Source organism: Molothrus ater, chromosome 16 (assembly GCF_012460135.2).
Source record: "Molothrus ater isolate BHLD 08-10-18 breed brown headed cowbird chromosome 16, BPBGC_Mater_1.1, whole genome shotgun sequence".
Lineage (NCBI taxonomy): Eukaryota > Metazoa > Chordata > Aves > Passeriformes > Icteridae > Molothrus > Molothrus ater.
Genome location: NC_050493.2, coordinates 10,174,139 through 10,300,690, shown reverse-complemented (window position 1 = coordinate 10,300,690; position 126,552 = coordinate 10,174,139). Strand labels below are relative to the sequence as shown.

Below are 126,552 nucleotides of genomic sequence, written 5' to 3'. Positions count from 1 at the left end.
GTAACTTGTAGCCAATGAACATTCACGCCTTTGTTTGCTAAAACAAATTAATAATGAAAAGTTCTAATAGCTGTGGTGCTGGTTTTGTGAATTTGCCACCCAGCCTCCCTTTCTGTGCAGAACCCTAAATAAACCAAATACCTTGACTCTGTATGGGGATTGGCCTCACTAACACCAGATGAAAAGAACATTTTGGGACAACAAAGGCATGGATGAAAATACAGAAGGAAATCCTCAGGATACAAATTAAGATAATTCATGTGAGGGCAAAATACTGACCTCTATCATTACATACATTCAAATTCATATTTTAAATGTAGAAAACCATAGAATGTGGCCTGGTATCACTTATGCTGATGCTTCCAATACTACTGAGCATGTTCTGTCTCCTCCTTTGGCAGTAGGGTTGTGTCCCAGTCAGCATCAAAGCAGAAGCTGGTGGTCACCTGAAAAGCTTAGGCAGTTCTCAGCTGTCTCACAGCCTCTTCTTTTACAGTCTGCTTTTCTCTCAAAGACCACCTTTATAGACTACTCCACTAGATGAGCTATGATTTGCTCCAGCAATTCCTTTCTTTCCAAGCACCCATGGGTGTTGTACAAAAACTGGACAACCAGTCTTTGCTGCAGTCATGGATTGGAATCACAGTAATAAGCCGAACTTTTGTTCCCCAAACTTTTGTTCTTGATGTGTATAGGGATAGCCTCATGGATTTCAGCCTCAGAAGCTGCTAGAGATCTCCCTGCAGGGCTGCTGAAGGAGTTTATCACCTGAGGGGTTGTGCTGCACATTGGAATAGAGCTAACAAATAGCCATGTGAAATTTTGTACAGATTTCTTATGCAGTGATTATTTTATTGTCTACTGCCAAAACAGACCACTAAAATACAGAATCTGTATTTGTGCAGCCTTTCATTATTTTCTGTGCTGTTAGTAACATAGTGCTGTTATTCTGTGATGTTGCTGTTCTTCAAAAGTGCAGAGTTCCAATACAGCCTGGGTGTGGGAGAGCCTGAAGAGGCTGATGTCCTGCAGCACAGATCAGGCTCCATGTCTGTAAGTGCTGCAGAAATCAGCTGCTCCCAGGGAGGAAACAGCTTTGTCTCTTCTCAGTGATCATATTCCCATGGAACCTGGTAGAAATGGATCTCCTCTGCAAAGAGAAAATTCTTATACAGGTCAGCAGCTGCTTTGCTTATAGGTGCTGCTGTCTTGTGCAGGAACCATTTCTTACTGGCAGCTGATAAAAACCTTGCAGTCTGAAGCAGGGAGTCTGGATGTCATTGTGTTTATCAAATCCTATTGCCTTTCCCCTTCAGACTCTGGTGGAACTTTTCTTAAAAGCTATAGCCAGTGGAATAATAGTACAAAAAGTATCTGTTCACTCTTTAGTACAGTCCCCTTTAAAATTAATTTCTAATTTGTGTAGGTCTATGCATGATTAAAAATAGAAAACTAAGCAAATAAGCTTGCAGATCACCACAAAAGCAGCTATAGGCATCATGAGAGGAAGCTCATGAATGAACTTGGTTTTCAAAAGGTTGTTTGTCTTAACACCAGGTAGGCATGGCAAGGTAAGTGATGATTAGATGAACAAACATTCTGTCAGATGCTGCTACAAGCAAACTGTGAACACCATGTGCAAGCCAAGCAATCTCCTGTTTTGTAGAACGTCCTACTTGTCATTTTGGGCCAATAGCAAGAGACCTTGCATGAGATGCAAAACTTACTTTGTGTAGACAGTCTGTAAACATGTGAGAGACATACTTTCACTTCTGATACACCAAGTGGAGCTGCAAGGTAAGTGCCCACATGCTGCTGCCTTTACTCTTACTGATGGACTGTTAAATAGCATGGCTTTGGGACAGATTTGAACTGGAATGGAAAAGGAGAGGAAGAATTTGGGGAGCAATGAAAATTGTTACTGCCAGCTCTCATCCAGTTCTGGTTTCCAACGAAATAAATTTATCTTTTCCTAATTAGTGACAAGATCAAGCTCTTCTTATCAGCAACAAATGACCAGTGAAGGTATCACTGCTTGTTATACTGGAGCTGCTAGAAGGGAGGTTCCTCTTAGTTTTCCTCTTTGGAATTCCCCGTCTGAGTGTTCTGGTCTTTCTTATTTCCTCCTTTCTGCTGTCACTTTCTTTTAGCCCTGGAAAGGGCTGGCAGTTCATCATTTTTTGGTACTGAATCCAGAGTGAAAGAGCAGGAGCTGTCCAGTTCCTTAAGGTCAGTTTTTCTTCAACCCTTGAATGCATGCTTTTTTTCGTGATAAATTCAACTTATCTTGCTTTTTGTATATATTTGTAATTGCAGTGTGTCAGTATCTGGACTTGTGTTGCTTCAAACATTAGTGGAACGATGTCTAAATGTGGGTGAAATTTTAGAGAATTTTTTGTGATTTTGTTTTGTGGCTGGCCCTGCTACTTGCTCAAAGGGTTGCTCTAGTTTGTTTCAGACTTTGTTAAGAATGAATATTCTTTGTTAAGAAAGAATATTCTTTTTTTGTATAAACATTGTGCCTATGGAAAGTGAAACTGAGAATCATGAAAAAAACCTGGCTTATTTCCATTTTTTCACAACTCTGGCAAAACAGCCTAGAGCTTTACTTTCCCATTGAGGAGGGCTGAAGTTCTGTCCTGAAGAAAGCCATTGAGTTAAAATGTAGACAAGTGTCTGCTGTGATCTTTACTTTGTCTCATAGCTGGGATGAGAGAGCTGGGCACAGCTGTGACATAGGAGGTGATACTGGACATGAAAGGCGAGTTCTGCTCTAAATCACAACTCTGACACCTGCAGGGCACTTGTACAGCTCTGCCTGAACTTGTCCATCTCCTGCACCAGACAAGTAATATTGTTGGTTCTAAGCTAAGCTCATTGAAAGGCAAAAGCTTCTTTTACCTGATATTTATGCTTTATTAAACTCTTTTAAACTCATCTCTAACAGAGACAAAGGATAACAGGCAGGATACAGATGAAGTTCTTTTTCAGCTGCATCTCTGTTTTTCCTTCATTTTAGAGTATAAATTCTGTGGAAAGTAACACCATTCCATCAGAAAGATAAAGACTCTCAGGAAAAGTAGTATCTCTTCTTGAGCTGGGTAATACAATGGAAAAAGTTAAACTGGCTTTTAAACAGTTAGTTAAACTGTAAGTTTTTCACAGATCTGAAATAGAAACTAAAACTTCGAAGCTAAATATAAATTGAGCTCCATTACTTGCATTTTACAAATAATCCGGGCATTTCTGAAAGGAAAAGTCTGTGTGGTACCTGTGAAGCAGAGGAATTGTTACTCATTTATTTGAGAAGAGGAAAAGGATAGAAGTGATTGGAACATGGAGAGAATTTCATCCTTCCCCACTGCTGCCTTGCCCACCTCCCAGATAAGCTGGTCCCAAAACACTGTCTGCAGCAAAAGCCAGGAAACAGCTCTGCCTTTGGGGCAGTGCCTTGTGCACCTTGACATAACCTTTGGGGTGGCACAGAAGATGAGAGAAAACTTTCTAAAGTTGGTGTAAGAAAACAAGGCTATAAAATCGTGGCCAGCAATATTGAGCTTTTCAATCAAAGTGCTTTTAAATCAAAGTACTGGTGTTCATGGGACTCCTTTTTTACAGCTTGATATAACCTGCTCTTTGTCAGCTTGTTTCACTCAGACTCGTGTGTAGCACTTAATGGGTCTGGGGGGTTGCAGGAAAATCTCATTTGTTCAACAATCTTTGTATTTCAGTTTTCAACTTCCTGTCTTCACAGAAGTCCCATTGTTCCATTTTTCTGAATTCTAGGAGTTGGAATGTTATGCAAGACTTGGATGTTATGTCATCCTCTGGTTAACAAGTGTGTGATTTGCATGGCACTACTACTCTTTTCTATGAATTATCCTCAGCTTCCTAAACTGGTCCAAAAGTTAAATTAGAGGGGGATTTCCTCTGTTCCTAAAATGACTTTACAAATTTTCATTTTCTTAACCTCTGTACACATGTGGGAGATTTATTGCCTGTTAGTTCATATGTCAACAGAGGTTTGGGAAGGAAAGCCCCTAACAGCTCTCCTCAAATCTTCTCTCCTTTACATTATTATTGGAGTAAATGTCACATTTTGGCCTTTATAATCCTTTGTTCTCTAAGATAACATTTGATCTAAATTAGTAGCAGACCCCATTGCCTGGAATTTTTAACATATTGATCCTTTAAAATATAAGGCACAATGAAATCAGATTATTTGGGAAAAATGATGAATCAAAATTACCTCCATTGCTTTAGAAATCTAAAATGCCCCATCTAACTCTTATGATTAATTTGCGATTTAAGTGAACACCTCCTCCTTCTTTGTCCTTTTACAGTGATGGTCACTGTTTCTTTCACTGCTTTTCCAGCATTTTTAATTCATACATCACTTGAACTCTAAAAGGGCACTGAAAAAAAGCATTGTGAGTCTTGGAAGTGAACCATATTGTCATGCCATGCATGCAGGATGCAGAGCTGAACCAAATGCATCCTGAGTAGAGAGCTGGGAGTGTCATGTGTGCCCAGTATCACTGCAGAGGTGTCACAAAGGGCACACAGGGTGCCAAGTGTGGCTGTGCAGCTGGACCGTATCGGCTGCTGGGGAAAGGAGGTGTTATTTAAGGATTTAAAGAACAATATTTGTCTTAACCAGTGTCCAAACCACAAAGGATTGAGCTCTCTGAATGGCATGGAAATACATTTGAAATCTGTCCTGCCTCACCCCCGCCCAGCACATGCCCTTTGTGCGTGGCAGCCTCACCGGTGGCCCTGGGGACTCCTGTCCTGCAAGCTCTGCCTTGCTCCTGCTGAGAGCTGCCACTGGCCTTCACAGCCCTAACACAGAAATCGTCACAAAAGTTGTTATTCCTCTGGCATGATACTGCAAATACCTGTTTTGGCAGCATTGGGTCTCATGAGATCCCAAAGGGAATGTAATATCAGTAAATGAGGTTAAAATATTGTATGAAACAACAGAGGAAGTGCTGAGCAGTACAGAGCTTATTCACCCTTCACTTCAGACAGGACTGCTGGGATGCTGTGACAAAAAAAGGGGAAGCTCTGGGAAAGGAGTTACTGCTGTAAACAAGCTTGGTAAAGGTCTGGTTTCATTTTGTGTCCTTCAGTTGCAACATGCAGCAAAACACTTGCTGTCCCTGATGTGTAGTTTTCCTTGCCTCTGCCTCGTCTCCATGTAGAAATTTCCATCTTTCAAAAACTTGCTTCTTTATTCACAGTATATTTTCCATGGTGGGACCATGTTTTTAATGCAGCAGAATACAGCTGTTATTAAAAATGTTTTGGTTCAGATTAGAAAGAAATCCCAGGATCCTAAATCCTGTGTAGTCACTAGAGAGACGTTGATACAAGGATTTGTGTCAAAACTAAAACAATGAAGAAAACATACCAGAGTAAGGTGAGGGCCTTTCAGACTGGTGTAGCAAACAAAGGCAAGCAACCGAGTTTTTCATTTTTGAAAGAGTGACAATCTTCATCTTGTTAAGGTAGAAAAGTATGTTTCTCTCACCCTGGGCACCTGAGATGTACCATCTTTTACATTCTACTTTTAAGCTCTGCAGCCAGACTTGGCACTGCCAAGACTTTCCCTTGGTTGCTTCCTGACTTCTTGACCATTGTAACATAAAACATTTTTGCATTTCTTATGTGTTTATACACAGAGAAATGCTATTGAAAGAAAAGTTTAAAGATGGAAAAGTTCTTATGACTATAAAATAATTAAAGCTTGGTATTTCCATGAAGATTAAGTAGGCCTACTCAGTCTCCTTCCCTAGGACATGCCCTTCTCTTTGTGCTGTAATCAAGTAGTTTGCCAATCACTGAACTTGGAGTGATAGATTTGACTGTTTTGCATTCCCCTTAAGCCTTCTGCCCAATTTCTTCTCTGACTCTAACCCCAAAATTATATTGACTCAGGGGTAGTTTTTCAACAGCTTTATTCACAAAGTCTGGCAGCCTGGCCTTCTGAAAGGCCCCATTTAGATCTTCTGTTAATTTAACAAATGGAAGGGGCAAAACAAAGTGTTGCAACAAACTGAAAATTTAATCTAGTGTGTTTATAACCTCATTCTTGGTTCTCAGGCAGGTTTCTCAACTTCTGCTTTCCATTTATAGCTGCCAGGCAATAATATAAAATTTTTGTAATCTTAGTAGTGTAGTGAGGCCATAAAACATGAAAAAGGAGAACTATCTTAGTGCAGGCTATTCCTACTCGTGGATCCACACTATGTTCACCTACTTTTCCAAGTCCTGGCTCTAGATTTTGGCATTTTCTGCAGCAAATGCAGAAATACCCATTTCCAAGCTGTTCAGAGGGACAACCCCAAGGAGGGGTAAGAGGAATGAAGATGAGTTTATAACAAACAGCACACGGTATTGTGTGATGAGGTCTGCTCTGCCTTCTTTCATCACAGCTGCAGTGTTGGCTGTTGTTGGGTTTTCCACATTGCAGGCAGGTTTCATGGTACAGCAGTTGCTCCCCATTTGCACTCCTCAGGAACAGAGATGGATGCAAACAGGGACATCAGTGGTCTTTGCTAAGGGCAGAGTATTTGAGAGCCATTTATTAGATATTCTTCATTGAAAAATATGCTGTTTGATGCCAAGCTGAAGCTTTCCATGGTTTGGAGTGTGTGCACCTATTTTAACAGGATAGAGTCTGAAAATTTTGCTGGTTGTTCTTTTCATTCTGGTATCTCAGTATTATGCTGGAGTAAATAATTTGGATCACCAGCTCAGGTGGCATTTATACCAGTGATCTATAAACACTGAAGAGGCAGTATTTGGGTTTGAAATAATTTGATAGAGATGATGAATAAGTAACACATAGTGTTATTCTATACTTGTGGAATATCCAGGAGGAATGTTTGAACTGATTCTAGTGTCTGCTGCAGTAACTGGACAGAAATAGAAGGGAATTTACAATGATGTGGAGGAAGAGATAAACTTTATGAACAAATGTGGCTTCTGGATTCTCCCATCATATTCACTGCAGTCTTCTAATTTCCCTGATACCTGCTGGATTTGTGCATCATTTATATCCTGATAAGATACCAGGGTTGCCACTTATTCAATGTTTGGCATTTTGGTCCAGGTGGTCAGACTGCAGTATCCCACTCCTCTCCCTGGAGTCACAGATAGGTGAGTCTCACTGCAAGCTGTCTCTGGATCTCTAAGTAACTCAGGGTTATAACTCAATGCAGGTCTTGGTAAGAAATGCCAGCTCTCCAGCCTCAAGGTCTGTGTCTTGTCAACAGAAAGCCACAGTGCAGGATTTGTGGATTTGACTGACAAAAGCTGTGGCTGTGTCATAGCTAACTGCTGTGCAATTTGATTTCAGACAAAGAGATAAACCATGGATTCAGTATTTGTGCCTGAAAATGGCTACCTTGATTTACTGCACAGTGACATTGACCCATTGCATCTGTGTACTTTCTTTGATCCTAAGTCATCTGGAGATGAAGAAGGTGACTTCTCTACAGGTTAGTAAAACACTAAAAAAATACTTGACTGGTTTATTCTTCACACTGTAAGTAACTGCCATCTCCTCTTAGCTCCAAAGCCACCTCATGGCAGTTTATCATGGGGACTAATAAAGTCTACAAGCGCTTTGGTGGTAGGATGTGGTTAAGTTTGTCTGTATCTGTACACACAGTGACTTCTTCCAAAACCGTCATGTTTTTAAATTGTACATATTTGTAGCATCCTGCTCAGTCAGTCTAACAAAACACCCTCATCAGGGCATGACAGTGTCTTTCATTTGGATATCATTCCTGGAAGTAGCTTATTTGCAAATGTTCCTGTCATAAGCTGGCCAAGTGTAATTGTCAACAACTCTGTGGCTTGAAGCCAAAAGTTTTGCTAAACAGAGACTTTTAGATGAGTTTGCTATGAACACAGTCCATGAGCAAACAGCTTTACATTCTGAGATCCTAAGGCACCAAAACAATGGAGTTTCATTACCAGGTGCCATTTTCCAGCTTTTTGGGACACAGTGGTTTTATAATTCCATTACAAATGAGAAAGCAGAAGGGCAAGAGTATAAAGTTGATAATTTCTTGCAATTCAGTTCCTACAAGTAATCAGATCAGGAGGTTGCCCTGGATCTCAAACTTTGTGCTCCTGACTTTGTGTGGAAATTGTGGACTGATCTGCTCCTCCTTCTCTGAGTGTTCTGTTATAAAAGTATGAAAGTCTGTCCGTGGTATAGAGCATTAGCTGAGTTTATGTTAAACAAATTAGCTGGACCATGGATTGAGAACGGCAATGAGAGGGGAAGAGATGGTGTATGCCAGGCATGAAGTCTCACAGCTCTGTGCCAAACAGGTGGAAAATATTACCAATTTGGAGCATTTTGGCTTTCATGAGTGACCAATGCCAGTAGGCACATGGGCAAATCAGTGGAGAACTGAGCACCAGAATTATCTTTATGATTGATCATTTCCCAGGCTGGGATTTTCCCTCTCAGTTTCTGACTGTTAAAAACAGCTGCAGGAGTGTTCCATACCCCATGGCCTCGCATGCTCTGTCTGAAAGTAGGATGAATTAGGGGTCAAGCACTGACTCATGCTATCACATGTTTCACTGATTGGAATACTTTCAAGCCTTAGCAATGTCTGAGATGATGCAGGTAAATCAAACATCATCAGGACATGGCACCAGTCACTGGAAGCTGGGCATCTCTGCTGTGAAGTGTTAGCAAGTTCCCTGGCTAACACCCTGGCAGCTTCACAGGCAATTTGCAGTGCAATTCAGGGATTAACATGGACACAGCATCGTTCTGAACAGGGCATCTGGGTGATACCACCATAGCCTGAAGGATAAGAAGGTTTAATAAGCTGTATGAGTCTGGGCTTGATCATCATAGAATGCACTCAGGAAGTATTTTATTTACTAAGAGAGATGAGGTCTCAGAGTTTAGCAAAAGTGCTGATTTCCAGGTGACTGTGAATTACTGAGAGTTCAGTTCTGTTCCTTCTTAGCCAACACACAGTGAAAAGCCAAAGCCTTCTGCTGAAGTAACAAATCTGCATGTCCAGCTATCTGCTTTTTATGCTTGGTTATGGCATTCATTGAGCCAATGCATGTTCCTTATTAACTCTAGATCTTGAAGTTGATGCCAGCAACTATGAGCAGTTAAATAATATGGATTTTTCATATGAAAATGGAGATGGGTTCTACCCCTGTTGCAACACCACGGATGCTTATGCTAAAATAGGTACGAAAGCAATTTTCATTTTTTAAATCATTATTTTACAATCATTTGCTATAGCTATTTCTTATAAACTCTATTCTCAATCTGAAGCCATGGTATTTACTCAAGTAGCCTTTCCCTCATGTGTGATAGATCTGATTTAGAGTATCTGAACCTGTGCATTGTGGGGAAACTGATTAACAGTGGCTTGTGGTTGTTGGGGGAAAAACTCTCTATTAATGTCTCCTTCTGCTTAACACTTCCTTTCTCTACTTCTCTTTTCTTGTGATCTTTATTTCCTGAACAACAAGTTACAAGAAAAACTTAATTTAACTCCTCCATTTTACTTACACTGCAGAGTTCTGTTAATGAGGATAAGCTTACTAGAGTTTCACTGTGACAATTACTGTGTCATTACTGTGTTCCTCTTTTGTTTTTTTCTTTTGTTGCTAGCTGAATTAGTAGACTATGTGCTCAAGGATCAGCAGGAGAAGCAGGTTGAAGACATTTTTGGTAAGATTGATATGGCAAAGTCTAACTTTCTCCATGACAGTGTTCTGTCTAACATGTGCTTCATCCCCCCAATTTGAACACTAGTAAAGTTTCTCTACCTCTGGTATCTTCTTCTTTCCCGTGGGTACAGTGTCCCAGGATTTTCTTGGAAAACTTGAGGATTTTGTGCCTTTTTACAGGCCTTTCTCAAAGATGGCAGTTTTGTCTCTGACCAAGCTGCTGATCATGTCACCATGCCCATAGAATATGCACAGCTTCACTGTCAAGTGCATTAATAGCTTCAATAGCATCACACTTACCTTGAGCACGGCAGGGATGATAGACATAAGTCCCCAGAGCACTTTGCATGTATATAAATACAGTTTACACACACTGATTTCTGTCCAGGATGCACAGAGCTGCCTGAGGAAGCATGTCAAGTTTTACTTCTCACCCTGAGTAATGCAGCAATGCTATTACATATACAGTGAATCATTCTTTCATCCATTCTTGACTGGACACATTGCTTGGCTTGTGGTACCAAATCATTGTTTTGGTAGCAGCACAAATGCAGCTATTTACTATTCCAGAACAGATATATCAATAGGTGGCTGTTGAGAAATCCATAGAACCAGGAGGTTCACAGAATATCTGTATGTCCTATTTTGTTTGAGCAAAATAATTTGCACTAATTTTCCAAAGGTCAGTATTTCCCTAGAATAATCCTGGCTGCAGGAAGCTCATATGGATTTTCAAATGATATATACTGCTTCCTCATGTGTTTAGAATTTGGGGGGCTTTGCATCCAACGGTGCAATATTTTTATTGGTTTTAGAAAAAAACAGAATGCAATATTAATTTTTAAGTATTTTCCAGTAAAAGTATGGTGTGGATGACTTCACAGTTCTTGCAACACAGAATATAAAATCATTTTAGAACCCTTTATTCTGTCTCTTAAAGGATCTAATCCCTTTAGTACATAAACTGAGTAGTACTGAGATCACACTGTGACACAGCTGCAATGTTTTATCCTTTGCTCATCATTAGAGCATTGAGAAGTACTTATGGTTTATTAGCCACTGCCAGTAGATTAATAGTTTGCAGTTCAGAAATTAACACAGGGTGACAAAGTCTGTACTTAGAGCTCTGTGGGCTTTCTAAGTCATGTGGATCTGGGTACATCTTTTATCACATTATTTGGTTTTTATCTTTTATTTAGAGCATATTTCATCTTTGCTCTCTGTTGGTGTGTTTCTCTTGCTTTGACTCCTCTCTGCAATTTTTTTAGGAGACCAAAGTTTGACATTGGACCATATTTCATGTTTTTAGCAGGGAACCTTATTTTGGATGACATTGCTGCTGAAAACACTGAGAAATTTCCTGACATAAAGATGCAGTCATGCCTTAAACGAAGTAAGTGTAACCAGTGAGAATATGAAAGGCTTTGTGCCTGAGTTCTAAACTTGCATTCCAGCCCCTTGGCTTTAGCACAGCCCCAGTGCATTTGTCGTGCAGCTCTCCAGTGACACCAGACGTGCTTCCTCTGCCTTGGTTCAGTTTTGTGGGCAGGAACTGAAAGCGGCTCTTCCAAGCGTAGAATTTACAGTTCGCAGATTTTGTTTTCCTGTAACACAACATTAAATTAATGTTATATTTCTTTGCATTTTTGTCATCCTCATGGCAGTGTTGACTTTGTTTTCAGTGTATCTATAGCTCAGTAAGCATTGGCTGAACAATTGCCTTTTTAATAGCAAGAACAACAGCAAACATCTGTGGCACAAAAATCTGCAGCCTAATTAAAACATCACAGAGCAAAATAACATGAGGCTTTTCACCTTCATTTTTATACATTGGGCCTGTACAGTTCTGAAATAGCTGAATTGAAACTAGCAACACCCCCTTCTATTTAAAATTAGTTTCATGGGGTAAATTTGAAATTACCAAAGTTTTGCCACTTGCTCTGACATTGCTTTCTTTCAGCTTTCTTAGGCTCTGCCTCAGAGAGTTACTGTGATGCTTCAGAACCCAAATATAAGAAAATTGGTAAGTCATTGGCTGAATAAGAAAAGGCTATTGAACATATATTGTCTCATGTTCCAAAATCTCATCCTCTGTTCGGTACTGTAACTCTACCTTCCAGAAAAATTTACTCTCATAGATTTGGTGATTTTGATCATCATGCATTTTCATGTTTCTGCAAAAATCACACTTTTAGATTCCTCTGACTAATTTATGATTTAAAAAATCCATGTCCTCTTATCTGCAGCTATTAAATTGTGCACCTTAGGATCGGCTACATGGTAGCCTAAGAACACTTGGATCCTTAGGCTTCAAAAGTACATCTTCCTACCAGGTGATAGGGAAATTACTTGCTTAAGATCAGCAGAGGCACAGTTGACCTTTCCTAAATCCACATGAGAGAAGAAAGAAAAATAATGGAGACCTGGGTCAGTGCCAAATTCTGTAAATTTTATCACGTACACCTTTTTTTTTCACTGGATTTTTGAAAGATGTCTCACTTGGAACAAGAAGGATCAAACCCAGGAAATGCAGAACTATGACCTGAGCCGTATTACCCATCAGGTCATTGCTCCACATGCCCTGGGTTTGATCCTCTTTCTTCCAAGTGTGACATCTTCCAAAAGTCCAGCGAAACATCCTAGTGAAAATAATAACTGTGAAGAGATGATTTCTTGGCCCAGTCCATGCTATAAAGTCTTTTAAACCAAAGAAAGAAAGGGAGAAAAGGAAATTTCTAGATTTTGCACGTTGTTAGACCATCTACAAGACAACACCTGGGGCCAGCAGGCAGGCTGGAACTTGTCCTCCTGGTGTAAACTGGTGCTAATGTTCTCACCCAACTGTAGCCTAAAGGGGTACCTCAGGCAGAGCTAAACCAGCAAAATACTCTTCCAAAATCCAGGTGAGAACAACCTGTTTTAGCAGCAATAAGTTTTAACTATTTTATATTGTGTTTTGAATGGACATCTGGCTCTTTTTATATCAGCACAACACCTCCCAGGCCTCCTAAGGGGACTCTGGCTGTACCAGACCCCAGGGGCCATGCACATACTGGGGGGGTAGCCAAAGCAATGTGTAACCTAGAGTTCCATCCAGAGTTCTGGGATTTGGGACTGCACCTCAGCACAGTGCAGATAAGGAGCTGGCACAGACTGTGTGAAAGTCTGAGAGAATAAACATGTGCACCATGACTGCCATCCAAGCTGGTTTTCCAGTGTTCTTGTGGAGTTCTGAGGGAGTGGGGAGGGAGAACTGAGCAGAAAAAACATGTTTTCTAGCTCTGGGAATGGTATCAGAGTTTCTACTGAACTGGTACCTGCTGACTGTAGTTGTTTGGACACAGGTGAAGTTCCTGGCAGTTAGTAGCCGTTAAAGGTGGATTCCTTTCTATTTGCTTAAGTTCCTTAACAGATTCGGCACTTTTAAAAGCCTATATTTATGTCACTGTAATAATAACAGTTTTCCATAAGGAAATAGCATGTCAGTTCCAAATGTCTCACCCTACAGAATCTGCATTCCAGATGAAAGGAGCATCACAGAGCTAATAGGTGCTTTGTGAAGCTGCACCCATCCTTTTGCTGGAAGTCCTCAGAATATTATCAGTTTTTCTACTGTCCTTGACCCAGTGAAGGTGCTGAGACATATACATAAGACAGTATAAGTACTGTGTAGAAAAATCTAATTGACAAAAATATGGGTACTTGACAAAATCAGGAGTTTCTTTAACCTGTCACGGGTGTCACAGTATGATCCTGCAAAGGCAAATGCATCAGCTCATCAGAAGTGCAAGACTACCTACAGCAAAGAGAATAATGTGTACTAAAGTTCAAATAAGCCAAGGATAAGATTCTTTCAAAGGAATTAAATGAAATAGTGGCACAAACCCCAGACAAGTTTGTAGCTCCTAATAAAAACCTCAGACCACAGAAAGTGATGAAGTACAGACTTACTTGTTGCAGCTAGACAGGAGAGGGAAGGAAAAAGCAAAACCAACTCTTAGAATAGGGGTGTTGTAAGAGCAATGAAATGAACAGACTAATTCAAATAAGCAGGTGTGTCTTACTTCATCTGTAGGAGTCTTGATAAGCAGAGGAAATTGTACAATGCACAAACATCTCACTCCATTTGTTCTATTCTTGGAGGGAAAAAATATGCTGCAGAGGAGATGCATCTTTAAAAGCTCTGGTGTTTGTGACTGTTCTTTGGAGAACTTAACACACACTCTTTGTCCTTACAAGCACTGTAGTGTCTAAGTAGGGAGTCAAGGTCCCCAGTTTATTGCTTGTGAGCCTCTCTGCTTTTGTCCAATATTGAGACAGCAAACTGTGCTTGGAAAATCAGTACAGCCAATGTAAGACATTGTTATGTCTTGTCTATCAGTCATCCATGTGTAGGGTCATGTACATCTAGATACGTCTGAAAATAAGTGAGGCCAGGAAAGATGAAGAAAAAGAAAATTTAAAGAGAAACTACTGAGAAGAAAAAGTGATCTACTACAGAATTTAATAAATACGTTTTAGATTTTGAGAGCTAAATTGTTTTCAGAAAGCTATTGTGAATTGTTCTTCCTTTTGGAAAATCAAAACACAGCTGATCAGAATCAAGTGGTTTATCTTATGTACTGAGACCTCTTCTTTGGTTCCTTTAAATTCTATCAATGAGATAACTTTCTCCTTTTGTTTTGCTATTTTTTTTAAAGTGGAGGTCCCTGCAGCTTCTGCAGGGAGTGGCAGTTTCTTTGCTATGCCTCTCAACAGCCACCCAGTGAGCTGCACCTCCCCAACTAACCAGCACATGTCCTGTTCTGTTCCTGCTGCCCACGGGCTGGAAAGAAGCCTCATCATTCCTGGTAGGTAGAGCACAGCTGTAGAGGTGCAGCTGTACACACGCTGATTTACACATGGGGAAAACTCTCTTGTAAACCTTGTCTTTGACTATGAGCAATGGCAGGAAAATGGCAGCTCTTAAAGGTGTGGCACTCACTAAAAGAATGAAAAATATTCAAGGGAAATTAATAGGGCATTGCTCCTAATTGAGTAGAATGAATCTTTTATTTAATTGGTGCAGGTTATAACAGAACAGTTATTTACTACATGCTAATCTAAGTAATTACTTACTTGTCTTAAGAATAGGAAGTCACAAAATTTTTCATTATTAAACTTTAATTTAGTTCCAATTTCTTTTTCATCCAGAGATTTGTAAAGGACTGAGGGATAATTACATTTGCAGCAGTAGAGCAAAATCTAGGCTATGATTTAGCTCATGAAAAGTGAGCAGTGATCCCACTGATGGGCTGTGTAGGCACCTGGCCTGGGCCATGCTGGGTAGCAGAAGGTGCTCATGGTACACTGAGAAGTGCTAATGACAAAGGCCCAGTTCCACGCCTTTCACTGTTAAGTCTGTGCTGGAAAGGAACCAAAACCAGTGTGTAAGTCTGGAGTCTTGAAGTACCTCATGCGAGCTGAAGCAGCATAAAGTAGCAGAAGAAATTCTGACCCACCTACAGAAACTCAGAGCTATGGCTGATTAAATTGCAAGCACTGAATCATCAAAAAACTTTCCCAGTGTGGGTTGAGAGGGAGGGTGCTTGTACAACCTGAATGATGTGCAGTTATTTGGGAAGGATGTAATGCAAGGAAGGTAAATTTAATGCAGATACATACTATTTACACATTTTCTCTTCTCTGGATCTTTGACTACACATTTACAGACTTTGCCTAGAGAGCACTTTTCCTTATGATAATAGAATTTCTCTTTAGACTATTGAAATCAGTGGCTGCTAAAAGCTGGGTAATCCCTTGTATTTCAAGCTCATCATACCTTGTAAGAGTTCTTTTTTTAATGGCTTCTATGGGATCTGGCAGCTTCTAGGCAAAGCTTCCCAGTGGAGAATTCACAGGATCACATGGGACCTCATGTGATCCTGTGAATTCTCCACTGAGAAGATTTGCCTAGAAGCTGCCAGAAAGGATAAGTACTGTTAGAAAACTTTCTCTCTCTCATGAAGCTTTAGAAAGCAGAACCCTTTAAAAACAGAAGAGTAATTATTCTGCACTCATTTCAGGATTGTCAGAACCTTTGACCTCAGAGTTCCTACCAGTCAGTGTAAAAGGGTACCAAGAGAATCCAGGCTTGGCAGGTCCTCCTCAGCAGATATTTAACTTTGTTCTTGAAAATGGCACATCTGATGTTATAATATATCCAGGTAAGAGCAATAGTCTTTTATCCCCATAAAGAGACATAAAGTGCTAAAAAAATCAATGCTGCCAACAGGAGCATTGATTAAATTCAGTTACTGATAGCTATGATATGCTGAAACTATGCTTTGTTTCTTGGCAGCGCTGACATCTTCCATGGAAACATTCATGTCTCCAGTTTTTCCAGTTAATTTATGTGGTAAATAGAAAATTGGGGGTTATTGGGGTAGTAGTAGAAAATTGGGGTACAGCACTTTGAACTGGGAGAGAAACCATATTGCTCCTACACAAAGCCAGTTTTCCCCTCCAGGCTTTACCCATATTGACCTTTAGAAACCAAAAATGGATGGTATTTCCTTCTTTGTATTGATCACTGGCTGCTTAGTCTGATCCAAAATGTACAGATAGGAGTTGTAGAGCTTCAGGTTCAGCACAGCCAATCCCCTGTGTTTGCTATGACATCCAGTTTCAGGAAGAAGTCAGGTTTAGTTAAAACAATGCAAAGCCCAGGGTGCTGGAGCACTCTCAGAAAGTGGGAGATGATCTGATGCTGGCATGGCCTGAGTATCTGAAATGCTCAGTGCTGGCAGCCAGACTGCAGCCAGCTCCCATGCAAGCCCCAAAACCAACTTATTTAACTAAGCAATACTGAAAGCTAATGCACAGAAAGGCTTATAATGAAATCAGAGCCTTGGTCAGGATTTAACAGTCCCACTTCAGGTAACAAACTTTCCTGAGACACTTTCCTTCCAGCCCTCAGAGGGCTGTTGGAACCCTAAGTTTGATATCAGTGTAGTTTCTGGTCCCTGTGCCCAGTGCAGGAGTTTGTTGCCCTCTGGTGGCTTCCACTGCCCCAAAAGCAAAAGTAGAAAATGGACATTAAGAGGCAAATATCCCTAGGTGTGGGGGAGTCTTTGTAAATTGTGTTTACTTTTATGTAAATAAACAATGCCAGTAATTCCAGCTGATTTACTGCAGCACAACTTACGTATGCCACAGGCCCCGGAATTCCAGATGCAGCGGCAGATAAATTAGCATGTAAGATGCCAAACCAGTTTCTTTTTCTTTTTAAAAAGTTCTGCACTCCTACCTGCTTTGAACAGTTTCCCATCTAAATGTCTCATTACAGCTTTTTTTCCTGTTCTTGCATTCTGTTTTCTTAGTTTATAAAATAAACAGTAAATCAAAAACAGACTCTTGCTTGCCCAACCCTTTTTTATTTAATATCTTTCTTACTGGAGGCTTGTGGTGCTTCCCTTTAGAAGCAATTCTGAGCTCAAACCATTCTGAAAGTTGCTGGCATGCAGGGTAGGAATTAATTTCCAGATCTCTGAAATGGTAAGATTTGTATTTCTTTTAGATCATATTCTATATCAAGATGATCAAGATGATATTCTGGTATGAAACACATTTGTGCATTTTTAATCTGTTTTGGTTTAGGTAATTTTTTGCACATCTCTGCTGTGTGTGGTTACAAGGTTCTGAGGTTGAGTTTGTTACAGCCTCTGACAATTTAAATTCTGTCTTGCATCTGCAAAGCTTTTCCTACCAAAACTTTTGTCAAAACTGATACTCTGCAATTACCAATCTGTAGAAAATGTGTTCTCTCTGAAAAATTCCCAATTTCTTTGTGTAAAGGAGACACTGTTCACCTGACCCAACTGCAAAAGTCTGCAGTAGTTTGAAAGCAAACAGGTGAAAAGAAAGAAAATTGGACAGCAATAGGACTTTGTCAGGGAGAACAATGGGTAAATACTGTTACCAAGAGTCACTTCTCTGTGACATTAATCTTTAGTGCTTGGTTACAAAGTGTAGAATAACAAAAGGAAGCTACTGCTTTTGAAGACATAAAGAAGCACTATGCATGAACATGATTTATGCAAAACACTGACATTTGAAAAGAACAGTGAATGTCACCTGGAAATGGTAAATCTGCTTCCCACAGCTGTCAGAACAGCTGTAGTCTTGTTTGATGCCATTCTGCCTCTAACACTGCACATCAGCAGAATTCTACTTGTGGGAGAATTTGATTCATTTTTCCTTGTAAAATGAACAAAATATCTCTTACTCTGAATAAATGCTACAATGAACTTGGACATTTGCATTAATCTTATTGTTAAAATTAGTAAAGCTGAATCAGTGATTATCTAGGTGTCTTTGTCAAGTATATTGTTTTGTTTCTCCAGATTTAGAGAAATTTCAAGAAGTTCAAGATTCCATAATTCCTTCTGAAGAACCTTTCAAAAGACCAGGTGAGTTTAGAACTCTTGAACTTAAACCTTCCAGTATTTTTTGGAAAAAGATTCTGTGTTTCTTTGCATACAGAGAAGCTCCTTGTAGGAATCATTCTACAATTTGTGAAGCTGTTCTGAGGGTCTGAGCACAATTCCTGGTTTCAAGATATTAGACTTGGCTTCCTGTAGATATCTAGCTGCTAGATATCCTGCTTAGCAGCTCAGTGTACTTCAGTGGTTTTATCATCTGTACAGAGAGCTCCAAAATTATTCAGTTCATGGATGTGAAAGTGTCTGTTGTGCCTGCACTTCTCAGCTGCAGTAGCATGGGGTGAATCCAGCCCTATGGGCTTTATGGGAATGCCTGTGCTTTCACCATATTGCAATCAGGCACTTAAGCCACCATGAAATGATGTTGTAATTTGTGGACCAGTTCCTTCAGTTTTGTGTATGCTCTTTATTTCTCTAGAGCAAGTGGAAACTTTCTGCTCATCCCTTAAGGATTATTTCCGAGACACGTGCAAATCTGTGACCATGGAGCGGGAAGTAAATCTGGATCACCTGTTCATTGATGGGACACTTGTTCAAAGTCAAACTGAAACCAAGACTGGAAAGAACAGTGCAAAAGCAATGGAAAAGGAGCTGGTAACCTGCAGCCTGCAAGAGAAGGAAAAGGTAGCCATTGATAGAAGCCAAATATTTCAAATCCCACAGCGTAAAGACTTAGAGACTAAAGTGATTGTGGTGCTGGGAAAAGCAGGAATGGGCAAAAGCATTCTCATTCAGAAGATCTGCCAGGACTGGTCCAATGGAGAGTTTTCTCAGTTTGAATTTGTATTTTGGTTTGACTGCAAACAAATAAGCTTGCCTGAGAAGCAATACAGCCTGAAGGAACTGCTGCTTGAATTTTTTGTAAAACCTCAAGAGGGAAGCAAAGAGATCTTTGAGTATATGTTGCAAAATCCTGATAAAGTCCTTCTGATTTTTGATGGTTTTAAAGGGTTGCACGATCACGAGAATTTTCCTCGTTGCTCAGCCAGCCAGCCTGAAAAGGATTTGTGCAGCATAAAGGAGCTGCTTTCAGGACTCATCCAAAAAAAGATACTCAATGGCTGTACTTTATTATTTACAGCAAGACCAAAAGACAAACTGTACCAGTACATGTCCAAAGTGGATAAGACTATTGAAATTGTAGGATTTTCCCCTCAGCAGAGAGAATTGTACATAACCAAATACTTTGAAGAATCACTCTACTGTGATTGTGCACTGAAATTAATCAAAGAGTGTGAGTACTTGTTCAGTCATTGTTACAGTCCTGTTATGTGTAGATTTGTTTGTTTTCTCTGTGAGGCCATGCTTGAAATGGGAGAGAAAAGTCTTCCTTCAACTCTTACTGAAGTCTTCCTGAAATTTTTTCAGCAGAAGATAATGTTTCTGCAAACAGATGTTACAACCACACAAAATCAAGAGAATCTTGCTACCCTAGCTCGTGTAGCCTGGTGTCTTGGAGAAAAGCACCAAAGTGCAATGAAAAGTGATCTTATTCCTTCTAAGGAAGTTAAAGAGTTTGCTCTGAAGTATGGGTTTTTCCTGCCATTTGCATTCCCCAAACATTCAGATAGTGAAGAAGAGGAATTTGGGTGCACATTCTCTGATTTTGTCATTCAGAATTTCTTGTGTGCGCTTCACCTTTTGCTAGCAGAAGAGCTCAAGGATAAAAATCTGACAAAGTACCTGTCTTTTCTATCCAAGAAGAAAAAACCTTATAACTGGTTAGATTTAATGCCTCGGTTTGTGGCTGGTTTGATGTTTCTCCAGGATGATCCCTGCTTCCGCTCTCTTTCAAATGAGGATGAAAAACAATCAACCAAGAAGCAGAAGACACTCTTGAAATACATTAGAAGGCTGCAGATTAATACTCTCTGTCCAGAGAGATTGCTGGAGCTTTTATGTTGTGTTTACGAAACACAGAACAATTATCTTCTGCAGCATGTGGCCTTAAGACTAGAGCCAAAGTTGTCTTTTCTGGGCATAGCTCTTACACCACCTGATGTCCATGTACTGCACTCTATTCTGAAAAGGTCAAGAAAAGAGTTTTCCTTGGATTTGCGGAACAGCAGCATTGACATGCAAGGGCTGCAGGCCTTGGTCAGCCTGAGGAATGTGACATCGTTCAGGTTGGTCACTCTCTGTACCCCACAGCACTGTGTGTAGACGACACTTTCATGCAACAACAGCAGTCACATCTGTTGGTTTTTGCATGTTTTGTCACTTCACAGGGCTTCCCTCAGTGACACAGTCAGGCTCTGGATATCTTTAGAACAGACAAAAGACTACGAACTGCTGAAAGCATCCACAGAGAAATTTGTTCTTGATCCCTTTAAGGCAAAGACAATGAAGGACATCAGTGACCTCTCCGACCTTGTAGAGATGCAGGAGAAGATGATGAATTGGTAGGATCATTTATGATTAAAACTCCTCTTATACCAATTGATACCAATAGCAGTTAATGAAAACAGGGTTTCACCACCAGTGCTGGACAATGGAGTTGTCTGCTTGTCCAGAGGAGAAGTAACTTAGGCAGTGCAAGCTCCTGGGTCATCGCAGGGGGTTCTCCCAACCCCATGTGAGGTGGCTGCCATGGCAAGGACAAGCAATGACAGGACTGTGCAGAGCAGTCACCAAAACTGCCACTGAAAAAGCCAGCTGTCATTTCTCTTTAATCTCTGAGTATGCCCTCTTCCAATTGCTTTCAGTTACAGAACTTGGGCTGATTCTTTCTCTCTGTAGTACCTGTGCATAAATGAAAGCCTGTTTTGCATTGATCCCAAATGGCCTGAGTCAGTCCTTTAGCCCAGGAGATAAAATCTTGTGTGACATGGTCTAGAAACCCTGTGCCCCATTCCTGCTGCTGATGTAGCCAGGGGATTGGTTGCAATTAAAAACATGTAGAAGTAAAATTTTGTTGTTTGTTTTGGGTTTTTTTAATGATGACTTCTATTTTAACATGGGTGGAGTATTTTGATTAAAAGATGGACAAAATGGTTTCATTGTTGACAGAAAATAGTTGATTTAGAAAAATGTATTTTCAAGTTTTATTGGAAAAAGAGCAAACAATTGCACGATGAAAGGCAATTATTGGATTGAAATTACTCAGTTGAAGACAGGTTAGAGCAGAAGTTACTCTAAAGTTTCCTGGTTCCTCAGTTAATGCAACAGTAGGTTAATTTTCTGTCGAAGTTTGTTAACAGATTATTTTTAAAGCACTATTTTGGCTGTTAAAATTTTTATCATACTCTGATTCTACTGTGATTTATTTAGTGTGCAAGAAGCATCTGGTTGCACCAGCTATGAAATTCCTGCCATCAGGAACCTCAGAAAACTGGAATTTGCGTAAGTGCTGAATTGGTACTGATTGAGGTGGTCCTGGTTAAGGAGGAGCAGTCATGGGTGTTGGCTACAGCCATTGCACTGATGTACAGTCAGCTTAAAGCACCAAGTAAACCCCATTTATTGCTATCTTGCTTTTCTCTGAACTAGATTTTTTAACTTATGGCCAAAACTCAAAGAACATTATTTCTGGCTCCTGCAGCAATACAGATCAACAGGGCTCTAGCAATTTTTTTTTTGTTTTAGTACAAGTTACCTCCTGACCACAAGGTACTGATCTTATGCCACAGATCAGTATAAAATATATATGCATAAAATATTTTGACTGTGATCCAGCTACCTGGGAAATAGATTTTCCCCCAGAAATGCTGAACTTTTCTATCTGAGTCTTCTGACATAATTTTCTAACCTATCAGAGCTAAGGCCATGAGAGGATTACATCAGAAAATGCCTCCCAAATAAATTATTTAGTACCCTTTTCCTGGAAGATGGAAGGTTGACTTGGTAATACTACTTTAAAAGTGAGGTTTTAGTAACACTTTTTTCCCCCAAACTGTAAGTAGCCTCCAAGGCTCTTCTATTACTCAAAATATCCTGCCATAGCATGTGAATTTGTTTGGGCAGAAACTGCAGCAGTGCAATGGAGAATTCTCATCAGGTGTTCTCACCTGTTTCCTGCTCTGTAAATCTAACCCAGCCTGGGACAGCTATGCTTGGCCTCACTTCTGATTTTATGATGCTTTCTCTTCTAATTTCCTCTTCCTAATTCCCTTTATTTAAATTTTGTTTAAAATGCTAATCCTTTTAAATAACTGAACTTGTTTTGATACCAAAGAAACTCCAAATAGGATACGAGAGACAAATGCTTGGAGCATTAATTAAATGCAATTTATGCTTTAAGCTGCAGTGAAATGTTGATCTTAAGTTAGACTGGACTGTTATTAGTCGGGGGAAAATAACTTTGTTTCCATTTCTCAGTTATACTGAGATAGATATGTATTTCATCTCAAGATTATACTTCCAGTGAAAAACCTGAAAAAGATAAAGAACAGAAATATAAGAATCTAAAACAAGTGAGATAAGTCTTGCAGAGATAAACAAAAAGTGGCAAATGTCCCACTGCTGCTGTGCAAGCTCTGTCCTGCCAGACCTTAGCCTTGTTGGTCCTCATCTGGAGGCTTCACAGCAGAATTCCCTGGTGCAGGTGGTAGGGAATGGCTGCTTCTGAGGAGTGTAAACTAGCTTGGGGGCTTGGGAAAGAACTCAAAAATTCCTGAGTTTTGCTGCTTGTGAGCCTGTGAAAAACCTGCTGCATGTGTGTATTTTCTTCCAGGCTGGGTCCAGCATGTGGCCTTCAAGGATTGCTAAAACTCGTGAAAATTCTTGCAGCATTTCCATCACTTCAGCATTTAGAGTGAGTTCTGCTAAAGATTAACTTTGCCAACATTTCTCCTCAGCAGCCCTTGATGATGGAGAAGCTCTTGTACCCAAGAAACATTTTATTTGCCAACAAGACTCCTTGTTTGATCACCAAACTGACCAGCAGAAACATTCCCAAATTGTAACTGCAGTCTAAAAGCTGACACTCCCCATCCTCCCTGGAGACAGCTGGTGTTGGTTTGTTCAGAACCCTCAGTCCCTTCCTGGGGTGTTCCTGGGTAAAGGGTGAAGGTTCAGTGCAGGGCCCCTGGGGCCTCCCCTCCCTGCCCCACCACTGACCACTGCCTGCAGTCACTTCTGACTTCACTGGAGCTCCAGAACATCCATGACAAACCAACTCTCTCTTAGTTTTGAGCTTCTTTGCACTAGAAACAAGTGCAGCAGCAGTAGTCAGGGTTGTGCATGGCACCTGTGGGAAGGTTCCTGGGTTGTGGGAGGGCCTTTGGCCTTATGCAGCCCATGGGCCATTTGTCTGTACTGTAGCTGGACAATATTTCAGGAAAACAATAAAATACAAAATATATCAAATATATCCCAGCATTATCTGTCAGATTAGAAGGGGATCCAGTATCTGAAATTCCAGTATCTGACTAGATATGAGGAAAACTTCATTTTTAATACTCCCTCTCTGGAGAAGGAGAGGTTTAGGCAAGAATTTACAGCCTGTGCTGGATTTTGTCTGTTGTGTATTTTTGTGTGCACAGGAAATCTCCTTTCAGCTTAGCTGGAACACAGCTATTTCATAACTATTTTAATAATCTTGCATATCGAAGGAAATGGGTCAAGGCATTCAACTAGTAAAAAAAAATTCTTATGCTTTAAATTTGGGCAGCAGAAAGCTGCTTATTAGAGAAGCTGTAATTTGTGTGATGCTTCATGCTGATTGAGGCTACTGCAGAGAAGCTTTTCAAGATAGATAGAATGGTCTCTGAGGTGAATAGACCACAAAAATTTAGATTAAAAGGGAAGCTAATTCTCTCTTTGTCATCACACAGCCTTGATGCTCTGAGTGAAAATGGCATAGGAGATGAAGGAGCAAAGAGTCTATCTGAAGTCTTTCCAACCCTGACATCACTGGAAACATTAAAGTAAGTGTATTAAAGTACCATTAAAGTAAGGTTAACAGTTCAGGGAAATTTTGAGAAGAAACAGATTAAACCTAGAGACTTAAGGGACTGTCTGTTAACAATTATGGGTAAAAGTATCCCATGGGCATGGAAGACCAATGAGCCTGTGGAGATACTTAATCAGTACATTCATTAGACAAATAGATTAATCCTTCCTGACTTCTCTTCAAGGGCTCTATCTTGCCTTTTTCTCTGCATTTGGTCTAAACAGACTGTCCAAATGATATTTTTTAAAAATTGAAAATTAATTTCCCCCACATTGTAATAAATTAGAATAAATGTGCTCAACTAACAAAGTGATCTCACTTACTGTAGTTTATCACAGAATAAAATAACAGACCTGGGTGCAGAGAACCTTGCTGCAGCTCTCCCTTCCTTGTCTTCCTTAAAAACACTAAGGTGAGTAGTTGCATCCTGCTGAGTTGTTTTGAAAACATGCCTTGCTGTCTCTGTCAGAAACTACTGAACAGGGAACAAAGAGGTAACACTGTGGCAGCAGCCAAGCTTTTCACTTCATTTTTGTATAAAGTCTTTAGAAAGAAGAGGAGAAGAAACATGACAGACATACAGAAGGATATCTGTGAATATAGCAAAGACTGGACTGATGTTTAAATCCAGTCCATTATACCCACTTATGAATCATGCCCTGCACAGATGTGCACCACATCTGCTGCAAACCCAAAGCTGTGTTTGCTGATATAGGCACCATGGCCCATCCCACTGCACTGGGAAATCTGGCACAGGCCTGAGGGAAGCAGGGAATGCAAGAAACCCTGGTGTGCAATTCTGGAGTAGTTTGGTGATGTGGAAATCTTTTGAATGCTCTACCCCAAATCTTTAAGCTTGATTTTTTTGTCAGATTTTTAATTCGATCTGCATGGACAGAAATGTTCTTATTATCCACAGAATAATAGAATCTGGACCTTTTTTGCTGTACCTCTGCTACATGAAGAAGGATGTGGCCATTTGCCTTACTTGAAACAGGAAATATGAATGTGTGTTTTAAACTTTAACTGCAAATAAGCATAAAATGAAAGTTAAGATGTACTTACCATATTTGAAAACCCTTGATCTAATATCTGTGTACATTATCCATTATTCAATTGTGACTCTTCTGGTTTGCTTTTCTGCAGCTTGTACAATAACAACATTTGTGATTTTGGAGCAGAAAATCTGGCAAAGGTTCTTCCTGCAATGACATCTTTAAGAGTGCTAGAGTGAGTATGAAATCTTTGAGATGGCCCAGGAGAGCTTACTTCATTGGAGACTGAAAATACAAATGTTCCGTGTTTGGTTTTGGAGGAGACAGAAACTGAGGAAGATTTTGGGAAAATTTCACAGGGGAAATGTCCTTCTGCAGAGTCCAGATAGTCAGTGATTGGAAAGGATTAAGGAACAGTTCACCAGAAACCCAGAAATATTGGTGTTAAGGTGGGAGAATAGGCTCATGGGGAGCTAGAGAAGGACCTCAGTAACTTGGAAAAAGGAATCCCTCAGATGAATTAACATAATGAAGTTCCCATTCAACCTTCTGAGTGTATTATTACAGGTTTTTTGAACTGACAATCTATTTTGGCTTTTTTCTTTTTTCTTTCTTATCCCATCTGCAGATTAACCTATATAGTATTTTTTATTTTGAATAAAATGTTTGATTACACCATTTGATTTGGATTAACAAAGTTGTTTTTATTCCTCAGTGTTCAGTATAACAAAATAACTGGTGTTGGAGCCCAGCAGCTGACTGACAGCCTACGAAAATGTCCCCATATGAAGAACCTGGTGTAAGTCTCTTGACAGGCTGTTTGCTGTACCTTCATCCTGTAAAACTGGGTTAGCAATCATGCCAAAGCTGCCTTCTGGATTTGTCAGATTTAAAAGAGGCACAAACAAAGACATCAGCAAAATACAAAAGCAGAGATGTTAAAAAATGTTGTCTCTGGTTTCAGCTGCATTAATTCCCAGTAGTCCCAGGCAATCGAGTTTGTCTTGACTGAAACATTTCCACTGAGTCTCCCTTTGTTAATCTTCTTCCCACCCAGAGAACCAGACCTACTCTGTGCTGCCCACTTGTGTTTGAGGGATAAACAATGAGCAGCCATCATTAGAGGTTAAATAGACTGCAGTTCCCAGTACACATTCAGAGGAAGGGAGTTTGCTGAAGGTCAAAAAATCAGTTACAGAGACAGGAGTGCAGTTGTGTAACCAGAGTCAGCAAGATTATGGAGTACTGAACTGCTTTTTTCTAAATCAAAATGCATTTTCCTTTGCTCCATAGCTTGCATACTTTCCTAGCATAACAGTCAAAAGGAAGGACAACTTAAAAAAATAACAAAAACCAACCCAACAGCAACAACAACCAGAAAAAGGCACAAACACATCAAGCACACCAAAAGAAGCTAAAACGAACTGCACTTCTTAAAATCTCTTTCCTTTCTGAATTGCCCGTTACAGGATGTGGAATCCCACCATTCCCTATGGAGTTCTTGAACACCTTCACCAGCTGGACTCCAGGATCAGTGTGTAGATTCAGAGGATTCCATAAAGGTAAGAACCACGGCTCCCTGAGAAAACCAGGTTTGTTTCTGTGGGAGCTGTTGATTCCAGGCTCACTGGCAGCAGGCCCAGTGACAGCATCCATGTGTCCATGGGCAAGTCTGGAGATGGTGCCCACAGATCAGTGTCACATCAGGCCCCCTTTCCCTGCACTCACCTTGCACCCCCCTCCTCCCTGGACCTGCCCTAGCAGACTGTAAGTGCTTTATTAAGAAAAATGGACCTCTAGGACTCCCAGTCCAGCCCAGTTTAAGTGACTGGCAGCTGCCCTGCTTACCTTCTCATTTTTGTTGGGGAGAACTAAAGCTCTGTGTACTTCTCATGTTTAATAGATGAGTTCTGTACTCCTCAGAACTTGTTTTGTGTTGTTTTTTAGTAAGTCCTTTCACTTTTCCTTTGTTGAATACAAATCCTCAACAGCTGCTTGTCTGACTGTGCAGCTGTAACTGTACAGTACTCAGAGCAAAACACTCCCTCCTACATTCCCTGTTCTGTGTCATTGTGTGGTTTAGCCACTGGCAGCCACTTTTACTTCATTGCTGCACAGTTTCAAGGATCCTTGAAGTAATTGCAGCAGTGAAGAATTGTGGTGCTCCTTACTAGCCTACAGTCAACTAAATATTTGTCCTGTTGAACAACCCTACCTTCCTGAGAAAGGACACCAGGGATATGATCACTGTGAGGAAACCTGCATTAGCCCTGAGGATAAATAGCAGCAGGAACTCTGGATCCTGTCTCCCAGCCTTGAACCATTCAGCATCCACCAGCCACTGTTGTCTGTTTACACAACTCATTAAATCTATGATTTTTGTAATCTTAATGATGGTAATCTGACAGGTGTACATCTAATGTTCTGTCTTCATCATTTCACAGGTGTCATAAAGAAGAGGGGAGGGTGTCCTCTGTCCTTTCCTGTCTTCTTGCTGCTTTATGAATTGGCGTTCTCATGTTTGTTGCAAAAAACAACATTTCTAAGTGATGCTTAAATTGGATGAATTATAGAGTTTTAAAATGCTATTCAAAGACCCAGCTGTATTTCTACTTAAATAGTAAAAGTTAAGCAACATCAAAGATGAAAAGAGCACCTGGATACTGTGACCACTATTAAAGGAGACCAGGAAGCACAAGGATATTGTGAGTATAAAATTTCATCAAGTTATCAAAGAGCAAACTGAAAGCTGCTCAACCTGCAACATCTGAAGCACTGACAGATCAAATCTAATTGTTTATTTCATGGTGCCAATGGTAACTGCCATCAAATTTGGTCTGATGATTTTGGACTTCCAAAGCTCAGTGTTACACATTTCATCTCTCTGTATGGACTGATTGGAAGCACTAGGGTGAGGAGCATAAAAAAGAGTCATCAGCCCTAGAAAATGTTCTGATAAGATTATCCACAAGATTCTAGAAGTTGCTCTTTTCCTCTTCTTGCACTAGTAATCAGTGCTGCTTTAAGGGATAGAAACATATCTTCTATGACTTGTTACAGAATCCTTCAAAAAGATTGGGGAAAAAAAGTAATGAGAAGAAAGAAATTAAAAGTGTAAAATGATGAAGTATTCTTCTAAAATTATTGCAGAAATCCAAATAGATAAAAATAGCCAGTTTATTGCACACAAATCCTCAAACAATCTTTGAAGGTTTTTACTTCTTCTCAAATGAGAACTCTGAATTCATATACCTGGATTGGTGCTGCAGCTGGCAGCATAAATGTTTACAAGCACCAGTTTTATACTTGACAGTGATATCACTACTGTGTGTGGTTTATGTGGCCTTCTGGCTCAGAGTTATAAATAACCAGGCAATCAACAAAAGCACATCACAAAGCACTATCATGTCTATGCTGCTGGTCTCAGTCATATGTGGGCCAAATATTCATCCTGCTGACTGCAACAGCAAACCATTTGTCTCTTTTATTCTTTTATTTCTGCTCTGTGAACATGAAGAGAACTTAAAATTCTGCAGAGGCGATTGTCAGGTCAGGAGCATCATTCTGGCTTCCTGTTCAGATACGGTCTGAGACAGAACAAGAAAAAGGGATGGAAAAAGCTAGGAATGCTCAAAATGCTACAACTTGGGAAGTCTTCACTTCACAGTTAGCTCAGGGTTACTTCAACAACCTCTTTGAAATCTCTTCTGCTAGGAAGCACTGACAATACTGACCCAAGGATCTGTGCAAACTAGAATCTCTCAACTAACCTCTCAAATACTCTGTTTCTTGGTCTTTAAAAACTCACAGATTTAAACAGTTCAAAATCACAACATTCATTTTCTTTCCAGCAAGTTCTACTCCTCTGCTTAAGTTTAAGTGCCTGCAGAATCTTGACAGCAGGGATGTGGACAAATTAAAGAGAGTGGACAAATTAAAAAAAGAAGGGAGAAAGGAAGGTCTGTTTGTTGTTTCTGAGAGCAGGGAATCAGACATAATATGTGAAGGAACAGAGAGCAAGGAGGAAAAACTCTGTGGAAAATACAATTGTAATTAGAATTTGTATTTTTCTTAACTATCTGCATGGTTCTTCTCTGTAGCCAAACTCTAGCCAGAGCCATGGCTAAAAATCTTATTTATCCTCTCCTCTTGGAGCTGCTTGAATGGGAGGTAGTTTGAGCCAAATGTGGTGTGATATTCCCATCAGCCTGTGGCACTCCAGCCATGCACATCCTTGTCTTGACCTCTCCTAGCTAAGCTTTGGATGACAAATGCCCTTTAGGGATATTTTCTGCAGCTGCACTTTACCATGACTGAGTCTGAGAATGTGCTAAATATTCCACAGGCAGCTGAATGTTGCAGGATGATGTCTGGACTACTAAAATCATGTTGGGTGTACTGCTGTTCTCTGAGTTAGTGGGAATGTGTGTTTATAATGTACAGATTGTAAATTTTGATACAGTGTTTTGGTTGTCTTTACACATCTTTTTAAAAGTATTAATAAAAGTAAGTATTCTGTTTAACAGTACCTTCTAGTACCTGTTGAAATTTTGATTTTTCTCTTGGAAACACTGAAACCACACAGCAACTGCTGGCTTCTGCCACAGTAACAGGTTTGGGGCTTTGTATTGCAGGCTAATGGAAAGCACTGTGTGTGAGGGAGACAGAATGGACAGAACAGTTCAGTGGGCTGGAAATGGAGAAATAATTCTTTCTTAACAGGAACAAGTTCTTGCAATGCCAACTGCCAGACTGTAAGTTCAGGATCAGGAGATACAAATATGCTGGCTGAGGCCACCTGCTAATAAAAGCAAAAAGAGGTTTTCATCCTTTCTCAATCTTTGCAGTTAAAGTTCTAAACTTAATCTGGGTTGAGAGTGTGGATATTCTTATGGCACCAAGCTCCTCCAAAATGTTTTTGTCAAATGAGTGCCTTGTGTATAGAAACTGAATTCACTGGCTGCCCTCTAAGAAGCTGCTGTGATCAAATCTATTCTAAAAAAATCTTTTAGGATGAGAAAAATGCTGCTCTCTCTATGTCCATCTCTTTTTGTTGTCAAAGAAGCCTTGCCAAAATGCCAAGGATTGTGTTACCATGGTAGTCAGAGCTTGTAACATTGTCCCCATCCTTTAAGTGCATGAAGCTGAGCTGTTCTGAGAAATCAGGAATCTTGGTCTAAGATTTAGAATCTCCAAAGTGACTGACTCAGGGAAATTAGTATTGTTTTATTGTGCACTGTGTGGCACAAACCCACTGCAGAGAATTTATTACAAACTCCTAGGTACTGCAGTAAGTACCAAGTGACAAACTGAACCATGTTCTTAAAAAGGCATTTGTGGGACCCTGAAAAACTAGTGAAGCCTCCTCTATGAACACTATGAATTAATAATTACAGAGGCAGCAGGAATGCCTCCTGCAGTAGCAAAATTCAGCCTTTACTGCATTACTACCAAATAGGCTTGACAAGTTTGTAAACTTGGTTATTCTTTCTATAGGTACCTAATGGGGACTTGTCTTCCCTAAATGTATCTTTATGTGTTAGAATATTGTGCCCTAAGTGACTTTATTCCTGAATTGCTGTCCAGGGACTGTGTGGAACAAAACACTTGTCAGTGTTTAAAGGCCCAGAACTGCACCTGATGAAAGCTATCTTGGAGAAATGCTACTTGCACTTGAGAAGTGCTTCTCTTCCTGCAGGAGCAGCTGAAAATTGCATTTGGAGCACAGAATATTGGGAACTGGGAGCTAATTTCTACTGCCTAGAAGCTAAAATGTGCTATTTGAATGCAACACACTGGGAGTATCAGGATACACAAGTCTGTCATTGTTTCATGGGGGATCTAAGCCATCACCCTCTTGTTCCTCATACTGGCTGAAAAGAGACTCCTGACACCATCTGTGTGCATCAGGGAGCCCACGCTGGGAGCAGATGGCAGACACAGACTGCAGAGGACAGGCATCATGCAGAGGGTGTCAGCAGAATTGTTTTCAATTCTGCTTTATCCAAAACATTCTTGATACTTCAACTCGGTTTAAAAATTGCAGTTACAAAAATCAGACTTTTCTAAAAAGTATAATGACAATAAAACAAAACCAGTCTAATGCCTGCCCTAATAACATGTGCATTGCTCCCCCCTTCCCCACACACAGTGCCTGATGTTTCAGTTCAGGTCTGATTTTTTAAGTAGCTGTTCATGAGAAGGGTTTCCTACCTGCTGGCCATCTCAGCAATCTGGAACTACTTGAAGGTACCTGCAGAAAACTGGAATTTCCTTGAAACCATATTTAAATTATTTTCTTTTCAAACTGACGAAGAACAACTCCAACACAACTGCTTATTTTTTCATGGAAAAGGTCAGTCTTTATTGTATTGCTTTCACATCTGTACATAGGAACGTGAGCTTAAACAATCTGCAAAGTATCCTGTGTTAAATAATGAATCCACCTGACTTATATAAAATTCACTCTCTGATCTATTTCAAAACTCTCTTTTTAAATAAAATATCTTTCTAGCACAGTTCTTGCCATTATACTCCCTGAACAGAACCTCCTTCAGTCACTCCTGCATATTTTCCCCTGAGAAAGCATTGCTTTTGAACTACTGGCTGGTAGAATTTTCAACATGTGATTGTAAAACTGGCTTAAGCTATATGTAGAGTGTGTCCATTTGGGTGACGTGGTATTCATTCAAAAGTTTATCAAATCTGGGTAACATCTTGATTTTCTGTTACAATGGAACATAGTTTATCTTATTTTTTTCATATAGTCCATCCCAGAATTACCCATGGAAGCCCAGTATGGTGCATGAATCACTGCAGTAAGTGCACACACAAGAGACAAAGACCATGAAGAGAAGTCACAACTAACAAGGTCTGATGACAACTCTTCTTCTGGTTCTCTTTTCCTTATTTTCATCTCTACATTTCAGAGTACAGTTTCTTTCCAGGACTTGATCCATTGGCCTGGTCATAATCCATTTCAGGTGTTTAATGAATCTGTTTAAAAGAAAACACATAAATACAGAGTAACCCTCCATACCTAAAATGAACAGAAAAGTCACTGAATATGTGACATACAGCACCACGTTGTTGACTTATTAGGAAAAAAAAAAATTAAATCAAACCCTTTTGTGACTCTGGGTAATAATTCTTTGAGAAGTAAAGACCTGCACAACCTTTCAGAAAAATCAATGTCACAGTTTCTGTTCATCTCAGAGCACACGAGTCCTTAGGCATTTTAACAGAGCCATGAAGATACCAGTGTGAGGGGTGTGAGAGTAAGAACCACAGAGCATCACATCAATTACTAGGGGATGTTCTTAAGAGTAAAAACAGCTGTGACATACAGTGGGGTAACCTATTTTATCCAGATTTTATATAATTAGACCTACTAATTAAAACTGATGTTTGAACTGGCTACATTATCTTGACTAGATACCATTCATTAGAGTGTTTTTATTGTTTGGATCATGGTGTTAATTAAGTATTGCCTACATTTGATGTAGTCTCTGATTTTGGCTAATTTTCTACTTCAGAGTTGCATTGTTCCGACTATTTTGGATCCTCTGGTAAGTAGTTACAGAGCTAAAGAACATTTTGGGGTAACTTCTTGGTCTTACTGCCAAGAATAAATGACTGTTATATTGCTTTATCCCAGTTTATCTGATTTGCCTTAACTGACTCAAAGTATTCCACTGCTATTAGCAGGTGATTGTTTACAATCATCAGGGGTAAATACAAGGCTGAGAAGATTCCTTTACGTAGAACCAGAGCTGTGGCTTACAAAGGTGCTGGGCACTAGTGAGAGCATTCATCTGGTCCTGTGATTTACAGGCCAGTTAGTACAGTGTAGAATGGTGCAGCTCTGAGAGGGGGCTGGGCATGAGTCCGTGCTGAGGAGGAGCTGAGGTACAGAGACCACGAGCAGCCCCCCTGGCTGCCTGCAGCTCAGGACATTCCTGGCTTGTGTGCAGCAAGCCTCTGAATGGACAGCTCCTCCCTCCTTCCCCTTTCTGGGCCTGAATGAAGAATGGAATCTGATGTCACAGTTCTGCATGAGCTTGGACAGACACAGCAACACTGTCATTAACACAGGTGTTACAGGAGGCCAAAAGCAAACAGGCTGATACAGGACTGGGGAAAGGTTCTTTTATGGATTGAAAGCAGATTAAAAGATTGGAAGCAAGGAATAAAACTTGGTAGGAAAGAACTCAGTAGCAGAGTATACCAGGGACCAATTTTTATTCATCACCATTACTGACTCAAAGAAGAGGATGAATAGAGAAATCTTCCAGACTGCAGAAAATAAGCTCTTTCAAGTATTCACATCATGTACTGATAGGAAGGAAATCCAGAGGGATTTCATAACACAGAGTGGGCAAAAGGTGATGGGTTTGGAAAACATTTGCTAAAGGGCTGGGTAGCAATGTGCCATCCAACATCCTGCATTCTGCCTTGAAAGAACAGAGAGCAGCCTGCAGATTTTGGTCAGGGACATGAGCTCTCCCAGAGGTGGAACACAGGGCTGTGAGATCGTGGTCTGACTCATCACAGCACTTCCCATGTTCCTGTGTGCCACTTACTGCAGACACTGGGTCACAAACAAGAAGCACTTTTGTGTCCAGTGGGGCATTTCTGTCAAATGTCTGTCAGCTACAGTACCTGCTAAAAGAACACACTGCTCAAAATCCTTTCTCTCAAAATGAGGACATGAAAAGGGGGAACAGCAGCTCTACCAGGCTCATTTCATGTTTATCTGATTGCTTTCCAAGTGGAACTAAAAACTGATCTAGAGCAGACAGTTCCGTGTGGTTGTTAGTATTCTGCACTGTAGATCAGATTCTAGGCTGACTTAAAAATAGCACAGCAAAATGTATTGGGCCTCCAAAGCAAAGGGTAAAGCTGTCTAATGGTAGTTCCAAACACTGCTGCAGGGCTGCTACTCCAAGACTGTAATTTGTTGTGGCAGATATTAAATGGGGCATAAATTGTACAATTGGCCAGGATATTCAATCCTGCCTTTCTAATTTTCAGATTAGAAATCTGTCCCTCAAATTTCATGAGAACCTATTTTTTAACAGAAAACTTCAAAAATTTCAGAAAACTGGAAAATGAAGAGGTAGAAAATATTTTAAAATATTTTTTAAATCTCAGAACTAGAACTTTCAATAGCCTAGAACATACCTGCAGGCACTGAACAGTATGGCTGTGATGACTCTAGCATTACCAGCTCAGTCACCAGATCTTTGTCAGTTCTGCCTTTGAAGTTACTGTTCCTCACAATGCAGGCTGGAGCTAAGGACACATGGTGTGACTCTGTATCACATCCCGACACTGTCTGCTTTCTGTTTCCTCACTTTCTGCAGCAGTGTTTCAGCTCTCGTGGCCTATTTAGGCTCCACTGCCTGAGCAACCCTTGGGTCTTTCTTTCTGGCCCTACAAAAGAGTATTTAGCCTTAAGTTGTGAACTGACCTGGAGGTTCCCCAGCAATCCACCACTCAGTACACATCATAATTTTCCATTATACCATTATTTTCCATACATGGCTCCTATTTGTCTTTGCCCTTTTCATCACTTATATTAGACACATGCTTGTGTCTTCAGAGAGCATCATTCAAACTATTCAGCTATTTTTTCTTTCCTAATCTGTAGCCAAAGTAATAAAATTCTACTGTGAAAAGAAAAACAGTCAGACAGTTTCCCTGAGCAACTAGAAAGATTTAGCAACTTGTGCATATTTAATCCTTTGGGATAGTTGTACTCCTTATAAGCTAGGATCATTATGAGGGGCAAATGCAGAGTTAGAGACTAAATGTCTCTACACAAATTATTCTTTTCTTCTATTTTAGGATTTATAGTTATTAGCTGAACTATAGTGTCGCTTTGTCCCTCCTCCAGAGGAAACAAACATGTAGAATTAGACTGGATTTGTTTCTTAATTCCTTTGACAGCTTAAAAGTAGTAATTGCCTATTGCCACCTCTTGAAGCAAGTTTATTACAGAAAGCTTGATTTTTATAGGAAAGGACCATAGACTGTTAAAAAATTATTCTTTAACATTACTTGTGGCCGAGGCTTTTAACACATGCAATACTCAGGCCTAAACTACATCTATCAAAAATTGAACATCTCTCTAATTTCTGTGCCTCATTTTAATTCACATTATTAACAGCACCATTTGGAAACAAAAAATCTGCTTACTCTCCTGACATTATATAAATAAATGCATTTGGTAGAAAATCACTTAGAACTGTCCATGGCTGTAGTTAATGAGTCTGTATGGACAGCTGAACAATTAACCTTGATTTTGTCTTCCTTCCATCTAGAATGGAATTAAGTATGGAATTAAGTACATATTTCTTCAAAGCAGAGCTGTCAGGTGAGTTTGAACCCTGGACTTCTATTAATTTTTGTAACAGCTAAAAATCAAAATAAGGTTCTAAAAATCAGAGCAATTGTTCTTAATCCTGTTGCTACTGTAACTCATAAAACAGCCAACTGATCTGTATCATGGAGTCAACGTATCATCTTGGTGATCTCTACCAAAAGGGGAAAAATAGTGAAAAATGGCAAGGTAAATTAAGTAACAAACCACTCTGCTCATTATTTTTAATATTTAAAGTCTGAAAAGACAGAAGTCAGGAATTATAATCTGATACATTTAAATGTATCCTGACAGTGCTAGTGACATCATTCTTCTGATCTGTCCTTTGCAGGACATCTCTGCTTCAGAGCACAGCCACAGTGGGTGGCTGTCTCACAGACACTGAGCCTGCAGTTCTAATTGGCACTATTTTGATGAGCTGGAGAGTTAAGCTATGTTGGGGTTTTTTTTGATTCAGAATTTAGATGCTGGCATTCATTGGAAGTGCTGAGTCACAGGTTTTTGAGTACTGGATTCTGCTCACTGAAGATATTCATTATAATTCATCTTATGAAAAAATACAGGTACAGCATGTACTGCAAGATTACATAAATTCAGTCTTCTTATTCAGTTTTCATTATTGATTACTTTTGCCCATTTTCTTTCTGATAGGAGTACTTTGTGATGAGTCACATCTGATTTTCTGGAAGTATGAGAATAGTCATATGACCTTATTCCAGGGGGCTTCAAATATATCGTAAATAACCTGAAACACTCACACAAAAACAGTAGATGGCACAAACAAGCTCAATTCTGTTCAGTTTACACAGATTAATTTCTTCATTTGAATAGGCCAGGAAACATTTTTCAGCTGCTTACTTATCTGTCTGCCTTCAATCTCTGCCACCAATTTTGCTCAGGAACTCGAACATCATTTTGCTTCCATTGAGTTTATTCAAGTGAGGGGTTTCCTACCAGAGAGCACAGAGCTGGTCTGATCCATGAGTTCTTTTATTTTTACATCTAAATTATCCTTTCCTCATACTGCAGAAGGGTCTCCTGGGATTTGCCCCCTCTGTGTTCCTGTCACACATCAGTCACGCAGGGTGCGAGGCACAGAGGACGCTGCAAGGTTTCAGCTCAGGATAATCACAGCTCTCTGGTTGCTCTCAGAAATCACTGGTGAGTCACATGAGGAGCCCTGCTCTTTAATGCAAAGAGTAGGCCTACATATTTTTCATCACTGCTGGAAAAACAGACCCATTCTTCCTGCAGTGTCTTGTGAATCCTCAGCACTTCTGGCTGCAAGGGAAACCTTCCCAGGCCAGGAGGGTAGGGGTTAACACTCACACAGAACGCGGCTCACTGCAGGCAAGGCACCACAAGAATCTAAATCTTCCCTTTCAGGGCCTTAGTGCTGCTCCCAAAGCAGAAAACACAGCTCCAAATGAGGGCCCTCTTCTGCCTGCTTTGCTGCTATAGAACTGCTGAGGAGGAATGGCACAGAGCAGTGAAGAAACCTGTAAGAGGGTGTGAACTCAAATCCCTCATCATGGTGGTAACACTGTGCCTGGTACCTAAATAATTATGTAATTTGTGGCCTGAGTGCTATGTCTGTAAGTATAATTAAATATATAAATAGATGAAACACAGTGAATTTTTTGCTGCCTAAGAATTGATCAAACTTTTGGGACTTGTGATTTGATTCTCAGTGGAAACCACCATCTACCTTGACAGATTCCAAATCAAAGACCAAGGCTGGAGCTGGTACCTGTGCAGAGCTCCTTGAGCTCTTGGTGGGTAAAAATGAAGCCTTACTTCTGAGCTTTGAGAAAACCTCTGCATTTTGGTTTCTGCATATGGAGGGTTTTATAGTTAGAATATCAAGAAGTTTCCAGAGCTGCTTATCTTATTAATAAGAAAGAAAATTTTAAGAAGCCAAATAATATACACTGAATTGAATGTGTTCATATCAAATGATATTTGTATAGTAGGAAAAATTTTTTTTCCACTGAGGAAAATTGTGTCATGCTGTCCTTAGGTCTTCCTGAAAACTAGACACAACTCATCAAGACAAATTCTAGACAGAAAAAAAAGTGATTTAAAAAAAGTATTTTAATCCCTCGACTAAATAGCATTGGAGCACTAAGATTTGAAGTTTAGGGAAAGGTATTTTGGAGAAGAAAATGGATAGAGTTTTTAGCACCAAAGATTTTGTTTGAATTACCATTAATTTTTAGGAATTTCTTTCCTGGAATACAGAGCATGTGTATTATTTGTCCAGCTGAAGAAGGAGACAACCACAAAAGCAGTCAATGGTGTTTTGTGGGGAGGATTACTCTGCTGCACACTTTCTATTCTAGCAGAAGTGATTCTCTTCCAGTTGCTTGGGATGGACCACCAAATGTAGGCATAGACACTTCCATTTGCAGTGACTATATGCAGTGAGATTTCTTCAGTAGCAACAAAATCTGTTCATTCCCTCGTTAGGCTCCCACATGCCTTTGGCCAAGCCTTGTTCAGCTGTGTTTGTGCAATCAATGTTACTCCAACACCAAAAATGTCCAATTTTTCCTTCTAAATTACTAACCAAAATCAGCTAATATTTCTTTAAAAAGAATCTGACTAGAAATATTCAGGAGATAATTTTAACCGATATGAAGGGCAGAACTACAGGAAAGGTTTGTTTGGGTTTGTTAAATTAGAAGACTGGTTAGAATAGTTTGATATTAACTGGTATTTGTGTAGTGTGGTCACCAAGTTTATACTTGTAACCTTGTAACTGAATTTCCTATTTCCATCATTTCAAACAGAAAAATAAAGATATCCTGAACTGGTTTTCAGATTTACAGACAATATTTTGCTAAAAAAATCTGCTGGCAGATTTGCTAACACATTTTAATTTAAACTGTGAATGTTTTCATTAACATACATTTGGCACAGAAAGTCCTAGCTAGAAATAGTGATTTTTCTTCCCAAATGCATTTCAGTGTTTTAAAATGCTAAATCCTTACATTTCCAGACTTTTAGAATCACTCAAGACTACAAAAAAAAAAAAAAAACACCAAAAAAAAAAAAACTGATCAAGCAAAACCCTCGTGCTACAATTAAAATGGTGAGCTGGGTAGTTTGTCATTATCCAAGAGAGTGGTTTTAAAGGGCCGGAAATTAAGATGTATTTCTGGCTCGAGGAAGGTCTCTGAATTGTAATAAATGTTAACCGGGATGCTCGTTTCGATTCAGGGCTGCTTTCAGGACCGGATCAGCAAAGTTGCTGCCCGGCTGTACAGGCAGCCCCCCATGCAGAGCTGCAGTGGCTCGGAGGATGAGTCCCGGGGGAGAGGGTCGCTGTCCCCGCTGTCCCCGGGCGCTGCCGGGCGGGGGAAGCGCTGGGGGCGGCCCCGGCCCTTTGCCCGCAGCGCTCGCCCGTGCCGGGAGCTGCGGCGGAACGCGTCCCCGGCGCCGTGCCCGGCCGGACACTGAGGAATTACTTACTTCCCTGGCGAGCCCTCTGCCTCTCCGCGGGCCTGCCCGGCGGCAGCGGGTCCCGGCTGCCCCTCTGGCCCCTGCCCCGGCGGGGCGGGTGCCATTTGGAAGGGAAGATGTTGCGCAGAAGGAGCCGCGACGGGGTCGCGCAGCGGGGCCGCGGCGGTCCCCGAGCCGCGGCCATGCGGGCACGCCGGGCCCCGGCCCGGGCCAGGCGGCGGCGGCGCTCAGTCGCTTTGGAGCGCCCTGGGGCGTCACTCCAAGTACCCGTCAAACACATCCAGCTCGCTGTCCGTCTCGTAGAGCACGGAGCCAGGGTCGGAAAGCATCCCCAGATCCACCAGAGCCTGGTCCATATCCTCGGGCAGGAAAACGATGCCCACATTGAGGACGATGTACTCCATCAGGAAGGCATAGTACAGGATCAGCACATTGACAAAAAACAAGCCCACGTAAAACATATAGGGCAGCACCAGCAGCGCATGGAAGGCCCAGGACTCCACCGAATCCAGACGTGCGGAGACCGCGGCGGTCATGCAGCCGTGGGGGCTGCGGGGGCAGCGGGCACCGACCCGCCCGGCCGGCGCGGGGGGGCGGACGGCAGCGGCGGAGCTGGGAGCGGGGCAGGACTGTACGCCGCAGCCCCGGTGGCAGCAAAGGGCAGAATCTCTGAGGAGCCGGATCCGGACTCCGGGAAGAGGTCGAGCCCCGCAGGGGCGCGGAGCGGCCGGCTCGGTCCCTTCAGTCCCCGGAGGAAGAGGCGCCCGGCGGGCGGGCGAGCGGCCAGCGCGGGTTCAGCGGCGCTGCCGCAGCCCCGCCGCTGGCAGGAGGCTGCTCAGCGGCATCTCCAGCCCGGCTACTGCAGTCCCGCCGCGGCTCCCTCCTCCTCCTCCTGCCGCCCGCAAACTTTGCGGAAGGAGCCCGCAGGCGCGTTGGGAGCTGGGCTCGGAGCACCTGCCAGCGAGCCCGGCCTGCGCGGCAGGACCGTGCAGCCCACCCACCCCTCGCTCCCCGCCCCGCGCCTGCCCCGCCGCACGCCGCCGTTGTTTACCAGCGCCGCGCTGCTGCTGGCGCGGGGCGGCCGTGACGGGCACCGGCGCCTCCGCCGCGTTGGCGGCCCTGGGGTCCCGCTGCGGCTGCACGGGGGCTGCAGGGGACAGAGGCCGCTTGCGCGACCCTCGGCTGCGCGCTCCTGCCTGCCGAGCTCTGCCGCAGCCCGCAGCCTGCGGAGCGGGGCAGCGCGGGCAGGTTTGGGGCTGTGCCTTCGCCCCTGGAAGTTGTTTCACGACCTCTGCTGTGACCGAGGCCCTCCTGGAGCAGCACTGCGGGCCCGGCCCCTCTCGGCTGCGGTGCAGGTGTTTCTTTGCTGACCAAGGCTTTACCTATACCAAAATATAACCGAAGGCGGGATTTTAAACTCGGTGCATTTTTGACACTGCCTGACAAATTCTTCAGCTTTTACATGGATTTAGTTTATTTCTCTGGTTAAAGCAAAAAAAAAAAAAAAATTAAAAATCCAAAACTAGGTCAAGACAGTCAAGGGTCCCCTTCTGTTTGTTCTTCCTTAATTTTTAGGCCGATTTAAAGTTCTTACTGGAAGAACATCAGCAAGGGGAATGCCAGCAGCTGAATTTCTGACGCTGCGTCTTGCAGCACTGGAGTGACCCCACAGGACAGCTTCGTTTGGGTTATGGAAGCCGAACAAGGAGTATCAGTGGCCAAATTTTACCTCAAATTACAACACATTTAGGACGTACACTCATACGTTTAATGTGTTTATGTTTTTTTTTCTGGTTCGGGTTGCGTTTACTCTCTTCTTGTTGTTGTAAGCGAGGCGGCCCCAGAGCGCGCCCAGCGCAGGCCCCGCCCCGCCCCGCCCGCCTGAGAGCTTGGCCCCGCCCCCGCGGTGCTCCCTGGGACTCGCAGTCCGCGGGCGGGGCGGGGCCGGGCCGGCGCTTTCCGGCGTGCCCTGGCCGCGCATGCGCCATCCGCGCTGGTTCCGCCGCCGAGGCTCCGGGCCGGTCCCCGCCCGCCGGTCGCCCGCTCCCCCCGCGGGGCTATGAGGCCGTAGGGCCCGCGGACCGGAGCAGCCTTCCGCCGCCAGCATGTTCGGCCGCTCCCGCAGCTGGGTGGGCGGCGGGCACGGGAAGGCCGCCCGCAGCATCCACTCCTTGGACCACCTCAAGTGAGCGGGAGGCGGCCGCGGGCTCTGGGCGGCGGTGAGGGCGGAGGGTGGCGGGGCTGTGAGGGGCGCGGAGGGGGCGGTTGCGGCCGGGCTCCGTCCGCAGAGCTGCTCGGGGCAGGTTTCGGGGCAGCTTTCCCTCGGAGCCGGCTGCGGGGCCGGAAGAGGAGAGGGCGGCTCGGTGGACGACGCTCCCCCGGCGCTCGCTGCCCTCGCCGGGGCGTTTTGCGGCAGCTCTCCCGAGGGGAAAGCGCCCGGAGCAGTCCCCGGTGGCGGAGGCTCTGTGGTCTGGTGTCCGCCTCACGAAAACCGGCTTCTCCGTTCCAGAAAGTCTTCAGGGCAGACGTAGTTCGTCGTAATGTCACACTCCGGGCTGCCATACGTGTTTGTTTTGTTTTTAGCAATGCCCCAGAGTCTTCGGCGGAGTACAGTGCGAGGCGTGATAAATACAAGAAATACCGCATTCCTCATGAGGGAGAACTTTGTTTGTTTCCTGGTGGCGGCTGAGGCGAGGGGCTGGTGCCGGGTGTGGGCAGTGCCGCTCCGGGGTGTGAGGGGAGGTCCGGAGGCAGCCGTGAGTCACGGCGGGCCGGGATGTGCCCTGCGCTGCAGGACGCAGCAGCTGCAGAAGGAAAGCTCTGAGCTTGAGACCTGTAATGTGTTCTGCAGCCCCACAGCCGTGTGTTACTGCTGCCTGCAGAAGGTGGAATGGTTTTTCCTAGCTCTGCCGCTGGAGTGTTGGAAGGGTGGCAAGGGATAAAAAATTTAATTTCCCTGTTCCATTTTAAGTGTTCCGCTATTGCAAGAAAAATGAGAACCACCTTGATAGCTTCTCTTTGTACTGAACGAGAGAAGGAGGTCATTGAGAGATGAAGCACTTTCTAAATGAAATCACTGTGACTGTGTAGCTCATTGAGAAAAAGTGCCGAGTAGTTTTCAGTAATCTTACAAGGAGGACATGAATGGGTTCTGACAGTAACGAGCAGGATGCCCTGTACAAGATCTGGATCTTGCAGTTGTTTTATCAAGATGATTTATGGATTCTGGTCCTTGTCTCTAAACTGGAAAAATGTTCAAAATGAGCAAGACTATCTGAAATGCAATGCTTTTTTCCGAAGACACAGAACTCAAGCCCATTAATACAAAACAAATGAGGCAATAGCATTGCAGAAATAATTTTGAAAGCATTGTAGGTCAGCCTAGCATGCCAATGTAGTCTGGTTTTACAGGATAAAGCAGAAAAGTCATGTTCAGATGTAAACATAGGAATGTTCTGTTGAACATACAAGGAGTAGTTATTGTGTACTGCTCAGCATTAGTGGAGCTTTAGGTCTTTCTGGCTTTGATATTTGACTTGAAGATAGAGCAAGAATGCTGATGCGTGATGAAATTTGAAAAAACTGAATTTAAGTTTAGGAAAAAAGAGTGAGACTTGAGATTTACTCTCACATGTCAGAAAAATGTGTCCATGTGATCTGTTGGGGCCACAGAGAATAGAAAAGTAACACCCTACCTCATTTGTAGCAATGGGGAATTGGGCTGTGAGTGCTGTGGCTTGTTATCAGAGAGCTGAAGTATATGTTTTATCTACTGAAGTACGAGTTTTGGTCTGTTTGCATGTGATTTCTTTAATTATGAATCTGAACTGGTCGTATGTAAAGGCCAGATGAGACCTTTGATCTGTTTATACTATGTATATTTTAAGTGTTTGTTTATCCAAGCTGTGTGAATTTCAGCTTCTAGCTAGATACCAACAGGAAAGGTGAAATTGAGGTCTTTTCCAAGTGTTGAAGTGGGTAAAGTAACAGAAGGAAAAAGTTCAGAGAGCCTTGTCAAGAAAGAAAGTCTCAGTAAGCTCACTTGATAAGCTGTTTATCTTCTCATCTTTTCAACTCATCAAAGTCCCATTTGTGTTCCATATGAAGGAGCTGAGTACAGCACACCTGCCTTGCCATTTCAGGTTAGCTCAGCCTGTAAAAGGTGTATTATGCTGTGTTACAGGGGTGAAATCAGTCTGGGCTAGCCTGGTGGGAACATTTTTATTTTTAAACTTGTATAAGGTAGAGTTTAGTCTAAATTGTAAACAATCCATGTGCTTAGTGATAACAGCAGCATTACTGCTTTTTGTCAGTAAGTGCTGGATCATTCCCATCAGCTTTAATGCAGTTTGTTTGAGATTTGCTTTTGAAATTTTGCTATTCAGTCTTCCTGCAAGCACGCCAGAGAATGGATAGGCTGAAGGAAAATTGTGAGACTGTTGGCATTGGGTGTTTTTATACAGTCTCTTGATCCAGTGAAAACAGTTAAAATTTAATCCAACTTCTGAAATGTGATCTAGAGAAGGATGGCACAGTGCTACTCGCTGCCTGGGTACTTCTCAGAGAACTTGATCTTTTTGTGTGTTTTTGTTTCTAAGTCAGACTTTTCCCCCTACTTTTCTATGGTGTTTTACACAGCCCTGTTGTTACTGTCAAGCACATTTCCCACGGTTGCTTCTGCACTTGGTATTTTAATTGCATTGTGATTGCATTATGCCTTGGTCAGATGCAGTGCCCATCAAGGTGTGCTTGCAGTCCTTTTTCATGGGTGATTCATTTCCTGAGGCACTGTCTGTGCTATGCATCAGGTGTCCTCTGTGAGAACAATATGCAATTACCTGATTACAGGCAGTGGGAAGGAGCAAGCCTGTTCTGGTCAGGTCTGGGCTTTTAAAATTTGAGTGCTTGACTTCCTAAACTCTTACCTCTTTTAGTGTATTTTTGTAAGTAATAAGTAGGAAAGTCATTAATGTGCACTTACAATATATGTGAGTTACTATGTTACCCCTTTAAGCATGGTTCTGACCAGAAAAATGTTGAGAATTTTGTTTGGTTTAAGTTGCTGGCAACATCTCCCACTGATTCTGATGGTGTTGAGTGCTTTGGCACTTCCTGCATGGTGTGTTTTTGTTTGAACCCAATCTTCAGATATAGAGATGACAGAAGTCTCCTCTTTGATAGTTTTGTGTTTTGAAGCACAAATCTGATCCCTCTGTAATCAACATTTAGAGACAGCCTTTAAGGACTTATCTGAATACAAAAATATTGGGTTTGTGTGATACTTCATGTTCTCATAATATGGTATTTCACGTGTCTGTAAAGAGAAGCAAGTATGTGTATGTTTCCTTGTACATTTTCAAGCAAATAGGATAAATAAAAAATGAAATTAACAGGAATAGCTTGAAGGTGAAGCCCAAGTTTCCTCTAAGTGCATCAGTGCCTTAGGAGAATAAGGAATTTGCAGTAATGCTTCTACTAAGTAAATAAATTTTGAGGTAATGTATTCCTGATTATTAATGCTTTTTGCTTTTTGTGTTTGTAATGCTTTATATTCCATAGGCTCCCAAAATGAAATAATAGCTTGTTATTCTTCCCACTGCATCCCATACCCAAAATTCTACTGCTGGAGTAAACTTGAATCCCAAGTTTGTATAATGTAACTTATTAATGAGAAATACATGTTTACAGATGCAATAATTTCTATGTGACTTCAAATTAATAGTCTAAAATATGTGAAGTAATATAGTATTAATTACTAACTGTTTCAGGAAGTTGTTAAAATCATTGTGGAATGAAGTGATCTAATTGCCATCACTTCAGATGTTCTCTGCTCCATTAACTGCTGCATCCTCAGAGCAGGGACTGAGTTTGTGTTTTGTCTTTTGATTCACTGTCCTGATGATGCACAAAGTGCCCTAATGGGAGGTTTTTTCCAGTGTGCTGTTTTAGAAACCCCAGGAATTCTTACAGGTGATGAGCTTTAAGCTCTCACATCTTCACCGTGAGCTGTCCCGCTGTCAGTGTCCGCAGAAGGAATCTTGAGCTGTGATCCTCAGCTTAGTGCAAGAGGATTTCCAGGTGCTCTCTGCTTGCTGTTTAATGACTGTTATGGTACAGCACGTGACCAGGCAGTTACAACTGTGGGACACAGCTGAGAATCAACTTTTCCTGGAGTGGTTTCAGTGTGATCAGTGACTGGTTTGGATTTGTAAATGAGTGTTGATTTGGGGGATTTTGTGGGGGGAAGACCGTGAAGAGGGAGAGAATGTTTTTTACTGAAGAGAAAGATTAAGAAGAGACAACTCCCCCTCCACCTCTCCCCCCCGGGCCACCTATTCCTTTTTTCCTCCTCTTTGCTGGCTGGTGATATACATAACATGATAATGGCTTTGGTAATGTAGTGCAGGCTTTGCTGATGAGGGGAGTGAGGGAAGGGAGCATGTGGTTTCAAGTTTGTGAAAGCTGTGAACTCCTGAGCACTGTTTACCTCTTGTGTCCTTGTGCAGTACTCAACCCAGCAGAGTTGTTGTTTGAGGGTGAAGTAATATCAAGAACAGTGAGCACACAGTGTTTTACCATCAGCTCCTCTGAAATAGCACCTGTTCCCTGCATGGCTTGTGAGGACAGACTTTCTTGCTGCAAGTCCTGTGAAACTGCCCACGTCTGGCAGCTCAGTGCTTGAAGGAGGCTCCCAAAACCGAATTTGACAGATTTTTAATAAATTGTAAATATGATCAAAATTCTTCTGTGTTTGTGAGAGATTTCTTGAGTTCAAGCAAAAGGTTCTGAAACTGGGTAATATCTTGTCTTGTCTTTGTAAGTCTGATAAATATTTGGAGCAGCCTCACATGAGTGTTCAGTTAAATGGCATTTCAGTCTCTGGCTGCATGCTTGCCCCGTGCAGTGGTTCAGTTTTTTAGTGTTGATAAAATTGATGGGAATCCTGTTTCTTGAAATGCGATTTCAAGTCTGTTTTTTGACCTAAACATCTTACTTTAAGCCATAAACCAGACACCCCAAAAATTTTTATTAGAAGTGCACTGTGTTTTTTGGAACCTTACAGAAGCTTGGCAAAATTCTACTAATGACATTCCTAAAATTTTAGTCTGAATCACTGAACAAACTCTCGTGGAATCCAAAACAATAATGAAGGCTGCCCCAGGGTCAGGACACAGGCTATTTTCACAGAATTTGATCCTGGAAGTTTGATTAACTCCAGTATTCATGGCAAGATTAATAATATGGGAAATCTGTCGTCCTTTCCAAACACTTGTGAGTATTTGCGCAGAAATGCTCAGGTGTTACTCCTGGTTTTCAGTACAATCATAGCATAATAATATAGGAGCTGTGTTTAGGAATCCAAACTTGTGCAGTTCGAAAATGACATGAAATTAAAAACTGTGCACCTTTCTTATATTTACCCTTTTTTTAATCACTATATAAAAGAAGATAAAAAAAAAGAGGGAGAAAAGCAGTGGTGATTTTTCTGCTTTTATTAGCATTTGGTCCCACCCCATCTTTTTTCTTTTTGGTTTTTTTTTGGTGGGACATAAAATAACAGGACAGAAGTAAGTTGGTACTTCGATGTAACAACTTACTTGGGGAAAAAGAAGTGCTTCCTTGAAGATTTTAAGCTTCACTAGACAGTCTTAAACTCTTGCCTTTTGAAATGATAAAGCTGGACTTTACCCCCTTTCCCAGTTTTTCTGGGAAGTACTGATTTTTGAGCACTCTGGGAGTGCTGAAAGGATCAGAGACCTGATGAAGCTTTGCCAAGGTGAATGAATAGTCTTTGAGGGTCCTGATATTAAACATCAAAATTGATGTGAGTCTGTGAGGGGGCTCTGCAGGCAAGAGAAGGGATTGAACTCATGTGCCACTCAAGGGAAGGGTTAGACCTCATTGCCACTTTTCCATATCAGCTACTGCATGCTTACCTGCTTCTTCTATTTCTGTTGTTCGTCACTCCTTTGACTTCAACATATTCCAAAACCCTGGGACCAGTTGCACAGTTTCTAGTTCTATGTTAACATCTGCATAAGCACTCACAACTCACCTGGCTGGGGGATATTTGTTCCCTTTGTCACTCTGTTTAACAATTACGTTTCTCTCTGCGTCAGTATTAGAAGGAAATTTTAGGGTTTTAAAGTTGTACAACTGTTAGACCTGGTGTGTGCCTATATGTGTGTCTGCATTGGTACAGTGCTGAAAGACAGACATGGTGCATGTGGCAGTGGCAGGATAGCTCATTGCTTGTGCTTCTTTTCTCCTTTAGGTACATGTATCATATTTTGAGTAAGAACACGATCGTAACGGATCACAACCGCAACCTGCTGGTGGAGACCATTCGTTCCATAACGGAGATCCTGATCTGGGGGGATCAGAATGACAGCTCCGTGTTTGAGTGAGCATCCCCAGCCAGTTCTCTTGGACTCTGCTTTTGTGTTTCAAGATGCTTGGAGTTGTACAGAGTTCTGCTCCTGTTAACTCCTCCAAGACTGTATTTCATGACTATATGTAAAAAGATGTGTCCTGTAGTAGATGTGTGAGCAGGTTCATATTCATATCATGCAGGAATTGGCTGCTTCGAAGTGTTTGGATTCCAGAGCCCCTTTTAACTCCCCATTCTTTTGATATAAATATGAACTCTTAACATATTTTAGGGTCCGGATTTACTCAGCACATCTATTAATATCACATTGCTTCAATTTACCTAAGATACCACAAATTCTAGCTGTGGTACTTAGAGCTGCCTGATAAATTGAATATACTAAAAATACAGTAAGAAAGGCCCTGCTTACTTGATACCTTTTTTTCTGAATAATTTGCATTTTTAAGCCATCTTGTTTAGTATTTAAGGTTTTTGAAAGATATTCTTTCATTATACAGATGCAACTTTGCAAAGTAATTCTTCATAAAAGCAAAACATGCTGTTTGTCAAAGTTGCCTTGAATCATCTCTGCTCCTGTTACTTACAGCATGTGACTTAATGACACCTTTATTTTCTTTCAGCTTTTTCTTGGAGAAGAATATGTTTGAGTTCTTCCTGAACATCCTGCGTCAGAAGTCAGGTCGTTATGTGTGTGTGCAGCTGCTGCAGACTCTGAACATCCTTTTTGAGAACATCAGCCATGAAACATCCCTGTGTAAGGACACACTTCCAAACTGTTTAGGATGAAGTAATCTAGATTTGATTGGATTCCCTTTCATTCAATGAAATTTAGTCCTAGTACACCTACACAGAACTATATGAATTAATAACTTTTAAATTGAACACTACCAAAAATATGGTGTAAACCGATTCCACAATACTTTGAATGTAAATTTTCAGTGGTGCAAAAGTAGTTTTTTGGTACAACAAGCATTTAGCACATTTCAAGGGATTCCTTCAGTCAAATTAGTTGTGATCTGAAATGTTCACTTGCTGCCACAGGTCATGTGGTGAAACTCTGGTGTGTAATTTGTACTGTAACTGTTCTGACATCATTGGTGCTGGCAGTCAGCCACAGGAGGTTCCTTCAAAGTTTTTGGCAAAATACATAGAGCATGGAGAATTAATAATTTGAAGTATTCCACAACTGTTATGAAAGTCATCATCAAGCCTTGGAGAGTTGGGACTTGGGGAGGAAAAGAGTTAAATGTTATTAGCTGCAGAGCTTACCTGAATTGAGGAAGATGAAGTATATTTTCAGTTGTCTTGGTCTTGGGAGCAAAGACCTTTGTAGGGAGCAGATCCTTTATATTAATGCTCAAAGGCCTCACTTGTTTGCCTCAAAATTGTGATCTTCAAGCATCAGGTTGTTGCTTTCTAGCTGGCACTTTAAATACAGCCTGTTACCACAGTGATTATTTTTGTTAACCTGTGTAAATACTTTTTTTTTTTTCAGACTACCTACTCTCTAATAACCATGTGAATTCTATTATTGTCCACAAATTTGACTTTTCTGATGAGGAGATCATGGCATATTACATATCATTTTTGAAAACTCTTTCCCTGAAACTCAATAATCATACTGTACATTTCTTTTATAATGAGGTAAGTAAAGAAAGTTGCAGTAAAATGATAAGAGGACTTGAATTAGAAATTGATAGGAGTGTGGCACATACTCTGTTTAGTCTCTTGTCTCATAATGTCTTGCTTTTATAATGGCCATACCAGTGGTTGTGAATTTGTTTGTGAGGATCTCTGCACGAGCATGGCTTTGTCCTCTTACAGCTGTAATAAACTAAAAATCTGGAAGTTAGTGTTATAATGGATCATTTCAGTAGTTTTAAAGTCTGCTTCTTTGAGAATTCAACTTGTTTATTCTTTCTTTTCTTGTGCTTTCATAAACAGGCTCTTTTCTATTGCATCACTTTGTTCTAAGACGTTTAGTCAAAGTCCAAAAAGCTGAGTCAAAGGGCAAAGTTGAGCTGGGTTTTTCCTCTCTGCACTCTGCTTTCTGCCAGAAGAGGGCATGAAAGCACTGGCTATGTGTGCAGCTATCCTGGGAAGCTTAAAGCAGCTCATTTTAATGCAGAGCTACACATGCAGCTGAATGTGCATTGTAAAATCATTTTGATTACTTAAGTAGAAGGTAAAGATACCAAGTTAATATAGGGAAAACATAATTTATACAGAATCCCAAGCCATATTCTGTACATGTTTAATGAATAAATATTTTCTTTTCTTTCCTCTTGTTGCAGCACACTAATGACTTTGCTTTGTACACTGAAGCTATTAAATTTTTTAACCACCCTGAAAGCATGGTCAGGATTGCTGTTAGGACTATAACCTTAAATGTCTACAAAGGTAAGCTTTTTATATATTAAAAAAGGTATGTGTGCAAATCTTGTTTCATTATAGTTTAATTTCACCTATTTATCTGTGAGGATTTTCTGTCTGTTTTGTGAGACTGAAAAGCATAGCATGTTGGCAAGATTCAGATACACGTTTTTTTACTTTTGTGACAACTATCCCAAGCCTGCAGTATGTACTTGAAAATAGTATCACTTTCTCACCAATGAAACTGGTTTTAAAAAGAAACCCAAAAGTGTCAGGCACACACAAGGAACTTTAGCTTCCCTTCCAAGAGAGGTCAGAATGTGACTGTATTTAACAAGTAAACAAACAAAAACCCCAAAACTGGGGTGTTTTAAGAATATGAATTGTCTTTTACTCATGAACTTGAGCTTTCTGGTGTATGAAGCAGTAACCAACATCACTCCCTTTAGGACTGGAAGTGCATTAAAATGCCTGTAGAACCGGTAGGTGCTGCAGTCACTCCAGTCTCAAGAGGAGCTGGACCATTCCCAGAGGTTCTCAGTGAAGGCCAGGAGCCTGCAGTCTCCAACTCCTCTGCTGAGCATTCCAGTAGGACATTAGGAAAAACCTAAAGCTTCACTGTGAGAGTAGTTGAGCACTGCAAGGAGTTTTCCAGAGAAACTGAGGCATCTCTATTGTTGGAGGTCTTCAAAACTCAGCAGGGACCTCAGCAACCTGGCTGAACTTTGAATTTAGCACTACTTTGAGAATGTCTACTCTAAAACCCAATGTCCAAAAGTCACTTCCCCCTAAATTTTTCTTGGGATATTTAATATTTTTAATAAACTGTTCACAGTATTCTCTGTAAAGAGATTGTTTATTCTGAACTTCTACCTCTGAAATCAGCATGCTATAAGGTAATATGTGATATGCAATATGTTCATGCAGGATTTCTTGTTCTTTAGTCCATTTTAAGTTCAATTACATGTTGTATTTACACGACTTTCTGTCAGTTAAGAGAAGAAGTGGTTTGACAGTCTTCATAGAAGCATATGAGGTCTTTTTTAAAACAATGAGCTGTTTGCTTTGCAAATTACTGGATAAGCTGCATAGCAAATAGGATCTTTACAGTGTTGGCTGCAACATTTTTTCTTGTATGAGAAATGGGCACTTGGTACTTGCCTTCTACTTCAAGGAACTTTAAATGCAAATATGAGCTCACAAAAAAAGAGCAGATTATAGGCTTCATATCCTATTTGTGATATATTTATGCAACTAAGTATTTTTATTTTAAAAAATTACTTTTCTAGAATTTTCATTGAATGTTGTAGTGATATAATGGTTAGAGTTGAAAAGGCAGAGCTCAGATTTCAGGTTTGATAATTTTCTGACTACCTGTTTGCATATATTCTGCTCCAACTGCTACCCCAGATGTTTCAGTTTAGATGCTTTGTGCTTTAGCATTTTAAACCCTTTTAGAGGATGTCACTATCCCAGTTCCTAATCCTGTTAACTGTTGTCTGTTTCTTTTGCCCTTCCTTCACTGGTGATTCCTGTGTTCCTTAATGCAGTGTCATGTAAGTCTAACTAGCTTGACTCTCAGCATTACTGCTTTATTCTTGCGCTTCTCTCTTCTTTTTAATAAATAATGTGCTAAAAGAACCTTTCTGAATTCCACTAGATTTGTTTATTTTCAGACATCATAAATATATCAACATTAGGCTCATTCAAGCTAGATAAGAATTGATGTGACATTTTTATAGATTTCCATTTCATGCCTAAGATTGTGTCAGGCGTATACTCATATGGGAAACAAGCATGTAATCAAATTCAAAAGATATTTTATTATATTTCTTAAAAAGCAATAAAAAATATTGGCAACTGATTTTTCTTTTTAATGATTTCTCTTCAGTGGACAACCAGCCTATGCTGCATTACATTCGAGATAAAACTGCAGTTCCTTATTTCTCCAACCTCGTCTGGTTTATTGGCAGCCACGTGATAGAGCTGGATAACTGTGTGCAGACTGATGAAGAGTAAGCTTCTACAATGCTGCCTGTTGAATGCAAATGCTTTTCCCAGATGTCAGTGGTGTCCTTATTTTGTGTGTAGTAATCCAGTTAAGTTAGTTTCTAGATGTGTTCCCATGTAGACAGTTCAGACTTTTCACTCTTTAGAGTTTTTTAGTGATTCTTCAGGGAAACAGTGCTGTGTGCCTGATCTGTGCTGCTATCCCTACAAGTAAATTAGTGTTTGCACCAAGCCTTTCCTTTGTCTTTGTTTTGTTCTGCTAAAAACAGCAGATAACCAGAAGACACAACAGGTATTTTTTGCTTCTTAATCTTATCAACTTTGTCTTTCTAACATCATTTTTTCTTTGTGTCATCTCATTAGAAAAGCTTTCTGAAAAGGTTCTAGGAAAAAGATTTAAACTAGAAAGATGAACTTGATTGTGAGCTGTCTGACCTGACATGACAGTGTAATATTCCACTATCAACTACAGAAATACTTTGTTGATTCAAATTGTTCTTGGTTTGTCTTGCCATCTCCACCTTAGAGTGGCCATGTGCTTCTTGCTTTCCTGAGGGAAGAGGTAGGTGTTAAATACAACACCTAATTCTTCTTTCATTTTTGTAGTTGGCTTGTGAAAAGACTGGCAACAGAAACAAAGCTTTGTAAAAACAAGTCTTGTGAAAACTTGGGGCAAAAACTTGATGTGTGCATCCTAAAGAAAATACAGGCAACTGTTTAACAGTGACATTAGTTGACTTCACTGAAACATCTGCTTTAGGCAGTCTACCTGAGCCAGCTGATCTGTGGCAGGGATCTATGTTAATTTTTTCCCTATCACAATTGATCACGTGTAATTTTTTATTTCTGCTCTCTTTGCAGGCACAGAAATAGAGGCAAACTGAGTGACCTGGTAGCAGAACATCTTGATCATTTGCATTACCTTAATGATATCCTTATCATTAATTGTGAATTTTTAAATGATGTGCTGACAGACCACTTACTTAATAGGCTCTTTCTTCCCCTCTACGTGTATTCATTAGTAAATCAAGACAAGGTAAGCTAATACCTGCAAACAGTTCATTCTCAAAGGTGCTGCTTGCTTTCAGTGTGCTAAGTAATTTGGGCAGTTGGGTATATGATGTGTGGTTTACATGAAATAGCTTAAATAGGGTGGCTGTAGAGGAAATAGCCTGAAATGCAATTCAAGAGCACAGCAAAGAAGTGCTGCTTTGGGTGACATGGTGGTTAGAAGCTCACAGTAGTGGAGACCAAGAAGAACTGCAAATTTGGAACAGGGTTTAAATTTCTGTGATACTGGGAGATACGTGATTTCCTTTTCTCATAAGCTAACTTGTCTTCTGGCAAAAGCAGAAAAAGCAAATTTGCCATGATCTAAAAATCTATCCATGTAGAAAATACAGACTTCTGGGTTTGATACTCATTTCTTCTATTTGTAGAGAAGCTGTGTTTTAATGCAGTGATGCAGCTGATTTTCTTTTTAAAGCATAGCCTTTAAATTCAGTGGTGGTGTCACTAAAACTGGTTTTTAGTGAAATAGAAACTATTTTTATAGATGTGCATAAGGTCCTGCATTCATTTGTCTGTTGTGGGTAATATTTCATGCTATCTGAATAGCTAATTAGCAGTCTTTAATGAATGTTAACTGAGAAGAATTTTTGAAGGAATAGTAGCATAGTGAAAAACAATGTACTTCTCAGATGCTCACCTGTTTAAATTACTGAAGTGACCCTGAGAGACAGTAATTAATTGCAATTTTTAATCAAGGAAGAGTGAGGGCTATGCTTATTCAGAGTCTCCATTTCAAATAGTTTACAAGTAGTGAATGTTAAAGAGCTTGATGCTTTCTGAATATTTTGTAGCAGAATGTGGAACAACACAAGTCACATTTTAAATAAAACATTAAGCCATATAAATTCTTTGTAGAAATAAGAATTTTTTATAACTTTTTCTGTAGGGTGGAGAGCGTCCAAAAATAAGTCTCCAGGTTTCTCTCTATCTTCTTTCTCAAGTAAGTATTTTAAGTATTTGTCCTGTTTCAGAACAAATTTTGCAGTACTCTTGTGATTATAAAATAGTGTATTTTCATCATTTTGGCAAAACCATAAAAGAAAATCAATCCAAAAAAATTTTAACCTTTCAGTTTTCATTAAGAAAAAGAAAGTGAAACATTTTTGGCAGACAAAGTAGCTTCTTATTTAATGTCATTTTTCTGTGATCCCACTGTCCAGGGTAACTTTTAGAGCATTTCAAAATGTGTACACGCCCTGACAAATCAAGTATAGTAGACATGCAACATGCTTGGTCAGAACTTGGTACAGTGGCAGATGAAATTTACCTAGATGCTGTATTGCATTCTGAATCTGCTTAAGCTATGGAAAATCTCAGGTTTGAATTTTCCTCTTTGAAAACCCAAACCCCAAAAACCACTACTACCAAAATCTCACTTTCTCACAATTCACAATATGAATTTCATTATGCCTATAGCTTAAATCTGTAATTAAGTACTTATTTCTTACTCATATCAGTTCCACCTCCTTTTCCTTCTCGAACTTATTTTCAAATTAAAAGTTCTATAGTAGATTTTTTTGTTTTGTAGAGAAAATTCATCTGTTGTCCCTGTAGTCTTCAGTGCATTTCTGTGAAACTGATTTTCTTAAATTACATTGTCTGAAAATAGTTGTGACTTGTGTTCATAGAATTTATGCTACTTCTTCTTTGATCTTAGAATTTTTCAGTACTCATTTTATTGTGATCTGGCCCATAATTTCATCTTTTTGCTAGAAGTATGGGGTTTGGGTATTTTTCCTAGGAAAATATAATTTGATGCTCATTAATTTAAACTAAAAATATTGTGATGGTGTGAGAGTTATTTACCACAGATAAAACTGTGGGAGCAGCAGCTTCTTGTAACCAAAGGGGTCTGCATCATACAGTTGTGATCTCTTTTCAAGTCTTTGCTTTCAGTGGAAGTATGGACGAGGTATCACTTCAGGATTTTTATCTATGTTCTTCATTCTCTTTAAAGAAGAAAGTGGAAGTAGTCATAAAGAACTGAGAACAAATGTTGTGTAGCAGAATGGGATGTGATATAGAAAATGAAATGACTGTTTCTGTGACTGGCAGAAAAACATCTTCTCCCACCTCTTTTAACCTGGAGTTTGTCTGTGGTGGGGTGGGATCTGCCAGACCTTGCTGACTATTTCTGTTCCTGACACCAGGCATATGCTCTAGGCACTACTCTTATATTAGACACAAGTGCTTGAGAGACTGATGCCAGCACCTGGAAATGCACTGCTGGGATTTCTCAGCCACTGTGACAAAGGGAACTTGTGCTGTTCTTGAACCAGAGCAGGCCTGTGGACAGTCAAGCAACACTTGGTGAATTGGCAGAAGCTCGAGTGATTTGGAGGTTGTTCAAAGCACTTTTGAAGTGTGTTGTGACTTTAAAGTTTTATGTAGATCTCCACTACATGCTAATAATCACTTCCCTTTTGGAGGTCTGGAATTCTTCTGACTTTATCAGAAAACCTGTGGAGAACATTTAGCTAAGTATTTTCAAAGCAGTGATTAGGTTTAATGACTTAGGCATTATTTGGGAATTTTACAGCTAGAACTACTGATAAGGGATCCAGCCTTGATATTCTTGTGAAGAGAATGGATCTAAGCTGACAGAGGCTATTGCAGCTGGACCTGAGCTGGTTCTGTCCAGGAGCCAGTTGTTTGCTGGCCCAGACTTGTAAGCCTTGGCTCAAAATGGAGTAGTCAGTGTAAACACAGAATTCTGGTAAAGCACCAAAGCACTTGTGGTCAAATGCTTCAATGCTCCAGGCATTATGGTCCTTACTCCTGTGTTCTGTAGCCATTGTGTAGCTGACACTGATTTGCTGCAATTTCAGAGCCAGAAAAGCTGCTTCTGATCCAGCTCAGCCTAGTGCATGGCCTTTAGTCATGAATCACTGCACAGTGATTGTGTGCACAGAACTTTCTGGAGTCTGGCCAGTTGTTGACACACAGGAAGGTCTGGGGATGCTGTGTACCATAATCAGTTTGTTGTTTCTAAAAAAAAATAAATTTCTGGAATGGTTTTGATGAGTTTCTTGCTAGAATATCACACAACTCTCCTTTCAAAGGTGTTGAAGAGAGAGAATTTACACTTCTCAGAAGGAGGAAAGAATATAAAGCATTAGTAAAACTAGGTAGCTTCAAAGGTAGAGAAAGGTCAGATACCCTTGTCTCCTTTGTTTTAAAGTATATTTAATGAGCTCTCTGTTACCAGTTGTACTTAGATGTAAACTAAAGATAGCACTTAACAAGGTCTAAAGTATGTTCAGCTAGTGAAATTTTGAAACTATGTATTCTATAAATATGTCTGATGTTTTTTCTGCTCTTTTTTCAATAGGTTTTTCTGATTATACATTATGCTCCTTTGGTGAACTCCTTGGCTGAGGTTATACTCAATGGGGACCTCTCAGTATTTTCTTCTAAGGTTGAGCAAGATATACAGAAAAACTCAGTAAGTGGCCAACTGTAATTTATTTTTTTTTTAAGAAAAAGAAAATTTTTGAAAAAAAAAGCAGGTATCTGGAAATTGGTAAGCCAAGGTGTTTATGCTTAGGACATGAGAGCAGCAGCAGACTTTTTGTTGTTGGACCATCATTTTGATGGGACACTTCTGTAATCCAGTCTTCTGTGTTCATTTTTTATCTGTCCTTTGGTAGTGAAATAAAAATGATTCAGCACAACTTTCCTGTGAAATTTCCTTGTGCAAGTTGTAGTAGAAATGTGAGACCTAAAAAAATACCAGGCTTAAGATTTTCATCTGAATATTCCCAGTGTTTTAGCAGTAAAACTGATCATCTCTGGAAGTTGTGCCTTGGTGAGCATGTGAGAAGAGAGACCAGTCACAGAGAGAGGGGAGAGTGTTACTCTGCATTGGCCTTCTACCTTCACATTTAACCATGGGTAGATGTTGCTAGATGCTGATGCTGTTGTTACTGGTTTTCTAGCTGTCATGTTTTTAACATTTTCTCTTTTGTTGTGGCTTTCACAGTTTGTGTAATGCTTGTTACCCTTTAGAAGCCTTTTTTGGGTATGGTAACGAGTAGGGGGGCATGACCTTACTGTAACAGGCCTCTGACTGTAGTTCTGTCCAAAAATTGAATATGTCCCCTACTGGCTGACTGGCCAGTAGTTGCTGACTGAATGTTTAATTTATAACAAGCAATAGATTGGTTTTTACTCACCTCCTTCCTAGCAGTATCTCTGGGAGTTTCAAGGAGGGAGATATGTTTCAACTCCTCCCAGATACATCAACTTTTCCAGATTTCTTCCCACTGGGCATTGGGAACTGTGTGCACTGATCTTAGCTGGTAGCTTTTGGGTTCTGGTGTTTTGTTCTGTTGACCTTGGTATTTAGAATCTAACCTTCTTTTAGAAAAAACTGTGGTAGAATGATAGAGTTGGCTGATTGCTTTAGATAGAGCAATCTCTTACTTATGTTAGGAAATGTCTGACATTCTTCTAAGTGCATACTGAGTGTTGTGTGTCACTTGTGCAGAAGAAGCTTTGTTGCTAGGAAATTTGTGGCAAGAGGGTGGAGTACCAGTTGTTACAGAAGTGAGATTTTCTTTTCCTGTCATGGTTACTGTACAGTTACAAAATACCTATAGCATGTGCTTGTGTGCTTGCACTTATGTTAGGAATATTAGGGGTTTCCTATAGACTGCTGTTCATCTCTTAATTTTGTAATACTATTTAGGTTGCTGTTCCTTACTGGCCTTAAAGATGTGTCCTCTTAACATGGGAGCTGGGGGTTCTGTGGTACCTGAACAGGTACTAAACAGGAGGGGTGTTGGCCTTCTGCCAGCAGACCCTTGGAGAAGCTGCCAGAGGTGGAGCTGTGTTCCAGGGAGTGCAGAGCAGTGGGTAAAGGGAGAAACCTTAATTGGTAGTAACTTCAGCCATATTGTTCAGTGAGACCATGGAAGGGAAAGCCCAGACTGTCAGAAGCCCACTGGTGGAGTTGGTTCTGTGCAGGAGTGGGCTGCAGTGTCCAGCAGCAGAGCTCCATGGCTTCCAGGGAGGGGAGCCACAGAGGGAGCTGCTCTGCAGGGCTGTGTGGGAACTGCTGCTTGGGCTTCCCTGCTGATACAGCTCAGTGCAGGGGGGCTCAGGTCAGCTGTACAAATGAAGGCACATCAGGATCCTGGCAGGGTTATTGCTCTGGTGTTTTCTGTTGCAAAGAAATTGCAAGCTTCTGTTGAATACAGAAAGCTACTTCAGAAGTTAATTTAGAATTGTTAAATAGAAGTGATGAGCAATTCTTAAAATTTATTTTTAGTCTGAATGTAGAAATTTTGTTTATTAAATCAGACCCAAATTTATCACTTACTACTTCCTTTGTGTTCTAATTTATCTTGATAACTGTTCTGATACTGTCCTAAGCTTGTTGTTGTGGGGATATCTGTGTATTGTGGTGAACTGCAGCTATTTCTAAACCCTCGCTCTGTACCTATCACTGCTCATCTGTTGTAACTGAGATGTCTTGATATGTTTAAGTTGAAATGTAACTGTCAGTTTCTAACTAGCACATAGTTTCTAAACCCAGAAGTAGAACCTCATATCTATGTTCATCTTTCTAATAAGATAAATTAAGGTGGAATGAGATATGGAGTAAGGACTGAGTTCATTACACACAGAGTCCTCTTGCTGGGACACTGAGTAAAGAACACTTAACAAAAATAAAAGCTGAGAAACATCACAGTTGCTGTGTATAAATGCAAAGTACCCTGAGTTATTTAGGGCAAAGAGCAGTGGTAGCTCTCACAAGAGGAACAAGTGATACTATTTACTGTAAATCAATTTATGGAAAAAATGACCAGCAGTTGTAACTGGTGATATCTTACGAATTGGCAATAACCTACCCATGGAGATCTGCTGGACATCACTGGGCAGTAGTGATTGCCCAGGCTGCATTGAACAAGTTCTCCACATCATTCCATATTTTTTCCCTGTATTTCTCATTTTAGGCATCATCAGAAGAAATACCAACCCTTATGTCACAATGAGAGCTGAATATGTATAGACAGCAGAATGTATTTAAAGTTGTCAGATATCACACTAAGGTTTACCTTACATCCTGTGAGATCTGTTTTCCTGCATCATTCACATGTGGGCCACTTCTACCTAGTGCATGTTTCTTCTTTAACCTACTTTCTCCTTCCCGTAAAAGGTGTTACTGGTATTGCCTTATTTTACCATCACACATTGCACAAGATAAACCATTATTGAAAATGTGGTTGAAAGACATTTTCAAGATAAACTAGCAGTACCTCGACCTGTATAATCAACTTATAAACCAAATGCTATCTAAAATAATTTTATGTCTAGTTTTAGAATGTTTTAATGATACAGCCTTGTTGCCTCTAGCAGAACAGAGTATTTGTGTAGGGTTTTTTCTACAGCATTCCTGCTTGGAGCAAAGTATGGCTCAGTGTTCACAAGCACATCACTGTCTGCTGCTGTCTTGTGGTACTTTGCTCTTGTGGCTGACAGCACGTGAGAAATGCAAGGTTGTTAAGTACATGCTTTCTCCATAAAGAAGTAGCTACAAGATTCTAGGAAGCAATGCAGAAGTAAGAAGTGAATGCAGAAAGGGGAAAATGTGTTATGCAAGTTGCATGCTACTTTTCTGTTTTTCCCCTAAATAATAGGACTTAAGGTGCTCTTTCCTTTTCTTATGACTTTTCTGGCCAGAAGCCATCAGTAAAGGTAACCTGGTCATTTTATAACCTTCCTGTGTTGCAGTTGGATCACACAAAAAATGCATCCAAGAGATTATCAGCAGATATAAGTGTAGTGAATTTTGTATTTATGGGGATTTTTTGGTATTGTAAAATAGTCTTCCCGCTATGTGGTTTGTTTCAGTGCCAAGTGTAAATTCACTTACACAATATTTCTATAAAGCATTTGCAAAATATCAGATTCAGAGAATCATTTTGGCCTTTTAACTTGTAGACAGCTTTTTCCCTGATATTTTCCTAATCTCTTATGTATAGATGTTCCTAACTAAGTGAAGGGAAGGATTTTTTCAAACTTTTTCCCCAGAGTTTCTTTGATGCACTCATCTTGAGTGCTTATTGTACTGAGTCACCTAAGGCAAAGACTCAGTTTGGTATTAACTCTAGTCTTACTTCTTTCTCTTGCTTGCCTTAAGTTTTTAACCCTTTAGGCAGTGAGAGCTGAATCTGTTTGAGGTTTTGAGCTCTGGAAGTTAATGGGGTTTCTGTAACTGTCTTGTTTAGTGCAAGCCTGGCAGAAAGCTCCAAACCATGTGTTTCACTTCTCAGTAACAGAGAGGTTTGGCTGATTAGTGCTTATTTTGTACTCTGGTGGTCAGCTGGCAGGCAGAGGGGAGCTCAAATAGCACAGCTCAGAAACAAGCTGCAGAATTGTTAAAAACCAAATTTGTTGGTTGCTCCTTCTATTTGCAGAGCTTCTTGTAGCATCTTGGTCACTTTCTATAAGAATCCATTGTTCTGTGTTAGGACACATTATTGGAAATACTTCATTTCTTCTGGGAGAAATTTATCTAAATTTATTTACTTGTTCTGAAATAAATTAATACTTAAGAAAATGAGGTGTTGGTTTGCCATCTTATCCTGTGATAACTTTGTGTAAAACACAAGTAAATTAAGTCTAATAAATGAAGTTGTGTTTTCCAGACTTGATAAGTCAATGTCTGGAGGCCCAAAAAGGTTCATGACTGTCCTTTCTTCCTAGTTGATACAGGAGTTAGTTTGATATTGAAGGAAGCATAAGACTCCAAAAATGCAACCAACCCAAAAATCTCACAGCATAGAGCATTGGATTTTGTCCTTGCTGCTTTAAAAAAGTCCTTGCACCTTTAAAAGGGGTGTATTTGTATTAATAGCTGCTGTCAACATACATGTAGGATTTTGCTGCCTTTATCCTTTTGTAAAAAGGTGTCTGAATTTTATGTGTAATATGTCTCACACCTTCAATTTAAAACTTGTGATGAACTAGGTAGTTCTGCATTGTCTTGTCTCAAGAAGGCCTACTTTTTAATGATAGATCTTTGGGGTATCTTACTTTGGGGATAGTTGTGCTACTGATGATTTGGTATTAATTTTTTGTATTTTAAAATAGATTTGAGATTTGTGGATAGTGTGCTGATTTACATTTTATATGAACTGAAGTTTCTTTATCAATTACAGTTTAAAATTCTGTGCTGTAACTCAGTGTACACTGTTCAAATTTACAGGCGAAGTCGAGTATCAGATGTTTCATAAAACCCACAGAAACACTTGAGAGGTCTCTTGAAATTAACAAACAGAAAGGGAAGAAGAGGATGCAGAAAAGACCCAACTATAAAAATGTTGGTGAAGAAGATGAAGAGGAGAGAGGATCTGAAGATAACCAAGATGACCTTGATAAAAGCAGAGGTACAGAAGCAAGTTCAAAGGGTGTAAGAACAAGCACTGAAAATGAGGGTGAGTATTCCAGCAAGAAAAGGGTGCTTACAATTTAGGTACTTCTGTTTACTGATGGACCTGGTTGTGATTAGTTACATGATTTGTGCCTGCTACCTAGGTGAGCACAGGACTATGACATTTGTTTAAGGCTTTGGCTGGATTTTTTTCTCATGTTAAGTCAAGCTGTGAGAACATGTACTTCTAATCTCATTAAAGCTATGGAAGTGTGTTCATATCTGCCTGTGGGCCTTGGCCCTTATCACAATGCATGCCTTGCACCTCAGTGTTCATGGCTTGATAAGCAAGCTTGACAGCTTTGTAACTTGTCCTTTTGTGGTAAGGGAGAGCTGTAGCCACTTCACCTTTGCAAGATAATCAGCAGCATTTTATGTGTGTTTCAATGATAAAATTTAACTGGTGGGCTAGAAGTGACAGCACATGATGGAAGATGATATTAAATAGTTCAAAACTGAAAATATCTTTGACTCTTGGATTTTTTTTTACTTGCACTTTTTTCTGCGTTTTTGTTATAGCACAAACCTAAGAACTGCTTTTATAGCATGAGTGGTCTTATAGCATATTATAACTGTTTATTTTGTGGTTGCTAACTTTTAGAAGGATAATAAGTCCTAGTACTTACATTAAACGTAAATTGAGAATTAAACATAAAATGAGAAAAATGTGGCAGGATTGCCTGCAAGCAATTGAAAGAAAGAGTGTTATGCTTTGACAGTCCTGTCCAAAAGTGACTGAGTTTAGATTTAGGTAAACAGTCTTTTTGAGGAGGCTTTCCTTAAATAGTGTCAAATAACTGATGGTGTATTTTCCTCCATGATTTGAAGAAAATATGAAATAATCTACTGTTTGAACTGGTGCATTTAGTTGTAATCTTTGTCCAAATTCCTAAGGGAAGGCAAGAATTGTTTGTTCTACTGAAACTCAGTAGGTGAGAAGCACTGGGGACCAGGTGTCCTGCTTGCTGCAGTTGTGGAGGCTGTTTACACCCTCAGTGAAACTTGATGTCCACCCATGCCCCAGTCTCACCAGCTTTTTCACAAATCTTTTTTTCAGAAAGAGGTTCTATGGCTTTTCTTCCTGTGGTTTGTGTGGGAAGGGAGCTGACTGTGGCTTATTTGCCAAAATGATATGTATATTTTATTTAGGTATTTTATGTGTATGTATACATTTTTTATTGTGTTACATTCCTTAAAGAAATGTAAGCCAGATTCTTGGCTTTACTGGGAAGAAAATTTGCCCTCATCTGCTCATTAACCTTTCTGAAGTAATGGTTATACCTCTTGCATATAGATGCATGAGATGCATGAGATACCAAACAGAAAATAGAGAAGAGCTTGTGATAATCTCGTTGCAAATACCAAATTTTGGTGGTATGTTTTGTTTTTTTAGAAATAGAGATGGTAATCATGGAGAGGTGTAAGCTGTCAGAGCTGTCTATCTCTGCTGTGACAGAACAGAATACAACAGATGAAGAAAAGAGTGCAGCTGCTTCTGGGAGTGACATGACAAACTGGAACAGGTATAAAGGAACTGTAAAAGATGTTGCTGAATTGTTTCCTTATCTATCCTCCCCTTGAATCTTTTGCTTTTCTTCAAGGGATGTTTCAAATCTGCTTCAAGTTAAAATTACAGGGTTTTTTCTGGATCACAAGTGAATAAATCAATAAAAGTGTAGTCTCTCTACTGCTTGGTTTTGGAAATGATCCTGTTCCTTTTTAGTTTGTGCTTTCCTTTAGACAGTTGTGATGCATTAAGTTGGTAAAGTTAAATTACAGAATATTAACATGACAAAAATAGAATATAAATATTTCCATTCTGTAATTTTCTAAACCTCTAAATTAAGATGGAAGTTTTATTAATTACATTTATAGTTGCATTTGTCTATTTTTGTATGCACCTATAAGGAAACAAGGAAAAATTCTTCAGTTCAGGGATGAGTTTGGCAGAATTTTAGTAACAGTAGTTATAGGCAAACCCTTGTAACCTTTTACTGTTTCCAGGGTCCATTATTGTGTTTTAGGGTTATTGGAAACTTCTACTGGAAATACAGTTTATAAGTGTTTCTGGGAGCAGAAACTGCCCCGACTTCAAAATTTAAGCTTGGATATAATGAATACCCCTAAGACACCTTCTCCCTAGGGATTTTGCATTCCTGTTAATAGAATGTTAAGAAACCCAATGTGCCTGACACAAAAGTAATTGCAAATGTGTCCACTGGGGAAATGCACATGTTTGATAGGATTTAAAATTTATTTTTAAACTTGGGAAATGCTGCCTGGTATTCCCAGAATTTCATTCTGTCTCCATTATAGCTTTGTAGTTTAGATTACATTCATTAATAAAGATAACATTTAATTTCATTGTAAAAGTGAAATTGAACCTTGACTTCACCTGGCTTTAAAACACACTGTTCTAGATTATTGATAATTTGACTAAAATATGTGCCAAATGGCTTTTAGAAAGAAATTGGCAGTGAGTGCATGGAATACTAAAGTGTCTGGGATGCTCGGCTCTTGAGAAGTGCAGAATGCTTAGAAGTGAGTTGCCAGTGCATTTGGCAAGTGTCTGCAGTTCAGGCCTCTCTTGATCTGCAGATGTGGTCTCACAGAATTCTGCATCTTTTCTAAAAATAAGCAACATCAAGGAATGTGCAGAGCTAAAAATAGTTTTAAAATAAAGATATACCTTGTATAGGGCAATTATGGCCTTTGTTTTATATGTGGTTTTTTTTTTTTTTTTGAAATGTCAGTGAAGATAAGCTGCTACAGCTTAAAATGTTGTATTGTATTATGCCAAGTATATTTGAAACAGCAACTAAATTCCTCAAGAGACTTGCTTCAGTATGTGTAGTTTCTGTCCTACTCTTGTGAATAAGGCACCATGTGGGAATGGAAAATGCAGGGACCTCTGGGCCATACTGGAACTGAAGCTTCCACACCTGCAATAGTCATTAATGCCTGTGGTGACAGTGGTTCCTAGTGGGTTGCAGTTTTCAGTTGTGGACATACTCCAGAAGGATAAATAATTTGAGGAACACTTGTATGGCATTTGATCTGCTGCTTCTATCAAAGCCCTTAGTAAAAGAAGTAAAGGAAGCAAAGGCTTACAGAGTTAAGAAATACATTTGAAAATGTATTTCTATGTTTCTATACTTACCATATAGCCTTTACTATGAAAACTGTTGGTTTTTTTTAAACAGTCCAATACTTGTTGAAAAATAAATGGAAAACAACACAGATGGCAGTTTAAAAACTGCAGCTGTAAAAGCTCAGTCAAGATTTTAATTTCCCTTAGCCCTTTTCCTACTGTGAAAAAAAAAAGAAAAAGCTTAAGTATTTTAGGTGTTATTTTATTTTGATAGGCCTCACTACTGGAAAGTTTAAGCTTTAAGACATGTTTTAAATTAGCTTCATTTTATGAAATGCTGCACAGCAAAGCTTTTTTCCAAAGTATGTCAAATCCTCATGCTATGTTGTGGCTTCTGTTGCTATTTTCTTAGGCTGAAGTTTTCTGGGTCTGTTGTGTTGAGGGGGATTCTTGGAAGCTGTTTCAGCCTCAGATTTTGTGGCTGAGACAGAAAATGCCGATAAGATGCTGTGAAGAAGCATCTGGAATGAAAATAGTATCTTTTGCTGCTCTGTAATGATTTTTTTTCATAATTTCATTAATCTAATTAGTATGTGGGGGAAAACAATGAAAAATGCATTAGGCACCACAGAAGTCATTTAATACTGTGTAATATTGGTGTTAATGGAACAACTACTGCTACCTCAGCAGCTTCGACCTGGTAAAACTTTGGCTTTAATGAAATTACATTAAATAATACTTCTATAGTTTAGGGTTTAGGTTGTTTACTGTTCTTTTCATGTATTTTTTTGAATGTAATTTAGATCATGTAAGGATATTTTTCCTTTCACTGTTAAAGTATAGTTTAACAGATAAGAATAAACCCTTTCCACTCGGGCTTCCACACTGTCATCTCCTGGTGACTGTGACACTACCCTGACACATCACTTGTTTAGCTGGGCCAGTGGTGAAAATATATTTAGTTTTTGCATGTGCTCTGAACATGAACTACTGACTGGATGCAAGCCATGCCACAGCCAGAAGTGAAGCTGCCTTGCCATCAGGGTAATCTCAGCCCTATCTGATCTGTCCAAATGCCTTCTGGAATACACTGACTTTTGTTGTCTTTCCAAGGTACAAGTAAAGAAAAGGTGAACTTAGGACTGTTTGTAACTTCCTGTATATATGTCATAGGTCACGAGTGTTTAAACTCAGGAAAACAAAACCCATCTACAATCCAAAGCTTTTTTTTCTCTTCAGATATTCCCTCCTAGTTAATATTTCCTTCATATAACTGTTGGACAGTGAAACTCGTTTGAGAAAAACCTGGCTTCCTTCAAACTTCTGGTAAAAATGCTTACTTGTAATAGTAAGAGCTTTTCAATTCTGTTTAGCACATGAGTTTTAAAGGAGTCTGTTTTATACAACAGTGATAGCAGCTCCTTAAATTTACTTAGGTATGCACTTAAAGCAAGCTCTGCAATGATTCTGTGTACTTACTAAACAGGCTACAAACAACCCAGTAACTGTTTGAACAAGCAGTTCTTGGGAAAATATTATGTAATGAATCCGGTTAAAACTCAGAATTATTGTCAGTATGTAAATACAAAGCATGGCTGTAATCTGAGTACTCTGCAACAGAAACTCTGTAACAGAACCCTTTTGTTATAATGCCTGAAAATGTGCATTACTGTGAATTTGCCTCTTCCATTAGCTACATGTACAATAAGATAGTTACCCATTTTTCTATAGATTTTTTTTTAACTGTTTCTAAATTCCTCCTTTCCACAGGCCTTTTCTTGATATGGTCTACAATGCACTGGACTGTCCTGAGGATGATTACTATGCCCTCTTTGTGCTCTGTCTTTTATATGCAATGTCACACAACAAAGGTAAATGCTGTTATGTGGAGGTAACTGCAAGGCCAGGATTGGAAGAACCTCAGTAGAGTCATCTTCTGCTTTATGGGGTTGTTTATTGCTGTTCTTTAGAATGGGACAGGAAATCCCCACAATCCATAATTGTGTATTGTTCTAAGAGGTCTCCCAGGAAACCAGCCTTTCCTGAGAAAGAACTTTGATATTTTAGAGGAATATGTTAAAGAAAGATGGGACTAGTTTCCTTATATAACAAGTCAGTGAAAATTTTATTTGTGTTGGGGAGGATACTAAATAGGGCTACTACAAAATAAAATTCCTTTTTAGTTTAAACATATATGAACAGATTACTTAACTACCAAAGCAGAATTTAAAATCAGATTTTGATCTTCTCCCCTTTAGCCATTATGCTCTCTAGATATATGGCTTGACTTTGATTTGATTTAGATGCAAACATATAATCTGAGAATTTCAGAAACAGCAAAATCATTCACATTTCACCAACCACTTTGAGATTTGAGTGTTGCCACCCAGTAGGCTCCATTAAGGCTGAGAATTTTCAGGGATTCATCAATGTGTTTGGTCTTTGTTGTTCCTCCTTTTCCTTGTAATGCAAAGTCAAAACTATCTTGCCCAGTTTCCTATTGCTAATTGTTCTCTTCTGAGAAAACTGCTGTGGTCTATTAAATGCTTGCCTCAGAGCATGCTCCTGTTTTCTAATTGTCATTTTTTTCTTTCACCCCCATGAAAGGACTTGACTCAGTCAAATTGGAGAGAATTCAACTTCCAGCTCAAAATGCTGAAGAGAGAAATTCGTATAATCATGTCCTTGCAGAAGGGCTTATCAGGATAATGAATTATGCTGCACAACCAGGTATTGCTTTCCCAGGCCTTGTTTTTCCTTCCAAGGTGAAATTTTTGAAAAAAGCTACTTAGCCTCTTGTCTTTGTGGAGAAAGTGACTGTTCAGCATGCTCTTTGATGAACAGTATGTAGATATGGTTTGTGAAAGACAACTATTGACTTTTTTGACTTTTCCTTGGTTAGTGAGGAGCCAAAAACTCTGGATTTGTGCTGAGTAGTTGTTTTTATACTCAGAACTATACAAGGATCTGTTGTCTGAATTCCTACTTTGTGCACTTCTGAACAAACAAAAATTGAGATTTTAAGGGGTTTTACATTTCTTGATTTCATCCTGAAAATATGATCTGTCTCACCTTTGCTTGTAGAAATTATTTCAGTTGTGGAATAATCTTGAGAGCTGTGGTGTGCTTTGCTCATAGCAGTCCTTTATCTGTCAGCTCTAGGTGGTAGCAAATTTTCCCATACTTTTTTTTTTGCTTTGAGGTTGTATTTTCAGTTCTGAACTGTTCTGCAGAAATTGTGGGGGTTTTTCTTCCTTTTTTTTTTTTTTTTTTTTTTGTGAAATGAGGGTTACAGTGTTCCATGACCTATTCCATGAAGATGATTTTTGTTCAAGCCACACCTCTCCTCCTTGCCCCCTTAAAACTGTAAATGGGCAGAATTGGATTTCCCCAGAAACTGAGACATTATAAAATTTTTGAATGTCTGTAGAATAAAAATCTGTTTGTTTGACTTGCAAAACTGCTCTACAGCATATTAACTTGTGCTGATGTGTCAGAGATGAAAAACATGTTTATATATGAAGAGTTTGTACCTGCAGCAGCAGGAAGGAGTGCAAGTGAGGATATGTATTTATTTAAATAAAGGCATGTCTGGGGAGGGAAGTGCTGGGGAAGGATGGAAATGAGGGAATTTTTATTCAACTTGCTGCATGCTGTGTAGAACATCTCCTTGTCTCCCTTCAAGGGAATGCTGTGCCTTATTAGTGTACTAAATACAAAGCTTCCTTTCACCTTGTAACTTCATCCATCCCAAATGTGTGGGATCCTTTTGTAATTCTAGAGTAATTCAGCCTGTGCTGCAGATTGATAAAGGCAGCAAAACCCAATGTTTGGGCTTCCTGTTCAATAGTATTAATCTTTGCCTTCTTACTGAATGGTTCTGCTTTAAATTTATCTTCTGCTTTAAATTACTCTTCTAGTTTTTTCTTTATAGCCATCAGCATATAAGGCAGCACCAGCACTCAAAGGAGCAAAGTTTGACAATTGCAGGAAGAGTAGAAACATTTAAGAACATGGGATGATCACAAGAGCTCTAACTAAACTGCTACTATTTTGTATGTTGAAATTTTCTTTTCACAGATGGAAAAATTCGTTTGGCAACTTTAGAACTTGGCTGCCTATTGCTGAAGCAGCTTGTGTTTTCCAAAAATGGCAGGATCATAAAAAGTGTTCACCTTGATTGTCTTGAGGTGAGTATTTTCTTTCACATTCCCAGTCACTGCATTACTGGTGTCTCACTCTTGGAGTATAGTTGAATGAATTTGTTTCATTTCTGGTTGCAATAAGCCTTAATGTGACATTTGAGCTTCTAGAACATCTTTGCATTGGTAGCTCTGTGCTGTGAACATCATAACCTGTGCTCTGTTCTCATCTCTGCTATTTTAATTTGTAAGTTCTCCAGCAGTTTTTTGTTTCATTGTCTCTCTGATACTTGTATGTTATCCATCTCAATAATGTAAAGAAAAGTGCTTTTGAAATAATAATAAACTCAAATAAGCTGCATTTTCATAGGTGCAAGAACTGTATTTTATCAAATTCTGGGATTAAGGCCATGGATTATTAGACAGTCTATTCTGTATGAGTGTTTGGGTGGTTTTTTTATGTGACTAATAAGTAAGTGTATTCCCTGAAATGCATTTTCTCTTTCCTAGGGTGCAAGGGAGGAAAGTGTTCATCTCCTTCGCCGTTTCTATAAGGTAAATATGCAAGTGCTGTAAGAAAAAAGGTCCTGTACATATGGGGAATGTCTGCAGCCCAGTCTTTACATAGTGACCAAAGAAGCACCTTTTTTAAGCTGGGAATTCCAAATGTGTGCTAGAGAAGGAAGTGTTTTCTTGGAGAATTCCTCCCCTTTCCACCCTTCCCATACCACCCTGACTGATGTCACAAAGGGCTGTTGGAATACTCACAGGGTTTGTCCAGGAGATCAAGTTTATCATTGACACTAATGTGGAATATGTTTGATTTTGACATTGCTTTTTGTTTGTATCATATCTGAAATGAAGATCTAAAGTTTTGTCTATTTTTTTTTTCTTATTGGAAACCTTTGCAGCTTTTTACTTTTGCATGTGTGTTGTAAACAATGAAAGAAATTAAATTTTTTAGCCCTAGGCATTAACTTCTATATAAAGAGCAATAAATCTGTGACAGATCTCAAGTGTCTGAAATATCTTCCTGTTTTTCTTAGAATTCTCTTGAAGGATGTTTGCTCAATGTGGCTTACAAAAAATCAGTAACTTGTGGTGGGTTGACCTTGGCTGCCTGCTAGAGGTCCACTCAGCTGCTCTCTCACTGCCCTCCCTCAACAGGATGGAGGGAGAATAGAATACCATGTCAAGATAAAGAACAGGGAGGTCACTTGCCAATTACAGTCTTGGGCAAAACAATTTCAACTTCACAGAAATTAATCTATTACCAAGAAAAATAAATTTGGATAGTGAGAAACAAAGACAAATTAAAACACTGCCGTCCCCCAGCTCTCCCTTTTCCCAGGCTCAGCTTCATTCCTGGCTCTTCAGCCTTCTCCTCCTGTGAGTGGTGCAGGGGCAATGGCAAGTAGGGGTTTGATGTCAGTCCAGAACAGCTTCTCTCTGTTGTTCCTCCCTGCCCTAGTGTGGGTCCCTCAGAGCACATCTGCCTGCTGTAGTGTTGGTACCTGCTCCACCATGGTCCTGCAGGGGCTGCAGAGAAATCTCTCCCTTTGCTAACTGTGTTTTCCCAGAGGTGTGAGCAGTGCTGCTGAAGGGCTCAGCAGTGCCCTGCAGCCCTGGCCTCCCTTCACAGACCCGTACAGAACAAACCTGACAGAGCCCCAGACAGCAAGGCTCATGGCATGTCCATGTTCTTTCTTTTGGAAGGGAGAAGAAATCTTTCTGGATATGTTTGAAGATGAATACAGGACTATGACAGTAAGTGAGATCTCTTCTGCCCTGGCAAATCCTCAAACCCAGATACAGCTCGGGAATAAGAAAAAGTGCTGATAGCTGCTGAGCACACTGGGGTCTTTATTGCTGGCAGTAGGATAACAAAATATAGGTGGTATTTTTGTCTCTGAGAAGTTGTGTCTGTACTTACATAAATTATTTATGTGAAACTTCACAGCTCTTTATTTAATAAAATTCCATTTCTTATAAAATTGAGTATAAAAAATTAGCTTCAGCCAACATTCAGTGTCCCTAAATGGGACACTGGATTTATTTTTTTTCCCTTAACAATATGAAAATCTTCCTATACATGTCTGAAGCTCAGCATGTTCTCTCTTTGGAGAAAGTTCCTTTTGGAGCGAAAAAGTTATGAGAAACTTCCTTGTGACTGAAGTAACAACAAATTTAAGTAAGAACTTGAAATCAAACCTGGCAGAATTTGGGTTTTAGTATTTGGGAAATATCTTTTCTGTAATCTTCTGGAGTTTTTCCTGTGTTTTATTTGTATGAAAACTTTGGCAGTGTGTCTGGGAACAATGAGAGGTTGCATATAGTTAAATGAAAAATTGCATGTAAACCCCTTAAATGAGACACTATATTAAAAATTCTCAGAATTTAAATGCACGACAATGAGTTGTATTTGAAACTAGAGGCAAATGCTTGTTGTTCTGTACACTAACCAGTGCTGAAATATTTCTGTAGATGAAACCTATGAATGTAGAATACTTGATGATGGACGCCTCAATCTTGCTGCCCCCAACGGGGACACCTCTGACCGGGATTGATTTTGTGAAGAGGTTGCCTTGCGGAGATGTAGAAAGAACACGAAGAGTGAGTAAGACTGTTTTCCTTCCATCTGCTCCTGACAAAGTGATGCCAAAATCATTGAGCAATTCCAGGAATACAAATACTTTTCTTTGAAAACTGCTTGATTGGAAGCTTCATCCATAAAATCATAAAAGCTTGCTGAAGACAGATCTGTGTAGAGTATATATAATAATTACCTGCCCCAGTGGAGAAGCTTTTTTTCTGATTTCTTGTGTCTAGTCAACACAACATGTTCTTGCACTGGGGTTTAAATTTTCAGACCATACAGAAAGCTACATACAAAGGCATTTTGATGACACTCAATATATTGTCAGCTTCTGTTGTGATCTGCTATCTCAATTATATTCCTGTAGTAAGAATCTCCATGGAAGACTGGCTGGCTTTGTATTGCTCATATTTCTAGACATGGCAAAAAATTTAATTTTACTTGGGAGTTCATCTTGCCAAGGTAATTTGTGATAGAGATTTTATAATGAAGAGAGAACCAGCAAAGTATCTATTTTTGTGACTGGCACAATCTGTAGAGGTGATACTGACCTAAATGACAACATCCTCCTTTCCATTCTTGGTTAATCAGTTCTTGGCCCTTATCTGGGTGTGTCCTGGAAGCCTTGCACTGTCAGTAAATCTGAGATGTGGTTTTTTGCTTCAAGGGTACTTGAATATCCTTAGATAATACAATTATATAAATGCAAAGAAACTTAGAGAACAGCACTTCTCAAGTAATGATTTTGTGCAGTAACATATTTCCAGCAATCTTCTGAGAATGTTTGTTTTCATTGCTTGTAAGCCATGCAGCTTTTGTCATCACAGCAAGTTGTTGGATAGAATACAGTGAATTATTTTGAAAAGTGTTATTCTTAGAAAGCAGGAATGCTTCCTGAAATTCTCTGAGGCATTCAACAGAAAGATACTTAGAAATGCACATTAGTGGGAAATGACTGTTCCAGGATTTTCATGTGCTAAACAAAGGAGTAGCTTAACTTCTCTTGGTGGAAATAAAAAAATCAATACAAATATTCCTGTAGATCCTTTGGGATGACAGGGTCTCTATCATGATCAGGAATTCCCAGAATGATTCCTTGTTGGTGCTCCTTCCCCAGTCACATTGCACTCAGGGTTTGGTATCTCCTCATTTCCTGGGCTGCTGCCTTGCCCTGGCTGACGTGCCATGACAAAATGCTGGACTCAGGTACACCTTGTGACATTGCTGCTGCCACTCAACCTGCTGAGGTTCTAAGGATGGTTTCAAATGGAAAAAGATGTGATTCTGAGCATGCTCTGACACAATTAAAAAAAGTTCTTAAGTTTTATTTCACTAGCAAGTGAACTTTGATTATAGTATGAGTTCTTAGCTGTTAGGATCTTCCTTGCTATGGAAAGTCCCTCTAAGTGGCAGCTCTTCTCCTCTTTAACAACTTTAGGAGAAGCCCTCAAAAATCTCACTTTGTGAGAAGTTTTTGAATCACTAAGAACACTTTTTCTTGGGTATATAGTAAGATAGTGGTAGGTTTCCCTGCAAATTGCTGTTTCTTTGCACATAGAACATGTATATAGATGAGGAAATCAGCATCATAGTGAATAATACTTTAATGTAGGTAGAAATCCATATTTATTCCAAGTTAACCAAAAAACCAAAAATCAGCCAAAAAAATTCTAGGCCACAGAACTTTTCTATTGTTTTGTTGAGATCTGATAAAATATGTTAGGCACAATATATTGAGATTGGTAACCAACAGTGGGCTGTCAGTATTATAGGAAGCACAGCACAGTTTCCATTTCATCTGATGTTCTTGTTCATTTTATTTTTTTTTGCAAAGGTTAAAGTTCTAATTTTATTTTCTACTCCTGTACTTTATTCTGCACTAAATGTGAATGCATGTTTGGAGATGAGTGTCATTAGTTTTATAGGAAATGAATGTGATAAAAATCAATGCAGTCTAGGTGGAAGAGGTTTGAGGGGGCAGATAAGTGAAAGCTGAGCGATGGTTGCCCTCCAAATTAAAAAGAACAAACCCAAACAAAAACCTTGTTGGGTTTAATATTTGGTTAGTAAAAATGGCAAGATTTTCTTGTTCTTGACTGAATTTTGCAAATATTAAACGAAATATTGTGAATTCTTCTTGAAGCACTCGGTAGGGGAACTGCTTTATAGTAATCCTGTATAATTTCAGTAAATCCACAATACATTAGAGTGCAGTCTGCCTAAATGGGAGTGATCATCTGACATTCTAAAGTGACTCTGTTCTCATGAATTAAATAGTATTATCATCATATTTTTGTTAGATAGCCTTGATGTCCTTTGCTCCACATAATGATATTGCCCTGTTAAATTTCAACTGCGTCCCAAAGCCATTGCTTTGGGGTCATTTCATGGAAGAACCTGATTCATGGCTTCCCTCTCTTCATCCCTGTTCTGCCAGAAATTCCTGGAAGCACTGCCAGTAGAGAGCTCAAACACTCACAGTTCTACTTCACAGGAGCCACTGTTCTGTTGATTTTAAAAATAGAGGAGTGAAGAGTTTTCCCTAAAGCACTTTAGGTTTGTTTTCCCTAGTACTTCCTGCAATCTGGGAGTTTCTGGGCACTGCAGCTGTTCATGAATTCAATGCTGTTACTGTAAAGCAGCAGTTAATTTGCAGTACACCACAGAATTACTGTGTAGGAAACTCTTAAAAAGCAGAACACCGGAAGTAATAAAAAATGATTTTTCATTTGCTGTACTGAAAATGCAGTTCTTGTAGGGAAAGACGATTATAAATGGGGCCTTTCAAAATGTGGCTAATAAAATGATTGTTCTTTGACACTTTGGGTCTTTGCATACCATATGTCATGAACTTGTAAATCAAAACTAGCATATTCATTTCACAGAGCAGCTGTTGAAAGTTTCTTGGGGCTGTTGCAGCTTTCAAAATGCTTTGCCCTGATGAAGACCTTCTGAGAATATAAATTAAGTGCTCTGAGAAAGTTACATGTGGCTAGTTTTAGTGAGAACAGCAAATTAAAATGCAGAAATCCCCTCTGTTTCTCTCCTAACTTGTAAACATGTTAGCTAGACTTGGCCAGAAAAGTTATTACTGTTTTAAGTTCCAAATGTGAAAGTCTCTGAAGGTTGGTTGTGCAGATGTCTGTAGCATAGAAGTATTTCAAATACAATCAGTCTTAAATAATGATTAAATAAAAATATTCCAAGATTGTTTTTGCTTAAACAGCTACTGTAATTGCTTCCCTATCAGTCACAATCTAAGTGTGCCAATGAGACAAAGGCTCTGCTGCTTCTACTTCACTGAAAATAAATGGCATGTTTCAGCCTCTTTCATGTCTCCTTTTTAACTAAGTTGGAAATTACATTCTACTTTTCCAATGTAAAAGCTATTAAAATTTTAATTTCAATTTTAAATATATTAAAAAGATTTACTACTGGACAGCAAACTTGGGAGTTATAAAAGCCAAAGTATATGTTTGTAAGATTCTGTTAAATATGTAGTACTGGGTGTAAAAATATTCTGATAATCTTTTCTTTAATTTCTCAAGGCAATCAGAGTTTTCTTTATGCTCCGTTCACTGTCCCTGCACCTGCAAGGTGAGCTGGAAACTCAGTTACCACTCACAAGGGAGGGAGATCTGATCAAGGCAGATGATGTTCTGGATTTGAGTAAGTAGCCCCTCAATTTCCTAAATAGTCTGATACAAAAATTACTGACTTTTTTTCCTCCTAAACTGCTTGTTACTGCTGTTCTTACTTAAACTACCTGAATTGAAGTAGCACAGTGTTGAGGTTCCACTGTGTGTTGCAGCATAAAAATGTATTTTGCAGTTGGAATCTTTGCCCAAACAAGAGAGACAGGAGAATATCCAGGAGAATATCAGCATTTTGGCACAAAGCACACAGGATGCACATGATTGCATAGGTGCCATACCTTGGGAGGAAGCTGTGCAGTGGGCAAAGCATGACCCAAAAAATTACATTTGTGTGTCTTTTTTAAATATCACTTTGGAGGTGTGGTTGATTTAACAAATTTTCCTCAATCTCTATTAATACAAGGCTTTTAAAATTCTTGGGAACATTAAGATGCCTTCAGTGTTTATGCTTGTTTGTATACAAATCCTTTTAAGAGGGCAGTAGAGGTCAAGCTGATCCAGTAATAGTTTCAGCTACTGTTTTGATTTGGAAAAATCCCACAAAACTGTATCAAAATAGCTCTTTTTTTCCTTTTGCCTGAATGTAATGATGATGTTTTATGTGAGCTTGATGAGGGAGATTCAAGTTTCATGTAAAGAAGCATTTTTAATATTTTGAAGCACATATGTTAAATGTGAACCTTTAGGTGTAGTTACAAGGTTGTCACCAGTATATATTAATATATAAAAATGTATGAACAGAGAGTCAGGTAATTCCACAAAAGGTTCATTCCATACTGCTGGATATGCTGTCACCAGAATTACAGCTGCTATTACTTTGCAGTGTTTTCTACTGTCAGTAGTTTTGAAGCAATTACATATTTTGTGATAACTGTCTCACTTAGACTACCTGTGAGGCTGGAGGTGTTTTCAGTCTTGTTCAGCCGCTCACTGTGTGAAGTCACTGGCAGCTCAAATTAACAGCCTCAGTGCTTGGTTTCAGGTGGTAACAGCATTCTGTTATTTAATGTTTTAAATGCCATGGCCAATAGGTAAATGAGGATACATGTAAAGCTGTTATTTCTTTGCTGAAACAGAAAAAAGTAACATTATAGTTAAGTTTCTTTGCCTACTTGGCAGACAGAGTGAGCAGGCTCTAAAAGGCCATCAAAGTCAACATTTTTTTAAAAATATTTCAGAAACGTTTATGATGGAATAATTGAGGTTGTAAGGAACTTCAGTAGATCATCCAGTCTAACCCCCCTGCTCAAAGCAGGGTCAGCTAAAAAAGGTGTCCAGGACAGTTTGTCATATTTGTGGCAAAGAGAGTAACCCAGAATGTGGTACAGGTGTATAAAGGGACACGTCCTCTAACTTGAGCTAAATGTACTTCGTGGGAACAAGGTGGATTCACGACTGCTTGGTTTCTTGTTTAGTAAAGCTGGATATCATCCCAGAAGTGCTGCCTGCTGTTGGGAACAGTTCTTCCTGTGAAACGGGGGGTGCTGCATTCACCATCTCCAGCCTAATGCTTATCTTGGGCTGCCAGCTGTGCATACAAAGGGCTAAAAGTTTTCTGTAAGAGCTTTTACTGTCTGCAGATAATTTCTGGAATTGGGATGACTGGAAATTATAAAATCATTAAAGATCAAGCCCCAAGGCAGATCAGGTGCATTTAGACCATATCGAGTAGCTGTTACATTCATAAAGATTTCTTGCAATACAGTCTTTTCAGGCAAATATTTTTATAAACACAGACAACTATTTTCCCTTAATTTACATCTTCAGCACTGCAAGCAGCTGAGGTCTATGAACTCTCCTTCCTTGGCTGTATTTCCTAAAACTTGGGTTTTTCTTGGAGAAAGTTCACAAAAACTTTGGATCCAAGTAATGAAGGTGTTGTGTCCAAAGTGGTTACAAGCTTCATTTTGCATGAGGAGAAATTAGCCATTGCTGTTAATCTCAGAAGAGGCACTCCAGTTCTCTGCAGCAGTGTCACACAAGGAAGCCATTCAGCCTGTGGTTCACTGTAATCAGACCAAATTTGAATAGTACTGAAGTTTACTGGGCTTGATACTTTCATCTGAATGTGGCTGGGTATCTCTGGCTGTTTCATAGCATAGCTGTAAGTATTCTTATACCAGTTCACTGAAAATGTGTTTAACCACACTCTCTTCTGTTTTTGTCATCAAGGATGACAGTTTGACTCTTCAGCAGCTGTGAACTAGAAACAGTCATGTAAATGGACTACATTCAGTTGTATAGACTCAAAGGATTCCTGTAACAGTTGCCTAGTAAATGAGTAACTTTCCTTTCTATTTCATTTGAAGACTTACAGTAATGCTTTACATCAAGGTGTTGTCAGGTCTAAAATAAAAACTTTCTGTTCTGGAAAGCATTCTGCCCTTTGAGTTCCTGAAGTAGGGCAGTTGAATTAGTACAGCAGGTATTTTAACCTGCTTACTGTTGCACTAAAAACTTTGCAAATACTGGTCAAAAACTAGTATTTGAGAACTCCACAACTCTACTTGGTGTTGTGGCTTGTTAGTTGAGAATCTCCCAAAAGAGTCATCAGCCTGACATCTCCTGTTTGAAGGAGTCCCAATCCAAGCACTTTGTGTCTTGAGAAGAACAGTACTGCTCCAGGAATTCAAGTCAACTGAAATAACTATGTTGATGGATTAATTTGGTTAAAGAATAAAAGAGGCAAGAAATAAAGCATACCAAAATAAGAAATATCCAGTTCTGCCTGGTGTCTCAGCTCCTTCTCTAAACAGGAATAAATCCTCCACAGCTTCTTACAGTAATATTTGCCAATCCTTTATGGATTTCTTGATCCTTCCAGGGCTGTGAGAAGGTTAATGCAATCAATCCTCATGTTAACTGAATCATGTCCTGCATGTATTACATTTATTGATTAAACTTGTTCTCTCAAATTTCAAAAGCTGACAGTAGATTCACACTGGTTGGCATTAATTATCCTCTTAATTGTGTTAGGGTTCTATATTTCATGCCTTTCTTTCCTACCACCCAATGAATTTTGAATGGATCCTGCTGGTAAAGGGTAATTGGTAGATTCACAGTAATGTTAGTTGGAAAGGATCTCTCACTTGTGTTGTGGGGTTTTTTTTGTGGGGAAGAGGAAGTTGGTTTGATTTTTGAAGCCTGAAAACCTTTGGTGATGTAAATTCCACAACATCTCTGGGTAATCTGCTGCACAAAAGAATTTCTTCCACCTCCTGACCATAATTTATGGCTGTTGTCTATAGTTATATGACCTGCCACTGTGAAGAGCTGTACACATCCACTTGTAACTTATCTTCCAGATGTTTCTAGTATGAAAAATAGTGTTAAATGCTTGTTTAGATGTTTGGATGAGTAAATAAGTTCTACTGTTTTGCATAGCCTTCACAATATTATACTTGCTGTAAGTTGTACTAGATGAGAGAGAGGAAAAGACCTGTGTGCATCAAGATATGAATGAAAGTATCAGTATGAAGCAAAGGAAAAAGCAACTTCTAGTAGAGTTAGCAGAGCTCTGCCACGGGTTGGCACTGCCAGTTTAGGGGTTGCTTGGTAGATTTCAGCTGGTGTGAAGAGGGTGATTTAGTCCCTTTTCATTAATAATGGGTTTGAACTGGAACAAGGCAGTGAGGAAATGGCAGAGAATGTATTTTGGGGGTTGTTGGAGGAGTTTCTGGAGTAAGAGAGAGTATGTTTGTTCAATATAAGTCAATGAAATATCAAACATTGTCAAAACACTGCTACAATTTACCTGAAGAGTCCAAATAATCTTGAAATTGAAGAGTGTCCAAGAGCCAGCATAGGTTTTAAACCTGTAGAAAAGTAGCTTGTGTCAGGAGACAAAGTTTATAACAAGGTAGAGGTAATGGCCTGCAGTGGTGTTGGGTCTGGCTGTGGTTGTTAACAATATTTCTTGAGACTTCACATAGTGAGAGAAATCAGCACTGTTGCAATTTCAACCCTGAGATGGAGTTTTTTCTGAAAGGTAATGAAGGTGGTAAGAGAAAGCAAGGTGTATATAGTATCCATCTTATATTTAACTTGTATGTCTGAACCACTGTTGTGAAAATCTCTCCTGCCCTTTCTATGTAACTCTGATAGGGAAGTTAAAATATCTATTAAAAATGTGAACAGAAGCTTTAACCATGTGTTGGCAAGGTTGTTATATTTTTATATGTTAACATTTTCTGTTATTTAAAATACCCACAATCCTCAACTTCAGTGTTATGTAATCTTTTTCCTTCCTTCCTTCCTTCCTTCCTTCCTTCCTTCCTTCCTTCCTTCCTTTAGATAACAGTGATCTGATTGCTTGTACAGTCGTCACAAAGGATGGGGGTCAAGTTCAAAGATTCCTGGCTGTGGATATTTACCAGATGAGTTTGGTCGAACCAGATGTTGCCAGACTTGGATGGGGAGTAGTTAAGTTTGCAGGCCTTCTGCAGGTAAGGGAAGTTGTAGTTTGGGTGGCCAGCTTTTCTGAGCTGAAAATCTACATTTTATGTTGGATAAATAGTAATACCAGCATTAGCTTATATATTTAAGCTCTGTACCATGCTTCCTTGTTTCTTTGGTTTTTTTTCTGCTTCCTGCCTTTTAAAACAATTCTGATTTTCTGAAGAAGTTTACTTAGGTAACCAGAGACAGTTGCTGGTGGGGTAACTTCCTTAACATCTGTCAGGCTGTGCTCATTTGAACACTGAAGTCACATCTGGTTAGGATTGTGTTCCAAGCACTTTACTCAAGTAGCACATTAATGAACTCACTTAGAGTTCTGATTTTCCTACACAGGTAGAGACAGTGACAGGTTGTAATTTCAAAATGATCTGTGCTTATCTAAGGAAGTTTTTCTCATTTGTCTCTTTCTTGCCTTAACCATTGCTGTTGGTATTTCCTGAAAATTTGCTGTGCTCAAATAATTTAACTCAATCTCTATGAATACTGATTTCTGAAGAAGTAAATCCAAGTTGTACAGCTTGCAGAGTCTAGTTTGGTTTTATAATGCTGGGTTTTTTAACACAGAAACTGTCTTAGTAAGAGCTTTAATGGGACATTCTCATAGTATTTTCTTTCAATGTTAATATTTAATCTGTAGGTTAGAAAAGCTTACTTTTTCTTTAACTATTTGCATTCTGCTTCTCTTTAGGATATGCAGGTGACTGGAGTGGAGGATGACAGCAGAGCCCTGAACATAATAATTCACAAGCCTGCCTCCAGCCCTCACTCGAAGCCCTTCCCCATCCTGCAGGCCACGTTCATCTTTGCCGATCACATTCGCTGCATCATCGCCAAGCAGCGCCTGGCCAAAGGCCGCATCCAGGCCCGGCGCACCAAAATGCAGAGAATAGCAGGTGGGTGGTGTCCTGAAATGGCTCTGGGAGACAGCGCTTGCCTGTCATTGCAGGTCACTCCGTAATGTCAGGCTGAGGCACACTGAGGAGTGGTGGGCCACAGAAGGCACTAAATCAGGGCTGAGTTTCCAAGGAATAGATTTAGTTTCATATTTAATTTTGAATTTATACAGTGGATATGTCACACTTTTAAGCCTTGCTTCGTGTAAAAAAATTTAAAGCAAGTTTGAGGATATTACTACTTGATATTAAAAATTTTAGGTTGAATGTAATGCAAAGGCATTTATTTTTCATTTGAAAGCTGATTGTCTCTTTAAATGACTTTCTGCAATGTTCTGTTGTAACTAATGAATTACTTTATTTCTGCAGGGAAAAGCAACAGGGTTTTTTTTATTGTTAATAACTCCCATGTTTTTTTAGTGCAAGGGGCTTCCTGTAATCCTGGGGTTTTTTTCTTCTCCACTGAAATTTTGAGGTTCCTCTAGTGTGACTGTGGTATGGACAGCAATGTAGAAAAGGTTGCCAGAAGCACTGACTATTTAGTTTGTCAGTGCATTTGTAACCATAATTAAGAGGCAAATGAAAGCAAGTTATATTAAAATCTGGTTTAGTCTTAGGTCCTGACCAAACTATCAATTTTCTTGTCACCTCTTTTTCCTTTTATGTATTTGAGTAACAAAAACTATCAATTGTGATTAAACATAGCTCTCCTGGATCTTCCTGTTCAGCCTTCAACTGAAGTTATGGGTTTTGGACACAGCTCTGGAGCTGCAGCCCAGCACCTCCCATTTAGATTCTATGACCAGTCCCGGCGTGGGAGCAGTGACCCGACAGTGCAGCGCTCTGTCTTTGCATCTGTTGACAAAGTCCCAGGTAAGATTAGCATTCATTAACAAGCAGGTTTTGCTTTGGCAATTCTATCTGCAGAAACTGTACTGTAACTTGTACAAGCAGTGAAAAGCTTATTGTGGTGTGTTCCTGAGCAAACAACTCCAGGATGAGGCTTGTGGCAAAATTTACTCTTGAGAGAAACAAATAATACCTGGGTGTGTATTCTGGGTATGTTGTGAGCAATACTTCCATGGCAGTTTCCCCAGATGTCTTAATACCTTGCCTTCCTTACAAATCAAGTTAGTTTAAATCATGCTTTGCATACTCAGTATTTATGCAACACATCTGGATCTTCCTGTTCAGCCTTCAGCTGAAGTTACAGGTTTTGGACACAGCTCTGGAGCTGCAGCCCAGCACCTCCCATTTAGATTCTGTGACCAGTCCCAGTGAGCTGTGTGTATTTCCTCCTTTAATTTGGTTATGAATGTTTTCATGCAGGATTGTGAGAACAGCTGGAATGCTGTGCACTGCCTCATTTCCTTCAGGGTGAGCAAGACAGAAAAGGGTCACAGCTACTCCTAAAACATTAGCTTGGAACTGGGATTAAAGGAATGATTCTAAACCAATGAGCTCTTTGCTTTTTTATCTCTTTATTGTCTGTTTCACAAATTGACTTCTCTGCAGAAATTCTTTTCCAGGTGATGTTTTTCCTTTTGGGTTGAGTAATTTTAAAGGGAAATCTCATACTGCTTGAAAGTACTTAATTGTGCTGTATTATACAAAAGATTTCATTACCACTTGCTGCCAGTCATTTCACAGAACTCAGCATTTCTCTTTAAATGTGATACAGAATTCAAACTACTTAGAATGCAGATGTTTTAGTGCTTTAGAATTGGAGCTCAGTTACCTGAGACCTGACTGGGGCACAGAAATTATAAAACCATAGGTATTGTCAGTCAGGTGTTTCAGAGACAAGTGTATATTGTGTGAGGGGAGTGTTTTCCTTATTTGACCAGACTTCCATGGAAAAGGTGTGGTTGTAAAGAGTCCAGTGTTACTGTTCCAGCTTTCTCTAAGGAGAGTGCACTTGTGTTCCTAACTAATGACTTCATCTACTAATTTGGAGGGGAATACTGGGGATGATGCAACATAGTCGTTTGTTCAAGCAATGACATCCTTTATTTGAATCCAGGAAATGCTGACTTCCACTTGCAGATCCAGAGGGAAAAGTATTTTGAAGCTTTTATTTGATACAAGGTATAAGAAATGAGGCACACAACTTGAAGTATTTCAAGTACAGCATCTTTGAAATGCATTTTATGACAGGTAGCAATATAATAAAAATTGATTGATTTCCTGTTTTTACATCTGATTACTAAACCAGTATCAAATGCGGGTTTGTTATCTTATCTTCGCTGAGGAATGAATAAGCTTTCCTTGTTCCTAGTGATTTTTATAGGAATCTGTTTGTGCTTATCCCTTGATCGGGCTTCCAAGGGTTTTTACTTCAAGAGTAGAACTTTGTGGCTTTGAAAAAACTACTGAACAGTTGCAGTTAAATTACTGGCTTCATGTATTCATTTCTTAACTGTTACAGCTCCAGTGTTTGAGTTCTGCAGAGCTTGCACAGTCAGTTAATTTGGTTGTACTTTTAATACTCAAATTATGCTTTCCCTTGGTGATGATGTCCTTTGTAGATTTAAAGCAGAGTTGTTTTTCTGGCAACATTTTTAGAAGACTAATTACTACTTTTGTTAGGACTGTATTGGCTGTCAGTGCTGTACATCCAGCATGGTTTTTAAGAAATTAACAATCACAAAAATGTTCTCATTCCTCCTGCAAGTTTCAGTGTGTGAACTTTGATACAGCTATTGAATCAGTTCCCTAATTCCTATTGTCAATGGATTTAGAATTTTCAAGAACACTCATTGCAGTTGTCTGCTTCAGTTTCTCTCATGGTGCCTGTATAAAGCTCTGCATATGTCACTAGAGAGCCTGCAGTTGCCTCCTGTGTTCCCTTATTGTTGTCAAACTGGGCTTCATTTTCCTTCATTGTTCCACAGTGCAAAGTTAAAATCTTGGTGTCTGGGGGAAAGAGGATGAGGATTGTCATAGCTTGAACCTGGATTTTGTGCAGGACAAATGAAGGGTGATGAGAATGTCACAGACATGCTTCAGAACATCTCCCTGAACACAGTGAGAAGGGCAGGGACATGCTGTGGTTATCTCCTGCTGGACTGGACAGTTCTCAGCAGGGAACAACGTAAGCAAAATCCCTCACTTGATCAATTTTATCGTCATGAAGTCATGTCTGAGTATACTCCAAGGTCTATTTTAAGTTTCTGACCTTTGCTAGAATGTTAGTGCATTTTAGGGATAGTGTAGCTGGCTGGACTGTTCACCATCTCATCTATTAGCTATGTATGAACATATTGTACTTCTGAAGCAATCTATGTAAATAAAGAACACTGTTTTTAAAGAAACCAGCAGATTTGGTAGGGGCCCTGTGAACAAAGGTATTCTATTGAAAGTAAATAAATAATGACTTCCTCTTCAAGCAAACTCAAGAATTAGTTTCAAGTATCAGCTCTATTCTGAGATCTATATGCCCTGCGTGTCTTAAGGGAAATGTTAACGATTTCCAGCAAAAGGTACATCTAAATATTTTAACAAGTGTGGTTGCTTACCTACTAAGTAAATTTATTTTGAAAAGCAAAAGATTCAAAAATCAATAGATTTCTCTTACTATTTTATCCATTGTTAATATCTTAGTAGATGATAATAAGGTTTTGAGAGGAAAAACTTGTTAACATTAGCATGGCGAGCAAGTTATAACCATCTTCATTTTAAAGTCTGAAGGAAAAAAAATCATCCCTAGGTTTGGAACCCTTTGTGTAATATGAACTAACATTCCTGTCATCATCAGATTAACTTCCTAACTGTTATTTTGCTTCCTGTAGCTATGATTAATTCTGCTCACATTTTCTTTGCAGGTATTTCCTATAGAAGTTTCCTGATTAGAATTTTTTTTCTTGGTCAGTAGTTTCCCAGTTACAGTATTTTGAATTATTTAGGCTTACCTTTCCTTCCTATCTAAATTAGCTTCCGTTAGCACACTTAAAATTCTTCCTTTGCAGTTATCTGGGGAGAGAAAATATGGTGAGGTCATTTTGAAGCAAATGCTCCTATGTAAGGACATGAATCCATGAGTGCTGTTTTGCAGAAGCTTTGGGCTGGCAATCCTGCTAAATCAGACCAGTTTTTCCTGTGACAGTCATGGGAGACTTTGTTTACTGTTTTCTGCTGTTCTGGTGAGGGTGGAAGGCTTCTTCTCCCTTGAAGTGCAAACTCTGTGGATATAGAATGCTTTATCCACAGGTGCAGCTTTTACCAGCACTGTAAGGGAAGCTAAATATCTTGATGTAAGCTCTTCTGTACCAGGGGCTTTAGGAACTGTTCTTAATTTCATTCACATTAGCAGTTGGCTTTGCCTCACTTCTGTGGTTGCAAGTCCACTGGTTATTCCTTGTTTCCCCATCCTAACTGATACTTCAAACTATGAACTGGGTATGAAAAATCTAATGTACATTTTCTGTGATTAAAAAGTATAGTACTCAGGGCCAGTGGTACATATGGAAGTCTCTCACATTTGAGGTGGTTCAGTTTGGGGTTAACTTTTTGCAGACTCTCAGGTGTCACTGTGTAAACTCAGTTTAACTTACCTAAATGATTGTAGGTCGATCAGTTTGGTTTCTGAAATAAAATGTGTGGATTTATTTACATTTATAGGACAATTAGCTCCTTCCAAATACTTTGTTTTTCACTGAAAGAGATCTCTCCTGCCTTGGAAGTGATTTAGTTCTTTCAAGTGGTGTTCATCTTGAACATAATGAATGTAATTTAACTTGGTAAAAATAACATTTAGATACCTATCTAAAGCTATGCTACAGTGCTACAGAAATTCAGGTGGCATTGTGTTTCTGCAAGTGGTTTTGAGTCTAATTCTTGGGTAAGCGTGGGAGGTAGAATGTAGGAGGTGGGATTACAGATCAAGTCAGATTATTAACAGAACAGATGTTTGTGAGCTCTCTTCTGTGCTTTCATCACTGTTGTTTTCACTTGTAGCACAGCCTGCCTGTGTGTTGCTGCTAACAGCATTTTCCTGATTTGGTATATCTACCTTTCAGAGCTTCTTGTAACATGTCCATTTAAGCTGAGTTTTGGGTGGTTGCGTCCTGTATGGCACCAGCACCTTCCCTATATAGGAGATTCTCTGAGTGAATCATCCATCCACTGCCAAGGGAGATTCCCTGTATAAAAGGATAAAGAAGTGTGTGGTGTGTTTTCAGTCTTACCTGATTGTCAGATACTTTCTCTTTCAGTGTTGACTGTTCAGTGAAGGTAGCAACTAGATTATTGTTAGGTGTTTTGTGGTCCACATTGTTGCTACTTTCAGTAATTCACAGGACTGCCAAAAAAAGTCTGCATTAGCACTTTCCCATGGGAGAGAGGGAGGAGAGCTGCAGAAGCAGAAACGTGGCGTACCTCACCTGACCTACAGCCCATGCTGAAGGCGCTTCTTTTGCTCTAAGAAGTGCATCAACTTCTGAAAAGCTGCTTGCTAGCAAAACCTGAAGAGGTAGCTATAGGTGTGTACTTATAGAAGGAGAAAGGAATGAATGCAAGGTGGTTAGGAAAGAAAAGGATGCTACACTGCAAAGAGATTGAAGAAGTATTACACTAGAAGCCAGAAGATGACTCATCTAAGAAGTGCTTTCGGACACTGTATAGACCTTTCCAGTCTTCAGACTGGAAAAAATTTAGTTTGTGAGAGGCTGGATGAAATTCAATGCCAGCATTAGATGTGATTGATTAAAATTTTCTGAAGTTATGTCCAGTAAAAAATGTAGGTCTTCTATCCAAGAGGGTTTTTTGTTCACTTTTGACTTAATTAATTTTTTCCTTATCATGTTAGGTCTGTGACCTGTGAATATATTGACTATATCAAAAATCAAAAAGTTTTGATATGTTTTGACTGTTGTGCAATCTCTAAGTTTTAAAATGCTTTGAATCCCTTAAACTCTCTTTCCTTATTCATTGATCAGCACTTGTAGGCTGTTTTCAGTAAGGTACATTCAGACTTTTCTGGTTTCCAGGATGAAGGTGAGAGAGGGCACATCCTCTGGGACACTACATGAGGTCGGCACCACCTTGATACAGGATTTGCTTTTACCCTTTCCCAATTTGTTCAACAGCTTAACTCTTTTAAGATTGATATTTAACTTGTAAACTTCACTGTCCTGTTTTGCAGGCTTTGCTGTAGCCCAGTGCATAAATCAGCACAATCCATCCCCACTCTCGTCACCGTCCCCTTCCAGTGGCAGTGGCAGTACAGGGCGCTGTGACTCAGTGACTGCAAGCTCAACATCCACTCCTTCTGCTGCTCAGAGCCCAGCAGGTATTCACTCACCACCTTCAGCCTAGGCACTAAGGGATACAGAGCAGTTCATTGTAAAATTAAGTTGCTGTGTTATTGGATTCAAAGAGCAGGGCTTTATGGTTTTAGATCACTTAATCAACTAAGCCAATTAAAAGTAAATGGTAGTATAAATTGCAGTGACCTCTTCAGCTTTCTGGAACTCTAAATACTTGGCTTCTTTCAGTAAAGACTTTAAGTACTGGTGAAATAATGTCCTGCTTGCCTGACTTCTCTCCTAGCTCAAACAGTTTAGAATGTTGAGGGGTTTTTTTTGTCAGTGGTTTGTTTTAACTGAAGTATTGCTTTGAATAAATCTGTAATGTACACTGTTAGCCTTCCACCATAGGGAGGGATAAGTTGATTTCCACATGAAGAATCTTTTTTTGAACTGGGTGACATTTGCTTTTGTGTGTTTATCTGATCCTCAGGGTAATTTGTAACAATGGACCAAATATGAAATATTTGAAAATAATTATTTAGGATGTTAATAGTGTAAAGTTTTTGCAATAACACTCTTGTGGCTGAAGACCTCCACGTTTCAGGAGGCTGTTTCATTGGTGCAGAAGAGGCTGCAATATAAATAGACTGACAGTGTAACTTTGACAAATGTAGGTTGCATGTGTTTGCATTGGTCAGTATATTTAGTGGGTGTGCTTAAACTGGAACTCCTTTTTGCATTGTTCCTCCCTTTTATGTAGTACTTGTAGAGAATCTTGTAGCAGTGTCTGTTCTGAGTGCAAATTGTGTGAGGCAAAGCCTGAGGCTGGAGACTAGACAAGGGTGCATCCTGAAATGCTTTCATGCTAGAAGTGACCTAGTTTACCTCATTTTGGTTATAAAACAATAGAGGTAACTTGATTCTCGAGACCTTTTCAAGCAAGCCCTCATTTTAATGGTCACTTACAATGTTGATCATTCCTTGAGAGGGTTGTTCTGGCTACCCCTTCTAAGAGATGCCATTTTGCCTTTATTTGGAAGGCCCATCTATATCTAAAATTTGTTGCAGTCCTACAGGAAATGATGCAACTTTTTTAGGTATTGAGTTCTTTTAGGTTTCACTGAACAGTGTCAGCAGACCAATGTGCATTATATGTTTAAAGTTAGTCTCCCTGCAAGAAATACTGCTGGAAAGGGTAATGAAAGGGTGCTGAGGAAATTAAGGAACAATAAATATTTAAAGCATTCTAGCAGCCAGACTCTAGATTAAAAAGCATCTATTACCTTGAGAGACTAACATATGGTCAAAATAGTCCTGCAATATGTAATTTCAGAATAAAAGTTGGGGTTTTTTTATATACCATCTATTAAAAAATTTATTTTCTCTGTTGCCAAGTGATTGCTGTTACCCAGTCTCTTCATGGCCCAGGTACTATGTAGTCATTGCACAGAGAAGTGCTGTCATTTGTCAGAACCCTCAGGCTGGATTTGCACTACAAGAAAACATGAATTTGATGACATGTTTCTCCTTAGCAGTGTAAAAAGGCTCATGTACAGTGTCCTCTGCTGTATTTGAATCCTCTGTGGTCAGAAAGAGAAATGCAGCTACGGGTTCTTACCAAGAGTATCTAAGAGAAAACTGTGGTAAAGGAAATGAAAATAAAGAATCTATATTATTTCTGTAGGTATAAGCTAGTTCACAAAAATATCAAGCAAGACTACGCTTTGTTTCAGACTGAGGGCTTTCAAGCACACATAATCTGGCTTCTATGAAAAAATGCATAGATCCAGAACATACAATTACTCATCAAGTATAAAAAGATAGTGAATTATTGAAGTATCATCACAGACTGTAGTTAACAAAATTGCAGTCTGCTTACACAATATGTTGGCATTTGTGTAACATAAAATTGCATTTTAAAAAGCTTGATGACAGGAGGCTGCTCATTGATTTCCAAAAAAAACCAAAAACAAGCAACAATAAACACCAAACTCTTCCCTACCCTCCTCACCCCTGAAAATAAAGATAAAAATAATGAAAAAAACCCAGACCAAAACCAGAGGAAAAGTATTTTCGAGTGCCTGATTTCAGTATGCACTTTACCAGTTAGGTTGCATGAACTGCCCACCTCGACCTTCATTGTGACTTAATCATAAAGGATGTGCAAAATGTCACGTGTCATGCAGGAAAACTGTCTTTGGGTGTGCTTTGATTATTTTTTTTATGTGATGCTCTAGCAAATGTGGCTGTGAGGGTCCAATTCTGGGTCCTACCACTGGGCCCAGTCCCCTTCAGCCAAATCAGAGGGAATGAACCTGACAATGTGCATCAGCTGCTCCAGTCCCCAATCAGAACTTGCACTAACCTGCTGCAGGGATGACTCTGGTTCTCCTCAGAGGGCAGTTACAGAGAGGAAGACAGTGGCTTTATGTGCATGAGCAGGTATTTTATTGCAGTAGGATAATGCACAGTTGGTACTGAGGTGCATGCATGTGGCTTAGGGATTTTGCTGGACCATATTTGCTCTGGCCTTTAGGACCAAGAATCCCTGCCATGTATGTGGCTGTTCAAAGGACCAGTGGTCAGGTCAGACTAATATGTTGGCTGTTAGTGTTGGAAGTGTATTTGGTGCATAGCTGCAGCATATCTAATAGTTTCATTTCTTTCTAGAAGAATCTCATTACTGCACAGAAACTGTTCCTAAAATCAGACTAAAGCAATAAGTGTGCATAATTCTTCAAAGCTGCTGCCCTGGTCTGTACCAAACTGCTTAGTGTAGTTGCAGGCAATAATGGACACAAGTAGTGGTTTAAAACCTGTGGCTGAATGTCTGATGGTGTCTCAAGGTCCTTATTACAGACTAGTGAGAATTCTGAACTCCCTGGAGCTAGGTCTTTTGGGAGGTGTGAATGTAGGAAGGGTTTTCCCCAACCCCCAGAGCCCTTTTGACACTTTCTGCCAATCTCAGTGTCCATTCAATAGTGTCATTCTTGGGATCAGTGTCTCTGCATTAACTGATTGACCAGTTTACTGTGAGTTTGAATATTCTCCCTTTTGTAGTACTTACTTGTAATTTTGATCTGTAGTGGAAACTTGCCAGGGATGTGGCATGAAAGCTCTGTTTGGCATGTGCAGGTGGCTGTTCTGTGGGCTTGTGCATGAACAGAACTCTGCTGAAAGAGGTGACAGTGCCATGAGCACAGTCTGTGTTATATCAGGTCATGCTGACCACTCAGCTGGGATATGGAAACAGCTGTTGGTATACACCCACTTCTGTGTAAAGCAGTGGTTTTCCCTTAGCTTAACCACTTGAGGACAGTTGAAGCTAAAATGCCTTTCCTCTTCTGCTTCTCAGCAGTGACTTGCCTGATGTGAAGTAGGTGCTTTGAGGAGGAAGTAACCAGTCTGTGATGAGCAGCAAGCAGTTACCAAAATCTGTTTTATGTCCCAAGGTATCCCCTGAATGCTGCTGCCATCTGTCACATTGAACTCTGTCTCATTTCCCATTCCATTTTGAACACACACACAAATGTCTGTGCCCCTCTCTGCCCCTCCTTCCTGGCTCCCCTGTTTGTTCTGGCACCTGCTCAAGCTGTTGAGCATGAAAAGCATCCTGGGTTGCTCAGGAACTTCAGACAAGAAAGCCAGACTAGATAAAGGGGAGATGTCTATCTGGACTTCAAGGAAACTACCTCAACTACCTTCTTTAAGAGCAACATCTTAAACCACACAGCTTTTTATACTGTGAACTTGTGATTATAGTGTCCTAAGTTACAGTCTGTTGACAGATTTAAACTGCTCAGGGTTTGATATATTTGAGATGATACTTGTAAATCTTCACAGAGTTGTTTCAGGAAATAAGATTTGGAACATAGACACCAATTTTTACATAAAACAGTGATAGATGAGAACAAAATAAAGACAAATTGCATGTTAATTAAGAGAAAATGTTACAACATAGAGGATATATCGATGGTTAAACAGCGAAAGAGCTTTCAAAAATGTGTCACCAGGAAAAGTTATGTTAGTTCAATGTTTTGTAAAAATAATTTACTTGTTATCACTCATACATGCCTCAAACAGTCCCACAGCATTGCATCAGTTGTTTTGTCATGAGTGAAATAAACTCCTATGATTCCCAAGTTCGTTGGCTATCCTACCTAGTAGTTGTCAACCTGCTTTATGGCACAGATATTTTAAAGACTGGCAGCTCCCCCATTTGCAGTGTTTGGGGATTAGACTTAGCCCTTTACAAGATTATTGTTCTTTAAAATTGAAAAAGCAGAAATCGTCCCTTAAAGAAAGCAGAATGCTTAGCAAGACAGAAAAATCAGTGTCGGGTTCTGCAAGTCCTGCTATCAGGTTGGTTTTTTCTTTGTATTTAGGTTTGGGGTTTTTTAAATTATCATGTGCTTTTGAAATGTTACTATGCATAAGGTAGAAATGTTCTCGTTAGGCAGATTTTAATCATCAAGTTTCAGAGCTTAGAATACAGTCATGTCTTGGCTACTCCTGCTGGAACTGTACACTTCTTTAAAGTGCTTATTTTCATATATGCCAAGGATTAGATATAGAAGCTCTCTTACTATAAGTTAGCAGTCTTCCAGAATTATGAATGTATTAATGTCATCTGTGCTGTATTTTATTACTTTTTCAGTTGTCTTAAGTTTTGAAAAGCAATTGGCTTCAGTACTTAAGAAAATGTTTACATCAGAGCAATAGGTAATGAGGACTTCACAAGGCACTGATCTGTGCCACTTAAGCTGTATTTTGTGTGTGCTTCTGGCAGGTATTGATGATAAAAGATCTAAAATAAGTACCAAGAGCTGTCCCTTGTTGCAGAGAACATATTGGATTCCAGTCTGAAATTAAATTTCCATTCCAAGGAGAGGGTGATTAATCAAGCTTGGAGAGCTTAGAAGAGCAGTGCCTGCCTTCCTATTGAAACCATCTCTGTCTCTTCCCTCTATAATCAGTAATGTAAATGTGGTTTGACCTCCTGTTCTGTGAAGCTCTAGTAATTTTCTGACTAGGTGAGGAAGTACTTTTGTTCTTAGAAAGTTTCTTTTCTAGGAACTTTCTATGCACCAAGCATCATCATCTGAACTGCTGTTATCTTTTCAAACCCTGTGTTTGGCTTTATCATAAACCAAATGTAAATGCTACTGTTGGGTTTCAGAATAGTAGGGCTGAGTGATCTGAAGTGTTGTCACCTGCACAGTACTGCACTGCATATAATTCATGGCCAGGGGAAAGGAGAATAATTCTGTGTCACCAGAATTTGTGGTAAAGATCTTCTCTCAAAGTTTCTAAAGCAGGTGAGTAGATTATAATGCAAATAGATACCTGCCAGCCCTCCTTGATGTTAATATCGCCAGACATAGCCCAAACTTACAAACATTTTTAGATAGGAAGCAAAGCATTAAATTCATATAAACTCATTTATTTCTAAAGAATGAATACTTCCTGCTTCAGAAGTATTTCCCAAAAGTAGAAGGCTTTTGGTGTAGTGTCAAATTGTATTCAAGATACCAGCAGTTACGGGTGTGTCCTTGTCACTTATTCTTGTTGCTGCTCTAACATTTATCCTTTGTCTCCATTCCAGTTTCCCTCCCCTGTATCATTGTTGAAGGCTCTGTATGATTTCTGGCTGTGTTTCCCTCTAGTAAGGTCTGGCAGGAAAGGACGCCGGCGGGTGTTTAGTCTGTCGGAGGCTGACAGTCACGGTGGACACTGGGTTTAGGCCTTCCAGCAGCAGCTGCAGCAGAAACTCCCGCAATGCCCACTCAGGCAGGTTCCTCCGTAAGCCTTCACAAGCCCATAATAATCAGTAGAACATATTTGCTTTCCATGCTGACAGCAGTGACAGTGAGGTAGGAAACTGAAGAAAGCGTTACAATATTTGTCTCTACGTTTGTTTTGGGAGAACTGTAGATCAATAATGAGCTGTTCTGAAAGCCTTGTCTGCAGCTTCTCCCATGTCTCTGGGCACTCGTGCCAAAGGTGGAAATTGTGCTATCAAGCCTCCAGCTTCAAAGCAGCCATGTCTTCATTTGCACAGGGCAGCCCTGGCTGTAGTGAAATTTAGTAAACTCAGGCTCCTGAATGGACAGTAATGCAGGTCCTTGGCCAGCAGCAAGAAATCTCTTCATAGCACAGGTCAAATGGACAGGCATTCAGCATAATGTCCCTGGACTCTGATGGCGCAGGCTTAATATTTCTGTGATCATCAGATTCTGGCAGATGACTTTATGGACTGTTTGATTGTCCTTACCTGAGGAGGTGAGGAGGAGGAGCAGATGCAAAAAAAGATGGAAATACTCTCCAGATGACCTTTGTTATATAATCTGTTTGAACTTGTATCTGATTTTCTTTTCTTTTGTTACTGTCATGGCATGAAGATACTTTACTCTGCTAATATTTCATAAACACCCTTTTTCATATTTATAGATTTAATTTGCAACTTTTTTGCCTAATGTCTTGTAATTTGTATTTTTGTTATCCTTTCATAGTATGTTGCTGCACAGCTTAGGACACTTCTCTGTGGATGATATTCATTCTTTCCTTTTTTTCTGTTTTTTTCTAACTTCTTTCACAATAACCTCCCTAACATAAGTTAATATAACAACTTGAGTGTTTTAGTTGGGTTTTTTTGCTGTAACAATAATCTTGGTAGCAGTAAAGGAGTGCTGAAAAACATTATTAGAAGATCTAATAATACCCCAAAACTTGCAAAATTACACCTTGTTTTCAATAAGTACAATAAGTTTGGAGGTATGGAAGGCTGTTTGTTAGAGCTCAGTATTAAGATCAAAACCATTTTAAGAAGCTGACTTCACTCTGCCTCGTTTTGTTGCAGATTTGGCATATATTTTGTGCCAGAACACTCTTGCCTAAGTACATTGAGGCTGGGGAAAGACAAATAGAAATGCTGTTTTCTAGTATTAGGTAATAACCTTTTGATATTTAAGAGCAGAGCATAGCTCAGTGACTGGTGGTTTTATCCAGGGAAAAATTACAGATTTTCTTTCTATCCAAAAGTCAAACTGCAATAAAATGTTGGGAGTTTGGGTTTTTTGAAAGTCAGTTAGTATTTTTATATATAGTATAAATGGAAATTCCAGATAATAAGGAGAGAAATTATTCTGTAAACATGTTTGGTACATGAAACTCTTTAGAAGCAAGAGCTTGGTACTTGCTTAAAGAGACTTTCTTGTGTGCTCTAGACAATGTTCAGAACTCTCCCTCCTCCACCCTTTTGTGTGTTGGGATTTCCTTTCTGATAATTTTGGCAGTAGTGCCACCCTGGGTTACAGGGCCACTGTTCCTGAAATTCAGTGCCACAGGGATGGAAACCAGGCTGGCAGTGACTAAAGACATCCTGAGAGGACAGAGGCTGGGTTCTAGCAATGTCAATAACAGCTGGAGGGAAGCACAGGAGAGCTCTGATCTTGTATTCTCTACAAATGCTGCCACTGAAATACTGGGCAGCATATTCTGCTTACAGTTTTTGATATTTTTATGTGTCTTCTTATGTTTTTTGAGACTTTCTACACAAAGTTTGGACTTGTTAACTCCAGATACTTTTTTTTTATGAAGACTTTTGCCAAGTACTTTTTATTTGGCGTTAAGATGGGAGTCACTTTAGCATTAACTTAGAACCTACCTGGAAGGATTTAGGAACCAAAACACCCAGCATAACAAAAGAATATAATGTCTTCCATAATTTCAGTAAATGCAAGTATTAAGAAAAGACATTGATATTCTATTTGGGAGATGGGAAGGAATGATTTAAGAAATGAAGTGTGGATTCAGAAGTTAAATAGAAATGTGCTGAAACATTCTGAGCAGAATGCCATTGGTTGATAATACTTTACTTACCAGAATGCCTCAGGTTTCTGAATCCTGAATTTGGGTGATTCATCCTATTGACTATTCATCCTATAGTATAAGATGAAAAAGTTATCTTGGCAAGGAACATTTGATGTCATTTTAAGATTGTATAGGTTCAAAAAGCAGAAACTCACTGTTCTGTGCATACTGAAATGTTAGTGTTTAGCTTGGAATTCAGAGAAATCAGCCTGTATTTCATTGTTTTAGCAGTTCATTTTCCATGTGATTCTTGCATCACTTCCTCTGTTATCAGTTGCTACATTCTCACTAAAGCTTCTTGACAGATGAAGAATCTGTAGGGTTACTTTGAATCTGTCCTTATAGTTCAAAAATAACCACTGATGTCTCTTTTATTTAATAGTAGACTCTTTTACCATCTATAAATCTTGTTTTTATCAAAGCAAGAAGCTTTAGCCACCAGTTCAGCTAAAAGTACATGTGAGTGGTTTCTGGAGTGAGAATACACCATTGTCTGGGTTATCTTACCAGAAAGGTAAAAAAAATCAGTAATTTTAGTGTTATCCACTGATACCCATTCCATTCTCTCCTTTGCTTTTCCTTTTTTTTTCCCCCCTTTGTCTTATGTTCATGCTTTCTGTTCTTTTCCAGGACTAATTGGAATCATAATGAAACGGAAATATTTTTAAGGTCACTGTGTATTAAAACCATAACTTAATTCTTAGCTTCTATATTCACTACATTGCCTTGTAAGCTTTTCTGCAGATTCCTGTACACTTGAACACATGCTGTTTCTTACAAAAGCTTTAAAACTGGTCTGTCTTGAAGCTGGATACCTGTTACTTTAATGGCATCTATTATTGTAGTCTGAAAAGAAAAAAACCTGACTTTTCAGGGCATAATTGATCATCTAAGGCTGTATCACCTCATCCTGTCCATTCCCTCTCCATCCTGAGCCAAATGAACAGCTTGCCTGATAGTCACTAGGATTTTTAGGGGGAAAGGACAGCACAAATAGCTATTAATGTTGGAGGGTTTTTTCATAAAGTAGGAGGTGCAGCAGCATATCACTTTTCTATAGCATTTATGCTTATTCTCAATTTTGAGTGTTGGATGCTCCTTGCTTAGGAGGACAAGCCCCCCATATCTCAGAAGGCTGTGTAAAGCAGGCCTCTTGCAGCACCTTTCAGTTGCAGTAAGGAAATGATCCTCCTTCCTCTTCTGCCATAATTCTGCTTTCTGTGGTTGAGGTGTCGCTTAAATGTGAATCTGGAGGATGAATTGAGAGAATGACTTCCAAATTTTTGTAAGAAACAGGCCACCTTTTGGGAAAGCTGGCTGTAGAGTGGTTCTTCAGTTTTTTCTTTTATTTCTAAAGATCTTCCTAATAAGGGGTAGCGGGTTCATTTTAGTTCATACTAAATACTGGAGAGGTTTTCTTTCCCTCAACTTGCTCTCTCTAAGAATATTTCTAATATTGATACATATTCTAATACTAAATGGTTCCTAATTAGAACATAATCCTACTGGCATTTTAGGTTATGCCTTTATAATATTTTGGTTTATTTCTAATTACTAAAATGTGGATGTGTAAGCATAGTGCTTCACAGAACTGTGTTTTCTACCCAGTTATTCTTGAACACTCATGAATAGTGGTGTACTGTTAGGTTAATGTGCATACTGCCTTGAGTATTGATTGTTCTTGGTGTTTTCTTTTCTCAGATGATGCTTCAGCTCCAGAGCAGCCTCTGACGGCCGGTTCCGGTCAGACGATGTTGACTGGTGAAACTCTTTCAGCTGTTTCCAAGTCCAGCAGAAATGCTGTAAAACCCAGTGACACAGAAACAGCCAACCTGTCTCCCAGCCTGATTCCTGCACAGCAGCCCACCATATCCTTACTCACAGATGACAGCACGGACACGCTGAGCGTGGAGTCGCTCACACTGGTGCCACCAGTGGATCCACACAGCATCCGAACATTCAGCTGCATCCCTCAGGCCCCTTTGCAGCCTGAAGTTGAGGTTGACAAGGTGAAAGAGGTCGAGGAGGGAAGTTCTGACTAAAGCCACCATGCAGACTGTAATAAACAGTGAAGGAAGTGCAACCAAATTGTGATTTTTATTTTTTTTTTTTTCCGTCTGGGAGTGCAGATACTTCTGGAGGCCTGAGAGGCCTCAGGTCCACCTGAAGGGACCAAGTGGTGACAGAGAATGTCAGCAGTTTTTAGAGCCAACATCGAATACTCAGCATATCTGAACTGGGGACGAGAGAAAGAACCAATCCAGATTCACAAGTTTGGGTTTTTCCTACCAGTTTCTGTTATACAAGAACATGAACGTGTTTCAGAGGACCTACTGTCTTTCTAATAGGAACTAATTAATTGTAAAAGGTCTACAGTATTATGGCAAAGTGAAGAGACTTTTGGATACCCAGCTTCATGGTACTACATTGTTATGTCTCTGAAATGGGAGACATGCCATTGACCAGAAAAAAATTATATATTATAGGACAGAGGTAAAACTTCCATTTGAGTCAGGGTGTGGTTTTTCAGTTTGGTGTTTGGTTCGGGTTTTTATTTGTGGAAGAGGGGTTTTGGGGTTTTATTTGGTTTTTTGTTTGTTGGTTGGTTGTTTTTTTTTTTTTTAATCCTAACCTTGTTCATCTTTTGGAGGTCTGCACAATACCAGCAGGCTTGGCCACATTCAGTATTGTCTTTGTAGGACTCCAGACTTAAATACTATGTTTTCCATATTTATTTATTTCAAGGTTTGATTCAAAGTTAAAACACAATGCTTGTTCAAATTAACTAAAGGGATTTTTGAGACTACTTTAGTCGTTGTTTAGATGCCTAGAGAGGAATGTAAAATATTTTACAAGATTGCTATAGCATGTTTGTTCACTTCTGACAGTCAAATTGCTACACATCTGAGGAATGGTGATATCCCTGCAACTGAAAGACAACTTCAAGAAGCAGACAGAAGCAGTTTTACTCTAAAGAGGTTTTTCAGATTTTTCATAGTCATGTAGGAAGAAGGTCACCATATCTAACTGGTAATTCCATTGCAAGTCTGATCTCGAAAGGTATTGTTTAATTTTTTTCCTGTCTGGCATAGTATCTCAGTTAAACAACATTAAAAATACATAAAAGTGATTCTGAGTTAACATTACTTCCTAGATCCTGACACCAAGCTGACAGAAAAGGGAAAGATGTTTCTTAAAGCTTGGAATGTTCTTGGCTGATTTGATACATAATTTAACATGAAAGGAATTTAAGATTTTTCATCAATTTCCAAGTAAGTTAATTTAAGTTAATAGTAAATTGAGTAGCTTGTCATTACTGGTCTGCTCTTAACACTGAGTTGGCAATTCCTCAGAGGAGGGCTGCTGTTTACTTGGTATTGATTTCAGTCACCACTGCACTCTACTGGCATTGAGTTCTTTCCAAATGGGTGAATCTGCAAAGTTTTTACCCACTTCCCAGTTGCTTATTGTACCTCTTCCTGGCTGTCATATATATATATATATATATATATATATATATATATATATATATGTGTGTGTATATATATATATATATATATATATGTGTGTATATATATGTGTATATATATATATATATGTGTGTATATACATACAGGTATATATATATACACATATATGAGATTGACTAATTCACAGGTATGACTTTTCTCACTTTTTCTGTCTTCTCCTTCACATAATAATTGAATCTTTGCCAGCTGGGTATATGAGGTGTCTGCTACTGAATGCCAGTAATTTTTTCCCCCTATTTACTTTTTCATGCAGTTTTGATTTCTAATTTTCTGTGACTTCTACTTTCTCTCAAATTGAATTAACTGGTACTCTCACCATTCCAAAGTGGCCCAAACTCTAAATGAATTCAGAGTTAGGTGTCCTCAGCACTGCAGTGGATTTTGTGTGAAAATCTGGCATTACCAGAATAAGAGCCTGCTTTTTTGGGTTTTTTTGTCTCATGCTTAAGATGAATTTGCATTCATGCAGTCACTGTTGCAGCTAATGTGCATGTACCTGAACAGGCCTAGACACATAGTAGGAACGTGGGCACAAGAACCACATGAATTTTTATTAGCTGAACTGATTGAAGTCTAGACTCTCTCTAAAATGGTGCAGCATTACACTGTAGTCTCAGTAATATTCTGAAGACCATTATAAAAAATGCCTCACTTAATTAGAAAGCATTTTATGTTAGTTATTAACCTTAGATTCTTGACAGAAAATATCACTGTGCAGGCTGAGTGCCCTTAAACAGAAGTAATTTTAGACTGGAAAACCTTGATCTTAATTTATCTCATTTCAAATTCAGTTCTAGCAAGATTAGACCTATGCACAAGGAGTCTCTTCAATGTATATGAATAATCTCACCCCTGAGCTGTACTGCACAAGAAATGGGGCAAAGGGAAAGAAAGGTGACTTTGTACTTTTTATTACCTTTGAGTGGCTTTTAAATCTCATGATCACTTGTCTAGTGAGAGCTTAACAGGAAATGACTTAGATATTGTTATTAGGAAAATAGAAGAATAGGTCTCTTGTTAATTTGTGATTACTTCAAGCAATTCAGGAATTCAGTAATTGCCCTGGAACTGAGTGTCATTTCACTTGCAGTAAAATGAACTTTATGCTTGAAGATGTAGGTAAGCTATCAGACAAGCAGGTGAAACTGAGTGTGTAAGGATGAAGCCACTTCCTAAGAGTAAACACTTCAGTGCTGTGCTGCTGTCACTCTTGGGGTGCTGCTGTCTCTCCTGCAGGAGACAGGGAGCTCCAGAACAGCCTCAGGAGCAGGGGCACTGACCACCAGGGAGTAGTGGTCAGAAAACCCCCGCCAAACTAAACATTCTGCCCTTGTCTCCACTAACCAGCTGAAGTGAAACTTGCTTTTAAAAGAGCATTGTCCAGGCAGGCAGCTGCTGTCTGGGAAAGGAAATGGTTTAGTCCTGTAGTTGGATCAGAGATCTGCAGAGACATCAGCTGGGGGCAGGGAGATCAAGGCCTTTTGCCTCCAAGGTAATTGGTCTCCTTTCAGACAGCCTAATGGAGCTATCTAAATATATGTTGAAAAGTCTCTTCTTAACTGCTACTGTCCTTCTTGAAAGAGTTTTTTGGTGCATCCCTGGTTCACCACCACTGACCTACCTTAAGATATCACTCACCTGGGCACTGCTCTTCTATTATCTAGCAATCTTTGGGGAAGTTCTCTCTGTGCTTGCCTGCTGTGTTTCTCTTGACCTTTCCCAGCATTTGCAGCATGAATTAGAAGCAAATAGAATAACTCTTCCCATCTCCTATTGGATTCTGAAAAACAGAGGGTGATCCAAGCAGGGCTTGCTATGGTGGGATGTTTTTAGGGGTTGGGAGGGGAGTAGTTCTTGGGGGTTTTTCTGCTGCTCAATACTTGAGCAGCAACAAAGACATAGGAGATGCAGTTCTTGACTGAGTCTCAAATAGAGGGTTCTTTCATATGGAAACATATTTTTATATTACATTTGTACAGAATTTTCCCTATTTTGATCTCCCAGCATTTTTAGATTTGCACGTTGCTCAGTATTTCTTTTGCAAGGTGTTAAAAAATATATATTTTGTGTTTGTTAATGTGTTATAAATGTAAAGCTAAATTTTGGTTGTCTAATAAATGTGCACTGTGGTGGTATCTGCTTTATTGTTTTGTTAATTTGAATTGATTGGTTCTTAATATGAAAAGGAAAAACTTGTCATTGTTGGGGCTGTCTTGTTAGCATAAATAAATGTGTGGAGTGCGTTTATTTTAAAAGTAACTAAAAATGGCTTAAGCAGGTAATGACTAAGAATACTTGATAACAAAAGTTAAGGTGCAGACTAGTTCACAGGATTCTTTTAAGATCATAATCTGAAGATTCATGAGATTTTTTTTATCTTGTTTCCCATTACTTTTGGTTATGGATACTCATACTAAAGTGAGTTTAAGACACGCAGTAATTGCAGTCTTATAGTCTGTATGAGATCTGAGGGTTAGAGTTTGGCTGTATTTAAGGACTAACTGTGGCAAAAGTATTTACAATGAACATGAAGATAATTTTTTTAAAGATTGAGAATAGATTCAACTGTGAAATTTATAGACTATTATGTCTAGGAGCTTTGTTTTGCCCAGGGACAGCACTAACTATACATTGTCACAACTTCAGGAAACATTCTGGAAGCATTACAAACTTTAGAAGATAATTTTAGGCATCTCCACTTGTAAATAGCTGAGTTGATATTTTTGTTGCAAACTTTTTCCTTCATTTTTAGCTGCTTTGTAAGTTTGATTGTTTTCAGTGCAAAGAGGTAGAAATGTATTTTTCTAGAAGAATGAATGTACCTGGGATTTAAGCACTACAAAAAGCATTTTATGAACATGGACTGTCCTCCTATGAAATATATTTCAGTAAAGTTGTCTGAAATGTAGTTTATTTGAGGAAAAAAACCATCCTAACATGCACTTACATTTCCATGGAAAAAAGCCCAAACATGGTGTGAATTGAATTCTGAAATGTCTTTCTACAGGCAGTAAGTATTAATTATTTAATGTAAGTTATGTTAGACACTTGGAGTAAATGTGATATCTTATGTTAATTTAAAGAACAATGTAACTAAGCATCTGGGAAGGGAGTGGAATTAGAAAATATTGGTGTATGTTTCTGAAATCCAGACTTCTGAGTCTGTATTTGCTGGCATTGAGAATTTGTTGTGGCTATTGAAAACCTGGACAAGAACAAGGAACAGACCTTTCTTTGTAACTGGAACTTGGCAATAAAAATGGTGTTACTAAGAGAACTTCTTCCCTTTCATGTGCTGCTGCATGCATTTGATGCACAAGGACATCCATGAGCAATGAAAGACAAAATTTGCAGAACCTTGCTTTTATTTAGAAGAATGTTGTGCATATGTTACTGTTAGGCATTTTCATCTTTAAGTCAGGGTAATTTGCCCTGAGTATGCAGGAAAGACATAGCAGGAGGGGGAGCAGAAACAGGCCCGGAAGGGTGATGGAAAGAGATGAGACCAAGGGTTAAGAGAGCCTAGGCAACATTTAAAATATCTGTGAACCACTTTGAAAGTGCCTGTCATGTGTGATTTCTTCCCCAAATACATGCTTTCACCCTCTGCCTCCTTCTCTGCTGCATGTTGCCAGTTCAGTATATGGATTAAATCCAGCCAAGTTATTAGTTAGGTTCTTGTTAATTAGCCTCTACATCTTAGGAATTCACCACGGTCAATATACATTCCTTGGGAAATATTATTTCTCAAAATAGTCATTGCTTCAGAAGCTTTCTTTGGTAGAAATTCAATTACATTGTACATCAGATAAGCAAGCTAGGTATCAGAGATAGAGTAAATCACAGTGTTGTCTCCTAAGATGCAGATATTAAATCATGGTGTGGAAAATGACCTAAAATCTGCTCCTGGCAGCCAAACCTCCTGAATTTTGCCAGTACCACTGCTTTAAGGATGCCAATTTGTGGCCAGGAAGGTCCCTTCCTTCATGTTTGAAACTGCTTTGTGATTCTGTATCCTGATGCTTCAGAACTCTTGCAGCCTTTTGTCATTTTTCTGTGTCTCTACTAAACCTTTCTAGACTCTAAACCTCTCTAGAGTCAGATTGAGCCTCTTGACCTGAGTTAATAATGATCAGAGAGGGAATGAAAGCACAGCCTCCAAACCTCTTCTCATGCTGACTGGGTTGAAAATTACCTGGACAGGTAAATTACTAATGCACTGCTGCATTAGTCCACTCTTTTCCCCAGAAACATCCAAGAGTAGCAACTTGAACAGTCCTATAGTGGGTAAATCCACATCTTTATCAGCAAGATCATTTCAGCATAGTTATAAAAATAAGTGAAACTCTGTCAATACATATGTCTTTGTCAAAGTAACTCTTGGCTAAATAAAGATACAGCATTTGGAGATACCTCTTTGTTCTTTGACACTTAACCTTTGTTTCCATATCAAGGATGGAGTTCTTTGTGGCTTCATGGATGCAGCTGTTGGGGCAGAAGAAACAGCATTTCTATTCTGCTGTGTTAGAGTTTATATGAAGACAAAAGCTGTCTTGGTACTTTCTGATGATCTTGAATATGTGCTGCATACAACTGGCAATGAGAGATGGCTGTTTATATGAGTGTGTTCCCTGAAAATTCAATTGAATTTTAAAGTCATACATTTAATCTCTCAAATAAGAAGCAGAGGGAGTTGCAGCAGCTGGAGTTGCAAATTTCCAGTAGAAAAAATGGAAGAAAGGTTTCATTCAAATGTTCACACACACAGTCAAATAAGGAGAAGCAGAGGGAGTTGCAGCAGCTGGAGTTGCAAATTTCCAGTAGAAAAATTGGAAGAAAGGTTTCATTCAAATGTTCCCACACAGTTAAGGTAGTTGAGCTGATGGGGAGTAAGGCAGTCTGGTTGGGTGGTGCTCAGCTGTGTGTCTGTGTAGGGGGATAGAATATAAGAAAATAAAGATAGTGTAGAAAGTAGGGGGACAGAATAGAAGAAAATAAAGCTAATGTAGAAAGGAATCTCACCCCTAAGGAGCTGCAGCTGCACCAATTATCAAAGATCAGGAACAGGCCTGACTTCAACAGGCCACAGGTGTAAGCAATGAGAAGAAGATGCTATAAAAGAGTGGGGTGGCTGGGTGAGAAGGGAACTGGAGTCAGTGGCTGCTTTGTGAAGAAGAAAGAGTCAGTGCTGTGAGGAGCTGCCCATGAGAAACACCAAGAAGGTATGGAACCCCTGCACTAAGATGACAACATGTCTGCTTTTAGCTGAAGGATTTTACCATCAGCTTATCTGCAAATATGTCTTAAAATTGTTACTGATGTTCAATGCCAGTTCTCTAGTGGATTTTATAAGGTCAAGTTTTTGATTATTAAGTGCCTTATTATTCAGACTTGAGATTTTCTGAAATAAGTTGAAAGTTGCATGTCCTCAGACACTCAACTCTACAAAGCTGAGAAATGCTGTGTTTGTTGAGTGGAAAATACTGATCTCAGCATTCCATTCTCACTGTCTTGTCCCCAAATGAAGGTTTATATTTCACATAGGCCACAGTTTATTTTTATTTTTTTTTTTTGCCTCTTTGGATGACTACTAAGGACAGATGAATTCTTGCTCCCTGTTTCTTAGTTCCACAACATTTTTCTCAGCTTTAGTATGGAATAAAGATCGTGACACCGGATGGGAAAACAAGCTGTTATTTTACTACAGAAACAAATTTTGTCCTTTGGTTAATTGACTGAAGACATCTTTGTGTAAATTTGTCCTCATTTAGGGGTCATTTATTTGAAGCAGTTTTAAGCACCTGCTTGAAACTGCATTGTTGATGGACCAGTGCACTCAGAAGGAAGAGCCAGACTGGGTTACCACTACAGAGGTGCTCAGAGCTGTCTCTGCCTCAGCAGCCAGAGCTACCAGAGATAGAAAAAGGAGTTTCTGAAGAAGGAGAGAGGCACATAACCATAATGTCTTAGGAAAAAGAATTTCTAGTCTGCAGAGAGAGATGGGGTCTGCAAAGGAGGAAAGTAGTCTTGCTCTTTCTAATAGCTAATTTGAGGGACAAGATAGAAGAAACATCATTTTATAGTATTTTATATGAGATCATGACCTCTGTTCAGGATATCAGTTACTTAACTGATACTATAAAAAGCTCATCACCTGTAGGAATATCAGATACAACTGTCCATAGCCACACCTGGGTTTCAGTCTTACTCTTTCTCCACCACCGTATTATCCTATGCAAACCCAGTTGCTGATGTGAGAGGGGTGTAGCTAATTCCAGAGTTCTTGGGAACAAGATGTGAGCAGCTTTGCTTTGCTACTTCTCCACCGTGCAGTTCACTTGAATTTGCTTATCAGAGTTTATCAGCTTCAAGGCTTTCCTGCGAAAGTGGTGTTGGTAACTGCTGTCTGTTAGATAATTGTCGTTCTTTGGGCTGCCAAAGTGCTTTGGAGGGAGATAGGCTCACTCAGCTCACTAAGTTTTGGTGAAAAAGGGTCTTGCAAGCCTCTTAGAGTTTCTGAACAGATCTTCAGATGAGATGTTTTGTGAGGGAGGCAGGGATGTTTCTCAAATTTTGTCAAGCCACAGATCTCTTTGAAGGACAATCTTGGAGCTGTTTCCTCCTGTTTGGTCTGAATGTGCAGAGAAAACCAGACCTGTTAGGGGAAATCAGAGGTGCCTTTTCCCTTGCTGTGTTCAGGTCAGCTCACACTGCACACTGTGTTTCAGGCTGGTATCAGCAGGCTGCACCTGGGCTTCAGCTTAACAGGACATTGGACAGGTCCTTCCTGTTCCTGAGTTCACCCTTTTTAAACAGATTAGTGATGTACTTGGGAAGCCTAATTCATGTTTGTAAAGGGCTTTGAGGATGATGTTAAACATTAATCTTTTTATCACCTTGTCATAAAAAAATGTCACTAAAGGCATCATTCCAGTCTTACACCTTGCTCCAGTTAACATAGTTCCTGCTGAATACCTGTAACTTTCAAAGCAAATACTTTTTAGTTTTTTGTTTGCACTATATCTCTGTGTCATCTGAACAACTTAAAAACTATAAGAAAAAAAGCCTTTCTCCTAGCTTCTAGGAATGTTTAAGATTTGGTCTTAATTTGCAATGGTTCACTATTGTCCAGAATGATTAGTTCACAGGAATGGATTTGTCTGAAAAGAAGCCTGGTTTCTTTTAAATTTGGAGGAAAAAAAAAAAAAAACCAAAACAAAAAAATGGAGGGAAAAAAGTCAGTATATTTAAAACCTTTTCAATCTTTTCTGCTTCGTAGCAATGATAGTAGGGAAATTGCTAACTCTCTTAGAAATCAAATTGAATGTTTGAGTCAGTCTTAGAATGTTGAAACTGTTTTAAGCATCTATTTATACATAGGCTAAAAGAAATGCAAGACTTAAGAAAGAGAAAGAAATTGCTAAGAAAAGCAAGAAAGTGAAGAGTTTTCCTTCAATTTAACCATAGCAATATGATGTACAGACCACCTCTGTAAAAGTCTCAGGTATTAGTAGCACAATTATTTGGGAAAAAATGGAAGAATGGCATCATTTAAGATGTGACAGTCAAATGCCAAGTCATTAAAAAGGAACACTTTTCATCTGCTTCAGTGGCAGCCTCGTGTCTTATCTGAAAGTGATAGGAAGTGTAATCTGAAATAATGTGGAGGGGTTAGTGTAGGTGAGAAGTTCCCTTTTGCCATCTCTGAGTTGGGACATGACAAACTTTTTTGCTTTGCTCTGTTAGAGGGAAGTGTTACGTGTTAGTAGTCATGAAGAAATCCTTAACTGCTTGAGTTATCAGTTACACCACTGAAAACAAAGTATCTGTGAGCCCAAGAACTTCCAACAAAGGTCAAATACAATGTAGAACCGTTTATCAGAAAAATTCAACAATCCCAGTTGGTCTGCCTCTTGTACAGAGGATCTGTCAAAGACCATAGGAAGCTTGGTTTTGGTACAATTTTTCATGTGGAAAATTTTTCGTTTTTGTTAGAAAAAGATTTATCAGGAAGTAGCTGAGAACAACAGGAATGGGAATAGAAAGTCTGTATGCAGAAAGAAACAGATAATTCCTTCTGAAGCTTTTTTAGATATCCCAAAATGAAGAACCAGAAGTGGCCAGTAGTGTGGGTCCTATAAGGCACTACAACAATGAGACCTAACCAAGACTCACTCATTAAGTATTTCTTATAACAGTAAATTAAATATTACCTGAGCGAATTAATGGAATGTATCTGAGTGAAACTGTTGATTTCTCAGTATTTTCAAGAAAACAAACACGGAAGTCATTGCATCCTGGTGCTAGAATGTACCCTTGGTAGGATTTCCTCAGCTCCCTGGTTGATGATGTACCATTCATTCTGGAAACTGAAATTTCTGAGTAGTTCTGTGACTAACCTTGTTAATGTGAAACACTGAATGATGTATTTTTTTTAATTACTTACTGACTCTGAGTTGGGTAACCAGAAGTTGATTCAAGAACTCCTCATTCCCCGCTATGGTATGTTACAGGTATCCCTGCTCACACTGAAAATGCAACCAAGAAGCAGATGTGAATTGAGTCAAACCCTGTTCCAATGAGTTTGCAGTGTTTAGGGATGACTTGTGTGTAGGGCAGGTGTGTGACTTGTGCAAGGCAGTGGCACTGTTTCTCTGTTAGAGATAAGAAAAGCATATCACACTCTGATGGCTCAGAATGTACGTTGAGTCTGTGCATGACTCAAGAACTGAACACAAAGCCTTTACTGATGAGTGGTTTGAATTTCCAGTGGCAAGAGAGATTATATGTAATATCTGATCTTAAAATACATCTTCTAGACAAGATCTTTTTACTAGTATGTATGAGAAGACTTTTCCATGTAATGCTAGTCCTCAGAATAATGTGATGACTAAAGAGATGTTTTATGAAAAGTAATAGGACAAACCCAGAATGATTGTTCAGCTAGTCTGGATGAGAATCATCTGGAATATTGCCTCAGCTGGAGGAATGGCATGATGAAGTCAACAAGAACTGATAAAAGAGCAGTTTTGCATGGTTTGGTTACATGTGAACTATCAAAACCAACAAATTTCTGAGGACATTAAGTGAAAAAACTCTGATTTCAAGCTTATTTGTAAGAGAAAACGGGAATGAAAAAAATTATATTTCAGATTTTTTTATGGGAATATTTAATTCAAAAGTGCATTAACAAATCTCCATGCAAGCCTTTCTTAGCCAGAATTACTAGAAATCTTGCAAGAAGTTATCTCTTCTGCCCCAGCAAGCACAGACACAAGGTGTCTTTCAGAGTTCAGCAGGATGGCTTTTCCTCTGAAAAGCTAGTTCAGGGGAAAGGCCACAGACACACAGTTTTAGTGCTGACTGGGGATTTGTCACTGTTAGCTCTTATTGTTCTGCTTCACCCAAGAAGCTGTGATGTTTCTGAATTGCTTCTAGATTAAGGAAACAATAGGAAAGAAAACCACAGTATTTCTCAACTCTCAGAAATAAAGTTCCTCAAATGGGCACTTTTCAGACATTGCAGTGCAAATGCTCTGCCTTTGTCCGTGTTTGAGATGTGCCTTGAGCTGGAGTTCTGGGGCAGTTATTAATTTACCATTGTGATGGTTTTTGTTGTTTTGGTTTGGCTTGTTTATTCTCATTGTAAGAAAGAGAACTTAAAAACATAATCTATCTCACCTGAAAGCAGAAAGCTGTGACACACTTTGACAAGTACGAGCTGATCCTTGTAAAGCCACTCCTGTGCTCTGGGGTTTAGATCTGCAGCTGCATCCAGCTTCAGTCTGCCAGGAAAAGGAAAAATGCACCTCTTCACTTGGACCCTCCTTTGTCAGAGCGAGCCCATGCTGTGGAGTGTTCATTCTGGAGCCATTCCCAATCTGTGTGCAGTAACATTTCCTTGTAAGATGTTTTATTTTTAGGTGGTAGATCCGGTACACTTCTGTATGGTGAACCCAGAGGATCTCCATGAAGTCTAACCTGACAGGCAAATGGGAGCAGCTGCTCCTTGTTTTCTTAGCTTTCCTCCTCCATTCCAGGAGGCTTGGGAGGATGGATTCTCAGCTCAGTGTGCAATGTGAAATCCTATTCTTTACATTAAAACAGGCTGTGAAGAAAGAGAATAAAGTGGGAATCTAATTCAACTTGGTTGAGCCAAGACAGCAAACCAAAGCCTGGATGTGCAAGGCATAAAATAAGTGAGGGGCCCTCAATGAACTTTGCAATCTTGGAGCAAAGCAAAGAGCTTGTTGCTCCCTGCTGCTTCCAGAGTCAGTCTGGAACACGTGGCAGTGGGAGGGTGGTTGGGAGCTCTGCTCTCTGAACAGTGTGCAGTGGCTGGTTTGTAAAATGAGAGGAAATCCCTCCCTGTGCAAGAGTTACAACAGTGCTGAGCAGCATTGCAGCAAGGAAGAGGCATCCTGAATTGTACTACCTACCCTGCCAGGGAACTCCTGGACTTTTCTGCTGCCTCTTTGGCTTTGGTTCTGCAGTTTCCAAGCTCTGTGGCTGACAGATAAGAAAAGAAAAGATAAGAAAGAGAGGAAGTGGAGCACTACCTGGTGCAGGTGTTTGGTACAGAACACCAGAACTGGCCTGGTTCTCACTGCAGAATGGAGATCTGTGGGACTGATCTGGGAGCCTGTTCTGCCTGCACAGCCACTCTGGAGTCTCCTTGGTTTCCCTTGTGCTGCTCCAGCTCCTCTAGGATGTGGTTAATTCTCCAGTGTTGCAGTGTGGCTGCAGGGCAATTACTGTTTGTGTGAAACTGGAGAGAAATGGGTGGTTAGGTCTGCCTCAGATGTAATTAAGTCTGAAATGTCTCAGTGGTCACATTAGAAACACTAATTTTAAACTCTCTTACTGGTTTAGACCATAGCCATTTGTTATATTAAGAGGCAAAGGATTTTTTTTTTGTCCTTCAAATGATTTTCTGTGGGAACGTGAAAAAAACAGAGTTCTTCAAAGCATCAAGACAGTAATACCCACTACAGACTCCTTGGCCTGCCAAAATAATTTAGTTAAGAAACCTCAAACCATTTTTTTCAATGGAAAAAAAATCTGAAAAAATATCCTTTTTAGTCCATTGCATGCCTGCAAACTCATCCTATGGGTGACTATTTCACTCTCTGTGGTCCAGAGTTGGAATTTTAATGTCAAGTTAGTCATGCAAAAGCTTAAATTGCTTGCTTTCAGGACTGTATCATTCAAATATATTTTTCCATGCAGAAAATGGTCTAAGAAGTCATTTACTTCTGCCTTTATCCTGTAAATTTTTATGCTCTTGTTTATATTGATGCAATTCATTTTGGGTTGCATGTGTTCCAACCAATTTTGATTAAATGAGACGGATATGAAAGTACAAAAACATAAAATATACTGGATGGGGGTGGGGGGGGGAAGGTAAAGTAGCTAATATGAAATTGTTGATAGGAGTATTTTTGCCATATTTGGTCCACTAGTGAGAGCAAATTAAACAACAGAAACAAATTAAGGTTAAATAGGTGAAACTGTGTCCATAATTTCTGTGTTTTGAAGGAGGACCAGAGCCAGGGGGAAGTATGATTTATGTATTCCTGGCCTTTGGACACAGTGCTTATGTGTCAGGAACGTGCTGGCTGCTGGGAATGGCTGAGGATTCCTCAGGGGGTAAGCAGTCCTTGAGAGACTGCTGGACATCGACGGGTAAAGAGAGCATTTCTGAGAAACGGAAACTGAGCTCCTCCCTTCCACTGGCACAAAGAACCAAAAGTGAAACTACCACTGTTCAACAAACATGGTATAGAAAAGCAGTTTGGGGTGTTACACGAGTTGGAACTCGGATCTGGCTCAGCTTTCACAGCTGGTTATTTAATTCTTCCACCTCTGGCTCCCTGCTAATGCACCAGGTGAGGACTCTGAACACAGGAATCAACAGGTGGTAAAAAACCTGTCTGCAGATTGGGCTCTTGCATGCCCACCACTGAAATAGATGAGGCTTTTCAAAGTTAGCTCAGTTCAAAGTTGGGGCTTTTCTTAAACCATCTATGATAAGGTATTAAAACATATATTCATTTTTAAAGTGCTGTTTGAATTCCCTACCAGCTAGACAGAGGCCTTTTAACCTGGAGGGGTTAGGCTGATGCAATTAAGCAGTCTAATTTCCCCTGCCTTGCAGCCTTTGCATAAGTTACTTTCACTTTTATATTACTCTGTATCCTGATGTGGTGATACCAAAATATCCATTTAACACATGTTATGGAAGTAAACAGAGTTTACTGTTAAAATGTACGGAGTTGAGTTAATTATAGTCCAGCTAACAGGAAGACAGCCCTACAAGGTATCTGTTAAGCCCAGGTGTGTAATGTTGCAAATACCTTTGCGATATTAATCACTCAGGTGGTGGCAGCTTCTGTTTCCCTTCTCTGTCAAAATGGAATAAACTACTGAATATACTTCTAAGAAGACAGCACTACCAAAAAAGAGTGAGATAGCAAGGAAAATGAATAATTGGAAAGGTGTAAGGGCACAATCAATACAGCAAAAGTCAGCAATTGTGTTCACAAAGCTGTCCCTGGAGTTACTAATTTCCAGAGTGTTCTGCACACCTGTGCCATTGCTTTTCCTGTAGTTCTCCTGTGGATCCCACACACAATTCCTCAAACTTCTGACAAGTTTGGGTGACAGGACAGGCAGTGGGGCTGGCTTTGTTTTCCCCTCACGCTGTATTCACAGGGTTAACTCCCTGAATTTGGCACAGTAGAAGCAAAGACTTCATGGAAGAAAGTTTAAGGAATGAGTGATTTTAACTAGAAACTAGATTGATTGATTGCAAGGAAAATTCTTATTTGGGGTTGTTTTTCTGGAAATTTTCCTACAAATGCTTGCAATCAGATGGCTGAATGAGCATTCACTCAGCTGATAAGTCAAATTAAAGACATGTCTTCAATGTAACTTCCAGAAGCTGAGAGAAGAGCATTTTTAGCCATTGAGAGGGTTTAGATAATAAATATCTGAGGAATCTAGCAAACAGATATATTAATACTCAGTATTGTCCCCCTTTTGACCAGCATTAAGCTTTTTTGGAAACTGAAACAGCAAAGCAAAGGAAGCCAACTAATGTCTGAAGCCAGAAGAACTGTTGAAGCTTTTTGGAAAACAGCCCTTTGATAGCTCTCACATCCCTGAGATGTCCTCTGCAGCTTTTCTTACTGATCATCATCTTACTTTAGCTGCTTGGTCTTCTGTGCTCTCACTTCCCCACTCTGTTAGCTAATGCATTGACATGGTTTCACAGAAAGGATTTCATCCTAAAACCAGAGAGTGCTTGGAGCACGTGGGCACTGTCACATGGACACTGCTTGTCCTGTGCCCCTTCCCCAGCCCGAGGCTGTTCTGCCTGCTGGGCTGGGACACTGCTGGTACAGCAGCTGCTCTGGCCTGTGATGGTTTGAGGCCTTGGGCCTGCTCCAAGAAACAGGGCTCTGAGTGATCAGGTGGGAGGGGGTAGCATGGAATGGAGAAGAATGGAACTTTCATTTCTCTTTGGGTTTTTGCAGGTTTGTGGGTATGAATTGACAATGGTCTGGAGTGGTAATGCAGGAAAGAGTGAGGATGGAGTGAGGGAATTGTGGACTTCAGGGCAAACTAGGGAGGAAGCAGAACAGCAGGATTTAAAAAGACAATGTCTTATTGTTATATGCCAGCCAGGATGTGCAGATTAGTGTTGGAAGCATCCTCCTGTATGATCAGTGTGCCCAGAAAAGAGAGGAATGGCTATTTATGCATGCCCAACATACACTCTTTGAGTTAACTCTCTCAGTTTGTTTTCTAGTCACTGAAAATAGGTCACAGCATTCTTGGGAGAGTAACATGCATGACATGTACAACTTTCATCACTGAAGGGAAAGGCTTAATAGCAGTGGGAATAGTTAAACATATTAAATTCCCTTCTAGGAGTAGAATTCATTCAGCTTCTTACCCAGGAAAAGTTCATTTATGCTGTTTGCTCAGGCAGGCACCCCTGGAGTGCAGAGTTTCAGCTGACCTGTGTAACCAATTACTTGCCATTCTCTGACAGCATTTGTTCTTTATCAGCCCATTAAGTGTGGGCTTTCAGCCAGTGAAAACATTGGATATTTGGCAAAGCATTTATAATTAGTAAATGTTGTGGCAGAATAATGGAATCTGAGGTCTCAGAAATGATCAAGTGTGTCTGTTTCCAGCCAATAATCCCATGGAGACAGCAAAATGGAAAGTGAAGAATACCAGATTGAAGGAGGTAGTATGCAGTGTTTGGATTTACTGCAGACTACCCAGACTCTTTCCAGAGGTTGATAGTGCCTGAAGACCTTGCAGAGAAGACCTTGTTCTCTCCCCCTCCCTTGCCTGTTTAACAGGCATTGCCAAGCCATCTTGCCTGTACCATTTTTTCCTTCCCAGTGCAGAACACTTTTGTGTTTTGACAAGAGGTCACTTAGGGAACACACTTTCATAGTCTTGAAATAGTCTTTGATATTGAGGACAGAGTCACATTGGGACTGGGAGGAGAGGCTGACACAGAGGCTTGAAGTACACTTTCTCTAGGTGTAGCTGAGCAGATTTCTACTCAGCCCCAGCATTTATAAAGTGGGAATCTCCTTCATTTATTTTGGCTGGTGATCTAAGATGTTTGTAGCCATCAACCACTTTCCGCTCTCAGGCAGGAGCATCAGGACATGATTGCTTTCTGTCAACCATGTTTTTGTTTTCTTCTCTCTTGACATGCATTTGACAAGCATAATTTGGCATCTTCCATGTCTTACAACTTGTTTCCTAAGAACTGGCTTCCAAGCTTTTGACATTTTCTGGCTAGATGTCATCTTCCCATAGCAGAAATTCTTCTCCCCTCATGTCAGTGTCCATTTGGTATTGAAGGCCAACCTGTACAGCTCAGGTGAAAAGCTTTTCTGCACTCAGCTGATGAGTCTAAAGATAAAGTGTTCCAGTGGTTCAGTTTATTACTGCCAAGTGGGTTGGCAGTATTTGAAATTTTTTTTAGTATTTTTCTAGAAGGTTGCAAAGGACTGAGGTGAAGAGTTTGTGAACTTGTTTACTAGCAAATAGTGCTCATGTGACTGTGGTGAGGGAAATAATCTGCTGAACTCTAACTGGAAGAAATAAAGTTCCAAAATACTTAATTTCATCTTTCTTTGCCAGACATTTTTGTTACAGAGCCACATGAGCTTTACTGCTGGCACAAGAGAGAGGTGGGGAGGGAGGTACACACACAGGACCACAGCATCCAGTCTGAAATTCACTTAAACTTCCATAAAATCTTACTCAAAGCTCTCAGCATGTCCCAGGTCAAGTGCCAGGCATGTGCTTTCTCTGAGCTACAGTCTTTGCTGCTGCTGCTCTTTGCTGCCATCTTATCTCTATAATAAAGCCAATCATTCACCTTGTGACTCCTTCATCTGTGTCCAGTTCAAAGGAAACCCTTTAGAAATATGATTTAGCCCTTGTCAGGACTTGGTATGTGCAGCAGTACTGTGGGCTGTAGCTTCCTTTTGGTTTTATCTATTATACAAATATTTGTATAGAAAGGAACAGGTAATCCTGTTCTGTTCTTAGTCTGAAGTGCTGAGTGAATGGTGCCGAGCAGATCTGTGGGATTTGCACTGAGGGATCAAAACTGTATTTGCAAGCAGTCCTCAATGCCATGATCAAAGGATCCCCTTTCCATTTAAAATGAGGCTCAGAACATATGAAATAGATTTCTTCTAAATGCCTAGAAGGGAGGACTGAGAAAAGCAAAACATCTTATTTTTGAATCACTGTATCCAGCATCAGAGCCAGCAGGGTCTATATTCTTCTGCTCTTTCTGGTTTGTTTCCTTCTTTGGAGCATGAGGGATGGTCTGGGGAGGGAAGACAGTGGCTCAGTACATACAGGGTTTGTGGTCCAGGGGCTCAGTTCCAAGTGCAAAAGTCATCTGCTCTCAAATGCTCATTTCTGCACTGACATGAGAGATGTGACTGGGCTGTGCAGCACCATTCAGGCTTTTCCCTCTGTGGTCTGAGCAGTGTCCCTGGGTGTGTTGGCCACAGAGTACAGGCCCAGGGCATGAAGTGTGCTGGGTTACAGAGCACCCCTATGCCATGCTGCCAGTACATGGGCACTGCAGGTGTCTGGCAGGTCATGACGAGTATTTTGCAAAACTAAATGCAGGAGTGGCAATATGGGCATATCAGTAATGATGTGCTACTGATTAGAGGCCGGGCTTTTACCACTGTGCCCATAAATCACACTTAGTCCTCTTTTTGTTCCAAATAGGGTGAAGCTCTTGCCCCAGTGAGTACTTGGCCCCATCCTAGGTGTTGTGATCTGTAGTTTTATTTCCAGGATCTGCTGTTTTATTTCCAGGACTCCTGGCAGACTGGCATTGGCACACACAGTGGGAAGGCAGTGTTGGACAAGAAGGAATTGCAGGAGTTTTTAGCAGAGTAGTTTCAGTACTGGCCATATCCATGGGAATTTGCCAGACTGATTTTGCTGCAGCTGAACTGATCTCAGCGTTGGAGGCTTCTTTGTCCAACCCTCTTTTCTCCCTCAGCACCAAGCAAGGCTGCTTCTATGCAGAAGTTTTTCCCAAAACTGAGGGGAGAATTGTTTTTCCAAGTGTTTTCTTCCTTACCCACTGATTAATTTAAGGTGTACCTTCGTGTCACCTCTGAAGTGTCCTACAGCAGCTTTGGGATGGGAAGCCATGTGAGCTCCTTTGCAGCTGTTCAGAGCTGTGCCAGTGTTCTAGTAAATGCCCCAGGTTGTGTTAGACCCTGAGATAAGATAGCTCAGTGGAGTCAGGTGATATTTTATGAGACTGTTTCACTTTCAGGTTCATGGATTTACTGCTTTTCCCCAATGCAGTGAATGCATCTGGGAAATTGAAATATAACTTTTATTCTCCAGTTTTGAAACAGAAGTAGTAATCCTAAATTTTTCAGTTTAGTTTAAATAAATAAAAATTTGCTTTCATGAAAGATAAAGATGGACCTCTTCTGAATTCAGCATGCACATTGTATTTTTTTTTTTTTTAAGTTTAGAAATATCTATTGCTGTGATGTTTTCCAACTGACTCAGAATTTAAACAAATTTTTGTAGCCTTTTATTTCCCAATAGGAAATTTCTGAATAAACCTTGCTTTGTCTGAGGCCCATCTCCCACTCTTCCTTTTCCCTGCTGAAAGGTATAGCCTCCTTCAATCTCCTTGAGGGAGTGGATGGAAATACTGATATCTTCATAGCTGTGGGAGAAAGCAGATAGAGAACACAGAGACAATTTCATCAAGAGAAGGCAGTAGATAACCCTTGACATAAACAATGACACACAAATTACTGATAGGATATGGGGCAAAGACTTGCTTGACTAGGGACAACCTTGTGGAAAATGGTTGATGTAGGATGGATGACAGGAGATCAAGTGCTCCAGAGAAATAAATCTGCTTGTGCCTAACTATAAACACTCTCCCCCTGCTAGACTGACAGCACTAGCAATAATTCAGAACTCTTTATAATCCCACCCTTAGAACCACATCCAAAGCCAGCATGCTGTCTGGAGAGCATTTAAGTCTTTGGCAATAAACCCAAAAGTGATCTCTGGAGTTAAGAGAATCTCCAGAGCCCAAAAACTGCTCAGCAGAATCGCATATTTGTGAGCACAGTTTTGAATTTAGGAACCCAAAATCTGCCATAATCTTCTTTCACAAACCTATATTTCTTATCTAGCTTGCTGGAGGGAGGGTATTTAAATGTCTTATGAAAATGAAAACCTCATCCTGTGGAAGAAAAACATGGACATAAATTATGTAAGAATTCTGATTTTTCAAGTATAAGGCAGGAAAGAGCAATTATGTGAATTTTATTCCGAGACAAAGTAAGATAGTATTACTACCCATCTCCATGCTTTTTTTCCTTCTCAGTTTTAACATATTTTGGGACAAGGTTAAATAAATATCTGTATAACATGTAACTGAAGGACAGTAGGGGAGTAGCTGGAGAACTTAACCTTATTCTGTAATGGACTATCAACAGCAAACAGGAAAGGTAATTGTGAATTTTCTGTGTATTCAGGTATTTTTTCCTCTCCATTAATTTTTTGTTACCCTGGTAAAGTGAGGAACTACAAAATGAGGCAGTCTTTTAAAAGTGTACAATTCTTCTGACAGTGATGCATTGGTATTTATGTAGGAACTATTTTAACAGAAATATATATGATGGAGAGGGAGGGATACAGGCTATATTATTCCCTCACAGAAAAAAAAAAAAATCAATCAATCCTCATAAATAATATACAAAATTCTCAGGCAGATCTAAATTGAATACACTTAGGATGTCACCAGGGTTCTAAGCCTCACTGGCCGAAGAGCTGGCTAGGGAAGAGCTTTATACAGTTCAATTACTAGCAACATCTGGGTGGACCTGATCACCCTCACTGTCCATCACAGCCTCTGGAGAGAGGACAGCCCTTTTCCCTGGCTAACTGAGCAATCAGTGCAATTTGCTGCAGTAAAACATTTGCAGGGGGGTGCTCCTACCTCCAGGAGGTTAAGCAGCACAGGACTCTAGTTGTAGATTTTCTACCTTCAAGTGAAACAATGTCAGACTTGTGTAAATGCAGGAATTGCCTGGTTTAATTCAAGAGTTGATATTGTTGTCATTTACTTAACCCTAAAAGAAGTTTAATGTGCCAAGAGCTTTAGTGTTCAAAGTAAAAATTATATCAGATCTTGTTTACTGGGGTTTGGAGCTTTTGCCTTGCAAATCCAATGTTAATTCCCTCTTTTATATCTGCCTTTCCATTTTTCCTCTATATTTGCAGAGCAAAATAACTGAGCTACAGATTGTTATGAAAAGGCCATATACAATGACTATATTTAGTTGTTTTAGACTTGAGTACATTGAGATGACAAAATGTTGACGTTTTGCTTCTCCTGGATTTCAGTGCCCTTATCAGAAATTTCACTGATTGCTCCATAGCCTTGTTTCTGATGTTTGCTTTTAGCTTGCCTTCTAATGTTGTAAAAACCTAGGAGTTTAAATCCAGCAATAGAGAGGAAGTCAGTACATCATAGGCTTTCCATCACTTGTAGTTAGTTTAATGTTTCTACTGGTTCCATGACTAATGGCCTGTGATGGCAAACTGGGAGCACATGGGCTCCCTGTGATCTGTGAGTTCAGGTGTTCCTGACACAACCTCCTTTTAGCTCTGTCCTGTTTGATGGTTTGGTCTTTCACGATTGCTGAACTAAGATTTTTGCTGTTGGTGCTGGTCCCTGAGTGGTTAATCTATTGTTTGTGAGCAGAAGTTGTAACACAGCCAAAGCAACGGGTTTCAGGGCTAATTAAGAAAGAGACTGGCCCTCTGCCTTTTGTGTGATGAGTGCAGTGGGAGAGCAGCTCAGCTATTAACAGCAGACCTTACACAATTGTATATTTCTGTGACTTTGTCCTGCATTGCTGAGCTCCTCCTTAGGTCATGTATAAATTCCTACACAGATGTATTTTTAACTCCCTTCCTGTCAGTACCTAGTGGCCAAGCCTCCACCTTCTTTTATTTCACCTGCTGACAGGGCAGGGAGCAAGCACATCCTGTCTTGCCTCCCAGGTAGGAGATGGGTCATCCCAGACAAATCTAAGTGGAGCTGTTTGTACTTTTTCCTCTGAGATTAGATGAGCAGAGAAAATGAAAGTAGTTTCTCCTCTCTTCTCAACTGTGCATATTCAGAGGGCTGGAGAGAGTGGGTAACTCTGATGTTTCAAGGTTTGTAGCAAACTAGATTAGAATCAACCAATCCACTGAAGTCTTCATGGCAGGAATAGGAGGCAGAAGAGGCACATGAACATGAACTATATTTTCTCGAAAAATCAAGACAAAAGCCAGTGTGCTTTGAGAGAATCCTGCTATGTGCGTCAGCAGCTGCTGGATTTAAAGCAAGGGAGCTGTTCCACTGAAATTTCCTGGCTGTCCCTGGAACTGCAATTCTGCCTCCACTGTATTCTACTCCAGCTGCTTTTCTATCCTAGGCATTCTTTCTAAAGTAAGCTAACACTTCCCCCCTCAGTCCCCTCCCAGAAAAAAACCAAAAGCAAACAAATCCTCCATCCATCGTTTTCTAGAAGCAAGTACACTGCAGGTGGTCTAAATACTAAGTGTCCTATTTAGAAATTAAAGCCTTTTCCTGATCTCTGGGCTGACAGATCTTTGACTAATGGATCTTTCTTCCTATAATAGAAAGTTTTTAAAACTATTCAAAAAGACTTTGGCAACTATTTCTCTGTCAGGCAGTAATTGAATAAAGTCTCAAGATGCTTGATGCTGCCCCTCCCTTTTCTCCTGGTGTTTTGTATGCATTGCTTTTTGCCTATAAATAACACCAGAGATATCTGAAAAGGGAAACCTCTTTCGAGAGGAGATATTGTCATCTGGCTGCTACCCAGTAAGGCCCTATTGGCTGTAAGTCAATGCTGAGCTTCCCTAAGAACATGTCTAATGTTAGTTTAGGCAAAAAACCAAACCAACAACAAAAAAACCAAACACACTCAAACCCTCACTGTATTGTGTTTGCTGTTTAAAGGGAAAGGAACAGAGAATTGTTTATCTTCCTGTATAAGCAGGCATGGGCAGGCTTTAATGCTGCAGCTATAAGCACTTCTCAATCCCTTTTATCCACTGTAAAGCTGAGGATGGTCCTTTCTGGCAGTACCTGAGAGCCAAGCACCAGCAGCCAGAGCACAGAGAGCAGTGCCAGGTTTTTTGTCTGTGCAGGGAGCTCCAGGTGCTGGGACTAAAACTTCTTATCTGCAGAGCCTATAAGCCTGCCTCTTCCTTGGCTCAGTGCTTCAGCTGCACCACCACACTTAGAATGAGGAGCCCAGTAGGCCAGAGAGTTTTGTGATGTTCACCGATGGTTTATGTCTGTCATGCCATTGTAACTGTGCTCAAAAATAACACAGCAGAAAACTCGTGTGCCTGTGTGCAAACCACAGAATGTTGATGAGTGTGTGTTGATGTCATGGTTGAAAACATAGCTGGTCTAGTTATCACTAACACTGCCACTAGTTATCTTTACTTGCCCATGCCTAGGAACTGAAATTGTGCAAAAGTCTGTTCTGGCCAGCTAGGCATCCAAAAAAAACAATGCCTACTTCCCACATCTTGTCCTGTTGATTTCTTAGTTGCATTCATGCTATTTTTCTAAAACAGCCTGATCTGGTTAGTATTACTTCATCACATATTAGGATGTGGTATTAGGGTCATAAAAATAGTCTTTTTAAAAACTCTTGAGTTCCAAAACTCCAAATTAGACTGAAATAGTCACAATAACTTCATGTAAATGGCTTCCTTACACCTTAAAAAGTTAAAAGATGAAGTACCAAAGTTACCCTTTGTCAGATGGGTTTTTTTCCTCTTCTCTGTCTAAATATAATTCAATGGTATTAGCACTTAAACAGCCATAGTTTATATGTAAGTTATTGAGTTTGACACCTCTGACCTCTCCTTGTTACATGGAAACTTATCTTGGATTTTCAGTTACATATCACCATAGATATTCAAAGCTGGTTTTTCTGTTGTTAATTCAAAAAATGTGCAAGGAGCAAATAGTTCAAACCTATTCTCCAGTTTAGACAGGATTCCAGCCTGAAAAAAACTTTGTAGTTTGGATATAGCCAAAATTTCCTTGTAAACTTAGATAATTATTTCTGTGCTTCTGGAAACAGAAGGAAAAAACCTTGAAATGAAATGCCAAACATTAGGTTGATAGTTAGGCTTTAATCAGATTTGAGCATAGTCAAACAGCAGTCCTTGTTAGAGCTAGAACCCCTTTTCTCTGCTCCATATTTAACTTCAGAAATCTGAAGCACAAATAACATGAAGCATGCATGTGAAAATCAGGTCAGTATATGCACATGATGATTTATGGCCCAGTACTTTCAAAACTTTCATGAGCTCTGCAAAGCTGATTTCCAGATGCCCCCTCCTGTAGCTATCCAGAGCTGTATGAGCTGCCACCTCCTTTCTCCCAGCTATGTCATCTTTGGTCAGCTTTGGACAGTACCAAAGCCACTCATGCTTTGCCTGTATCTTGAACACAGCAGGAAGATGTATTCCAGGTTCTCTTACAATGTATTTTCCCACTTCTGGTTTGCATCAGGAGCAGGGGAGAAGGTTCAGCAATCAGGTGACCTGGAAGAAGGAAATAATAGACTGTGATGAGAAGTGTGTGGAGAAAGGCAGGCTCATCCTCATACCCAGAAAGTAATAATATTTTAGGAGATGGTTTGGCTGTCACTTGGTGAGACTTCAACATAAAAATACAGAGGTTTTCATTATTTCAAAATTGAATCATTGCTGCTGCTTCCTCTTTTCTGGTTAATATCACCAAAATTTCCTAGGAAATGTTTCACAAAGAAGGACTATCTGGTTTCTGTTTCTGCTCATTGATTTCCTTCAATGAAATAAGCAGTAATTAGTTGCTCAACTGAAGCATTTGGAACCATGAAAGTAGTATCTGATTCATCAGAAGGTGTAATTTGCTTTTCTTAATTGCTGTTGTGCAATAAAATGTGACTGGTAAAGTCTTTGTAAGCAAATCTCATTCCAGGATAAGCAAATGGGGGAAGGCCAGGGAATTGTTGGAGGTTTAGGCTGTCTTTTCCTGGAATGATAAGGAAATAGTTTTCATGTTAAAGCTGGTACAGCTCAGGGGTTTGTAATGGTTCATGACATGGTAAGGACAGTGCTGAGACAGAACCACAGAACAGGTCAGGCTGGTAGGGAGCGCAGTGCTCATCTCTCCTTCCCTGCTCAGGCAGGGTCATTCCAGAGCACACAGCACAGGAATGTATCCAGATGGTGTTCTGGAATATCTCCAGAGAGGGAGCCTCCACAGCCAGTCTGGACAATCAGTCCCAGGGCTCGGGCACTCTCAGGGAAGAAGTTCTTCCTCGTGCTCAGGTGGAACTTCCCGGGCATCAGTTCCTGCCCGTTCCTCCTGTGCCACTGCTGGGCCAGGGAGCAGAGCCCGGTCCCTGCTCTGAGCCCTCCCTGCTCCCACTGACAGGCACTGCTGAGGGCTCCTCTCAGCCATCTCCTCTGGAGGCTCAACAGCCCCAGCTCCTTCAGCCTTTCCTCACAAGAGAGAGGCTCCTGTCCCCTCCTTCTCTTTGTCGCCCTCTGCTCCCGCAGCTCCGTGTCCCTTTTGTCCTGAGGTGCCCAGAACTGGACCCAGCACTCCAGATGTGCCCCAGCAGGGCTGAGCAGAGGGGCAGGGTCACCTCCCCGACCTGCTGGCAATGCTCTTCCTCATGCACCCCAGATCCCAAGGCTGAGCTCAGTGTAAGCATTGTGAATAAGAGAGGAAATGAGTTCCAGTTCTTCACAAAACAAATGAAAGTGCTCTGAGTATGTTACAGTTCCCTTCAGGATCCTCCTGGCTCCAATAATATTCTGTGTTTGCTGTGGGGTGATCTTCCTCCCACTGTGTGAGCATTCCTTGGGCTCCCACAGCCCTTTAGTGGCCTCCCAAATGCTCATGAGCTGTAATTGCACTTCCAGAGAAAAAAAAGAATTAATTTTGAGACATGGACCAGTTTTCTTCTGATTTTATTTCCTGCCTGCTTATTTTGGATATTGGAAGTAAGCCAGCAGAAATCACAGAGAATAATGCAAAGGATTTTTCTCAAATTGTTTTTAGGGGAGAAACTGTGCCAGAAAGACTGCTGGAGAGTAGAGCATGTAACATTGGCCTACATGAATAGGAGATCTGCATATGTGCACATTTCTCTCTTTTCAGCAAAAGCAATGATCAGGAGAACCACATAAAGTTACTGAGAAATTATTTGACTGTCATCAAGGATAGTTTTACTCTCCTTAACCTTCTTTCCTCAGTATATTAACTGAAAAAAAAATAAACCTACTTCAAACATTCTTGAGTAGAAACTGGTGGATATAAACTACTAAGCAAAGTTAGTGGGCAGCTTGTTGCAGGCTGTTATCTTGTAAACTTGATATTCCATATTGTGTTGAATTGTTTATCAGGAAGGAGCCTTGAACTTGGCAGCAGTGGTCAAGCTGCTTCTGTTAAAGTTCACAGAAAATTTCCCATCTAGCTTTACTTTTCAGTTATGCTGAGCACTGTTAAGTGTCGGAAGGAAGTTAATTCATTCCTATGAGTTCAACAGGAGTTACTTCCCATAAGTGGGAGCTCTGGTATCTTGATAAAGAAATCAGTGAGAACTGTGCAATTCACACTAAGCCAAGATAGCTGGGAAGTTATTTGTGCTGGCCATGGGGCTTCCCCACCCAGCTGGGAGCCCGTGCTTGTGTTCAGCACCCTGCTCAGTAAATTAGTGCTGTTTCTGTACCACCCAGCACCTTGATGATCCTCAAATTGTTATCTCTTATGCTACAACTGATCTATTAACTTGCCCCAAAACCATTCAGTCTGCAGCCATCCTCTAGCAGTTAGTCCTGTATTAAGTCATTGACTAAAAACCAGGAGAGTGTCCAGACAATTCCAAAGAGCAATTGTGCCATTGTTAATAGAGTGCTGATCGCGCAGCACTTCAGTCAGAAATTGTTCTAAGGAGACGAGGGGATGCTGCATCCTTAGGCAGCTGCTGCCTCACACCTTCCTGCTGCCACGCAGCAGCTGAAGGGATCCCTGCATTCCCAATGACCTACTTTTGTTGCAGAGGTGTTTCCCTGGTAAAGAAATTAGCAGATGGATGAAATTCCCCTGGAAACTAGTAAAGCCTGTTATCCAAATGTTCATGGATATCTATTAGATTCTCTATGTATGTATTTTTGGGTTCTCAGCCTTGACAGTACCCATAAATATTTTAACTTAAATTCATTCTAAAGGTAATTGCATTATTTGGCTTTCTTAGCTTTTGTTGAGGGTACAGCAGTTTTATGAGAAGCTTGATAGAATCTTTGGCACCACCATACATAAAATCAGGATATAAAACACTTTGTAGTGTGATATGGGTGTATGTTAACACTCCCATGCATCTGCTCTGCTGGAATTGTATCTGTAGGCATTGCCATCCTGTTTCAATATTCCCCAGATCAGACTGCTTGCAGGTACTTTCTTTTGGAATTAGTAGGGTTATGTTATATTTACTCTGGTGAGCTGCAGAGCAGGATACAGTCCCAGAACAGAATGGAGAAACAGAGACTGGGTGTGATGCAGATCTTGGGATCCAGAGCTAAAATTCCATGCCAAGCCAAATCAGGGAGACTGTGGGGCAGTCTCCCTGATTTGGCTTGGCATGGAATTTTAGCTCTGGATCCAAAAGGCTGTGGGGCAGGCTAAAAAAAAAAGTTAGTGGGGTGGGGGAAATGTCATAAGACAGACAAACTGTTGCTTAAAATGACTGTGTGGAACCACCCCCAGGATGCAGGGTGCCAGAAATACCGCATTGAAAGTGGCAGACAATTCAGAGTTACCAAAACAAGGCCAAAACTTTATTGACTAATAACTGTATCCTACAAAAATATTTGCAATCTGTCACTGCTGGAAGCAGTTGTTGCATGGCAGTTGTCTGGGAAATCAAACCAGTCCATGATTAATTGGTTCCTTATATTATCTCTGTCTGTCTCTGATAAGAGAGAACTATCTAGAGCAAGTCTGGAGGTGTGTAACACCCTCAGTACTTTCCATCATATCCACATTTTCTCAGAGGAACTTTTTCTCAGGCAAACTCTTTTCATTCTTAGCATCTTTCTTACTTCTTTACAGTTTATCATATCACTGAAAAGAGTCTTCATCCCCTGGGAAGAGGAAATTTCATTGCATTTCAGACATCTAATGACATAATATAGCAGATTGAGAGGTGTCATGTCCTACCACCCCAAGAGACTCTGTATTTTGTGTTACATAGGGCACTAAAAATGGTGTGAGACCTACCCACCAGGTTTTTTTATGTCTCCTGAGTGCCTGCTGGATGCTGCTGTCCTGTTAAATCTTGTTGCCTTCATCTTTTTATTTCTGCCTTCATCTACTTCATGATAGAAGTCACACAACACAGTGCCAAAAAGTGTTGTGGTTTCTAAAGGAAACAAAAGGGATTTTTATCCCTTTATCTTCAAATTTAGGAAACTAATACTCAAATTGTTTAGAAACCTTTGGAAATCACAGAAACCTGGCTGGCTTTCCTCAGGAGGCAGCACTTTTCTCTTCCCAGTGCTGCAACAGGAGACAGATTTTGTGTCCTTGGCTTTTCTGCATTAGCAATCAATGCTGCCCTTTGCCTGCTACCTGCATGGCCACATTACTCTCCTTCACCCTGGTGTCCTCATGTTCACTTTCCCCACTGCTTACTCATGGCAGCAGAGAGCATCTGCCTCAGTCAAATGTTAGTCAGATGGCCACATTTCTGTTAAAATTCATGTAGTTTTTTAAGAAGAGTTTGAAGGAACCATAGAAATTTCTGATTACTCTTTGAAATCAGACAATTACAGAAAGCTTTTCATCTACTGGTATGGGGCAGCATCAGTGCAGCCACCATAGCCATGCAGGGCTGTAAGGACAGAGCATTGCACAGCCATGGGAAAACCTCCTTGTGTTGAGTGGCATCACACAAAACAAGCATTCTATAATGCTTCTTGCCATGGTTTACTTTATAGCAGCTCAAATGTGAAATCTGAAACATTTCATTTATGAATGAAACTTTCTGAAGGAGAGGTTTAGAAGTCAATGGACAACTTTAACATCTTACACCCAAAACCTGGTAAGTTCTCTGCATCTCAACATAGGTTATACAGGAAAGAGGAGTTTGGGATTACTAGAGAATTGGTACTAAAGAGTTTACTACAATGCTGAAAAGAGGTACATCAGGTCAAAACCTAAAAAACTTACTTGGATTTTTTGGGTATTTTATGGCATCTTCTCAGTACATTTAGCTATATCTCAGTGACAAGTGGTTTATTGTGGTATGTGATATCTGTGTGTTGGTGCCAAAAGTTGCCGATGGCCAATGACTGAGCCTTCTGCCTCCAGAAACAAGGGATATGTGACAGCTTAATTGAGAAATTAAACAGGGTGGCAGAAGGGACATCCTCGGCTCTGAACAAAAAGGCTGAACCAAGGACAAATCTGGGGCTTTAATCATGTTTTCCTACTGATTAGTACAGTAAATGTTCTTGGGGAACAAAAGTCAGATGATTCATTCAATTACTGACTGGCCTGCAGTGTCTTTGGTCTGCAATGTACCAGTAAGTGGGGATGTAGTGAGAAGCAGTGCATTAATCCCTCCCTGCTCCCCCCTTGCAGCAGGAAGAAGCCACAATGTCAGTCGTGTTGGGACACTGCAGAGCACAGGTTAAAGAAAAATTGCACAGCAAGACCTTTGATTCTTGTGCTGCATCTCTCAAAATGTAGCTGCAGAGCAAGGTCAAAGCCAAAAGACAGCTTCATCTGAAGAAAGCAGCTGTGAGAGAGCTGCAGGCCCCCTCCCGTTGTGTGGCAGGGCCAGCACTGACTCAGCCCCTCCCCTGAGAGTTGGGAATGTTTCCAAGGAGAAGTGTGTGGAGTCAGTGCTTAGCTTAACTGCTCCCATCTGGGAACCTCATCCAAACACAAATGTTGGAGCTATATTGGTTTTCCAGGCCAGCAAGTTAGATTTATCCCTGCTCTGATCTGCTTCAGCTGACTGGAGTCATTCAAGGACAAGTCTGACAGCAGCATACCTGGCAGAGCTGAACAGCAGGTTTGAGGATGGGGAAATACAGAGGTGTGGGAAGAAGGGAAGCTTGGGATGGAGCCTTTTCCCTTCACATTGTGAGGCTGAAAGTGACCACCTCCTCAGAAACAGTGAATCAAGTGTTTCCAGGATTACTGAGGCTTCACTTCCTCCACATTTGACAAGTTAAAGTTTTCATGTTGAGGGGTGTACAAATAATGCTATGAATCATTTTTCTGTTGTGCTCTTATGGATGTCCCACACTAACAACATGCTCTCTGCTTTTCTCACTGCCTCAAGGCTTTGAGCCCTGTTGACACCTCTGAGCAAGGAAAGCATTGGCCTCGACTGCCTGTCATAATTCCTGCCCAAGTGCAGTGTCTGGGGCAGGGCACAGGATGGTCCTGGTTTCCCTGTGCTTTGGCTGCAGTCTGCAGGGAATGGTTCCTTTGTGGCAGATGCAGAAAAGATCAAAAACTCCCTTCTCTTATTTCAAATTAAAAATCTGACTCCATACTTTATATTTTTTAATGTATCCAAGCCCAACAAATGAAGATTCTAACCAAGAGACTGATAATACTCAGTGACCACAAATAAGAGCAGGAACAATATACTCACTAGTATTCCTCTGTGATACTCAGTCCTGAAAGACTGTGGCCTCTTCCTTGTTTTTACAGGCATATTTATGTGCTCCAGACCTCATCCACAAGAATGAAAACAGCATCAGCTTAAACTGAGGTGATGTGAGCATTAATGACTTCATCTGAAAAAAAAAATCGTTTCGGTTTCAAATCATGTTCTACCAGTTGGCTAAAGAAATCTCTCTTGCAGGGGAGAGAGAGAGGAGGCTTCATCATTCCCCACGCCCCAACACAGGCACAGATCTCCTGTCATGTGAATGAAACAGGCTTGATGCCCTGATGGTAGAGATCCCAGCTTTTTCAGGATTTTCTCTTGTGTGAGAAGGGACATTCAAAGCAGCTATGTTTTTGCAAGGATATGTTATGTCATGAGCAGGGAGAAGAATTCTGTGTTTGTCCAGGCATAACAATGACTTGGCATGGGCTCAGTTCTGCTCAGCAGCTTCTTGTCCAGGGCAAGCCTGTAAACTGAGGAGCAAAATATCT

At 40.0% G+C, this 126,552-nt stretch overlaps 3 protein-coding genes across 11 annotated transcripts; 2 read left to right on the top strand and 1 right to left on the bottom strand.

The window, feature by feature from the left end:
* The first annotated feature begins 7,369 nt into the window (after positions 1–7,369).
* Positions 7,370–27,612, top strand: CIITA (class II major histocompatibility complex transactivator). The gene is made up of 20 exons (XM_054516555.1): positions 7,370–7,505; positions 9,128–9,241; positions 9,671–9,730; positions 11,039–11,122; positions 11,690–11,752; positions 14,430–14,579; positions 15,795–15,935; positions 16,070–16,126; positions 16,906–16,965; positions 18,114–18,179; positions 18,631–20,338; positions 20,441–20,614; positions 21,483–21,554; positions 22,885–22,965; positions 23,987–24,079; positions 24,434–24,517; positions 25,252–25,335; positions 25,816–25,899; positions 26,570–26,662; positions 27,545–27,612. The coding sequence occupies exons 1-19, from the start codon at positions 7,379–7,381 to the stop codon at positions 26,640–26,642; spliced, it is 3,375 nt and encodes a 1,124-aa protein (XP_054372530.1). The 5' UTR covers positions 7,370–7,378; the 3' UTR covers positions 26,643–26,662; positions 27,545–27,612.
* Positions 27,613–31,436: 3,824 nt separating this feature from the next.
* On the bottom strand, positions 31,437–39,911 carry DEXI (Dexi homolog). Its single transcript, XM_036392746.2, has 2 exons — positions 38,959–39,911; positions 31,437–32,096 (listed from the first exon to the last, which is right to left on the bottom strand). The coding sequence occupies exon 1, from the start codon at positions 39,483–39,485 to the stop codon at positions 39,204–39,206; it is 282 nt and encodes a 93-aa protein (XP_036248639.1). The 5' UTR covers positions 39,486–39,911; the 3' UTR covers positions 31,437–32,096; positions 38,959–39,203.
* Positions 39,912–40,978: 1,067 nt separating this feature from the next.
* On the top strand, positions 40,979–97,674 carry CLEC16A (C-type lectin domain containing 16A). 9 transcript variants are annotated; one of them, XM_036392283.2, is made up of 24 exons: positions 40,979–41,134; positions 47,225–47,353; positions 47,962–48,095; positions 48,837–48,985; positions 49,636–49,741; positions 51,606–51,729; positions 52,586–52,760; positions 53,682–53,735; positions 56,127–56,240; positions 61,011–61,239; positions 62,629–62,758; positions 66,097–66,197; positions 66,934–67,056; positions 68,407–68,516; positions 68,979–69,023; positions 70,185–70,235; positions 70,953–71,081; positions 74,613–74,733; positions 79,014–79,165; positions 79,867–80,071; positions 80,777–80,944; positions 86,214–86,360; positions 95,893–96,222; positions 96,335–97,674. In XM_036392283.2, exons 1-24 carry the CDS (start codon positions 41,055–41,057, stop codon positions 96,424–96,426), a joined length of 3,198 nt encoding a protein of 1,065 aa, XP_036248176.1. In that variant the 5' UTR covers positions 40,979–41,054; the 3' UTR covers positions 96,427–97,674. The 9 variants fall into 9 exon arrangements, with proteins under 9 accessions (XP_036248176.1, XP_054372563.1, XP_054372558.1 ...); XM_054516588.1 differs by adding an exon at positions 91,990–92,109 and having other exon boundaries at positions 95,893–97,674; XM_054516583.1 differs by lacking the exon at positions 96,335–97,674 and adding an exon at positions 91,986–92,109 and having other exon boundaries at positions 95,893–95,990.
* Positions 97,675–126,552: the final 28,878 nt, after the last annotated feature.

Coding starts and splice junctions, on each gene's coding strand:
- CIITA (XM_054516555.1), top strand. CDS start 7,379: ATGGATTCAGTATTTGTGCCTGAAAATGGCTACCTTGATTTACTGCAC. Junction 14,580..15,794: donor AAGAAGCCTCATCATTCCTG/GTAGGTAGAGCA, acceptor CACTCATTTCAG/GATTGTCAGAACCTTTGACC. Junction 18,180..18,630: donor AGAACCTTTCAAAAGACCAG/GTGAGTTTAGAA, acceptor TTATTTCTCTAG/AGCAAGTGGAAACTTTCTGC.
- DEXI (XM_036392746.2), bottom strand. CDS start 39,485: ATGACCGCCGCGGTCTCCGCACGTCTGGATTCGGTGGAGTCCTGGGCC.
- CLEC16A (XM_054516588.1), top strand. CDS start 41,055: ATGTTCGGCCGCTCCCGCAGCTGGGTGGGCGGCGGGCACGGGAAGGCC. Junction 49,742..51,605: donor AACCTTAAATGTCTACAAAG/GTAAGCTTTTTA, acceptor ATTTCTCTTCAG/TGGACAACCAGCCTATGCTG. Junction 69,024..70,184: donor TCCTTCGCCGTTTCTATAAG/GTAAATATGCAA, acceptor TTCTTTTGGAAG/GGAGAAGAAATCTTTCTGGA.